We start from the raw sequence: 102,190 nt of genomic DNA, 5'->3' as shown, positions 1-102,190 counted from the left end.
CACTTCGTGTGAATAATTAAGATTTGTGAAGAGCCGTATTCAGGGAAATTGGTTGTTACGACAAATTGTAAACTAGGGTAAAGTTAACTGCCCACTAAACAAATAAATAAATAAATACGAATACACTCAAAGGTGATAACTCGTGATTTTTAACTTTTAAAACCAAGTCTAATATTTTACAAGCACTGATGATGCCAACAGTTATTAAATATAGCGTGGGGTAAGATGGATACTGTTAGCATAATATCCAATATTTCATAATCATGTTTTTAACAAGTAATAACGCGCCTTGCTTTAGGATCGCGGGGATAAAAGACGAACCATCTTACCCCAACTTAACATACACATAACGTTATACAAAATCTTAATTAAAAACACCAAGGTTACAATTATCGATTATAGACTCATATTATACTTGCATAAGATGCTTCACGAAAATCGGTCGGAATTTCTTATCTTACGAATCGCATATACTTTGGCTCCAATAGTTGTTAGTGCAGTTTAATGTTAAATACGTGATTTTTTTAACACTTCGGGCAACGGGTTTATGTTCTGCGCTGTAAAATATACGAACTACAGGAACAGTGTATGTAATCGCTAGTATATTTATTCGCGCATTACGTAACCCACAAGACAAAATGTAGTTATCAAAAAGCGGATAAAAAGATATAGTTCTGTTTGGAGGAGATGGGACACCTTTAGCACATATTATTCAGATATCCAAAATTTGTTTTATACAATTAACAAGGTATATGGGAGTTGTTGGGATACGGTTTCATAATTTTTTGTATTTTCTTTGTTTACTACTAAATGGGACGAGAAATTAGAAGGTAAAGGTGTCCCATTTTCCCTCCCCCTACTATATAGTGTGCCCATCTTACCCCACAGTATTCTATATGGACACCCGTTTATATAATACAATATTAACTGTACACAATCCATTGTATAGGATTAATCAAATTTAAACAAAATACGATACAGTTTTATACACATTATCGTATATATAAAGGTTAAAAACGGTTGCAACTTTTGAAACGCCAACTAACAACGCAATTGGCCAAAACTTGCACAAAAAGCCTCATCCAAAGTTTCGTAATCATTGCAGATAAATATAGGAGCAAATACAAAAGATACGATGTATTTAAACATATTACCGTAGGTGAAAAATGGTTGCAATTTTAACGCAAAACTAACAGCGTGTTTCTTAAAGTTAAAATCGTGCCCAAAATGCCACCGTGGCCTCCAGGCTTCGTGACCATTAATCAGCAAAGCTTAAATGCGGTGTTTGTATACAGAACGCCAGGCAAGGCGGTATACACTTAACTATCCAACAACCAGTGTATAATCCATAAGGGCTGCATGCGGTGTGCGATCATACAGGGTTGCTTAACCGGTTCCCCACCTGAAGCCTCGCCTTCCTATGTTAAATACATATCATGTTCGCACACAATGTATATAACACACCGGATAATATGCGCGCTAAGCTTTACAAAAGCCGCTTGTGGTAGTTTAACCGCGTTTACCCTGTTAATATCAAACATGTGCTTTATTCGCTATACGTGATATTATTTGTATTTCACTAACAGTTGGTTTCTCTTATATAGAATGTTAGAGAATTTATATGGGCATGGGCTGTGTTCAAGAATACTTTAATCTTTTTTTTTTCGAAAAGATCGATTTTAGACATTTTTTAAAAAATGAATGAATAAATGGATGTAACGTATTTATCCCCTCATGGCCGGAAAACGACAGTCGTTATAACATAGGTGTTCTGTTTCATACACCTTGTGCCCGTTGTTTCTAATACAGTATCTAAGAATATGTTTGTCCACAAAAGGCAAACGACATTATTCGCAAAGCTAAGGCTCCAGGACACGCTTATGGTTGAAATTTTATACCCAAACTTACATAGTAAATAAAACGCTTAGCTTTTAGAAGCGCTTTATAACCAAATATACCAAAAACGTGTTGTATTTTTTGACCGTAAGTATGTTCGGTTTAAATCGTTGAAATTGTGGTTTTGGATCCAGCTTTTAATCTAAGGTTTCATTTTCCAAAAACAACTTATTTTAACCTAATTAATTCTGTATCATTTGCAGAGAAATACATTTGACGTATAGGGTGGGGGGAAGATGGGACACCTTTTTAATTTATTTTCAGTATTATATTATTATAAAACCTTGTTCTTACGACTACCATAAACCGTTGTTAATTGTTTAAAACACGATCAGGGTATTTGGATATTATGTGCTATACGTGTACCATCTTTCCCCACAGTACTATATAATCCGTTACTTAATTTTGTATACCTTTAAAAAAAATTAACTTTCAAAACAGGTAGCAATTTTTGCAATTTAAAGCCTAGAATTTCACAAAATGTCGTCCTGTCGTCTTCTCGTGTTTCTCCTATTTCAACCCATAGATGATATTTCGTGTCAGGTTCCTACCTTGTTGGGTTGGATAGCAATGCTCACCAAACACCAAACCCGACCATGTAATGCAGAACCTCGTTATTATGAAACCTTGATATTATAACTTGTCAAAATAGCCGCCAAAAATCTCAAATTTGAAACCCGGAATTAAATATCGGATAAAATCTTGTCGGGGTTCGAACTTTGGTGAACGAGTTATCTCTGCATGAAAACCAAGTTACATACGGGGTAACTTTATATAATAGAACCTTAATGTTATAACTTCAATGTAAATGAATGAATATATTTATCCTCCCATGGCGGGCAGCAACAGTTAATATAATAAATGTAGTTCCTCGTACCCTTTTACGAGTTCGATGTTCAATCGCAATGCCAAACAAATGCTTTTTGTCTGTTCTCGTACACAACGGTTTAAAATTGTAGCTTTTTACCAAGACCATATAGATTAGTTCAAATTTGTGTTTGGAAATATCAATGTTAGGCTACGGTTTCATATTTCTATGTCCTGGGATAGTTGGCTTGTTTACCGCAGTTTAACTGATAAAGTTCGTGGCAAAATTATCCCCACCCCAAGCCTATAACTAGGGCCGAATTATTTTGCTTTAAAAATCTTAAAATTGTTTAAAATCACGAACGCAATCTCAGCTCTAAGCTGGTATTATCATTTTTGGTAAAATTGCCGGAGACGAATATCTGGCATTTTTCTTTTGAACGAAAAAAATGACGTGGAGGCACTGAAAAAAAGTTATAGTATACTGTAGAATAAGATCTAATACCGTTAGAACATAATATCTCATATTTCATGATGGTATCTTGAACAGCCAACAACGCTATTTTAGAGTTTCGGGGTCCAGGTTTATAATTATGTAAATTTGCTTATGTTTACTACCACATGGGTCAATAAAAAAATTAGAATATGTCCCATCTTACCCCAACCCATACTCATTTATTCTCGCGTGGCAGTGCAACGACGTTATCAGTTTTTAACAAAATGACCACGAACTAACACCTGAAAATTTTCGCTTGAAAATTTTTGCGGTTTTTGAAGAAATATGCGCTCGTGTACCGACTACAATTATGATGTCTCACAATCGACTATTAACACGCTGCTCTGTGATGTCATATACCACTTTTATGACGTCACACTGCCCGATTATTGAACTTGAGGTAAGTGGTTGCAGTGGTTGGGACTTCAAAGTGGACTTCATGTGTGTATGATGGTACAGCTTTATGGGAAACCAAGCGCTCTGATAGTAGGGTGGGAGAAGATGGGACACCTTTAGCACATAATGTCCAAATATCCTAATTGGTTTTAAACAATTAAAAACGGTATATGGGAGTCGTCACTATGTTGTAGATTGTAGAACTTCAAAGTCATCACGTTAGTTGCATATGTTTTGCCTATTAAAGCGTAACTAGAAGATATTCTGTTCGAAGCTCGATGCTGCCACCATATGTATGTGACGTAACAATGAATGTCATAATGACAAGGGTGTTTTGTTTTATACACCTCATGTTTATAAGTTACCCCGTTTCGTTTATTCGCGCGTCGAAATTATGATTTTCCAAGAACAACCAACAAGATGGTAACACCAAGTCTCGAACCCGCCAACTTCTGGTTACAAATCCAACCACTGCATGGACCAATAAGCATACGTTCATCCGAAACATTGATCGGCGCCGCTGGAATTCATTTGCAAGCCTCTCGAACAAGCTGGACGAGCATTTGAACGGATTAGAGGCGCCGCTATGCTGGGTTCGATATTTAAGCAGGAAAGATAGGGAACTGCGATGTATTTATCTGCTGGTAATGAATGCAGACTCCTGGATTAGTAAAGCTTAGCTGGTTGTTTAGATACTTGTGGATTGTAATAGTGAATGTGAATAGAGCTTTTATATGGAGGTTGTTTATTGTATGGTGGGGTGGGGGAACATAGGACACCTTTTTATTCTATATTCTTGTCCAGTTTAGTAGTAAACAAAGAACATTCAAAGAATTATAAAACCTCACGACTCCCATAGACCGTTGTTTAATTTGAACAGGATATTGGGATATCATGTGGCAAAAGTGTCCTATCTTTCCCCGTAGTACTTTATAACGTATTTGATGTCGCTATATTCTGCCATTTGGTAATATTGTGTGTTGACCTTTTCGTTTTGTAATGTCAATCTTTAATTTCACCCATAGTGAAAACCATTAATACATTTAGTATAGAGTCCCCTAAAGAAAACCGGTCTACAGGTTTGTTTAATTTGCGAATCATATTTGCTGCTAAATTGTAAAGAGTTTAAAGATAAACTTTATTATAATACACCATTAAAATAGTTTATATATATATATTGTTTACTATGGTGTGTCAAATTTAGTTGTAGTCAGTGGGGACAAAATGCTCAAAACTTAGGGCGTGTCCATTTTAACAGCTGTTCTTTAGGAAAAATAGATTTATTTGACCAAAATGTTTCCTATATTAGTTATTTAGAGCGTAAACTACAGTGTGTAAGTTTTAGAAATAAAATTGAAAATGTTGCTTTCGTAATAACCAAATTGGATTGCAAACAACAATGAAGTTGTTTTTTGTCCATGTGTTCAAACAAAAGCTGGCAACACTGTAAATTAATGCATTACTAAATCCTTCCTATAATCTTATATTATCTATTTAATTAACATGTTATTAAATTAGTTGTTTTATTATTTGTAATTTATGTTAATTTGTGTTGATCGTAGCGATTTCTTTCTCGTCCCCTGTCTTGATACGGGTGTTTTATTTTTCGTTTTTTAAATGGAAACACTGTTCCCCGTGCACATCCCAGTACAAGCTGTACCTTTATTAAAAGTGTGAGGATAGTAGATTTTAAAGAGTCTTATCCGGTTTCATCTGGGTGGTCTTGAGTCAGATACAAATACCCAGATCCTGTAGAGATCAAGGAAGATATATCTTACAACTTTTTTTGTTTAATTCCAGAATCTAGGCGAAAAGTTGTCCTTAAAAAGGACATTTTTTGTCGGTTTGTTTTAAGCTATGTACGGACCTCAGCATGTAAGGCGAAATCCGGGTCAACCAAACCAGCCAGCATTTGATCCTCGTATGCCAACTAACCCACAACCGTATCCTTTGTATATTTACCAAAATATTACTTTAACATCAGATAACTTAGACAGGAGTGCCAAAAGTTCCAGGTAGAAAGTTAATAAATGAAGACTTGTTTTAACATAAGCAAACACTCGAGCCGAAAGTAATATTATAGATATTGGGACATAGTCAGTTGGGTGGCTTCATTTAATTTAGATGTGCCTCACTAAAGACCTCACCCTTAGGTTAGAATCTCTATTATATTAGAGTCAGAGTGTATATAAACTGCCTTAGTGGGGTCTAGATGTTAGCACCCTGGGTGTTGGGGTAATATACCTACATCCCAGGTCTCAGGTGTGCCTCACTGAAGACCTCACCCTTATAGAATGGAATCTCTATTACTGAGTGTATATAAACTGCCTTAGTGGGGTCTAGATGGTAGCACCCTGGGTGTTGGCAATATATACATTCTTCCTGTAATACTGATGGGCATAATCAACCTTTACACAACAGAAAGCTATTCTTTGTCCCCCATTTTATATATATATTTATAATAAAAAGTTTTAACATACCATCCATCTAAATTTCTCAACATTTTCCAAATAAACTACTTTTAAATCCTTAACCCAAACTTTCTCTCTGCTGCAATAGGATTCCAAATTCAGCCCCAAGTAAGTATGTTTGTGGTTGCTTTGCCATGTTCAGTAGTTTATAATTACATTAAATCCAGTCTGTGGAGTATGGCAGTTCCTGATAAGATCTCGCGCGTGAAAAACGGTTATTTTTTGTGTGCACGCGTGATATTATCAAAAATCAGTGCACATTTCCAAGCCACGTTAGGAAATCTTACTTAATTTATTACGTATTTTTTCCGTTGTTTAATTAATTGGCGTGCGTGAAACAAATTATGACAAGCATAACCAAAAGCTTGTGTACCTACTATACTCTGCAGACTGAATATCCAGTGTGTTGGGTATGAGAACTGTGACAAAGCTAAAATCACTTATATTGTAAATTGAGTTCTATCATAACGTTTATATTTTCGTTCTAAAACAAACTGTATCTTTCTCATTTATATATTTATATGAATATAGATGTATTTGGATTGGTCATGCCAATATTTGATCTACACACCAATTATTTAAACAATAAACAAAATCCAGATCTGCGTCTTACACAAGCGAAATCTTGTGAAAGATTAATATCCTCTGTAGACTGGTATAATATATTTCTTTCGAATAAATAAACACTTAAAAAATCATAACGTTTTCTAAAACTTTGTATAATTTTTCTTCTAAATAGTTTTAACTTAAAATTTAAATGAAATCATTTTGAACTTTCAGGAAATTTAGCGTCTGGAGCAGCAAGAAGCTTCCCAAGCTACTCTGTAAGTTTGTGGTGGATCATTCTCTTGATTTGTAATTTCAGTATTTATTTTATGATTTATTTAGCGTGGTTACCCAATGGTTGGAGTGGTCACATGTAGTTAAAGGGTACCGGATTCAATCCCAGGCCCCATGGTTTGCCTCGCTGTAAGATTTGTGTATTAAAATGAACGAAAGGAATGTGAAATGTAGTTACCATTTAATTTAACAATGTTTTTAATAGTTAGGTTATGCTTGAAATTAAGTTAAAAGGCACTGTTTTAAGACTAAATGTGCATTTTTTAGGTTAAAAAGTTAAAATGGCAAACTTTTTTAAAAAGATATAGTTTTATTCTTGCGACAAAATATTAGGTATTGAACACAAGTACTCTAGTGCTTTTATTGTGTTTTAACTGCACAGTAGAGCTTACTATGGTTGGCCTACAATAAATCATTTATGTGCATGACATTTGTAATTTATCATCACCATGAATAAGCAGAAGTGAGATTTGTCACATCAGCGATATCTATGAAAATAGTCAAGTAATGTTTTCTAAATATAATTGTTGGCCTTTGAACTAAATCAATGAAATAACCCATGTATAGGCTGTACAAATATATATATAAATATATACACATGTATTTTCAGTGATCCATATATATATTGCAATCTAATTAAATCAATCAATTATATTTTTCAATGCAATGAAACTTCGGACCTATATGTTTTTACCTTTTTCCATTTTAGAATGCAATTAAATATCTAAACCTGTATTTTCCAATGAAGACTAAAGAAATATTTTAAAATTTGCTCATTTTTAATGGAAATAGCCAACTCTCATTTTCAGTGTAAAAATGTTATTTTTGTTGGCCATGCAATAATATTTTGCCCCATTTCCCAGCGATCCCAGTCTCCCACAATACCCATATTTTTCAATATAATAAAGCAATTCATGCTGTTTTAATGAAATTTTAATGAAAATATAAAACCAACCCACCCTATTTTTATTTCAATCGCAATATTTTGACATCTGTTCCCGTTTTCCAGCCATCCCAGTCACCACAACATTCTGGTGGGTATTTCCCTTCACCCTCAGTGACCCATGACATAAACAGGGGGCATGGGGCTCCTGTAAGCGGGGCAACGCCCGTTACAGTGAACAAGGCACCCCACACCAACGGTACACCCCCAATCCCCCATATGTATACGACACCACAACGACATTACGGACCTCCATTCCAACCACAGGTGAGCTTGAATCTTCCTATATAATTGACATCAGGGACTATGGTGGTTATACTAGTAATTTTTTAATACCCTTAATAGGCTACTTTATCTTCTAAGTTTTAGCTTTTTTTAGGCCACGCATTTTATGAATATCTTTCTCCAGTTGGGGGCAGTCTTGCAGTGCAGAAAATTCCAGGGTTAAGGTGGCTGTACACAGTATCCGGCGTGCGAGTTCGTATGCAAACCCGTGTCCAATTCCACATGCGGCAGCGAAATCCAGACAAAACGGACGAATTCCGGATACTGTGTACAGTTACCTTTAGCATGCCCACCTTGCCACCCCAAGTTCGGTGCCTACTTTAATGGATCACTATACCTTACATTCCCACAGATGCAGCCGCCTTATACAACCCCAGTAACTAAACATCCCAACGCACCTCAGATCCACAGTGGCCACCAATACCCACAACAATCACCACATACAACACCAACAGGGGTTATGCAGCATGGAAGTCCATATATGTTTCTACCACACGGTGGCATGCCACCTGCTGTAAGTATATTGGCAAGGGTTTCCAAACTTGAGATCCTTGTAAGTTGTCGATAACAAACTTTAGGGGCTGCAAAAGTTTACCAATTTTACCCAAAGTACTGCACATGTTATTTTATTAACCATAAAATATGGCGTAGGCAAATAAGTCCTGGTGTTATGTGGTCTATTTGCTGGTAAAGTATGGGTAACTAAACTACCTGTAAGAATTAGACAAATACATCTTAAGTAGCATATATTCTACTCTATATTGTTGAGGACCTGAAATTAAAGCCAGAAACCTAACTTATATAAACACCTGTGAAAAGTGGTGCAACCAATTCGAAGTTATTGTTTTGTTGACACACCATTGTCACTTTCACTTAAGCAAAGTTCTTGTTCCTGATAAATATTAATCCAATTAATTATTAAACAATCAACACTACGAAAGACTTAACTCCTGGCTAGACCCTCATGTTTACCTCACTGAAGACCTCACATAAAATATAATATATAGTATTAGGTCCCTATAAACTGCCTCAGTGGGGTCTAGATGGTAGCACCCTGGGTGTTGGGGTAATATACCTACATCCCAGGTCACAGGTGTGCCTCACTAAAGACCCCACCCTTATAAAATATAATCTATATTATTAAGTGTCTATAACTTCATAAACTTCCTCAGTGGGGTCTAGATGCGGGGTCTTTGTATTTGAGCTGATATACCAAATTCCATATGTATTTATTGTATAATAAACCTAAATTAACTGATCCCCCCCTATTATAGTTACGCCCCCGTTACGTACCAACCAGCCAAACCCCATCCATTATTAACCCAACGCAAGCCCAATTACAACCAGCTTCACCCACATATTATCATCGTAAGTATAAATTACACCAAATATCAACTGAAAAGTTTAAAAAATAATAACAAATCTAAAATTGTTATCTGGCAATATGACCTGATTTTATACCTCTATAATGTGACTTGAATTAGGAAATGTTGGGGAGCAAGTTAAGCCAGAAACGTTGTTTTGTTTCTGATATGCCTTACAGCAACAGTATGTACAGGTTAAACAGAATATCATCTATGTAACTTGAGTGGTACCACGTTAAATATACTTGTAGTACGATTGTACGAATAAACTGCGTAAACCTGTCATAAAAGTTCAACTGTGCTTTAACAGTGTCACCGCGAATTTTCGCAAAACCTTTAAAAACTTGCCAACTTTTGGCATTACTATCCAAACAATCTGCTTTTAATAAAATGTTTTATATCAGCTTTATTAAAATTTTTAGTAAATTGTTTTTTATTAATAATATTCCTGATAATTTTTAACAAACGTATATACATGTTACAACCAACAGAACCAGCTGGATATTTTCAAAGTCCAATGCAAACCGTGCCAGGATATTATGGAGATACTTCTCATATGGTGAGTACATAATACAAGACGCATATGTGTACGAAGGCTAAGTTTTGAGAGGCCACGGTACTTGTGTTTCAAAGGTTAAAGTTTATTCGTAGCGATATTAAAGTTATTTGCTGGTTTTCTTTTCACATTTATTAGCATTTAAACTGTGATAACAACGAATTTAAATTGAATTTAAATTGTGACAACAACTAAAGTTATTTGCTGGCTGTCACCTTTATTAACTTTTATTTGGGAAATAGGCTGATCATTTCACTATCACTACTGTATATGGTTTATTTTAGGACCTGTTTGTGAGATATTCCTTCTTATCCCATCCATTATGTTGGATATTAATGGGTCTTGGGGTGTGGGGATGCACGTTACAGAATAGAATACCTATTTCGAAACCTTTTATTTAAATATTAAAGGCTTCGAATCTCACGGATTCAAATTCTGTGATGTGCGTCCCTATATGGGTGCCATGGTGTGAGGGCATGGTAAAACAACATTGAATGTGGTTTGTGTTTTTAAGCTGTTTAGCGTGTTGGACCTTAATGCATTAATATAGTTCGCTTGAATTAGAAGTTGTTTCAACTGTGTTCTTATTAGTTAAGTTGTGTTATTCAATTTTTGTTGTTTTGTTTAATGCTATGGCAAAATTTACGCGGTATTTGTTTGAAAGAAAAAAAAACTAAAGTTGTTCCAAGATGTAAAGAGAGTAGTGATATAATAGTTGTGTATATGTTTTGGTTTCACCACGAATAATATTCAATATGTCTACCACGGCACTGGTAGTGAAAATTCCCACAATATCTTGGCGTTACATACTTAGTCGGTCGCCTAAAGTATGACGTATTTATGTAGCAATTATCGAGTGTTATTTGCTTTCCTATATCAGTTTATTAGCTGTGTAATTAAGTGTTCTTGGTAATTTAATTATTAGTTTGCCTTCAATAAAAGATTGTTTGATATCTGACTCTAGTTAGGAATTAAATATAAAGTAGAAAATGTATGTTTTTTCTTGAATTCTTAAAAATGGATAAAAAGAAGATACAACTCATGGTTAAGTTTATTGATTTCCCAAATTTTTTTATATGTTGCCTAATATTCATTTAACATTGGCTTCGCTGTAAAGTAAATCTGTTCAAATAGTAGGGATGTGCTGAAGTTGAAAAAGCTCGGGTTCGCCGAGCGCCGAGCTTCAACGAAAAGCTCGGCACGAGCCCGAGTCCGAGCACCTATGACGTCATCAAGGAGAAAGGCGTACGAGAATGCGTTCCTATTCAGCCGAAAAGCGCCGCTAATCAAAATAATACAGAACACGTGGTTTGCGGTTAAAGACGCGTCTCGCTTTTCATAATTCCTACTGTTGCAAAATGTAAAATTCATACAAAAAATATTTAATTAAAAAAATATTTATAACTGTTACAGCCAGTGGCGCAACTAGCAAGTTTCTACGCATGTTCATCTTGGATAATGTAACGGTTATTTACGTCAGAATAAACCTTTACGATCGTTACATCACAAACGAGATTGTTGGAAAACAATCGTGTTTTATTCGCTTCCATACGATCTGCAGTTTGTGTATAATTTTTGTTTCTGATGATTAGTTTAATGCAGGTAAATCGCGATTATGTGAGTTTTAATTGGTGCAAATATAAGAGCGAGGAGCGACGCTATCAGTAAATTGGAACCAACATAAATTGTAATATGATATTACAAAGTATCGTCCCGGTCGAGCTTGGACAGAAGCCAAAAAACATCGTTTGATGGCACCGCACGAGAAACAGAGTTTCATTACGTCATTTTTCACGAGAATAAATTCACAACGATTGCTTCGTTTGTTACGTGTAGAATGTATGCTACCGCATGCGTCTTCCTTTATTTCATACGCCGGCGCAGAGTGTAAAAATGTGACGCTGATACACGATGTTTTGATCTCGTGGTTGGTTAGGCTGCCCAACTTGGGCAGTGGGCACATTCCTCCCGATTGTTATATTATAAAACGTCATAATTAATAGTTACGTTGCGATAGGACACGTGACGTAACAATTGAATGAAAAATTGTTCTAATTCCAAGCGAAGGAATGTTATATTGAATGCAACGCGTGTGTGTGCGTCTTAGCACTTTCTGGCTGCGTGCGTGTCTGCGGTAAAGGTGGCTTAGGGGTTGCAAAACCCTGTGGTTGCAAAACCGTGGTTGCAGCAATTTATATTATTTCATTATAAAAAAGTTAAAGAGTTTTTGGACTTTTATATAAAATGTGATACGAAAACATTGGGCGCTCGTGTAATTCGATACGGGCAAATTCGCTGACGTTGCGATTCGTTACTTGCGAGAGAGCAAATTCACAACGAACGAAAAATAATTAAAGAGAAAGCTACGCTGACTAGTCTCGTTATCTCTTAGTAGCTTCACTTTTTTCATTTTTAATATTTTTCGCTCTCGCGTGCAACATTATAGCATAAGGCTCGGCGCTCGGCCCAGTTTTCAGCCGAGCGCCGAGCGTCAAAAAAGGAGACGCTCGGGCACGAGCTTTTGAGTTCGGGCTCGGCTCGGCACATCCCTATCAAATAGCATTGGTTCAATGTAAATTTCTTTATGGCTCACTAGTTATACTCCGTAGTGGCCAATGAACAATAGTCTAGCCACAAGTTTTGTATACATAATGTTTAAAGTCTACAGTTTGGGGGCCACTGGTATAATCCAGTAACATACAAAAGCGAGTCCAACTCTATTTTGTTTTTTCTTACGGGGAGAACAAAATCAAATATGCTGCATGATAATTATTACTTATTTTTCCGTTTTTTTACCAAAAAAAGGTGGGGCCCTGCCCCACTTTACACCCCCCTGAATACGCCTTACCTATTGTTCTATTTCCTTTCAGCAATACCACCAACCACAGCAAACACAACCGATAGTAATTCCAACCCAGCAAACACCACAACAAGCCCCACAGCACCAACAACAAGTTAATGTAAGCTAACAGTTGTTCGGATATTTATTATTTATTTGTGTTGTTTATTTTATAAATCCTACAGCGATGCGCGCCACGGGACTTTGGGTTTAGGCCCGAGACCCATTACCCCAATATTTTTATGTATATTATCCTTGTATGGTGGGACAACAGTCATTCTAACACGGGTGTAATGTTTCATACACCTTGTACTCGCTTAAGAGTTACCATGTATGTAACTATGTGTCTGATAATAGAATCATATACTAGGAATTGTATACTAAACACCATTATCATCACCCAATCCCAGTAGTCTTACATAATTCTATTATTATTCTGTTAAAGCAGAAACTATTTGGTTAACAATCTATGAGATAAAACACTATTAAGGTGGCTGTACACAGTATCCGGCATGTGAATTCGCTTGCGAAGTCGTATGCAAACCCATAACCGAGTTCCGCATGCGGCAGCGAAATCCGGACAAATCGGACTTGACAAATTCCGGGTACTGTGTACAGCCACCATTATCCTCTTTATTACAGAGTGGTTCAAGCACAAGGAATCGAAGCAAAGTAATAATTAGAGACCCAAACACACTCGCTGATGTTACGAGTGATGTATTACAACAACCAAAGAAGGAAGGAGGGGCAGCTACTGGGAGGTCGAGCGCTACTCCGACCCCACCTGGTGTAAGTACTTGTTATTTCTATAATGTGGTGTATTGGGGGACAACTCTGGCTCAAATTCCTGGATGTTGGGGTAATGGGCCAACTGGTCTAAATCCATGGGTGTTGGGGTAATGGGCCAACTGGTCTAAATCCATGGGTGTTGGGGTAATGGGCCAACTCTAGATTAACCCCTGATCCTTGACACGGACCTCACCCAAGTGGGGTCTAGATGGTAGCACCCTGGGTGTTGGTGTAATAGACCTACATCCCAGGTCTCATATGTACCTACTTATAACTCCGAATAAGATAATATACACATAATACCCACATATGTGGTCAGCTATGTATAGAATTAAATGTCGGCCTTTAGCTAGGTTGTGTTAAATACCTTGGGAATAAAAGTCCTGAGTGTTCAACGTTCATTACATACGTCATAGGTGGTGTGGGGAGGTATATATAGACCAACGCCAATGATTAATAGATTGCAACACATTCACTTATGGATAATGATAAATGCAAGGTAGATAGAGATGTCTTGAAGATTAAGTTGCCGTTTTACAGTGGTTGCTACAAGGCATAATATAAGGATAAAACATTTGGTTTAAAATTAGTTTCTTATTATTGGAATCTGTAGCACTTTTGAGTTGTCATATTTTTGTGTTTATATTGGTTAGAAATAAATTATATAAGTTTTATCTAGATGGTAAGGAGAATAAGTAGACTTGGTGAAACATCTGTTATATTATAATGAGTCTATACTCGATAATTGTAACCTTGATATTCATAATTAAGATCTTTGTATAATGTATATACACCAAAAACTGTTGGCATCATCACTGCTTGTAAAAGACTGAGTAAACTTAGTGAAACAACATAATCATATTTAATAAACAATAGCCCTACTGTTATTACAATGATAATTTTAAAAGATGTACTTTACACCAATATTTTTATTCAATGCTGCTTATATTTTTTACATGGGTTTAATTGCACAGTGGGTTTCTCATTACTGTATTATTTGCATATAAATATTAGTATTGTTTCCCTAATTTGCATATAACCCAAAAGCAAGTCAAGTTTCACTTTGTAGAGTTTTGTTCCAATTATTGTGATGTCATAGTACCTCCTTGTTTGTTATTCAATACCTTATTGTTTGTACAATATAGCGTGGGTGTAATGTTGGGGAACTTAGCTAATAATGGGCCAACTCTGGCATAAATATGGTGGTTGTGTTTGCTTAATGGCAACTCTGATCAAATCCCAGGTCCCATGGCCCGCCTCACTGTAGGACCTCATCCATATAGAATAGAATGTGCATATACAATGTTGAGGTAATAGGCCAACTCTGGCATAAATCCCAGGTCTCATGGCGTACCTCACTATAAGACCTCACCCATATAGATTAGATTGTGCATATACAATGTTAGAAAAATGGGCCGAATCTGGCCTAAATTTAAGGTCCCATAACGTGCCTCACTATAAAACCTCACCCATATAGAATATAAAACAAATAACCCACAAACCGTCATCACAATCTAACCCCACCAATCCCCCCACAGCAAACAGTCCAAAACAGTGACCAACAAATAGTTGCTCAGTTTGCTGCTCAAGTTGCTGCTGCTGCCACTGGAAGCCCGGGAAGGTCGCCGGCTCCTCCTGCTCACGTGGTTAGTTGATTCTATCTTCTATATCATACTTTAAGATATAATACAACTTCTGCAGGGATACTTTGTGATTATAAAATGGGGCGATGTTAATAAATTTAGTGATATGTCACCTAACATAGTATCTGTAACTTTACTAAATTGATGTCAAAAATTTGGGTGACATAACACCCTAGGCACCCCTACTTTTACACCCATGTTAGTTTAACTCCGTTCTCCCCACAGCCGATGTCTACAGCCCCAGTACGAGCCACCCCCGTCCATTTTCACCCACCCTCTCCACAGGTGATTACCCTTTTTACCCCTATCTTCCCCCATACTACATAATGTATATAACTTAATTTGAATAATTCGGACAATGTAATTTAGATTTAAAAATTTAAACACAGCCCTGCCAATCAGCATTTAATTTGAATGTAAATTTATATCAAATTAATATTTTATGTTAACTAGCCTTAAAATTCTTAAAAAAAGCTGCACAGTAAAAAAGTGGAAACTATACAACTAGTGTTTCCCAGTTTGGCAGCTTCTACTGGCATAAATCCCAGGTCCCATGGCATGCCACACTGTATGACCATACTGATATAGAATAAGGCAGCTTAAAAAGTGCCATATTTTATGGGGAGATGCCACTTTGACAACCATTGGTTTGATATATATGCTTGTGCAAAATCAACCATATTTTACTCAGCGACGCTTTATTGCCTCTCCAAGCTTCTAAGAATTTTGTGGCATTTTTATCAATGTTTTAGCCAATTAATTGAGACTAATTCACTTCGATAATTTCACAGCAGAGAGGTGGCCAAGCCAATGTTGTCATACCAAGTGGAGTAGATACATCTCTGCCACCTCCTACTATGCCAGTAAATATCTCATTTGAATAATTCAATTTAATTTGCTGTTATGAACATTTAATTGGGTAATTGAATATTATTAGTGTAAAAGAGGTTAATATCCATTAAGTTACTGTCCGAAACATCTGCTGATCATGAGTTTAGTATCCAGACAGTAACTTGGTTCATCATCAGTTTAAAGGAGTTACTGTCTGGATACTAAACTCCTGATCAGCGGATGTTTCGGACAGTAACTTGGTGGATAGTAACCTCTTTTACACTGATGATGAACCAAGTTACTGTCTGGATACTAAACTCATGATCAGCAGATGTTTCGGGCAGTAACTTGGTGGATAGTAACCTCTTTTACACTGATGATGAACCAAGTTACTGTCTGGATACTAAACTCATGATCAGCAGATGTTTCGGACAGTAACTTGGTGGATAGTAACCTCTTTTACACTGATGATGGACCAAGTTACTGTCTGGATACTAAACTCATGATCAGCGGATGTTTCTGACAGTAACTTGGTGGATAGTAACCTCTTTTACACTGATGATGGATCAAGTTACTGTCTGGATACTAAACTCATGATCAGCGGATGTTTCTGACAGTAACTTGGTGGATAGTAACCTCTTTTACACTGATGATGAACCAAGTTACTGTCTGGATACTAAACTCCTGATCAGCAGATATTACATACATTAACCTGGTCCTTGAAAAAAAATAGTTTAATATGGTCAATGCAATATAATTTGGCTCTGTTTACAGACAGAGACACCTAACACCAGGGTTTAATATTGCTAAAAAAGGCAACCCGAATGTTACGCCTCTGAATTTAACTTAACAATTCCTTTTCTCGCAGCCCAATATGAACGTCCCTCCCCCTGATATAACTATGCAACCAGCGACCCCCCAAACCTACGTTGCCCCTCTCACAACCCCCGCTGCCCCACGTCCAACCCCCGAGCAATCATACCAGGAGCCCCCGTCGAAAACCGCGACCCCGGAGGTGCGAACACAAATGCACAAGTCGGCGCCACCGGACGTGGTGCCACAATCCGTGCCAATTGTCACGAAACGCACAGAGCAGCCTGTGCCGGTCGCCGTCGTGCAGCCACAACAACAAACCAACAACAGCTCGACAGCTTCTGTCATTAACGACGCTTCGGAAAAAGAAGCGGAACTAAAACCGGAGCTAAAAGAAGAAAGTAAGGAAGAAGGAGCTCCGGACTTGATCTCTAACACGGGTGTGGAACTCACATTAGAAAAAATAAACGACACTGATACTAGCGATGTAAATGCGAAGGAAACTTCACAAAATATTGAGGAAAAAACTCCCGAAGAAAATAAAGTTGGGGATGCCCCTGTTATAGGAAAGGATGTTGAAACTGTAAAGGAAGAAACCAAAGATGAGATTTTGGAGAAAAAGTCGATAAAAGAAGAGGAGATTGCTCCTAAAGTTGTAGAGGCTGTAGCTCCCTCTATAACAGTCACATCTGCATCACCTGTCGTGCAGAAGATGGATTTAAAATCGGAGGAAACGCCCCCGAAAGTTGTCGAATCAAACCCCAAAGTTGAAGTGGTTGAAACACCTAAGGAGAGCAAAGTGGAAGCTGAGAAGAAAGAAGAAGAAATAAAGGTGGATTGGTTGTGGTTGTTTGAGATTGATAGATGTATTAACAGTTTAAGCTTAATCCGTATATACATAGTATTTGCGGCGGTCAATTTTATACAATCTTTCCCAAAATACCATTTTCGTTTTATGAAAGAATTTTTTTCGTATAATATAGTGTATATGCAATGATGCAACTCGATTTGCAACTTATTACATAGTGGCAACTTTGACTATTTGTTTATAGAAACCACAAGAGACTGTGACCCCAGTTGTCAAAGCTCCAGTAAAAGAAGTTACGAAAAGCGATTCAAATCCTAAAACTCCTAAACCAAGTGAAGCAGACAAGAAAGATGAGAAGTTACAATATGCTGAAGGTGAGGGTTGTGGGTTTGCAATAATGTTGTTTCACTGGAACAGAAAGCATGAGGTGTACGTGTATCAATGTGTGGATACATGTGTATCTGGTGTGTTGGGCCAAATTATACCTCAATAGTGATCATGAGCTGCCTGTTTACGAATCTCATCATGTGCTGTGGGGCATAGAATGGTAAAACCTCTAGCTCAGGGGGTATGGGTTCGAGGCTTGCTGCCATCATTGTGGGTGTATGTGTCCTTACTCCTTGGGCAAGACACTTAATGGCAATTGCTCTAACCCAGTGGTCACTTATGGGTTGTTCAAATTATCAGCCATATATGACTTGTAAGCGGGCACGAGGTGTATGAAACAGAACACCCGTGTTATAACGACTGTCATTGCCCCCCATGCTGAAATAAATAACTTGCATTCATTCATAAAGGCTAAGCATTCCTTTGTAATAAGTTTGGTTCCATAAAAAAGCAGGGTATGCCTGCCCATCCTGCCACCCCAGGTTTGGCGCCTATGACTTCAATAATATTTACGACTGTTGTTGCCTTTCACACAAGGATAAATAAGTTACAATTATCCACAGATCAATGGAGTCCTTTAAACCAAGAGGGAAAGAAAGTTTACAATCGTTCATTTCTACTTCAGTTCCGAAACCTTTCCCTGTCTAAACCTCAAGACCTCCCTAATATAGATGATATTGTTATGGATAGAGTAAGTAGACTTTGTGGATGTATATTACATGTGTATAGTTGTATGGTAGGGTGGGGTGAGATGGGACATCATTTGGTAGTAAACAAATAACATTCAAAGAATTATAAAACCGTATCCTCATGACTCCCATAGAACGTTGTTTATTTATTAAAACACGATGTTTGGATATTATGTGCTAAAGATGTCCCATTTTCCCCCACAGTACTATATATATACTGTGTTAAGTATGGTTGTGTTTTACTTGTGGTGGATGCAATGATGACATTTTTTACAAAATCTGGGGTGAAATTATTCAAGTTTAGGGCCGCTTGTTTATACCAGCGCTTAACAACTACTCCCTATTTTTCCACCTCAAAATACAAAGGCAAAAAGCTGTATTAAGTTGTTTATTATGCATATGCTATTTTAGTTATGGTGTAAATTGTTTGGTTTGTTGGTGTTAGTGCATAGGGTCACGTACTCGCGTATTTATAATTTTTTAATAAAATCTGAGGTGACATTGTTAAAATACAGTTACACTCATAGTTGGCAAACATAGGGAACCTCATTGATTAATGTGGTGAATGCAATATACTTTGGCTCTGCTTGTTTGTATACTCAATCTCACCAATCAAACAATGCTTGTACTAATTGGTGATGGTATTTATAATCCCCCCCCACAGCCGAACCCCAAGGCAGCGTCCCAACTTCCCTCGTACGACGGGATGTTCCGCGGTGATCGACAAATGCCCGACTTTACCCCCAAGTATTTGAACCAGGGGGGGCATGGAAGGGTAATTGTTTTTTTATAATTATGATTATAAAGGACTTGTACCTTGGCACAGCGGTGACAGCATTTTTTGTAACCACAGATTACTGGGTTCAAGGCTCACTGTTACCACTATGGGCATTCGTGTTTCTAAACACAAAGTTACATACATGGTAACTTGTAAGCGGACACGAGGTGTATGAAACAGAACACCCGTGTTATTACTGTCGTTGTCTGCTACAAAGGAATAGGTATGCCCAATTCAGTAATATAAGGTTACAATTATGAAGTATAGACACATTATAGCAGATGTTTCACACGGTCTAGTCAGTTTTTTTGCAAGGACTGATCATGGATCACCTGTTCCATAAAACATTATTTGTGAGCATAATGAGTTTACTACTTCAGCCTTGGCATTCCATATTTAAATATAAACACCAGTAGTTCTCATCGGTTTGATTTAATTTTAAGCATAATTTGCTACAGAATTTGAAAAATAAGTTACAGAATTTGTGTTACAGAAAAATAAGTTACAGAATTTGTGTTAACTTATTCAACATTGTTTTTTTGGTAAAAGTCACAACTTTTCTAATAGTAAGTTGAAGTATTTGGCTTAATTCCAAATTAAACCTAAGAACAGAATATGCTTTCATTAAATATACAAACTACATTATCAAATTATAAGTTTTCCTGGCCCAGTTTTTTAATAAACTTAAAAATATTCACATAGACCCCATATTTTTGTATAACACATGTAACCCCCCTTAACCCCCTTATAAAAATAAGTTTCCAATGTATATGTAACCCCCCTTCACCCTACAGTCGACATCCCGTGGCATGCGTGGCCCCCAAAGATCGGGGGGTTACCAACACCAACACCAGGGCCCCCCTTCCCAGCCTAAGGTCGTCATAAAGAAGGTTTCCATACAACGAGAGGACGACCCATTAGTGAGGAGCGAAAACGCTTGGAAGCCGAGCAAATTAGATTCGAAAGCGACAGATTTATCGGAAGAAGAACAACAGACTGCGGTTGGTGCTTGTTTTTATAGCTGTTTGATTTTCTGTTTTCGAGGTGTTTTTTCACAGATTTTTTTCTGTTTTGTGTTTGTTTGTCTAACATTTTTTTAGTTCTGTGTGTTTGTATTTCTTTTTGTATAATTCTGGGAGATGTTTATTTCTGTCTATTTGTGGATTATTTTTATGTTCAAAATTTATTTATTTGCTTCATAAATTTAATTATATATTACCCTTAAACTCCCCACAAACAGGAGATTCTTCGTAACGTTCGTGCGATACTTAACAAACTGACGCCACAGAAGTTTCAACCTCTTCTACAGAAAGTACAAGCATTGGATATTAACACAGAAGTGAGGTTACGTGGGGTCATTGACCTCATATTTGAAAAGGTGAGTTCGCGACCTAAAAATACGAATGGCTATATTAGCCACTTAGCTGCAAAAAGTAAAATGCATCAGTATTTCCAGTCGACTTACCCAGCTTCTTTATCTTAAATAACGTAAAACTCTCTCAAAACTCCAGGTAATGAGCCAACTCTGTGCTACTAGTACTATATATAGTAAAGTGCAGTAAGGTGGGACACCTTTACCATAAAATAACCAAATATCCTGATCGTGTTTTAAACAGTTAACAACGGTCTATGGGAGTCGTAAGGATACGGTTTTATAATTCTATGAATATTCTGTGTTGACTATCAAATAAAACGAAAAAATAGAATGAAAACATAGACCTATCTTACCACAACCCTACTATATCACAATATAGAATAGAATTTTATTCAGTGGCTCCACATCTTAACCCACCATCCTCCACAGGCGATCGACGAACCAAGTTTTTGCGAACCTTACGCCAACATGTGTCGTATGATGTCACAGTTCCGTGTCAGCTCGGCACCGGGTTCGGGGTCAAACACATTCGAGTTCCGAAAGATTCTTCTCACTAGATGTCAGCGTGAGTTTGAAAAAGATCGAACAAATGAAGAAGCGTTGAACGCGCTGAAAGTAAAGATTGAAAACGCTGAAAAACCGGTTTGTATGTTTGATTATACTCTGCTGCCATTAACCTCGACTACAGGGGAATCTTCTGGCAATTTTGACACAATCTGTGTTTCCAGGCCCAGGGATTCTTATTGTTGGCATATTATGTGTCTTTAGATTTGCCACATAACGGCAAACCCTGATAGATGTCTCGTTGTATGACATGAGACATCATCCATTTAATATCAACAGGAATGAAAACAAACGCAAAACCATTTGCCAAATGATCTTTTTTAGAGATTAACTGTGCTAAACGGTGATTAAATGCGCTTCAAATTTAAGCTTTTTGTAGTAATATGATTTGAGTAACTTTGATTAACACTTCTACTTTGATTGATACTCCAATTTTGATTGACACTTCTACTTTGATTGACACTTCTACTTTGATTGACACATCCACTTTGATTGACACTTCTACTTTGATTGACAGGAGGTGAAACAACAATTAAACGATGATCTTGAACTTGAGACAATGAAACAACGACGTAGAATGTTGGGAAACATTCGGTTTATTGGAGAGTTGTTTAAACTTAACATGTTGACCGAGTCGATCATGCATAACTGTATCATGTCGTTGTTCCGAGCTCGTGACGAAGATTCACTCGAATGTTTATGTCGGTTGCTGAATACGATCGGCAAAGGTTTGGACCATGTGAAGGGAAAGGTAGGTTGTGATCTCTATTATAGGGTGGTGGCTAATAGTGGATAGTTGGGTTACACTTCTGTGGTCTCCAGGTTCGTAAAACACCCATGGTCAGATAAAATCTGAATTTAATGTAAAATCAGAATAAAACACAATAAGCGTCTGACTCGTACTCGCTTTACGCTTAGACCACGCCCGTCTCCACGTCACTGCGTTGGAGACTAAAAAGTAAAAATATTTTTGAAACTTTTTTATTAAACCCCCCCCCCCCTTTATTTTTTTTCTGGCTACGCCACTGCGTGGGAGGGAATTTGAGGGAGTAGAAGGAGCGCATACGGCGCATATAGGGCGAGGTTTTAAAAGAACACAAGCAACGACATTATAACACTTGTGTGTTATGGGGGTTGGGGTGACGCTTATCTAAATACAATATAAGGGTTTGGTTGCTGAATACTGTCTGATTCGGATCATGTGAAGGGAAAGGTTGGTTGGGAGTTTGGGTTAATGTATATCAGGATGGGGAGGATGGGACAACTTAGCATGTATTATCCAAGTATCCTGATTGTGTTTTAAACAATTAACAACGGTCTATGGAAGTGTAACTGAACAATGTTAGTAGTAAACAAACTAATCAAGTTATTACCCCACAGACACGCATGGATCAATATTTTGATCAAATGAATAAGATTGTTCGGGAACAAAAGACATCGTCAAGGGTCAGGTTCATGTTAAAGGATGTTATTGATCTACGTTTGGTGAGTTGTGGGGTGTGTAAGTTACTTTAGCAGGGAAAATGTTTTTAAAGGGTCAGGCCCCATGGTGGGGCATGTTAGGGAACCTGAGATTTAGGGTCAAACACATGTTTTATGGGTCAAACACATGTTTTTTAGGGTCAAACACATGTTTTATGGGTCAAACACATGTTTTTTAGGGTCAAGCACATGTTGGAAAACATATTTTAAAGGGTCAGGCCCCATGGTGGGGCATGCCATGTGTAGTCAATTTCGGTTTTTACCCTAAACCCAAAAGTGAAATTTAGCTTAAGCCCCAGGCTGCATGGCGTGATACACTGTAGGACCTCACCCATGTTTAATTGAATGTGTGTGTGCAAAACTAGTCATACAGTAACCTGTTTTACATGGATAATGGGATCAACTGTATTTATTTTGTTAATTATTTCTACTAAAAAAACTACTATGATGTAACAATCGCCATTATTCCAGAACAATTGGGTTCAGCGAGCCATCAAGTCACAAGGTCCGAAGACAATCGAACAAATCCACGCCGATGCAAAGGAAGAGAAAGAACAAATCGCCCTCAAAGCTGCAGCTGCTGCCGCTGCTAAAGCTCCAGCGATGAACCAGGTGTGTTGTGTGGAATGTGAGGGTGAGGTTGAAGGCCCGGGGTTTAGGTCAGAGTTGGCCTGTTACCCACACCTGGGTGGTGATGTGTGCTTTGTTTAACTGTATTTATCCAACACCGTGGTTCTGTTAGATGGCTTGTGTTATAACTGATGGAAACCAAGTTTACCAGCAATTACTGCAGCCCTGGTCACTTATGTATTTTTGTTAGTCTTACTTAAAAACAATCACCCACAAAGTTACATACGTGGTAACTCGTAAGCAGGCACGAGGTGTATGAAACAGAACACCCGTGTTGTAACGACTGTCGTTGCCCCGCCATACGGGGATAAATAAGTTTCATAAATGGTAACTTGTCAGTAAGTTCGAGGTGTATGAAGCAAAACGCTCGTTTTATAACGACTGTTGTTACCATGTGAGGATAATTAAGTTACATTCAATTCAAATATAACACACAAACCCCCCACAGCCACGCGGAGGTCGTACCAGTAGCCGAGGAGGTTCATCCGGCCACCAGGGGGACGAGGGTTGGACAAAAGTTGGAGGGGCTGCTCAGAAACCAACAAGATATGACCCGAATAAAATGAAACTATCAAAGGTAGACGGACATGTGTGTATTAGTGTTTTTCTTTTTTTTTTTAATGTTTAATATTATATGTGAGGTCCTATGATAGAATATGCCGTAGTACCTGGGATTTGGATCACAGTTGGCCATTATCACAGGCCAATGCTACTATTAAGTTACATAACATAGATTAATTCCTATATGAACCTGTATATATTTAAACAAAGCATCTTAACTTTTTTAATTTTAATTAAAACTACTCAACTTTATGGCCAAATAATTGTTTTCCTCCATTATAAACTTTTCACATTCAAATATTTAAAAATAAAAATTTCATTTTTTTATTTTTATTTACTTCCCTATTCACCCATAGTCGCAGTTCGACGAATCAAACGTCACCCTCGGCCCCAGTCGGGGCAAATCTGGGTGGAAGTCGGGTAGTGGGTCAGCTGCGACTAAAAGTGGGTCGTACTCAAGTAACCGTGACCCCGAACCTGCCCCGAGGTCATCTACACCCACCATCATCAACCGATTCTCGGCATTGGGGAGCCAATCACAGGAAGCTACGTCTCCTTATCAACAGAGGAGGGCTGCTGGAAGGTGAGGGTGGTTGTTTATATAGTTTGGCTGTGAAGAGTTGCCACGTATGTAACTTATTAATCCTCCCATGGCGGGCAGCTTAAAAATTACATATAGGTGTTATGTTTCTTACGCCGCGACCACCAAAATCACTGTATAACTGACTTTAAATATTAACGCCTTCAACCCCCCAGGCAATCGAGTCGCGAAGCCACGAAGAGCGGATCGAGGGGTTCCATGGGCCCCCCTGCTGCCCCGTTCTCCAGGGGTAGAGATGAAAGACAAGCAGTGTTGGATACGGCGAGGAAGTTAACTTCACAAGAGGATATGAAGAGAGGTGAGTGTCCTCATGCTCGCTGTGGAGCGATGAAACATTTTCTTCCAATTGTTTTAATTTTTTAAGATTTTTTATTTATTTTTGTGTATTTGTTTTTTTTTTAAATTTTAACTGGGCAATATGTTGTGAAAACCCAATTCCAAAGTTGTATCCTGACAGTTCAAACCTGGCAATGGTTTATGGTACAATGTCTAGGAGATATTGGTCAGGTGTCATTCGAATATTAGGTTAAGGGATTAAAGCTGTAAGCTTGACAAACCATCTGTATTACTCTAAACTGGTAACCTATTTTATTTAATGTTAAAATTCTTGTCAGAAGCCCCAACAGCCTACCATACCTAAAAATTTATGTTGTCGATAACTCTTACCCCCTCCCAGGTTCGAGTCCGTCAGTAAAATCGTCCCCCCGAAGCAGCGCCACGTTCACCCCCATTCCACAAATGGATGAAAGTTTCCTCACTAAGAAGGTGGATCATATCATTAAGGAATATTTACATCTCGTGGATCTAAAGGTTGGATTTATCGTGCAATTTTTTAAAATCCTTTTTAAATATTCACATCTGATTATTTTCAACAAAAAAAAACTAAGACATTTTCTAAAAATGATAAATTATGCAGCAACACAAAATCTATTTATGTTCAAACAAACTTCACGTATATTTCTAACTATTTAAATTATTATCTTACTGAAGCGGTTGGTACTTTATTGTGGGCGATGAGTTTATAAGAACGAATAACACAAGGCACACGGTATTTATAGCGCGAAAAACAATACAAAAAAGGCACTCGTGTACGCTTCGGCGCACACACACGATTTAAAAATAAAATCTAATTGTACATGAAGTTATTAATAACTTATGCATTAACATATATTTGCAACATGTTTAGCTTTTTGTTGGGAATACGTTTCATGATATTTTTAAAATAATTTCAGTTCAAATTATTGCCCCACCTTACCTACATACCAAATGACATAACAACCACCATTATGACATCACAGGAGGCAAGAGAATGCATCCTTGAGCTTAAGGTTCCGCCCAACCTAACTCATCTTATTGTGAGCTCATCAATGGAGTCGTCGCTTGAGAAGAAACAATCGGATCGTGAGCATGTAGCGACCCTTATCTGTGACATCATAAAGCAACGGATTGTTACAGAGGATGAATTTCTTAAAGGGTGGGTTGGCGTGGTTTCAGTTTAGCCAACTTTTTCCACTTCAGTCTATGAACGACATGCACATTTCTAACCCTGATAAAAGCAATTTGAACATTAGGGTATTCAAGTTAAAGTTGTCAGCAATGGCTTACATTTAAATGCAACCTTTTTTATCCATTTAGGACCCTACTGAATATTGGGTTTAACATTTGCCTTTTTCTCCAATTCTCTTTTCTATCACTATTAAAAAAACAAAAAAAATAAGCAACTAAATCCTCCCCCCCACAGAGCTGCGATGAACATCGAACTTGCCGCCGATCTTGAACTTGATTTACCCAAAGTATGGACGTGCATGGCTGAGCTTGTTGCCCCCATTATATACGACCCGAAAACTGGAATAAACCTCTCGCATCTGGTTCCGATGTCTCAACAATTGCTGGATCTCGATCGATCGGTAATTTTTGTGACCGAGATATTGAAGAAGATGGTTACGCTTATGGTGAGTTTGTGGTGATTGGTTTATTGTATAAAATAAAGCTGTACTAGTATTGTTATGGACAGCACACCCACGTCAGAAAGCCACTGGCATGCCTTAGTCATGTGACTTGCGCTATGTAGTAATTTGTGTTGCTATTTTGCAAATAAGTGCCCTATATATATATTTATATGTATATGTGTGTGCTCGCCTTAGTTTTCATTCTATTATTTGGCGTCTCAATACAAACCCAAGATCACAACAAATAAATTGCACCATGGATATATACAGATTGTAATATTTATCGATATATATTGTTCATTTCCGAGCATTCAGGGTTAAAATATTTAAATAAAGTTCTTATATAGTAGGGTGGGGGAAGATGGGACACCTTTAGCACGTAATACCCAAACATTTAGATCGTGTTTTGAACAATTCTAGAATGTTACTTGTTTGTTTGGTGAAATATCTCCACTTTTCCATCACATTGTCGACTCAATGTTCAAACAGTGTATCATAGTCTTATTTCAGGGCATGTACACTTCTTTTAAGTGCCTATAGTTAGGTATACAAATGTTCCCATATAAACTAACCCAACACTTTATAAACCACAGCCAGCAGAGGGCGTGTTAAAGCAGTGGGTCGACCACAATCTACAGTGGAGTTCATTCACTCAATCTACTGATCCAACACAGCTGAATGAAATGCTGAGTAAAAATGTAAGTTTGTTTTTCAATGCAGTTTAACTTGGTTGGCTTATGTTGTTATGGAGGTTAGTCTGTTGGCATCATCAGTGTTTGTAAGTTTAAGTACAATCTTCCACAAAGTTACATACGTGGTAACTTTAAGCAGGCAGAAGTGTATGAAACAGAACACCCGTGTTGTAACGACTTTGCCCCGCCACATGAGGATAAATAAATTACATACATTTTTACCCCGCACAGAATCTTTCAATGTTTGGAGGAACGTCTAACGGTACTCACGTGTCAGCTGTCAATCAAACGTCACACAAAGATTTTTCAACCTCTGTGTCGGAGATAACGCGTCACCTCGATAAACTACAAAGTGACGACACCATGTTTGACTGGTTAGAAGCGACTTTCAGCATCAAAGAAAGAAACGAATCACAATTTGTACGAGCGCTCACCACTGCTATTTGTATGAAGGCTATCGTTGAAAGTAAGTTTGACAGCGAGCATGAGGTGTTTGAATAAAATGTGTGTCTTGTGTATAAGGAGACACCCATGTTATAACACAACAGTGAGCATGAGGTGTTTAGATGTGTGTGTGTGATGCTTCATAACTGGAGTATCATTGGTTCAAAGCCCTGTCCTGTCATTGTAGGTGTCCTTGAGCAAGACACTTAAAATTACTTAAACCCAGACGACTGTTTTGCCTTAACTAACCAACTATCATTCCGATTACAAAATACTTCCCCAAGAACGTCACTTTCGAATAATGCAATAAAAAACATCCTGATATTGTAACGGACCAAGTCTGGCCTAATTCCAGGTTTCAGAACCTCACCCATTTAGAATATAACTTAGTATTAACCCAACCCACCCCACAGAAGGTGGAGCCATGGAAGTGGACAAGGAAGTGATCAAATCACGGACTTTAGTTTTTAAGAAATTTGTCGACACCGAAGATAAGGAATTAGAAGCTGTTTACGCGTTACAGAAACTTTATTCAGATTTGGAACAACCACCAAGTGAGTGTTGATAGTGTTGGTGTTATTATTGTATTGGGGTAATGGGACAACTCTGGCATAAATCCCAGGTCCCATGACATCACTGTAGGACCTTACCCATATAGAATAGAATGTGCATATACAATATTGGGGTAATGGGACAACTCTGGCTAAATGGCATGATAGCACCCTGGGTGTTGGGGTAATATACCTACATCCCAGGTCTCAGGTGTGCCTCACTGAAGACCTCACCCTTATAGAATAGAATCTCTATTATTGAGTGTCTATAAACTGCCTCAGTGGGGTCTAGATGGTAGCACCCTGGGTGTTGGGGTAATAGACCTACATCCCAGGTCTCAGGTGTGCCTCACAAAACTTTATAGAATATAATCTCTATTATTGAGTGTCTGTAAACTACCTCAGTGGGGTCTAGATGGTAGCTCCCTGGGTGTTGGGGTAATATACCTACATCCCAGGTCTCCGGTGTACCTCACCCAAATAGAACAGTCTTAAAACCACCTGAAACTAAACCTCATACTTTCCAGATATTCTTAAATTGTTGTTCGATTTAATTTATGACGAAGAAATAATTTCGGAGCAAACGTTTTTTAAATGGGAGAAGACTGACAACCCAGTCGAGAGCGAGGGAAGGGGGGTCGCCCTGATGTCGGTTAAACCTTTCTTTACTTGGCTACGTGAAGCTGATATTGAAAGTGATGAATAGAAGTTGTTGCGTCATAATGGAAAACAATCGCGTGTTATATTGAGAGATGCTTTGATGGCGTATTTATTATTTATTGCCTTATTTTCCTAATTGTGCGATTTAATTCGAAATAAGTCTCGGGACAGAAAGTTTGTTTGTCGTGTGGTTGGTGCTGGAAATTAAAGAAACGGGTGGGCATGCTTTCAGTTAAAACGAATTCAATCTTTTTCTCTCCGAACGTTGGAGAAGCCGAGTATATTTCATTGATATGTAAATACAAAGTATCAAAGTTAACGTGTGTTATATACTTATATTGTGGTGGTTTATTTTACCAAGGGGAGCGAAAATGTAACTTATTCATCCTTGCATGGCGGGATACCACAGTCGTTCTAACACGGGTGTTCTGTTTCATACACCTCGTGCCCGCTTACAAGTTACCACGTATGTAACTTATTTATCCTCGCATGGCGGGCAACGATAGTCGTTACAACACGAGTGTTCTGTTTCATATACCTTGTGTTCGCTTACTAGTTACCACGTATTTAACTTATTTATCCTTGCATGGCGAAGCAACGACGGTCGTTATAACACAAGTGTTCTGTTTCATACACCTCGTGCCCGCTTATAAGTTACCACGTATGTAACTTATTTATCCTCGCATGGCATGGCAACGACAGTCGTCATAACACGGTTGTTCTAGTTCATACACCTCTTGCCTGCTTAAAACAGCAGAAAAGGGCGTGTTTTTTTACAACTTTGATGCGTTTTCTGTATTCCTGACTGTGCCTGTGGGAAAGCGCTATTTTTGTAGCGTGTTAGTTGTAAATTTCCTTGCTGTTATACTGCAGGCAAGTTGTGTATCAGCTACACTGTAACTAGTGAGTGCATACAGGATTACAAAGTTCAGTTTATACAGAATGTTTGGAATAGTACAGCACGTTAGATTAATGTTAACTTTTAATTGTTTCTTCGATTACGGCAGCGTAGATTGAAAAATAGTTGAAACGAAAAGGCAATTAAGTAGAATTGGATTAAAAAGGTAACTTTTAACATACCTTATTGTAATTTTTTATACAGTAGTGTGGGGGAAGATGGGACACCTTTTAACTCGATTTTCCCGACCCATTTAGTAGTAAACAAAGAACATTCCAAGAATTATAAAACCATATCCTCACGACTCCGATAAACCGTTGTTAATTGTTTAAAACACGATCAGGATAGTTTAATATTATGTACCAAAGGTATCCCATCTTCCCCCAACCTACTATATATAATACAAATGAATAAAGTCTGTACAATGCATCAAGCCACTTCTTGTATATATACGTGTAAGAATGAATGGAGCTTATTTAACCTCGCATGGCGGGGAAACAACATCAGTCGTTATAACACGTGTGTTCTGTTTCGTACACCCCGTGTCCACTTACGAGTTAATATGTGCGTAGCTTTGTTGGTGATTGTTTTAATGTTTGGCTGATAATTTCGGCAACCTATTAGTGACTACTGGATTGAAGCAAATACTTTGTTTTGCTCAAGGAAACATACGCGCATAATGGTAGCAGCGCCGAGCCTTGAACCTAATGGATTGCTCTTTATAGTTTAACTTAACAAAACCTACAAATCTCTAACAAAATAAAGGATAAACATTTGTAGTTAACCATAAAGTCTACTAGTTTGACTTGAATTTAATTTCCAACCAGGATAAGGAACCAAGACTTACGGTATTTAATGCTTTCCAGTTTATATATTTGCCCCCTGTTGCACATGATTTATAAAGTCCATTTAAATTGGAGTCCATGCAACGTACAAACCACCAACCGCCCTTAAAGGCATCTGCGCAGTTCTTGCTATTATGTACGTCATTATCACGTTCGTAAGTTGAAAACTGCATACCGTTGTGGAGAGTAAATGAATCTCCCGCAGCTACAAATGTAAAACATATTTGCTCAGGCGAAATAAAACAGTTGTTAGTATAGGCTGCTTGTCTCTAGGTCTAACCCATGGGTTACCGGTTCAAGGCTGGAAACCCCTACAGGCTATAATAGAACACATTTAGACAATAAGAGTCTTCATTACATGACTGATTATAACTTGCTTCATCATCGCATAGCAGAGCAACAACATTCGTTATAACACGGGTGTTCTGTTTCATACACCTCGTGCCCACTTACAAGTTACCACGTATGTAACTTATTTATCCTCACATGGTGGAGCAACGACAGTCATTATAACACGGGTGTTCTGTTTCATACACCTCGTGCCCCATTACAAGTTACCACGTATGTAACTTATTTATCCTCACATGGTGGAGCAACGACAGTCGTTATAACACGGGTGTTCTGTTTCATACACCTCGTGCCCACTTACAAGTTACCACGTATGTAACTTATTTATCCTCACATGGTGGAGCAACGACGGTCGTTATAACACGGGTGTTCTATTTCATACACCTCGTGCCCGCTTACAAGTTACTTCTTATTTAACTTTGTGGGTGATTGTTTTTACTGTATTGCTGACAACTTGGATAACTCAATAGTTACCACTGGGTTTGAGCAATATATGGTACAGCTCTGACACTTCATGTGCTTTTACATTCATGTTGTTACTAACATGTTATTCATACTAACTTGAAAACGTTTCGTAGCCGTCGATCGTCAGAGTATAATTAGTATCCGCGCCCCCAACTGCAAAGTTTCTGAAACAAGAATGAATGACTTTATCTTCGCGTGGCCGGAAACGACAGTCGTTATCACACGGGTTTAATACCTCGTGCCAGCTTACGAGTTACCATGTATGTTACTTCGTGGGGATTATTTTTTTGGATTTTTTTATTATTTTTTTGTGTAAGGCTGATAATTTGGACAACCCATTATAGTGACCACTGGGTTGAAGCAATTGTCGTTAAGTGTCTTGCCCAAAGACACATACGCCCACAATGGTAGCAGCGTCGAGCATTGAACCCATTACCTCTGGGCTACAGGCAGGCGCGCTAACCACTATCCCACGGCGCCGGACTATCAGGATAGATATCAGGATTTTGTCACGTAAACAATCACCCACAAAGTTACACACGTGGTAACTTGTAAGCAGGCACAAGGTGTATGAAACAGAACATCCGTGTTATAACGACTGTTGTTGCCCCGCCATATAAAAATAGTCTAATAAGCTTTTTTGGAAACTTTGAATTAAATATTATCAGAATATTTTTACGCTTAATTTTTATAATTCTTTGATAGTTCTTTGTTTACTAGCAAATGGGACGATACAAAAAAATGAAAAGGTGTCCCATCTTTCCCCACCCTACTATATAATTGGCACTCAATATATCTCACATAAATCCGCATAGAAATACTCACGAGAATTCCGCGAAAACCATCGACCGATTGCATGTGGTCATATCTGCTCGGAGGCGATAGTTTCCATTCCTGGTTAATTCGTGCAGATATTTCAAACCTTCACAGAAATAATTAGGTCGTCAACAGTTCGCAGGGCACTGTTTGCTTTATTCTTAGTAGGAATGTGAGAACGCTACGTTATTGAGCTGTTTATTTTGCACGTATTTATTATTGTATTGGTCAGAGGACCAACCAGTGGCGCAGCCAGAAAAAAATAAGGGGGGAGGTTTTAATCAAAAAAAATTTAAAAATATTTTTTTTTAATTTTTTTTAAATATTTTTTTTTTGGTTAAAAAGGGAGGGGTTCCATGGCATGCCTCACTGTTAGACCTCACCCATATAGAATAGAATGTGCATATACAATGTTGGGGTAATGAGCCAACTCTGGTCTAAATCCCAGGTCCCATAGCATGCCTCACTATAGGACCTCACTCATATAGAATAGAATGTGCATATACAATGTTGGGGTAATGAGCCAACTCTGGTCTAAATCCCAGGTCCCATGGCGTGCCTCACTGTAGAACTTTACTCATATAGAACAGAATGTGCATATACAATATTGGACATACATACATACATAGAATAGTGCTCTCTTATCACGTAACAATGCTCACCCATCCAATAATCATTGTTAATGTTCCCGAATCCATTCTCGTAATCTGTCCACGGTCGATAAAAGTCGACAGCAGAACTTACTCGCCGCTGGAAAACCTGAAATTATTTAATTAGTTTCAAAAGAATGTTCATTTTTTTAAACCTATATCTGGGGCATAGTGAACATAGAGAGCGCTGACTTTGGGCCAGAAGCTATACGTTTGCGAGGCTTTCGTCATTATACCATACAGTAGGAGTAGAGTGGAGTAAAAAATGTTTTAAACAAATAATATTTACAGAAATATATAACCGTATCCTCACGACTCTAAAATAACGTTGTTAATTTTAAAACGATTATGAAATATGGGATTTAAGTATAAACAGCATCCCATATTTTCCCTCATTACAGTTTAAGGTAGTGTGGGGAAAGATGGGACATCTTAAACACATAATATTCAAATATCATGATCGTGTTTTAAACAATTAACAACGAACCATATGGGAGTCGTGAGGATACGGTTTTATAATTCTTTGAATGTTTTATGTTTACAACCAAGTTGAACGAAAAAATAAACTGAAAAGGTGTCCCATCTTCTCCCATCCTACTATAAGTTAAATAAATAAGTTACATTATTCTAACTCACGGTCCAGCCTCCGTTAGATGTCGCCATATCGCAATACACGTTCATGCTGATATCGTTCACTTTAATTTGATAAACCCCGTTCTTTCGACTCCCAGCTACGAACTCATCGTCGCAACTATCTATTATAGTGAAATACTGCTTAGTTTGGTTAACGCAGCGTACATACAAACGAAAAATGTTTATAAAATATCAAAACATGGGAATAATTCATGTAACTTTTTTATATTCTCATGTGACGGAGAACAGCAGTTTGTTTCATACACCAGAACACATATGCTCACAATGGTAGCAGAGCCGAGCCTCGAACTCAGGGTAGTCGCTTTATACAGCGCCGGCTAAATATCGAGCATTGTACCATAGCATACTGATGTGTAGTTACTTCAGTATACTACGATTGTACCGATTTCTAATATGAAAGGAAAATATAATGGTCCATTTAACAAACACTGTACCGGTTCGTAAGGTAATATTCAAATAGTTAATATTGAGGCTAATATAATATAGTAGGGTGGGGAGGATGGGACATCTTTAGGACATAAAATCCAAAAATCCTGATCGTGTTTTAAACTATTAACAACAGTCTATGGGAGTTGTGAGGATACGGTTTATAATTATTTGAATGTTCTTTGATTACTACCAAATGGAACGAGAAAATAGAATGAAAAGGTGTCCCATCTTCCCCCGCCCTTTATAGTCCACCAGGCATATTACAACCACAATAAACCACGTACTTGTGTTCATGAGCAACAACGTCACCACAACTTCAACGTCATACCAGCCTGTCTTGGTGTCATTCCTTTTAATTCTCAGAATAACTCCTGGTTTTAAAATTTCAAACACAGTGACTGTGAACGTGTGTGGTAGACTCGCATTCTTCGTTGACACCTCGGGTGTGACGTTACGGGGTGGTGACGTCATACATATCTTGTACCTGACGTAGATTAACATCTCTGACGTAGGCGATGACGTCATTATTGTATAGTGTCGATAAAAACTCTCGCTGGCGCCGACTGTGGAAATTTTGGAAAAGTCAATTAGTTTTATCCATAAATACATTTCGTAGTTCAAAATTAAAGCAAGCTATACTGAAATTGTGTTTATGGGTGGAAAGTCACACGTATATAGATCAGAATAAAACCCAAAACATGGCTAACAAACCCACAATAACAGCATATATGTTACGTTTTTTCGCAACCATTTGCAACGCATACCATCACTTAATGTTTTTATTTCCCCCCTCAAATGAGATAGCGAAGATCAAATTAATTATAACAAAAATTAGAAAAGAATTAGCATCAAAACGCATAAAAACTACTCGAGTAAAAACAAACGCAGTTCACAACACTCACTTTGTTTTACTTCACCAATCAGGGCGAGAACAACCACCAACAACGATATCACTTTTGCAATCATGCTAATCGCGTAACTTTTACTGCAGCGAATCTCTGCTATTGGTAAAGCTTCTTCATTAACGTGTGAGCATTCTGGAATAAGAAAGGAAAATAATATTCTATCTCTTAGTTTTAAGCACTAAACAGAACTTTTTTTGGATAATATAATCTTCTTCAGCAAATAATCTGCGCTAAATATAGCTGTTATGAGATAAAAGTGAAACGAAAATCTTATTTAACAGATTTTTTATCAGCTGTCAGTTTCTTGTAAATAACCGCCTTGTGCAATTACTTCGAAATCCACAGAAAGTATAACGTGGCCGGATGTGACGTATTGTTATACCTGAGCAGAGTTCGCTGTTATAGGCAACAAATGGTTGTGGGTTTGCTAAATAATGTTGTGTTTTGAGGACAAGACACTTTATTGCTTCAACCAACCAAGTGGTCACTAAGAGGTTGTATAAGTCATCAGTTATGCAGAGTAAAGAATAAAAAAAATAAAATAAAAAACAATCACCCACAAATTTACATACGTGGTAACATGTAAGCGGGCATGAGGTGTATGAAACAGAACACCCGTATTGTATAGTAGGGTGAGGAAAGACGGGACACCTTTAGTACATAATATTCAAATATCCTGATCATGTTTTAAACAATTAACAACAGTCTATGGAAGTCGTGAATATACAAATTTATAATTCTTTGAATGTTCTTTGTTTACTACCAAATGGGACAAGATAAAAGAATGAAAAGATGTCCCATCTCCCCCCACCCTACTATATAACAACTACCGTTGCCCCACCACGCAAAGATAAATAATTTAAATTCATATATCTTATGTGATATCTTGAGCGTCTTGTTTTGAATGATACTTGCGCCTCCTAGCATAAGAGGTGGGCAGATGTGCTTCACGTAATGCTACTTAGTGGTTCGGCATGAGAGCACTTAAGTGGTGGTTACAGTGAACCATACATGTGCAGCGTATTGAGAAATGTCATTGTAAGCGTGGCAAAGCCCTTGAATAAAGCAATGTTTGATGGTGAAAATGACAATTCGTAACATTATGCTCACTATAGTAGGGTGGGGTAAGACGAAACATGCTTTCATTCTCTTTTATCGTCCCGTTTGGTAATAAACAAGCAATATTTACAGAGTTGTAAACCAGCATCGCGATTCTAAATAACGTTGTTAGTTGTTTACAATGCGGTTATGGAATATTAGATTATTAAATGCTAACCTAATCAATGGGTGTCTTCTTATACACCAGACACACTTGGTGTATTCATACACCTCATGCTCACTGTCAAGTTATAACATGGGTGTCTTCTCATACACCAGACACAAAACTTATCCGGACGATTTTATCTTTGCAAATTTGTCATTTTCAATATGAGAGAACGCATGAAAAAGGGCAATTATTGAAATGCGTGCATTGACGTAGCACTCTCTCGCGTCATTCGCGCAAGACGCTGCTTGTTGAAAGTCTGCTTGCTGTTTGTATTTGTGCATGCCATAAAACGTAGTATTGCTACAACTGTATTTGCTGAACCAGATATATATAATAGTTAATAGGTCACAGAACGTTTAAGCCAAATGGATATTGAGCTAATGTAATGCAAATTAAACTGTTTAAATATAGACATCGTTTGTGTATTCATAGTAAACCGTCTATTAAAGTGGTTTATGTAAATATGTCGACTTTAACTTTAAAGGGCATGTTATTCAAATTTGAACGCTCGATTACAATCGTGAAGATAGTTATGTAAATTTAAAAACATGGCTATTTTATTCTAACTTACTATATATTATTAAAACTAATACCAACGCATTTTAAATGTGCGTATTAATTTTAGCAGTAGATCGATTTACCGATTTTGCTAAAACTTAAAGGGGGGTCAAAAATGCTGCATTAATAAAAGAAACGAAGTGGTTTTGCTTTGTGTGGACAGTAGTTACCGGACAGGGGATTTAAACAACTGAAGAGAAAGAAACTTTAAACATGAGGAGAAAATCACGTTATTTATTCGTCGTGTTTATAATATGGTCGTCGGGCGTCTTATATTACTTTACCACGTTTGCAAGACAAGATCAATTTTCATCAAAAGCTAAAGATTCGGTAAGTTATTATATGATACACTAGTATATGGCTACTAGTGAAGAATTGTATCCCACATTATCTAGCCTACTAAACGTAACTGTACTAACCCATAACCCCTATAACCACTGGCCCCCTAACTAGCCCCTGCTCCCTTACCAATAACCACTAACCACTAACTCCTAACCACTAACCCCTAACTACTAACCCCTAACTACTAACCCCTAACTATTAACCCCTAGCCCTAACCATCAACCCCTAACCTCCAGCCTAATTTATAATGTACCAGAGGATTCTCCACTGCTGCCAAAATATGACATTATGGTCAAACTACTGATATTGATTTTATTTGACCAGTATTTTTATTTTAACAATGTCACCCTGGATTTTGTTAAAATACATCTATAGCAGAATGAATTCTATTTTGCATATTTTTGTTTATGGCATAAAATCCCACGCACATACACACATAAATGACATAATATAGGTGATTGAAATATCGTTCTCATAAATCCTATAAAATAGCTATGAATTATTAATCCCCTGGAAGGTGACCACTTTGCTTTTGTGGCGTTTACCAATATGAGAATATGAGAATTAAAGCGTATTTTGGCTCCGCTTGTTTGTATAGACACCTAACAGCAGGGTAAAATCTGGGGTGACATTATTAAAATACAGTTACACTCATAGTTGTCAAACATGGGAAATCTCATTGATTAATGTGGTGAATGCAATATACTTCAGCTCTGCTTGTTTGTATAGACATCTAACAGCAGGGTAAAATCTGGGGTAACATTGTTGAAATACAGTTACACTCATAGTTGTCAAACATAGGGAACCTCATTGATTAATGTGGTGAATGCAATATACTTTGGCTCTGCTTGTTTGTATAGACACCTAACAGCAGGTTACACCTGTACCAATAGTTAATAAACAACTTTTTCCAAGCATACACAAGCGCTTGGTTGTAGTGACACCTATTGGCGAAAGTAAATAGATATACAACAAGTAAGGACACCCATTGTTTGAAAACAATGGTCAATGGACGCCATCTTGTTTCCCACATCAGGCATGAAATGCATCAACATGGGCACCAGACGAATATTTTGCGTATTTTAACTGCTTTTTAGACCTTTATTCATTTTTTGTTTCAATAGTTGTATTATAGGATACAGGAAACATTTATGATTCATCAAAATTAAAATTAATTGAATATTTTACAAGCCAACCAAAACTCAAGCATTCGCATTTTAAACGTAAATACAGTATTTAAAACTTATGCAATGCCGGTGCCAAATACATTAAATTTATATATATATAATTGTGTAACATAAATAACCCAAACAATGCTCAAAAATGAGCAAATATGTCGGTTTACGCTTGTGAAGTTCAACGATGTTTGAGCGGGAAACATGTGGGAAACAAGATGGCGGCCTTGTCCTTACTTGCTGATATCTATGTTCTTTGCTATTGGCAGGGTACAAGTTGCTTTAAATTTAGAATTGTAATGCAAAACAAATGTTCAAAAAATTGTGGACATGTAAAAAACATGTTACTTTTCCTGAGCTCCAACTAAACAGTAAGTCATTCGCTTTGTTTAATAACTAAGTTTATTTAGGGCTACACCAGTGAAGAAGGAAAGTACAACCCAAAGTTGAGCAATGTAAAAGATTCCTTAGAAGTCATTGAAGAAACTAGATTCGATAAAGATGGTTACGGCGATATAGGGGACCCTAATAACAGAGAGGATAATTATAAGAAGAAAGACGTGCTGGGGAAGCTATGGAACAGTCACCATCCTACTGAGAGGGACGACGATAAACTAAGATTCAGGTCACAGTCGTTACAGCAGCAGCATAGGAACCATGGGATTCCCTGGAGAGATTTTGACGAATCAAGTTATATAAGCGCGACCGCGATCCATCACGGCGAGGATAAATATAAAAGAAACAAGTTCAACCAACAAGCGTCGGATAAATTGAAATGTGATCGACCGGTTCCGGACACTAGGAATGGATTGTAAGTGGTTTGTCTTAATTCTGTGTTTAACCATATTATAAAGTAATTGCGTTTAGAATACTAACTGACTAACTGTTGCATTTTACACTTGTTTTGTAAAATAGCTTTTTATTTTTAGGGCAGAATTTGAAAAAATAAATAAATACCTCACAAAAGAAACTACTACAAAAAACAGTACCCGATTTTTATTGCATAATTCAGTTAACAATACGAAGTTACAACCAATAAAGTAAAATTTCTTTCATATTATATGTCTAACTATCCCTGCCCCCCTGCATTTATAAAAGTTTAGTACATATGCGTTATAATGTGACAAATGTGTGCACTGCGTACCGTATCCTATAATTCAGTACATATGTGTACATTGCATATCATAGGTGCGGTCCATTGAGTATATCACTTTTTAAAATACCACAATTCTAAACCCCATATTTAATATTTACTTCTCAACCAAATTTTCCACTTAAGCACAATTGTAACCTCAGGGTAGTCGTGTGGCTGGTGGGCAATCTATATAACAGAGGTTGTGCATTCTGTTTCAGCTATTAGGGGCAGTTGTCTTCAGGGTAATTGTATAGTTATTATATTAAATGTAGTAGTTTTGTATTTACAACAATAATACCAGGATATCATCTTAATACTAGGATAGGATGGGCTATATCTTGACAGGGACCACATGATGTATGAATACGAATACACCATTCATGTTAAGAACACTGAACAGTAAAATACACCTATGGTATAACACATACAGGGTGGGGAAGACGGGTCACCTTTAGCACATAATATACAAATATCCTGATCGTGTTTAAACAATTTAACAGCGGTCTATGGGAGTCGTGAGGATACGGTTTTATAATTCTATGAATGTTCTTTGTTTACGACTAAATTGGGCGGGAAAATTGAAAAAAGGTGTCCCATCTCCCCCCACCCTACCATTTATTAACACCCCACGGCCCACACCCCCATTAACACCCTTATTCATCAGATGTTCCAGCAATTCCTGGGACCTCTCCAAGCTCCCAGCAACCAGCGTTATCGTTACTTTCCATAACGAAGCAAGATCGACTTTACTACGAACAGTGGTGTCCGTATTAAACAGGAGCCCACCTAGTTTGGTGAGGGAGATTATATTGGTGGACGACTTCAGCGATAATGGTGAGTATTTGTTGGTTTTTGTTTAGTATGGGTGAGGTCTCAGATTCTGAATTCTAGATTCGAAAAAAGGTATTCCAGGATATCCTAGAATACCTAAACATTCTGTAATGTGCATGCAGCCTGGCTAAAGATCTGTTGGAATAAAAGGGGGGTATTTTGAAACAGGGTAACACCATATGATTTAGCACCGCAGTTTTAAACATTAGTAGTCCTGAGTTATTTTGCTTCTTTGTGTTTTATATGGGTAAGGTTCTGTGACAAGGCTCATCAAGAAACCTGGATTTTGTCAACAGGTTGCACTCAATGTTCTGCTGGTTTAAAATTTCATGTTGAATTCTGGTCCAATGTCATGTTAGTAGAATAGAATAGGGTTCTGTACCAAAATTGATAGGATGGTGTTTATTTGAATGTAGATTATATATATATACTTATACCAATATTCCAGCTGAGGATGGCCAACTTCTGGCACAAATTGAAAAAGTTCGAGTTTTACGAAACAACCAACGAGAAGGTGAGAAGTAATTATGTCTTTGGTGGTTGGGGTCACTATAAGTTACATAAGTGGTAACTCGTAAGTGGGCATGAGGAGTATAAAACCCGTGTTATATGGACTGTTATTGCCTGCTATGTGAGAATAAATAAGTTACATTCATTCATTCAGTTTATTAAACAAGAAGCACAGTTTAAAAATCTTGTTGAATTTTTTTCTCTATTATTTAGCTCTGTAGTGCTAAATTTTTTGATTCCATAAAAATGAATTAAAGTCTGTATATACTACTGTATAACCTAAACCTAGCAATATAAGCCAAACTAGACGTTAATAACCTTGTTGAATCCCTCAGGTTTAATGCGGTCACGGATCCGCGGTGCTGACGCTGCAGCCGCCCCTGTATTAACTTTCCTTGATTCCCACGTCGAATGTAACAAGAATTGGTTAGAACCTTTACTACAGCGTATAGCTGATGATAGGACGGCGGTCGTTTGCCCGATTATCGATGTGATTAACATGGATAACTTTGAATATATTGGAGCAAGCGCCGATCTACGAGGAGGTACTTGTGTATTAATATCATGTCTCTTATAGTCAAGTGTTATGAAATGTTGTTTTCGTGAATCTGATCCTGATCTAGTCCTCATGGGCGATTTTTGCACCAAAATGGGGTCAAGTGTTATAAAATGTTATTAATTTCGTGAATCTGATCCTGATCTAGTTCTCATAAAGTTGTACTATTCTCATTAATGATAACAGTCAGCATCAAGTGGTGGGAAATGTAACAAACAAAAATCTAGTCCAACAAATTGTATTTTTGTAGGATATTTATTTTGCTTAAAATGGCTTTTCAAATATCTTCTATTTAAATATAGACTTGATTTTTGTTTGTTACATGTTTATAGCATTTTATCCTGATAGTTTAAGATACGAAAATCGTCCAATTATGAGCAGTAGACCAGGACCATAACCAGAATTAATAACAGGCCTCTCATGTGCTTTAGAGCAGGATAATTACATGAGTAATAGACTTAATGACCATGTATAAACATATGTGTATGTTTGTAATGTTGGTTATGTATATTTATCATACAAATACATAAAACTGGCTGATCCAAATCAACTCGGCCGGTAAACAAGTAATAGCTGCAGGCTATTTAGTGTTCACATTCACTTGTGTCTACATCTGTAAATAATCCATAAATTCTCAATCAATAATGTTTATGCTGCACAATAATTACTTTCATTGTAAATGGAATGTTTGATGTTGGATACTTTTTCATGCACACTGGGTCATATTTCACACAAACACTTCTAAATGTAGACACTTATAGCCCGGGGGTTTAACAGTCATTTGTCTTTCTAAAGCCTCTCACATTTTCTATGATCTTCAACCCATTTACCATGATGAATAATGCTGCTTATCTCCACTTATGACAACTCAAAGAAACAAAGATTTCCTTTGTTTAAAAATTAAAGTAAACATCACTTAGCATACTGTTTGTGATGTCATAATAGGATCTTTGTACTTTTGCGCTGACTTTTACGGCTAACACACATGACTGGATATGGGTTGGTAGTGCACATGAATGGCTAAACAGACAAAATGACTTCATTCAATCACAAAATCCAGCACCTGACCACATAAATGAACTAAAATGTAAAATTGGCGACTTGAAAATATAGTAAATGTTAGAAAAAATTTTAGAATGAAAAATTTTTAAATGTAAAAATTTTCGAACAATAGTAAAATTTGAAACTATGTTGGTTTGCAGGCTTTGATTGGAACCTGGTGTTTAAATGGGACTACATGTCATCTGAGGAACGAAGAAGCAGAGCAGGAAACCCTACAGCACCAATATCGTATGTCACGTTTCATAATATGTTGTTAGTCTATCCATATGGTTGGAACTTTTATATAAATTATGCCTTGGCCATTGTTAAAGTATAATTTTCAAGTTATATTTAGGAAATACAATAAATTTATATTTATGTCAAATGCAGTAACAAATCATATTCGATATTGTTTTGTTTTATATTATGTTCCAAATCTATGGGGTTCTGTGGGACTATTATATAAATTCAAAAAAATGATTTAATAGCCTACTTCAGTGCTCTTCAACCTTTTTATGGGTTGGTGAACCCCTAAAGTTGTTGCGTCAAACTCATGCACCCCTGTTTGCTTTAACGTAAAACTAATGACGTTTCGCAATTCCCTGTGATGCAAGATATAGAATTCATATAAAAAAAAACTGTAGAAAAATGGGTAAATTTGTTAAAAATGTTCAAAACTGAGTATTATTGCTGAAAATTGTTGAAGTTTGTGATGCACCCTTGTATACCCTTTTGTATTGGTGCACCCTAGGGTGCACCGTGCACACCGGTTAAAGAGCACTGGCCAACTTAACATAACGAAATGTACATGATCGTATGTTACCTGGATAATGTGGTTTAATTAAGTTTCTTATTACATTATACTGTTTATAAGATGTGATGGTCACGCCTTTTATTAAATAAGTCTTTTCGATTTTGTAAACTTTTTCTTTACCGCGACCAAGAGACAAAAATCATTCAGTCATTCACAAAATCCCATAGACCTGGCTACAAATAAAAGACGTGTAAAAGTTACAAAAAAAAACTTAAGAAACAATAAAAGTCTGAACTGCCAAATAATCCAAATAAACCATCTATATTAACAACAGAACAAACTTAAATCAATGCGTTAAGGTTGTTAGTACAAGTGTTGCCTAATTATTCCCATGTTGCAACTAACATGTGTTAATAATGGGGAATATTATTGATTTGGAACCACTGGGGACTAAATAATTCATTACCAAAGTAGATGTGTATCTCTGTCACTTGGGGTGACAAAGAGTTCACATGGGGATTAATAAATTAAACTCTGGGGAACAAAACAACAATCATGTCAATGCAATTAAACCCCAATTATATATATTATATATTCCTATAATGAAGGCTTGCAGAATTTAAGACACAACTTGAAAATAAAGTTAACTTTTTATACCAAAGTAATCCAAAATCTATATCAGTTAGTTTTGATCAATGTGAGTTAATTGTAGGATGTGTTGGGTTTAGCAGTTGTTATTTGTATCTTCTTCAAAGTAGTTTACACCTGGCAAGTTCTTATGACGTTTTGCGGCTATTCCCTTTCTCCTGGCTGCTTTAATTAATCTAATCTTCGTTATCAGATCGAAGATCAAATGTTAAATGAATTTAATACATAAACGCATGTTTAAAGCTATTGTGGTGAACTGGTGAGAATACTAGTGTTATAAAGACTTCCGTTTTATTCGTTGTTTTAATTAATCTGATCTTTAATATCGTATTTGAATATCAAATGTTAAAACCTCAAATGTTGAAATAGTGTGACACATAAACATATAATTAAAGCTATTGTAGTAATAATAGTAGTCTTATAACGACTTCCGTTTTGCTGCTAATTCTCTTCTCTTCTTGGTTTAATTAATCTGATATTGTATTTGAAGACAAATATAATATTATTCCCACGCACCTTGTTAGCCACGCCACAATCCCCTGTTCCATGTTACCCCGCACCACGATCCATGTTACCCCGCACCACGATCCATGTTACCCTACACCACGATCCATGTTACCCCACACAAATAAAAAAAAATGCCATCGCATTTGAAGAAAGATAAAATGTTATTACCACACACCTTGTTCAGCACACGGCACAATCCCTTGTTCCCGTGGCGACGATCTATTGTTCGTGACTCATAATCCCTCACTCATGTAACGCGACGTCTAGACAACAATCCAGCACTTCTATTCAACTATGACGTCATAATATGCATTTGCAATACAAACATAGCAGGCCATGTGTGTAATACGATTTTCATTTCACAAAAAAAAATTTTAATGGATGCCAAAAATTAGTAAATAACCAGAATAACGTTATGTTTATAATAAAACTGACCAGAAAATTTGGGTTTCATAGCTCATATAATGTATACGTACATCACATGACATCCCATGTGTTAATGTATGGTACGATTTTCATCTCACAAAAAAAAAGTATTTTAAGTGATGTCAAAGATTAGGTTGTGTTTATGTTTGTATTAAAACTCACCAGAAAATTTGTTTATAACAAATCATATATTCATACGCATTGTGTACAAAATACAATGAAATTATTTTTATTTCAATCATTTTGGTTTTAAAACTAAAACCATCTGTTTAATGTTTGTTAAATCCTAAAACATTATGTTTGTTTTGAACTGCTCGGACAATCCAAGTTTTATATAACCGTCTAAATATGCATTATATTTCCCCTATTACATCATAATGTGTAATATGATCTAAACGTTTCAATTGAAAAAGTAAAATCCTAATTATTATTGTTGAGTTGCAATGTTTGTATTAAAACTGCTCAGAAAGTCCTTGTTTTATGCAACTAATATTACACACAGAACACCTGTGACATCCTATATCTATAATATGCTCTAAAATGTTTCGATTTAAAATTACCAGAAAGTCCATGTTTTATGCAACTAACATGCATTGTATATACACAGCACACCTATGATAGCTGGTGGTTTATTCTCAATGGATAAATCCTACTTCAATCAACTTGGTAAATATGATACGGCTATGGATGTTTGGGGGGGAGAGAACTTAGGTGAGTTGGAAACTATGTATGATTGTGTTCTATGTATGTATGGCTATGTATGGCTGTGTTCTTTAAAATAGCTCGACCAAGTTGAAAAGGAGGTTCTTAAGATACGTTGGCATGAAAATATATTCCCTTGTCGCTGCATTAACAACTTCTTTAGAGCCAGAAACCTAGAGATGTGGAATATATTAGGAATTAATACATTGCCCAAATGTCTGCAATTTTTTGTGCTACAATTTTTTTGATTCACACTTATAATGACTGTGTTCTGTGTTGTATATATATATTTATATATTTATATGTATGCTGACAAGTGTATGAATTATAGGTGGTTTTAGTTAACGTTTTCTTGTGTAAAAATGGCGACCACCGTGTATTAGCAAAAAATTAAAGTAATTATTTCTAAAACTATTATAAGGCCTAAATATCGCGGCTATTATATTATATATGGGTGAGGTGCAGTGCAACACGCCATGAGAAGTCTTAGGCCCATTACCCCAACATTGTATTTGTATGCCTATATACAACTCTGCTGTAAATCATATATATATATAATATACGTATATATACCTTAACCTGTTATGCCCTAAGTTTGTAACCACATAAATTGTGTCGTATTTGTTGTTATCGAAATATAATAAGTTTTTCAAAAATGGTAATACATTGACCTGCATTATGACGTAACCAGTGTCGCAGCCAGGGGGGTTCAGGGTGTCGCGCCCTCCCCCTTTAAACCAGAAAAAAAAATTATATATATATTAATATATATAATAAAAAAATTAAAAAAAAAACATTTAAAAAATTTGTTGATTAAAACCCGCCTTTATTTATTTTCTGGCTGCCCATATAAGTTGTGTTGTATTTGTTGATGTAGAAATCTCGTTCCGTGTTTGGCAATGTGGTGGAAGGTTGGAAATCATCCCCTGTAGTAGGGTGGGACACGTGTTTAGGAAACAACATCCTTATACCTTTCCTGGGGGAAGCGGGAACGTATTTACCAGGTATTGTGGTTTGTGGTTAGCTTCTAATGTCATTTATCTTCTGATGTATGAAATGCTTTTGTGGAATTTAAGAAGGTGTTTGTGGCTTTAGCTTTTTTAATTTGTGATTATCTTTAAATGTGTGACATAACTTTGTTAAACAAGTGGTTTTGTTTGTAAATGTAATTTTATTTGTTTCTTGATTGAATAAACTTAACTTATTAATCCTCGCATTGCGCTGCAAAAACAGTCGTTATATTAAAGTATTATTACAATTTTACATGCACCTCGTGCCTGTTTCTAAAGATACCTTAGTGTAATAGGGTTTTACCATGTTCGAATTCTGTTTGATATTCTGAATAAAATCGTGCACTTTTGTAACTGGTACCTATGTCATACATTGGAAAACAATCGCCTTAAGCGGTTCTGTCATATTACATTTTATTGTGTATTGTATAAACATATGCTTATTGTAACTGTGATATGTTGAGTTAATCTGGCCGTGATCTAGCACTCATATTGTTGGATGATTCTCGTTGCATCATAACAGAATACACCAAGTGCTACTTAATATAAAGCAAACTAAAATTCAATTATTGGTAAATTTAAAAGCATCACATATGGTGTGCTGTGGTTTCCTATCTGTCAATCAAATCCTTAATTTCTTCTTAAATCGCACCAGCGTATCAGGATTCACCAAGTGCTACTAAGTACATAGCAAACAGAATTTAAGTTCAACTGTTATTAACCAAAAAAATAATACTGATAATGCCTAGTTATTGTTAAAAATATATTAGACTACACCATTAGTTGGACTTGATTTGTTTAGAATACATCAAGTGCTGCTAATTCCTCAGCAAACATAATTTAAGTCCTAATAGAGGGATAAAAATATATTTTATTTAAATAATGGACCAATAATGCTAGTTATTGGCGGGATATCTTTGGTAAACCATTAGTTGAATTCGATTTTGTTTGCTACTGTATATTTGGTAGCACTTGTTGTGTTCTGTTATAATGCAACGAGAATCGTCCAACAATATGAGTGCTGGATCACGGCCAGATTAACTCAACATATCACCGTTACAATAAACATAAGTGTATACAATATACAATACAATGTAATATGACAGAACAGCTTACAGCGAGTTGTTTCTGAACCTAACAAGCGCACCAGTCACTAAAGTCCTCTTTACATCAAGCAGATTTAGAAAGAACAAACATGGTAAAATCCCATTACATGAGGGCTTTTTTTAACCTTTTAAAACACGCTGTATTAAATTGTGTCAACAAATGAATGAAAACCCGGCACGAGGTGTATAGTGCGTGTCTCAGTACGAATTGCATTGTAAACAAAGCCTTTTCTTTTTTACCTAAATGCAAAATAACCCCATATTATTATGCGATTATTATTCTTAATTGTTGGTTATTATGTCACTGCACGAGTTTAGTAGCACTTGGTGTAAACGTATACTGCTATTTCTAAAGTGTAGAATTCTCTATTTTATTAAAACGTAAGAATTTGCTATCATATTATATCGTAAAAATTCCCTATATTATTATACGGTAAAAATTCCCTATATTATTATACCATTATTACGCCACTATAGTAAATAGTTGATATTTTCCACAGAAACACCCGACGTGCCGCCGAGGTGTGGATGGATGATTACAAGGAATATTATTACGCAGCTGTGCCATCGGCAAAACTTATACCGTTCGGAAAGTAAGCAGATCTGATTGTTCTGTCATAGTAAACCATTGTTATGTCACAGTGGACCGTTGTTTATTGAACCACTTGTCATAAACAGGATGCAACTGACAGTAATCTCAATTGTGACGCATCCGTATGGCGCATAATGAGACGTTTATGTCCCATTTCATAAAGAGAAACGCTGTCTAGTGAAGTTGTCCTTTTTATATTTTTGTATCACTACCATGGACCATTATATGAATGAATGAATGTAACTTACTTTATCCTCGCGTGGCTGAAAAACCGCAGTTGTTATAACACGGGTGTTCTGTTTAATACACCTTGTGCCAGCTTACGAGTTACCATGTATGTTACTTTGTGGGTGATTTTTTGGGGAAATGTTTTTTATATTTCTATATGGTATTAGTACATAATCAGGCATTAATTTCATAAAAGAGTTTCATAAATTTCATAAAGATTTGTCTGGTGAAGTTATTGTCTATATAGAATTAATTGTAAAAGAAATCTTCCTGCCAACGTTGTGTCTGCCATATGACATGACATCATCAGGGTTTGTCGTTGTACAAGAACACATACGCTCACAATGACAGCAGCTTATAGCTGGTAATATAGTAGGTTGGGGTAGGATTTCCCTCTCATGTTGTTGTATTGTTCCGTTTAGTAGTAAACAAGGAATATATACAGAATTATATAACTGTATCCCTACAACTCTAAAAGAGGGTTGCTAATTGTTAAAATCAAGATTAGGAAATATGGGAAGTTAATTATGTGCTAATGGTAGCCATCTTACCCCACATTACAATATATAACTTAACATGACACGACCAGTGTAGTGGAAGTAGTTTTAACATGTAAACAGAGTAAAAAATTCCCCAGTGCTAAATATAGGGCATTTGTTCTTTAATGTGTTAATGTACTTTGAATTTATATAACTGTGGGCATGGTATGTATGCCACAACGGTATTTTATTTTGGATAAGGAAAGCCATGGGCCCTGGGATTTAAGCCAGAGTTGGCCCATTCCCCCAACATTGTATATGCACATTTTATTCTATTCTACATTTCATTACACATGGGTTAGGTACTGTTCCAAAGTTGGCACATTACCAAAAATCTTCCTCCAAACAACATTGTAACTTATCCCATCTTTGATTTACGATTCTTATTCACTTTACGTTTCCATGGTAACCTTCATAAATATTAATTTTATCCAACAGTATTGAGAATCGTTTACAAATACGTGTAAGAAATCAATGCAAGCCGTTCAAGTGGTATCTGGAGAATGTATATCCTGAACTAAGGTATTTAGTATGTGTGTTGTATATTAGTTGTATGTGTGAATGTAATAAGTAAATAAAGCTTGTTTTTGCAATGACAGTCGTTATAACACAGGTGTTATGTTTCATATCCCCCGTGCCCGCTTACAAGTTACCACATATATGCTTTGTGTGTATGTTGTTGCTGCCAAATTAATTTCTCTGACATAAAACTCTAGTGCATTATTCTATATCTTTCATCACATTATGATGTAACTGATCCTCTTATGACATCACAGAGTGCCAAGTAAGGAGTCAGTAGCCTTTGGTTCAATAAAGCAGGGTGTGAACAAATGTATTGATACGTTGGGTCATGTACAAGAAGGTTCTATTGGCTTGTACGAGTGTCATGACTCAGGGGGTAACCAGGTAATAATGCTGTTGTTTGTTGCATGGTAAGGTGGGGTAAGGTGGGATACCATTAACATAATATCCCATTATTGTTAATCATATATTTGCTTGGCTAGGCTTTGAACTAAGCACTATGGATAAATGAATGAATGAATGAATGAATGAATGTAACTGAACGGCTGTGACTGAATGAATGTAATTTGTTTATTCCTGTGCGGCCGGCAATGGCGGTTGTTATAACATCAGTGCTCTGTTTTAAATTTCTAAACCCTTTATAATACTGTGGGGTAAGATGGGATACCTTTAGTCATAATATCCCATATTTCTTGATTCTGTTTTTAATAATTAACAACGCTCGTTTATGGCCACGAGGATACGGTTATTTAATTCTGTAAATATTATTTATTGGCAAGACATCTGCCTTTATGAAATATCATATACGACTAATTGGTTTCCACCCGTCGGACAAACAACATAATTGCTATAATTTACTTCCACACCCTAAATGTGGTGAATAGATTCTATTGTATATGGGTGAGGTCTCATGGTCGGGCCAGCTCAAGGGGAATGGGATTTAGGTCAGAGTGGGCCTATTACTCTGATTGTAAACAATTGCATAGGGATTAAAAAGTGTAGGAATATAGTTATATCTACATATATGAACAAGTGGTTGATTTTTATTGGTGGTAAACATGAAAATGTAACTTTTTATTATTGCATGGTGGGCAACGACAGTTCTATGTTTCATACACCTCATGCCCACTTCCCCATATATTTGACTTTGTGAGTGATTGTTTTTATTTTACAATTTTCTTTATGACATCACAGGAGTTCTCTATGAACAAAGAAATGCAAATCCGACATCAAGATCTTTGTTTTACGGCCGGGGAGGGCGCTAGAGAGGGAAGTATCATCAAGTTACGACATTGTGATGAAAACAACACAATGCAGGTGATGAGAATTCAGTGATTGTTTGGATTTATACACTGATTATAGACCAAGTTACTGTCAGAAACATCTGCTGATCATGAGTTTAGTATCCAGACAGTAACTTGGTCCATCATCAGTGTAAAAGAGGTTACTATCCACCAAGTTACTGTCCGAAACATCTGCTGATCATGAGTTTAGTATCCAGACAGTAACTTATCATACATTCTCTTTATTTCAAACCATAAAATTATTTTTTTTCCAGAAATTTGAGCAAAGCAAGAGCCAACTTCGTCTCTACCAATCATCCTACTGTATCGACAGTCGCCATGAAAGAGACATGGGTCTCATACTGTCCAAATGTGACCACAGTCGTAGCCAGCAGTGGAGGTTTAGCATGGGTGACTTGACCCATTAACCTTCTTACTTTTGCTTCTTGCTGCCTTCTTCATTTGCAACCTAGGGAATTCTGTGTGACGTCATAATAACCAGTATGCAGCGTCCTTGTGACGTCATTATCCGCTAATACGTCGCAATCGGTTCGTATTTTAACCTGACATTATGGTACATACTCTTAACAGCCTCGCCGCTTTTTTAACTTTACTAATCATGTGATGACATCATCACCTATGACGTCATCAGCTGTGATGTCATAACGCATAGCAGTCGCGACGCACTTACGCCGATAAAACAACTCATTACGACGGTACAATTATTTTTCCTTTGTCTTAAATTATCGAGATTTTATTAATTGAGTCTGTTACGTAGTATGACGTCACTAATCTATGATGTCATCAATCTATGACGTCACAAAAGTAGTAGACCAAGATTGGATGTGCAATATTCAAAGACATGATTTACCTTGATTTCTGCAATAGATCTAATTTAGACTCCTAACATGTATACGCCATACAGCTATTAACTCGCAATTTTATTTATTTTTTGCCAACCAAACGACTGTGTTTTTAAACTGGAGTTTTTTAGCCATGAGCTTTTCGCCGCAACACACAGTTACTATTGCAGCATTGTGCTAATAAAATGTTAAAAAGATCACTTTGTTGTATTGGATGGATGTGACTTAGTTATCCTCACATGGCAGTACAACTTCAATAGTTATAGGCCTAAATGGTATTGTGGCAGAAGTGATTAGCACTTGTCTCTAGCCGAGAATTTCAACGTTTTAGGGTCTGGTACTGCTATCATTGTGGGCGAATGTGTCCTTGGGCAAGGCACCTAACGGCAATTGCTTCAACCCAGTGGTCACTAATGGGTTGTCAGTTATGTAAAAGTCTGTATATAAAAAACTAACAGGGCATTGTGTTGAACCCGTGTAACTCTGTAAATACATATATTTCGTGTAAAATGTTAAAAAAAACGTACATTGTATTTCGCGGCCTATTTTTCGTACCTAATATAAATAAATCGTTTCAATTTAATACAGACCCCAGAACAGTTTTATTTCTATTACATTTTTATGTCAGTTTTAAGAATACAGCATCGGGAGTTTCCCTAAATTTGAACACAACAAAAATTTTGGATTTTAATTTGTTTTGGTTTTGTTATAATTTAATAGTAAATATCTTAGAGTTGGTTAGTTATTATTACTTTGTTGTCATTTTTTGGGTTGGAAAAGACATAAATACGCCAATACAATGAGTCAAGATACGACAAACGAAGAAGAAGCAACAAAAATGTTAATCGAACTAACAAAACTTCGCGAGTCGTTAATTTACCAGGTAAAGGCGGCAAAAACGGAGATTTTATCAAGAGAAAGAATGTCCACCACTGATGTAGATGAAACACATGAGGATATCCAATCTAAACTTAATGCTGTGGCATCTGATGTTTTGAAAGTGAAGTCGAATATTAAATGCAGAGACAACCTTCTTAAGATGGCGGCATTCAGTCAAGAAATAATCAAATCTCTTCACAAAGAAAAGTTTGGTGTTTCTGGTGCTCTGCGTGAGAGTGTTGTCGAAAAACTTGAAAAATTGAATGAAATTTCTCAAAATAGTCTTGATAAATTAGAAAGACTAAACAGTCTTGAACGCAACCATGAGGGTGCTAAACTTAGATTAAAACAAGCGATGATCAAAAACCGTGAACTCTCGGTGTTACTCGAGCACGCTGAAAGCAACTGTGATGTCACAATGAAACAAAAAAACGTAGAAAACGAGAATTCTAAAATTCGTTCCGAGAAAAATAAGTTGGAAAAGGTTTTGGACGAAACTAAATTAAGAAGATCTTGTTTTCAAGCTTTGATCGGAGCTTCACAGGTTGACTGGTTTAACGATCCAGAACTAAAGGAAATTGTCATCTCATTAGGAGAACCTGTGTTGTTATAATTTATACAAATATATATCTATATAAATATTCTATAAATGTTTTACAAAAACTGCAAAACATGATTGAATGCAAATATTATTTATTGGGTTTGGCTCGTTTTTGATCAGTTTTAGTATTTTTCAAATGTTTTTTGGGGTATTAAAGTATAATGTGTGTAAGGTATATACATGAAGGTATGTTGTTAGGATAAATATGACATAGGCTAATAAACTATACTTTTAATATTCCACAAAAGTTTTTCTTACCTAATAAACTTTGAGTTTGAAATAATTTTTTAACTGAAAAAAACAAACAACTTCTTTCCCTTAACTTGCGCATTTTTAATGATTTGGAAAACAATTATGAAATTACATAACTTGATAATCGGAATTGTCGTATTAAAGCGAAATCAATTATGTGGTGCCAGTTTGCATTTCAACACAACGTAAAAGCCAAACTTTAAAATTTAGGAGTCACTGACACTTTAATACACTGCCCTTATTAGTTATTACATTATCTTTTTGTATTTTTGGTAGTTTTCAGGTAAATAAGTGAAAATAATCGTGTAAACAACTGATGTTTACAAACAACTGATGTTTGCATTAGAACAAAGATGGAGAAATATGAAAAGATCAAAGTGATCGGAAAAGGAGCTTTTGGGTAAAACTAACATTGTGTTTTTGTTCTAATAGATGTTTATTTAACATCGTGTTTTTCAAAGTTTTTCAACAAACTGCGCAATTTCTATGCAGAAACAAAATCAGCACCAAAATTCAATCTCGGGATAAAGCTTCATCATTTTTTTGAATAATCTACAAAAAAATATAATATTTCAATTACCGCAAAACCAGAGTACAGCAACATTTTTGAGATGTAAATTTTAAAATTGTGTATTCCCTTATTTAGTGTAAATTTATTAATCCTCAAAACCCCCCTCAATACGGTTTCTTTTATTACAGAACTGTCCATCTAACGATCCGGAACGAGGACAAGAAGTTGTTGATATTGAAGGAAATATCGATGGAGGATATGACGGCTGACGACCGAGCTTCTACTCTGAATGAAGTGCAGATTCTAAAGGTGGGAAAGTAGTTGGTGTGTCTCTACATGATTGTAGGATTATGTTGATCCAAGCCCGAGTTTAAAAGCTAATGTTATAGCATTTGTTGTGCTGACAGCAACCGATGATTAAGGTGGGAATTAGTTGGTGTGTTTCTGTATGTACACGGTACACGGTTATTGTTCATGATTCGCATGAAATACGCGGTAAAAGTTAGCACGGCAAACCAAGGGTCACTAGTGGGTTGTCTAAATTATCAGCCATGCAGAAAAAACAATCGCTCACAAAGTTACATACGTGGTAACTTGTAGTTGGGCGCATTTATTATTACCTCATGCTCGTGTCGAGGTTGTGTCTCAAAGACATTGGCAATTGCTCCAAGCTAGTGGTCCCTAATGCACTTCTTTATGTGACAGCTTCTTGGCATTTGAGCAGTTGTGTAAAGCTTCAATTGTACAAGAACTTATATTTCTTCAGGTTCTAAAACACCCCAACATTATCCAATATTATGAAAACTTTCTTGAAGGAAATAATCTGGTTATTGCTATGGAATATGCACAAGGTGATGTCATAATGTGCTATGATGATGTCATAATGATGGTTTATGTGTAATTCTATAACCCATATTTGCATTATATCAGATATGACAACCATATAACTTTTTACTTCCACATTATGAGAAGAAAAAAAAAATCTTTTTGTTTATTTATTTAAACATACACAAAGTATGTGGTAACTTGTAAGCAGGCACAAGGTGTATGAAACAGAACACCCGTGTTATAACGACTGTCGTTCCCCCCCACGTGAGGATGAACAAATTACTCCTATTTATTCAATACACAAAGTTACATTGCCCCAACAGGTGGAACTTTATACGACTTCCTGATGTCTCAGTCTTCACCATTAAAGGAGGAAAACGTGACCAACTTGTTCATGCAGATTGTGGTTGCGTTACACCACATACACACTATGAATATTCTACACAGAGATATTAAACCTCAGAATATTCTTTTGGATCGAAAATGTAAAGTTTGTAAATTGTCCGACTTCGGAATCTCTAAGGTTTTGAACACGAAGACCAAAGCTTTCACGGTAAGTTGTGTGAAACAGGACACCACTTATATATTGGTCCGTTTATCAATATGGTATCACTATCATATCACCCTGGTTGTTACTCAATTTTAATTGCTTTGTTAACCCAGTGGTTACTAATAGTTTTTCTCAAGTTGTCAAGAAAACAGTCACATACAAAGTTACATGAATGTGAATGAATGAATGAATGAATGAATGAATGTAACTTACTTTATCCTCGCGTGGCCGAAAAACGACAGTCGTTATCACACAGGTTTAACACCTCGTGCCAGCTTACGAGTTACCATGTATGTTACTTTGTGGGTGATTATTTTTTTGGGGGATTTTTTTTATGTATGACTGGTAATTTGGACAACCCATAAGTGACCACTGGATTGGAGCAATTGTGATTAATTGTCTTGCCCAAGGACACATACGCCCACAGTGGTAGCAGCGTCAAGCATTGAACCCATTACCTATGGGTTACAGGCAGGCGTGATAACCACTATCCCACGACGCCGGTACATACGTGGTAACTCATATTAAGCTGGCACAAGGTGCATGAAACAGAACACCCATGTTATAACGATGGTTATTGCCCCGCCATGCCACGAGGATAAGTAAGTTACATACATGGTAACGTGTAAGCGGCCAAGAGGTGTATGAAACAGAACACCCATATTATTACAACAACTATCAATACCCCATAACTAACCCCTCCCACCCCCCACAGGTAGTAGGCACCCCATGTTATATATCACCGGAGTTATGCAGAGGAATGGCTTACAACCAGAAGAGCGACATCTGGGCGTTGGGGTGCGTTTTGTTCGAGTTGATGACGGGAAAGAAGGCGTTTGAAGCGCCGGTGATTGTTTTCAATATAACTCAGTTGTTTTCAATTAAAAAATATTTATTTACATTGTTTGTAAATTAAAACACAGATTTACTTTTCTGTAGTTAAAAAAATATTTTAGATTTAATAAAAAAAAATTGTTTGCAATTTAAATTTGTATGTTAAATAAAGTTACATGGACATTAAAGCATATTATAAAAATTAAAGATTAGTCCTTACAAAGACTCCAAAACTAACTATTACTTTTGGCCTAATTTCTTAAAATAAATTTAATTCACCTTTCTGTTAGAACATATCCGCGCTGGTTATTAAGATCACTAGTGGGCAGTATAAGGTGAGCGAGTTACCGAAGATATACTCGGGGCAACTCGTGGGTCAACTCAAACGACTCCTCTCGTTAGACCCCACAGAAAGACCTTCAGTTGACGAAGTTTTATCGGAACCTTTCTTCGTTTGTCCGTTGATCGATCTTTACCTGAATATTGGAGCTGTGCAAGTCAAGTAAGATCGCTTATTTGTGGTGTTGTCTATATTGGTCTGTATTGATGAGGCCAAAAGACCTAGGATTTAAGGCCAGAGTTGGCCCATTAACGCATTACTGCTTATATATATATATATATGAGTAATAACAAAGTATGAATTGTTGAATGAACGTAACTTATTTATCCTCGCATGTAGGGGCACGTGCAGTCTTTATAACACTGTGTTCTCTTCAATACACGTCAAGCCCACTCACGGGTACAAATTTATGTGGCAACATAGCATTAATGTGCGACATACATTAACTTTCAATGCTAAATATTGGTAATCAATCGATAATCCCCCCAGGAAAATTCTACCTAATTTATGTAAAGCAGGGAGTTTTATGTTTGGCCTGCTTTGCCACCCCATGTTTGGCCCCTATAAAGCGACACCCATGGCCCCATACATAACTTTCAATGACAACTATTGTTAATCCATTCATAATTCTCCCCAGGAACTCAAAATCTCCTCCCACTTTATCCCCCAGTGGTGCTCGTGGTCGAGCTGTTGTTTCCAATCTTCATCATACGTCGTCAAGTTTGTCCGTGGATACAATGCCTGGGGTGGGTGGTTAAGGATAAACTTGGTTTGAAAAGGATAATTTTTTTCAAACTAAATTTTTTTGGATAAAGAAGACATTTTGTTTTTAACTGAATTTCTTTCTTTTTTAAAATAATAATTATTTTTTTTCACCCTATTAATTTATTTTTTAAACTAAACTAAAAAAAGTCTTTTTTTTCTGTATTACCAGAACAAGAACCTGAAACATTACACTGTTTATTGTTGGGGAAACGGAGTCTCCACGCCCATAAAGCTACCACTGCCCAACTCTGATACCCAGGTTCCTTAATATCAGTTATTATATCAAGATTTTAATTTCCATTTATTATCAATGTATTAGTTATGGTTAATATTGTTTTTAAAAACACTTCCATAAATATGAGTGTAATATTTATGGTCATTCTCTCCTTCTTCGCATATCCTAAATTGATAAACAATTTATAGTTAAAAAGTACAAAAAACGTGGTAAATGTATTTACCATCTATGAAAGTCGTACTTAGTTCAAAAAGCTTATTTTTATAACATTTTAGTTGATATAAGGTAAATCATAAATTTCATATTTTCTGCAACTAACATTCGTATAGGTAGTTGTTTAAAAGGGTAAATATATATTTGCAACCAGGTACTTCATGCATGTGTAGGGCGAACACAGAAAGCTTGCGTGACAGGGAGCAGAAGGTTGCTCTCTTGGGAGGTGAGCGCTCATGCTTATCCTATTTATCACTTATGTATATTAGTGTGTGGATCATATTTTAGGGTCTATTCCATATGGGGGAGGTCCTACAGTGAAGCATGCCATGGGACCTGGGATTTAGACTAGAGTTGGCCCATTCCCCCAACATTGTATATGCACATTCTATTCTATATGGGTGAGGTCCTACAGTGAGGCACGCCATGGGACCTGGGATTTAGGCCAGAGTTGGTCCATTACCCCAACATTGTATATGCACATTCTATTCTATATGGGTGAGGTCCTACAGTGAGGCACGCCATGGGACCTGGGATTTAGGCCAGAGTTGCTCCATTACCCCAACATTGTATATGCACATTCTATTCTATATGGGTGAGGTCCTACAGTGAGGCATGCCATGGGACCTGGGATTTATACCAGAGTTGGCCCATTACCCCAACATTGTATATGCACATTCTATTCTATATGGGTGAGGTCCTACAGTGAGGCATGCCATGGGACCTGGGATTTAGACCAGAGTTGGCCCATTACCCCAACACTGTATATGCACATTCTATTCTAAATGGGTGAGGTCCTATAGTTAGGCACGCCATGGAACCTGTGATTCAGGCCAAAGTTGGCCCATTACCCCAAAACCCAAAGATTTAGGCTAAAGTTTATCGCAATATTTTCGGGTATTTTGTTTATTATAAGATGCCTAACTGGGGTCCTGGGTTTTAAAACTTACGGTTAATAATTAAAACACTAGAACTATTTCATGGGTATGCCTGACTACCCAACCACCCCAGGTTTGGTGCCTACTAACATTGATATCAGTGTTTTAGTATAGACACCTCTAGTACAAGTATTCTATTCTACAAGGGTGAGGTCCCATGGCGCACTATAGGACCCGAGAACCCTAAATGGCCATGATTGTGGTTTAAAAACCAACCATACACATCTTATATAGACATAAATAACAATTGTTTGATACAGACAACTTCCAGTACAAGTCTACCCGGTTCGTTTGGCGATTCCCAACTCATGCCATCGTATCTCCCTAGGTTCATGGAAGGCCAATCGGGGGTTAATATTAAACAGTGAGTATGTGCGTGTAGTGTATGTATGTCGTATGTGTGTATAGATAGAATGTGTATGGATGATGGCTATATATACGTGTATGTGTGGTTGTCTGTATGTGTGTTTAGAATATGGGCGTATGGCTGATGGTAATAGAAATAATTTCGTGAGTATGTGCACGTAGTGTATGTATATGTGTATAGATAGTATATGTGCGTGTAATAATGGTCTGTAATTGTCTCGACTCTAAGGCTAATAGACCTACCTTGATCTAAACACAGGATGTTGATGGGTATATGTTTGTGTGTGTGTGGTTGTAGGGGGTTAATGATTGTTTTAATGCGGTTTTAATTCTGTTTCTCACTTATATGGTTTGTCTAGATGTCAGCGTCCGCATAAATGTGGCTGAAGGTTTGTAGGTGCGGTAAAATGTGTGTCTGTAAAAAGAACCTTGTGCTCCTGTACCATAAATAGTCCGCAACTTTACAAATAATAATTATTTATAAACCTTTTTAAAAAAGTATAAAATATTCATCAAACTGTAAAAAATAAAGATTTTAAAGATAAAATTTTCGAAACAAAATGTTCAAAAATGAAATTTTTAAAAGTTTGTTAAACATTGCTATACCCCTTTGAACACATATGTCTTTTACTCGTATACTAAACCTATGTCATGTACTAATATACTAAACCATCTTCCATTACAGAGTAGCATGTGGTGAATTGCACACAGCTTGTTTAACCGACAGAGGAATCCTGATGACGTTTGGAAGTGGAAGCAACGGTTGTTTGGGCCACGGTAACTTCCAAGATGTGGAAAAGGTAAATAAAAATATACCAGTATTTTTCCGTTGTTGCGCAATGTTTTTTTCCATAAAACTAATCAAAATCGTCAAAATTCTTTAAAATGTGGTTTTAAAATGTGTGCTTAGTGGTAAAGTGCCATTTGTCCTCATACACCATGGAATTTAACTTTTAAATATAAATTTAACTACTATTTTACCTTTACCGTGATTGCAATAAAAACATATTTAGATACATTAGTTATTCCATTCTATATGGTTGAGGGGTTTAGGACAGAGTTGGCTCGTTACCCCTTCATTTATCCATATAGAATATATAGTAGGGTGGGGGAAGATGGGACACCTTTAGCACATGATATCCAATTATCCTGATCCTGTTTTTAAAAATTAACAACGGTCAATATGGGAATCGTGAGGATACGGTTTATAATTCTTTACATGTTCTTTGTTTACTACCAAATGGGGCGAGAAAATAGGACGAAAAAGTGTCCTATCTTCCCCCACCCTACTATATATATATATATATTAAAAAAAGTTTACTAAACTTTTTGTGAAAAATAATAAATCATTTTTGTTTTTAAGGCAACCATCGTCGAGCAACTCCTGGGTTCCGAGCTCATAGAAATAGCAAGTGGTTCCTACCACATGCTGGCAGTAACGAGCGACGGGGAAGTATTTTCATGGGGAAAGGGGGACAACGGTAAAAATTACAAGTATTATGATTTTGTTGACAATAATAATTGTTGTTATGTATGAAGGAATGTAGAAAGAACAACAGAATTTGGCAAAATTTAGGATTTTGTTTTTTTATTAAAATATTTGCATAACTCCCAAGATAAGAAAGTGCAGACTTTGTAGGACAAGTGTTCTTGCATTGTGGTAGCTGGCTGTACATGGATGTCGTTTATTTTGTCATGCATGCTGGTTATTATAACATGGACGTTCTGTTTCATACATCGATAGCAACTCAATCTTTTATTTACTGCTTTTTAGTTTTGACTCACAATAAGTTACATACGTGGTAATATCCGAAATTACCCGAAACCCCATACGCAAGTGGGGCTACTATTGGAGGTGCTAGTTACAGAATGTTATATCACACGTGTTCTGTTTCATACACCGGTCTTTTATTTAGCGCCCTTTAATTTTCCACTACAGTAATTTAGCAGCTGCATCTGTTTAACAGGGAGGTTAGGATTGAACAGCGAGGAGACAGTGGCTGTTCCAATGATGGTTCCACTCCCTGAGGTTATTGAGCCATGTTCAGTTTCATGTGGGGTGGATTGTTCAATGATTTCTACGAGGTCAAAGATGGCACTCGCTGCTGGGAGTAATCATCATAATAGGTATTGTGATGTAATGAATACAATGCTTAGGCACCAAACCTGGGGTGGCAGGGTGGACAGGTCTACCCCCTCACTGAATAAATCAGTAAACATTACTTTCCAACAAATACAGTTTTTTTCTAACTTTCTATGCCTTCCCTGTGTTTCTAAAAGTTTATTTCCTATAAAAATTATCCTGGGTATTGGGGTTTATCTTATTAGTCATAGGGTAAAGGGCCAACTGGCCCAAACCTCAACCTAGGACCACACCCATATAGAATATACGATGACCAAAAGTTGGTAATGAGCCAACTTTTGCCCACTTTCTATTTTCTCTAGTTGGCTCCTATGTCAATGTAAGCCATCTACAAGACCTCACCCATACATAATACAACTTACATCCTCCCTACAGACTTGGTTTGGACGTAATCCACGATGGAAAGATCTTGAAAGAAACAACCGAATCCTCGTGTTTTGTTCCGTTAAGATCGGAACCAATTTCGCTGGGAAATATTTTAAAGATATCGCTCGGTTTGCAGCATTCGGGGATCATTACAAGTAAGTAGGGTGCAGAGAGGTGTTTTTTGCAAAGTTGGGAGTAAAGTTCAGATAAAATGACTAGTTCTCTGTTTTAAAAGAGTTTGGTTATTTCTTATTGTATTAAGGAAACTTAAGGGGGGTGTAAAAGTTGAAGGTTTTAAAAAAATGTTTTAGATATTTTTAATATATGGCTGACAATTTAAACAACCCATTGAAGACCGCTGGGTTGAGCAACTGTCCTTAAATGTCTTGCACAAGGACACATATACGCCCACAATTTGTGCCAATGTGTTTTGTTGGTTGGCATGCCCGTTTCTAGCCCAAAGGATTCGGGTTCAAGGCTCGGCACTGTTACCAGTGTGGTGATGTGTGTCAATTTAGATGCCACGTTGCTGCTGAATATGCGCAGCAAGTAAAACACCATCCAACTAATGGTGTACCAAAGATATAAATGTATTTTCCAGTAACTAGCATTAACAGTCTGTTATTAAAATGGTCAAAAATATATCATTTAGTATTGAAACAACAGAAATATTTAAATAACAGACTAATGAAATTATTCAACCTCAACAGCTGATGGGTCGTTGTACATGTTTGGATTAAACAACTGTGGTCAACTTGGTACGTTACCTTCTCAATCTGCACCAAGGATGCCACATAAAGTGACAGCTGTTAAAAATGCTAAGTATGTGTTGTTGTTCCTACTTGTATACTGGTGTATTAAGTTAATAACAGTAGGTGTTTATATTGTATAATTGGTGTATAGAAGAGGAATTATGAAATGTGTTTTATTGCTCACCATTCATGGTGGTTTTATATGTGAGTATATAATGTAGCAGAATACTATGTTATAACGACTGTCATGTAAGGTTAAACAAGTGAGGGTTGTTAGCTATACTGTGGCCGCCCGCCACGTGTGTGTGCGCCGACACGTACACGAGTGCCTTTTTCTCACGTTTATCTTCCGTATAAATACAGCGTCTCGTGTTCATTCGCCCTCTTAGTTTACCGCTCGCAATACAACATTCTGCAACCGCTACAATACTATGTTAGCTGTTCTCCCCTAAACCCACTTTCCCTGCCATGGCCCACCATAGGATCTCACCCATATAGAACATAATACATAGCTATGCTTGTTGTACTGTATACCCTTAGTTTCATATGTCCAAGTAAACTATGGAAATAAGTCATTTATACAACCCATATTTGTCTGGTACCATGCCACAGTAGTAAACGCACCTGCCTCTAGCCCAGAGGGTGTCATTACCTGACCATGCTGGGTAAATAAGCTATACTCATCATAACATGAATGACTTATGTATTCATGTATTCATCCACTCAGGTTCTCCGCTGTTAGCTGTGGTGGTTCATTCACAATCGCTGCTACTGATGATCACCAAGTTTATTCCTGGGGTAAACCATCCAGGGGACAACTGGGTAGACCAACTTCCGACACAAAGAATGTTTCGAGTCCCGCTCAGTTGAAACTACACGACCCACTAGTGGATATGGAGGTTGTATCGTTATCTGCAAGCCATGGCAACACTCTGCTTGTCGTGTCAGGTAAATGGTATTGTCACAAGCTATCATGAGATTTTTGTTGTACTTTTTTTATTATAATAGAAACAGTAATAATTTCTACTTTGTAGCTGTTTCATGCACCTTGTGCCCACTCACAAGTTCCCATGTATCGTATTTAACTTTGTCTGTGATTGTTTTCTACATGGCTGACAATTTGGACAGCCCAATAGTAACCATTGGGTTTGAGCAACCGTCATTAAGTATCTTGCTCAAGGATACATACGTGGTGACAATGCCAAGCCTTGAATCCAGAACCTCTTAGGGCAGAAGGACACATACACCCACAACAGTACCCCACCTTATAATATTACTTCCCAGGTGCTCGGCCAAACATAGATTCAAAGTTCAGAAATAGTTGGGACACGAACACGTGGAGGGAAGAAGGGAAGAAAACGTCTCCGAGATGAACAGAATTATTTTAACAGCAATTTACCTAAGCTACTAACAACCTTTGTTCTGTTACTGATATTTCATAGTTCAAAGATTAGGACCAGGCTTGATTTAAGGCGGAACCTACTCGATCAAATTCTGGAAGTCGTATTTTTTTTATAGTTTATTAAAATAGGAACACTTTAAACCTAGATTGCACTACATTGAATTGCTTTGTTATCTGAATTAACTAATAGTTATGTAATTTCTGATCTTACAAATCTAGCCCTGGATTTATACATAAGCAATTTCATATTGAAATACAACTCATTCGAACCTTACTAATTAAAAGATGCCCCGTTATTACATGTAAATTTTTATATTGTAACACTCGTGCATTTTAAGCTTTAAATTGTGACTTGTACTTCCTTTGTATGGTGCAGAAACTATGAGTGCTTGTTTCATGTATGTTATTTATCTCTTGCACTTAATAGATGAAATAAAATGTGATAATGTATTCTAGTGTCAGTTTAATTTATCAAACGTTTTTGTTTTCTGGCTAAACGAAAACGTGTACGATGTACTTAAATATATGTGTAGAGTGTAGTATAATATTTTATTATGTTGGTCACTGCGGTGGATAGCACCTATAACGTGATTTCGCGCCAAAACTTCAAGATTTTCTATTGAACAGCTGGCAGTAAAACAAATTGAACACTTGCTAAAAATACGACGGTTGTTTCACTTTAAAATCGATTAACTGCAAGAATTCGTACGTTTAAGCTTGTACAAATTAAGAGCTACGAAGAATTATGTTAATTACCGACCCAGTAAAGGATTTTTTTCAGAAAATAATCGAAGAGGTAAGCTTTTGTGTTTTAAGTTTATATTTTTGGGCCTAACGTATGAAAGTATGAATATTCCTACGTTCTGTACATTACTACAGCACGTTGTTTTACCTTGTCATCTAGGATTCATTACTCGTACCAACTCACGTAAAAATATACCTAATATTATGGATTACATTTATGTAAAAGACTGACAATGCCTTTTAGGCGAAATATATGTATTAACAGATGAAATAAAATGTGCAAATATATTCTGTTTTCTGGCTAAACGAGAACATGTAGTTATGTAAAAGTGTAGTATAATATTTTATTACGTTTTTTTAGGCGAAATATAATATATGTGTTAACGTGTATCTTTTATTAAACAATTGGTTAGACCAAACATTGTCTAGTACCAGATCCTTACATTACATCTGGTTGGATTAACTATGTTATTTAGTGCTTCTACCTTTATCCATACAATATATAATACACCTTATATATTCACAGCGTGTGCTGGTAATGGTGGCACAGGACGTTGACGGATTATGTGCTTGTAAAATATTACAATCCTTGTTCAAATGCGACCACGTTCAATACACCCTTGTTCCTGTGGAGGACAAACAAGATCTTGTGGTGAGGATTAATGATGATTTATTATACAGTGGGTTTGTGGGTCGCCACTATTATTGTGGGCGTATCGCGAATGTGTTTTTGGGCAAGACAGGGGGGGTTTAGGGTGTCGCGAACCCCCATTTTAAACCCCCCAAAAAAATAATTAAAAAATAATTTTTTTTAAACACTTTTGAAAATTTTTTGATTAAACCCCCCCCCCTTATTTATTTATTTTTTGGAGGCGCCACTCGTCGCTGCTATTATTATGGGCGTATTTATCCTTGGGCAAGACAGTCAACCACAATTCTGCTCGCTAATGGGTTAGATTAAATGTCAGCCATAACCTTAGTATGTTACTTCGTTGGTAATTATTTTTTAGGATTTTTTTTCATTTTTTCTGTGTAGCTGATAATTTGGACAACCCGAAAGTGACCACTGGGTTGAAGCAATTGCCGTTAAGTGTCTTGCCCAAGGAAATCATTTGTAATCTTATCCACACAGACTGAGTTTGATTCCCACAAGGAGCAATACAAACACATGGTGTTGTTAAACTGTGGGGGAAGTATTGACTTGTTGGAGATATTAGAACCAGATGATGATGTCATGATTTATGTCATAGACAGGTTGGTTATGACATCATAATTAATGAAATATTGTAGTATTTTGGTGGTGACTTCACATATACCACAAATTTAGTATCTTTAAAATGTTTAATAAATTTTAACCTTAAATTGTTTGGTATTCCAACATATGCTGAAATACACCAAGCCCTAAATTGTGCGCTCTACGCTACGGTTCCCTAAACTATGTCATACTACACTTAGAACTTTCACTAACAATAAATTAAGTTTCAGTAGGCTATTCTATACGGGTGAGGTCCTACAGTAAGGCAAGCCATTGGCGCTTTGATTTAGGCCAGAGTTGGCTCTTTATACCGAACAGGATCAGCTGTTTAAACTTTCAAAATTTATATATTTATTTTTGTAAGCTTTAACATGTTCCTTTATTACATGAAACTTACGCTAGTTAACAATACTTTTAATTAAGTTTCAACATGTGTTCTGTAAAAAAATGTTGAAAATGTTTTTTAGTAATTTGAAGATAATCCACTTATATTTATACACAGTCGTCGTCCGATTGATTTGGTCAACTTTTACTGCGAACGACAAGTTTATCTCATCCTCAAACAAAACCAGGAGGAAGCCCAACTTATACCGGATTATGACCATATATACAGGAATTATGATGTAAGTTTTTGTGTTGTTTAAACATTACTAAACCAATTGGCTTTCCCAATAAATAGTCCGCATATATTTTTGGCCCTGCCGGTGTAAAAGTGTTTTATTTCAACTAATTTTACCAAACAGTGGTCATACTAATGTTAATTTACCAACATTTCATTGATATATTAATATAAAGCAAGCTAAATGCTATTCGAAATCTTTAACAAATAGCAAATGAAACGTTGATTGGTATAATAAAATTAACATTTCTAAACCAGAAAGCTAAATTAAAAATTTCAATGTAATTTCTAGTCAGACAATGAGGACAGCGACACTGAGTACGAACAATCGTCGAAACGTCATAAATTTGATCAGGTGAGGAAATAAAACTGAGCTAAATTTTACATTGTGTTTAAATGTTAATGTTTTGTGGGTTCGAAATTTTAATATTATGTAACGTAGCATTAAATTTTTATTTATTCCTCCGAATCCAATAGCGAAGATTAAACAAATTAAATGATTACAGAGAACAAGAAGTGAATTAGCAACAAAATGACAGTTGTAAAAATGCTACATGATTTAAAATGTTCATTGTTTGTAATAATGTTGTTTTGTTTCAGGAAACTCTGGAGAAGAAAAGAGAAAAGAGAATTTGGGAGGAAAAGAGAAAAGAAATAATTTTCGATTACGAAGAATATTCATATTACGGAACATCGGTGAGAAATTGATTTAACTTGTTTTAATGTTTCTAACTGTGTGTGGTTAGGGAGTTGCAGTGTAAAGGATATTGGGTTCAAGGCTCGACGTTGCTACCATTGTGGGCGTATGTGTCCTTGGGCAAGACATTGCTTCAACCCTGTGGTCACTAATGGGTTATTTAAATTGTCTGCACTACAGAAAAACAATCCACAAAGACATACAGTGTAACTTATAAACGGGCACGAGGTGTATAAAACAGAACACCCGTGTTACTGTAATTATTTTCCAGTACTCCACATTCTTTTATAATGCTGTATTAATAGCAATTATTGCTTACTAGTCATCATTTGTTTATATAAATCAGATCACCTTAAAAGAACTGGCCATACCCCACAAACTAACACCATATTTAAAACAGGCCGCTTTGATATTATACGAGCTTGCTTGGAAAATGTCCAAGGATGACATCACAATGCTATGGTGGGCCATTATTGGTGTGACATCACAATACCAGAACAAAAAGATTGGACGAGAAAAGTAAGTTTGAAAAATCTTCGTTAAAATATTTTTACAAATTCTAAAGTGACTCAAATAATAGATAAGATAGATATTAAATATCTATCAAGAATAGAATAGCTATAATTATGTTATCCATATTAATGCAGATATTTTGCAAGACTTAGTTGCAATAATGTTGAAGTTGTTTAGCTGCCCAAAGAATTAAATTAAAAGAAGGTAAAGCAATTGAAATGCATTAATAATAAAAACATCATCTTATTTTAAAACCAATATGGGTGTTAGTTTCATCGCTATTCTCTTACATCGAGTAATAAATTGTTTCTAAAAACGCTGCAATATTTAATGAAAATATATAAGTTTTGCAGATATTTTGGCTGTGCTAAAGCTACCACTTTGAGGTTTACCCTTATTTTATAGCCTATTGTTGTTATATTTTGGAATATTAACACCCCCTCCCACAGATACATATCAAGCGTCCTTGAACTACAAGGCCATCTATCTCGTCTCAACCATCGGGAGGAAGACAACGAAAACACGACCTCTATCGATTCTATGAAGATTAACTTTGAACATGAGTAAGTGTGAGAATAAGGGGGTTATGCCCCCTGTGAGTCAGACATATATTACAGACTCTGGTATAAAGGTCAGGTTCCGCCTTTTCCTCACTGTAGGACCTCACCCATATAGAGCAGAATGTGCATATACAATGTTGGGGTAATGTGCCAACTCTGGTCTAAATCCCAGGTCCCATGGCATGCCTCACTGTAGGACCTCACCCATATAGAATGTGCATATACGATGTTGGGGTGATAGGCCAACTCTTGCATAAATCCCAGGTCCCATGGCATGCCTCACTGTAGTACCCCACCCATATAGAATAGAACTCAAACCTTACCCTTTATTTTATACAACTTAATAAACTTACAACTAATACAACTTAATAATAAAGTAACTAAATACTACCCCATATACCAGTTATAAAATACATTCATTTTATATTCATAACAAGTACAGCAATTTCTAAACCCATTTTTTCCCCCAGTTTAGACATTGCATTGTATCGCCACTGGTCGTTGTTTGAGAGTTTGTGTCACTCGTTAAACACGGGGACGACGTTTAAGGTTTGGACGAACCTTGGAATGAAACGACTTCATCAGTTTCTTGCTGAGATGGGGATTCCCCTAACACAGTGCAAACAAAGGTGAGGCGGGGTAAGGATGTCTGCATGCGCGCTGTCGAGTTATAACATGGGTGTCTTCTTATACACCAGACACACATGGTGTATTCATACACCTCATGCTCGCTGTCGTGTTATAACATGGTGTATTCATATACACCAGACACACATGGTGTATTCATACACCTCATGCTCACTGTCGAATTATAACATGGGTGTCTTCTTATACACCAGACACACATGGTGTGTTCATACACCTCATGCTCACTGTCGAATTATGACATGGGTGTCTTCTTATACACCAGACACACATGGTGTATTCATACACCTCATGCTCACTGTCGAGTTATAACATGGGTGTCTTCTTATACACCAGACACACATGGTGTATTCATACACCTCATGCTCACTGTCGAGTTATAACATGGGTGTCTTCTTATACACCAGACACACATGGTGTATTCATACACCTCATGCTCACTGTTGAGTTATAACATGGGTGTCTTCTTATACACCAGACAGACATGGTGTATTCATACACCTCATGCTTACTGTTGAATTACAAACAACCATCTTATCCAGCTTTGCTTTCATGGAGACCAAGACACGCGACAACTTACAAACGCTCGTTCAAGAATCAGCCGAAAAGTTTGGGTTGAGAAATATTAAGTTTCATTCGTTTACTGCTCAGTGTGGGTTCAATCATAAGGTGAGAATGATGTTTAATTAACTTGTATAAACACAGGGTGTAGTTGGACACATTCTTGTGTAATAAATCTAACTTATCAACCACAAGGTAATTATACTACTGTTTAATCATAGGAGACAAGCTTATAAACACAGGGAGGCAGGGATAGTTAGACACACAATCCTGTGAAACAAATTTAACTTATTGGTTGTAATGTTTACTGATAAAAGCAGTGCAGACAATTCCAGGGTTGGCCTGCCCACCCTTCCACCCCAGGTTTTTCCATGTATAACCAACACCATACAGTTATATTAATCAGAATGCTACAACTTACATGCATTCTTATATCTCAGCTTTGTGCAAGCGATGTCGTATTTTCAGTTGACTCAATTCTCACAAACACAGAGGTAAATTTACATGTTTAAACTTCTGCTGTGCTTTGACTTTGACCACTATAATGTATATCAAGTGTATTCTTCCTGCCAGGCATATCGCAACTGGATCAAAATATTTTAATGATTTGTTTATGTTTGTTTCTAATACACAGAATAAAAACCTGAGTGTTTTTTAAGGCTTGCCCAAATAACTGTGTTTGAAATTATTTAAAAGTTTTTTTCTATAAATGTTGGACAATCTAAGTCATCATTTTCAGTTAATTTAATTTTTTTTTATGTTTTCTTTTCATGTTTGTTTTTTAATGATTTTTTTTGGTATCTTTAATCATGTTTTTCCAGAGCAGCAAACCTGAGAGTTACGAAGATAATTCAAACTTTGTCGACGCTTTGGAAGGTTTGTCCAGGTAAGTGTGTGTGGGGGGTTAACTGGGGGTTGCATAACGAGCTTCAGGCGTCGCCGAGAGTTCACCAATTTTACACAAAGTACTTCATATATTGTACTATAAACTGTGAAGAGTCACCTACAAAGTTACATACGTGGTAACTTGAAGCGGGCATGAGGTGTATGAAACAGAACACCTGTGTTTAACGATTGTCGTTGCCCCGCCATGCGAGGATAAAAATTTGTCAAAAATGTTCAATAACAGTTTGTTTTATTCTTCAAGGATAACTTCTCCAAAACTAGAGGAAGGCCTTCAACTCGCTAAAGTTCAATTGCGAGCCATTAAGAATAATGTTGGTTCGTTTATTGATATTGGGCAAGTGTTAAGTTATGGACCTTTCCTGTATACTAATATTAAAGAGGTAAGTGGTTTTTTTTAAGGGGGTTTTGTGAGGTCCTACAGTGAGGCAAGCCATGGGACCTGGGATTTAGACCAGAGTTGGCCCATTACCCCAACATTGTATATGCACATTCTATTCTATATGGGTGAGGTTCTACAGTGAGGCATGCCATGGGACCTGGGATTTAGACCAGAGTTGGCCCATTACCCTAACATTGTATATGAACATTCTATTCTATATGAGTGAGGTCCTACAGTGAGGCACGCCATGGGACCTGGGATTTAGACCAGAGTTGGCCCATTACCCCAACATTGTATATGCACATTCTATTCTATATAGGTGAGGCATGCCATGGGACCTGGGATTTAGACCAGAGTTGGCCCATTACCCCAACATTGTATATGAACATTCTATTCTATATAAGTGAGGTCCTACAGTGAGGCACGCCATGGGACCTGCGATTTAGACCAGAGTTGGCCCATTACCCCAACATTGTATATGCACATTCTATTCTATATGGGTGAGGTTCTACAGTGAGGCATGCCATGGGACCTGGGATTTAGACCAGAGTTGGCCCATTACCCCAACATTGTATATGCACATTCTATTCTATATGGGTGAGGTTCTACAGTGAGGCATGCCATGGGACCTGGGATTTAGACCAGAGTTGGCCCATTACCCTAACATTGTATATGAACATTCTATTCTATATGAGTGAGGTCCTACAGTGAGGCACGCCATGGGACCTGGGATTTAGACCAGAGTTGGCCCATTACCCCAACATTGTATATGCACATTCTATTCTATATAGGTGAGGCATGCCATGGGACCTGGGATTTAGACCAGAGTTGGCCCATTACCCCAACATTGTATATGAACATTCTATTCTATATAAGTGAGGTCCTACAGTGAGGCACGCCATGGGACCTGCGATTTAGACCAGAGTTGGCCCATTACCCCAACATTGTATATGAACATTCTATTCTATATAGGTGAGGTCCTACAGTGAGGCATGCCATGGGACCTGGGATTTAGACCAGAGTTGGCCTATTACCCCAACACCCATAGTGCTACCACATTGTCCTTACCAAATGTATTAGAACGCTTGTTCCAAGTTTCAAAAGTATTCGATAGTAAAAAATAATCACATCACCATTATAGAATAATGAGAATTATGACATAATAAATATATTATTATAACATACCCCAACCTCTACACAGGGAAGTCCAGATTGTACGTTATTCGCGCAACCGTTATTTCTCGTTACTTTCTCACATTTCTTGCTTCATTCATACATGAGGTCCCTTGGCAAGGTAACCTGTTATTTTGTTCAGACAATTTTTAAATATATATTTCTAACATGTCTGTTTAAGGGTAGTGTTCCCGTTTAAATTTTACAATTACTTTTTTTTTTAAATTGGTTATTTTTAAAAAAATACTTGAATAAAAATATTTTTTTTATAAATTTATTTGCAGTCGAAGCGCGATCGAGCGCGAAACCTCCCTCTCGTTATCTGCTCCCCTTCGCCACAAGAGGGCTCCACCATGGTTGTCGGAATTCCCCCCCTCTCAGAAGAATCAAGGAAAAAGTAAATTTTAATTCTTTTTTTGAAAATTTTAAATTTTTTTAGTTGATTTTAAGTTTATTGATGGAACTGGGCCAACACTGGCCTAAACAAAAACATATATTAAAAATAAAGCAGTTATAATTAATAGAAGAAATAAAAATATTATAATATGTTTCTACCAAACCTAAAAAAAAACTCGTTTTTTTTTTCAAAGTCCAAAAATTGCGATTCTACCCCAACGCATGATACTGGTATCATGTGTTTGTATCATGTGTTTGTACCCCAACGCATGATACCGGTATCATGTGTTTGTACCAAAACTTAAAAAAACTCAATTTTTTTTCAAAGTCCAAAAATTGCGATTTTACCCCAACGCATGATACCGGTATCATGTGTTTGTACCAAAACTTAAAAAAACTCAATTTTTTTTCAAAGTCCAAAAATTGCGATTCTACCCCAACGCATGATACCGGTATCATGTGTTTATACCAAAACTCAAAAAACTCGAGTTTTTTTCCAAGTCCAAAAATTGTGATTCTACCCCAACGCATGATACCCCGGTATCATGTGTTTGTATCAAAACTGAGAAAATCTGATTTTTTGTCAAAGTCCAAAAATTGCGATTCTACCCCAACGCATGATACCGGTATCATGTGTTTGTACCAAAGCTAAAAAAAAACTCAATTTTTTTTCAAAGTCCAAAAATTGCGATTTTACCCCAACGCATGATACCGGTATCATGTGTTTGTACCAAAACTTAAAAAAAATCAATTTTTTTTCAAAGTCCAAAAATTGCGATTCTACCCCAACGCATGATACCCCGGTATCATGTGTTTATACCAAAACTCAAAAAACTCGAGTTTTTTTCCAAGTCCAAAAATTGTGATTCTACCCCAACGCATGATACCCCGGTATCATGTGTTTGTATCAAAACTGAGAAAATCTGATTTTTTGTCAAAGTCCAAAAATTGCGATTCTACCCCAACGCATGATATCATGTGTTTGTACCAAAGCTAAAAAAAAACTCAATTTTTTTTCAAAGTCCAAAAATTGCGATTCTACCCCAACGCATGATACCGGTATCATGTGTTTGTACCAAAACTCAAAAAAACTCAATTTTTTATCAAAGTCCAAAAATTGCGATTTTATTCCAACGCATGATACCGGTATCATGTGTTTGTATCAAAACTGAGAAAATCTGATTTTTTGTCAAAGTCCAAAAATTGCGATTCTACCCCAACGCATGATACCGGTATCATGTGTTTGTACCAAAACTCAAAAAAACTCAATTTTTTTTCAAAGTCCAAAAATTGCGATTCTACCCCAACGCATGATACCGGTATCATGTGTTTGTACCAAAACTCAAAAAAACTCAATTTTTTTTCAAAGTCCAAAAAGTGCGATTCTACCCCAACGCATGATACCGGTATCATGTGTTTGTACCAAAACTAAAAAAAACTTAATTTTTTTTCAAAGTCCAAAAATTGCCATTCTACCCCAACGCATGATACCGGTATCATGTGTTTGTACCAAAGCTCAAAAAAACTCAATTTTTTTTCAAAGTCCAAAGATTGCGATTTTACCCCAACGCATGATACCGGTATCATGTGTTTGTACCAAAACTCAAAAAACTCGATTTTTTTACAAAGTCCAAAAATTGCGATTCTACCCCAACGCATGATACCGGTATCATGTGTTTGTATCAAAAATGAGAAAATCTGATTTTTTGTCAAAGTCCAAAAATTGCGATTCTACCCCAACGCATGATACCGGTATCATGTGTTTGTATCAAAACTGAGAAAATCTGATTTTTTGTCAAAGTCCAAAAATTGCGATTCTACCACAACGATTGCGATTTCTAGATTCTACCCCAACGCATGATACCGGTATCATGTGTTTGTACCAAAACTCAAAAAAACTCAATTTTTTTTCAAAATCCAAAAATTGCGATTTTACTCCAACGCATGATACCGGTATCATGTGTTTGTACCAAAACTCAAAAAACTTAATTTTTTTTCAAAGTCCAAAAATTGTGATTCTACCCCAACGCATGATACCGGTATCATGTGTTTGTATCAAAACTGAGAAAATCTGATTTTTTGTCAAAGTCCAAAAATTGCGATTTTACCCCAACGCATGATACCGGTATCATGTGTTTGTACCAAAGCTCAAAAAAACTCAATTTTTTTTCAAAGTCCAAAAATTGCGATTCTACCCCAACGCATGATACCGGTATCATGTGTTTGTACCAAAACTCAAAAAAACTCAATTTTTTTTCAAAGTCCAAAAATTGCGATTCTACCCCAACGCATGATACCGGTATCATGTGTTTGTACCAAAACTAAAAAAAACTCAATTTTTTTTCAAAGTCCAAAGATTGCGATTTTACCCCAACGCATGATACCGGTATCATGTGTTTGTACCAAAACTCAAAAAATTCGATTTTTTTACAAAGTCCAAAAATTGCGATTCTACCCCAACGCATGATACCGGTATCATGTGTTTGTATCAAAACTGAGAAAATCTGATTTTTTGTCAAAGTCCAAAAATTGCGATTCTACCCCAACGCATGATACCGGTATCATGTGTTTGTACCAAAACTCAAAAAAACTCAATTTTTTTTCAAAGTCCAAAAATTGTGATTCTACCCCAACGCATGATACCGGTATCATGTGTTTATACCAAAACTCAAAAAATTGATTTTTTTCCAAGTCCAAAAATTGTGATTCTACCCCAACGCATGATACCGGTATCATGTGTTTGTATCAAAACTGAGAAAATCTGATTTTTTGTCAAAGTCCAAAAATTGCGATTCTACCACAACGATTGCGATTTCTAGATTCTACCCCAACGCATGATACCGGTATCATGTGTTTGTACCAAAACTCAAAAAAACTCAATTTTTTTTCAAAGTCCAAAAATTGCGATTCTACCCCAACGCATGATACCGGTATCATGTGTTTGTACCAAAACTCAAAAAAACTCAATTTTTTTTCAAAGTCCAAAAATTGCGATTCTACCCCAACGCATGATACCGGTATCATGTGTTTGTACCAAAACTCAAAAAACTCGATTGATTCTACCCTAACGCATGATACCGGTATCATGTGTTTGTACCAAAACTCAAATAAACTCGATTTTTTTCAAAGTCCAAAAATTTTGATTCTACCCCAACGCATAATACCGGTATCATGTGTTTGTATCAAAACTGAGAAAATCTGATTTTTTTTCAAAGTCCAAAAATTGCGATTCTACCCCAACGCATGATACCGGTATCATGTGTTTGTACCAAAGCTCAAAAAAACTCAATTTTTTTTCAAAGTCCAAAAATTGCGATTCTACCCCAACGCATGATACCGGTATCATGTGTTTGTACCAAAGCTCAAAAAAACTCAATTTTTTTACAAAGTCCAAAAATTTTGATTCTACCCCAACGCATGATACCGGTATCATGTGTTTGTATCAAAACTAAGAAAATCTGATTTTTTGTCAAAGCCAAAAAATTGCGATTCTACCCCAACGCATGATACCGGTATCATGTGTTTGTATCAAAACTGAGAAAATCTGATTTTTTGTCAAAGTCCAAAAATTGCGATTTTACCCCAACGCATGATACCGGTATCATGTGTTTGTACCAAAACTCAAATAAACTCGATTTTTTTCAAAGTCCAAAAATTGCGATTCTACCCCAACGCATGATACCGGTATCATGTGTTTGTAAACTCAAAAAAACTCAATTTTTTTTCAAATTCCAAAAATTGCGATTTTACTCCAACGCATGATACCGGTATCATGTGTTTGTACCAAAACTCAAAAAACTTAATTTTTTTTCAAAGTCCAAAAATTGTGATTCTACCCCAACGCATGATACCGGTATCATGTGTTTGTATCAAAACTGAGAAAATCTGATTTTTTGTCAAAGTCCAAAAATTGCGATTTTACCCCAACGCATGATACCGGTATCATGTGTTTGTACCAAAGCTCAAAAAAACTCAATTTTTTTCAAAGTCCAAAAATTGCGATTCTACCCCAACGCATGATACCGGTATCATGTGTTTGTACCAAAGCTCAAAAAAACTCAATTTTTTTTCAAAGTCCAAAAATTGCGATTCTACCCCAACGCATGATACCGGTATCATGTGTTTGTACCAAAACTAAAAAAAACTCAATTTTTTTTCAAAGTCCAAAAATTGCGATTCTACCCCAATACCGGTATCATGTGTTTGTACCAAAACTCAAAAAAACTCAATTTTTTTTCAAAGTCCAAAAATTGCCATTCTACCCCAACGCATGATACCTGTATCATGTGTTTGTATCAAAACTCAAAAAAACTCAATTTTTTTTCAAAGTCCAAAAATTGCGATTCTACCCCAACGCATGATACCGGTATCATGTGTTTGTACCAAAGCTCAAAAAAACTCAATTTTTTTTCAAAGTCCAAAAATTGCCATTCTACCCCAATACCGGTATCATGTGTTTGTACCAAAACTAAAAAAAACTCAATTTTTTTTCAAAGTCCAAAAATTGCGATTCTACCCCAATACCGGTATCATGTGTTTGTACCAAAACTCAAAAAAACTCAATTTTTTTTCAAAGTCCAAAAATTGCCATTCTACCCCAACGCATGATACCTGTATCATGTGTTTGTATCAAAACTCAAAAAAACTCAATTTTTTTTCAAAGTCCAAAAATTGCGATTCTACCCCAACGCATGATACCTGTATCATGTGTTTGTATCAAAACTCAAAAAAACTCAATTTTTTTTCAAAGTCCAAAAATTGCGATTCTACCCCAACGCATGATACTGGTATCATGTGTTTGTATCAAAACTCAAAAAAACTCAATTTTTTTTCAAAGTCCAAAAATTGCGATTCTACCCCAACGCATGATACCGGTATCATGTGTTTGTATCAAAACTCAAAAAAACTCAATTTTTTTTCAAAGTCCAAAAATTGCGATTCTACCCCAACGCATGATACCGGTATCATGTGTTTGTTCCAAAACTCAAAAAAACTCAATTTTTTTTCAAAGTCCAAAAATTGCGATTCTACCCCAACGCATGATACCTGTGTCATGTGTTTTTATCAAAACTGAGAAAATCTGATTTTTTGTCAAAGTCCAAAAATTGCCATTCTACCCCAATGCATGATACCTGTATCATGTGTTTGTATCAAAACTCAAAAAAACTCAATTTTTTGTCAAAGTCCAAAAATTGCGATTTTACCCCAACGCATGATACCGGTATCATGTGTTTGTACCAAAGCTCAAAAAAACGCAATTTTTTTTCAAAGTCCAAAAATTGCGATTCTACCCCAACGCATGATACCGGTATCATGTGTTTGTACCAAAGCTCAAAAAAGCTCAATTTTTTTTCAAAGTCCAAAAATTGCGATTCTACCCCAACGCATGATACCGGTATCATGTGTTTGTACCAAAACTCAAAAAAACTCTATTTTTTTAAAGTCCAAAAATTGTGATTCTACCCCAACGCATGATACCGGTATCATGTGTTTGTATCAAAACTGAGAAAATCTGATTTTTTGTCAAAGTCCAAAAATTGCGATTCTACCCCAACGCATGATACCTGTGTCATGTGTTTTTATCAAAACTGAGAAAATCTGATTTTTTGTCAAAGTCCAAAAATTGCCATTCTACCCCAATGTATGATACCGGTATCATGTGTTTGTACCAAAGCTCAAAAAAACTCAATTTTTTTTCAAAGTCCAAGAATTGCGATTCTACCCCAACGCATGATACCGGTATCATGTGTTTGTACAAAAGCTCAAAAAAACTCAATTTTTTTTCAAAGTCCAAAAATTGCGATTCTACCCCAACGCATGATACCGGTATCATGTGTTTGTACCAAAACTCAAAAAAACTCAATTTTTTTTCAAAGTCCAAAAATTGCGATTCTACCCCAACGCATGATACCGGTATCATGTGTTTGTTCCAAAACTCAAAAAAACTCAATTTTTTTTCAAAGTCCAAAAATTGCGATTCTACCCCAACGCATGATACCGGTATCATGTGTTTGTACCAAAGCTCAAAAAAACTCAATTTTTTTTCAAAGTCCAAAAATTGCGATTCTACCCCAACGCATGATACCGGTATCATGTGTTTGTACCAAAGCTCAAAAAAACTCAATTTTTTTTCAAAGTCCAAAAATTGCGATTCTACCCCAACGCATGATACCGGTATCATGTGTTTGTACCAAAGCTCAAAAAAACTCAATTTTTTTTTAAAGTCCAAAAATTGCGATTCTACCCCAACGCATGATACCGGTATCATGTGTTTGTACCAAAACTCAAAAAACTCTATTTTTTTACAAAGTCCAAAAATTTTGATTCTACCCCAACGCATGATACCGGTATCATGTGTTTGTATCAAAACTAAGAAAATCTGATTTTTTGTCAAAGCCAAAAAATTGCGATTCTACCCCACGCATGATACCGGTATCATGTGTTTGTATCAAAACTGAGAAAATCTGATTTTTTGTCAAAGTCCAAAAATTGCGATTTTACCCCAACGCATGATACCGGTATCATGTGTTTGTACCAAAACTCAAATAAACTCGATTTTTTTCAAAGTCCAAAAATTGCGATTCTACCCCAACGCATGATACCGGTATCATGTGTTTGTAAACTCAAAAAAACTCAATTTTTTTTCAAATTCCAAAAATTGCGATTTTACTCCAACGCATGATACCGGTATCATGTGTTTGTACCAAAACTCAAAAAACTTAATTTTTTTTCAAAGTCCAAAAATTGTGATTCTACCCCAACGCATGATACCGGTATCATGTGTTTGTATCAAAACTGAGAAAATCTGATTTTTTGTCAAAGTCCAAAAATTGCGATTTTACCCCAACGCATGATACCGGTATCATGTGTTTGTACCAAAGCTCAAAAAAACTCAATTTTTTTTCAAAGTCCAAAAATTGCGATTCTACCCCAACGCATGATACCGGTATCATGTGTTTGTACCAAAGCTCAAAAAAACTCAATTTTTTTTCAAAGTCCAAAAATTGCGATTCTACCCCAACGCATGATACCGGTATCATGTGTTTGTACCAAAACTAAAAAAAACTCAATTTTTTTTCAAAGTCCAAAAATTGCGATTCTACCCCAATACCGGTATCATGTGTTTGTACCAAAACTCAAAAAAACTCAATTTTTTTTCAAAGTCCAAAAATTGCCATTCTACCCCAACGCATGATACCTGTATCATGTGTTTGTATCAAAACTCAAAAAAACTCAATTTTTTTTCAAAGTCCAAAAATTGCGATTCTACCCCAACGCATGATACCGGTATCATGTGTTTGTATCAAAACTCAAAAAAACTCAATTTTTTTTCAAAGTCCAAAAATTGCGATTTTACCCCAACGCATGATACCGGTATCATGTGTTTGTACCAAAGCTCAAAAAAACTCAATTTTTTTTCAAAGTCCAAAAATTGCGATTCTACCCCAACGCATGATACCGGTATCATGTGTTTGTACCAAAGCTCAAAAAAACTCAATTTTTTTTCAAAGTCCAAAAATTGCGATTCTACCCCAACGCATGATACCGGTATCATGTGTTTGTACCAAAACTAAAAAAAACTCAATTTTTTTTCAAAGTCCAAAAATTGCGATTCTACCCCAATACCGGTATCATGTGTTTGTACCAAAACTCAAAAAAACTCAATTTTTTTTCAAAGTCCAAAAATTGCCATTCTACCCCAACGCATGATACCTGTATCATGTGTTTGTATCAAAACTCAAAAAAACTCAATTTTTTTTCAAAGTCCAAAAATTGCGATTCTACCCCAACGCATGATACCTGTATCATGTGTTTGTATCAAAACTCAAAAAAACTCAATTTTTTTTCAAAGTCCAAAAATTGCGATTCTACCCCAACGCATGATACCGGTATCATGTGTTTGTATCAAAACTCAAAAAAACTCAATTTTTTTTCAAAGTCCAAAAATTGCGATTCTACCCCAACGCATGATACCGGTATCATGTGTTTGTTCCAAAACTCAAAAAAACTCAATTTTTTTTCAAAGTCCAAAAATTGCGATTCTACCCCAACGCATGATACCTGTGTCATGTGTTTTTATCAAAACTGAGAAAATCTGATTTTTTGTCAAAGTCCAAAAATTGCCATTCTACCCCAATGCATGATACCTGTATCATGTGTTTGTATCAAAACTCAAAAAAACTCAATTTTTTGTCAAAGTCCAAAAATTGCGATTTTACCCCAACGCATGATACCGGTATCATGTGTTTGTACCAAAGCTCAAAAAAGCTCAATTTTTTTTCAAAGTCCAAAAATTGCGATTCTACCCCAACGCATGATACCGGTATCATGTGTTTGTACCAAAACTCAAAAAAACTCTATTTTTTTAAAGTCCAAAAATTGTGATTCTACCCCAACGCATGATACCGGTATCATGTGTTTGTATCAAAACTGAGAAAATCTGATTTTTTGTCAAAGTCCAAAAATTGCGATTCTACCCCAACGCATGATACCTGTGTCATGTGTTTTTATCAAAACTGAGAAAATCTGATTTTTTGTCAAAGTCCAAAAATTGCGATTTTACCCCAACGCATGATACCGGTATCATGTATTTGTACCAAAGCTCAAAAAAACTCAATTTTTTTTCAAAGTCCAAAAATTGCGATTCTACCCCAACGCATGATACCGGTATCATGTGTTTGTACCAAAGCTCAAAAAAACTCAATTTTTTTTCAAAGTCCAAAAATTGCGATTCTACCCCAACGCATGATACCGGTATCATGTGTTTGTACCAAAACTAAAAAAAAATCAATTTTTTTTCAAAGTCCAAAAATTGCCATTCTACCCCAACGCATGATACCTGTATCATACCGGTATCATGTGTTTGTACCAAAGCTCAAAAAAACTCGATTTTTTTTCAAAGTCCAAAAATTGCGATTCTACCCCAACGCATGATACAGGTATCATGTGTTTGTACCAAAACTCAAAAAACTCGATTTTTTTTCAAAGTCCAAAGATTGCGATTCTACCCCAACGCATGATACCGGTATCATGTGTTTGTACCAAAACTCAAAAAAACTCAATTTTTTTTCAAAGTCCAAGAATTGCGATTCTACCCCAATACCGGTATCATGTGTTTGTACGAAAACTCAAAAAAACTCGATTATTTTCAAAGTCTAAAAATTGTGATTGTACCCCAACTCAAAAAACTCGATTTTTTTTCAAAGTCCAAAAATTGTGATTCTACCCCAACGCATGATACCGGTATCATGTGTTTATACCAAAACTCAAAAAACTCGATTTTTTTCCAAGTTCAAAAATTGTGATTCTACCCCAACGCATGATACCGGTATCATGTGTTTGTATCAAAACTGAGAAAATCTGATTTTTTGTCAAAGTCCAAAAATTGCGATTCTACCCCAACGCATGATACCGGTATCATGTGTTTGTATCAAAACTGAGAAAATCTGATTTTTTGTCAAAGTCCAAAAATTGCGATTCTACCCCAACGCATGATACCGGTATCATGTGTTTGTATCAAAACTGAGAAAATCTGATTTTTTGTCAAAGTCCAAAAATTGCGATTCTACCCCAACGCATGATACCGGTATCATGTGTTTGTATCAAAACTGAGAAAATCTGATTTTTTTTCAAAGTCCAAAAATTGCGATTCTATCCCAACGCATGATTCCGGTATCATGTGTTGGTATCAAAACTGAGAAAATCTGATTTTTTTTCAAAGTCCAAAAATTGCGATTCTACCCCAACGCATTATACCGGTATCATGTGTTTGTACCAAAGCTAAAAAAACTCAATTTTTTTTCAAAGTCCAAAAATTGCGATTCTACCCCAACGCATGATACCGGTATCATGTGTTTGTACCAAAACTCAAAAAAACTCAATTTTTTTTCAAAGTCCAAAAATTGCGATTCTACCCCAACGCATGATACCGGTATCATGTGTTTGTACCAAAACTCAAAAAACTCAATTTTTTTTCAAAGTCCAAAAATTGCGATTCTACCCCAACGCATGATACCGGTATCATGTGTTTGTACCAAAACTCAAAAAAACTCAATTTTTTTTCAAAGTCCAAAAATTGCCATTCTACCCCAACGCATGATACCTGTATCATGTGTTTGTATCAAAACTCAAAAAACCTCAATTTTTTTTCAAAGTCCAAAAATTGCGATTCTACCCCAACGCATGATACCGGTATCATGTGTTTGTACCAAAACTCAAAAAAACTCAATTTTTTTCAAAGTCCAAAAATTGCGATTCTACCCCAACGCATGATACCTGTATCATGTGTTCAAAACTGAGAAATCTGATTTTTTGACTGAGAAAAACTGAGAAATCTGATTCAAAACTGAGAAAACTGAGAAATCTGATTTTTTGACTGAGAAAAACTGAGAAATCTGATTCAAAACTGAGAAATCTGATCAAAACTGAGAAAATCTGATTTTTTGTCAAAGTCCAAAAATTGCGATTTTACCCCAACGCATGATACCGGTATCATGTATTTGTACCAAAGCTCAAAAAAACTCAATTTTTTTTCAAAGTCCAAAAATTGCGATTCTACCCCAACGCATGATACCGGTATCATGTGTTTGTACCAAAGCTCAAAAAAACTCAATTTTTTTTCAAAGTCCAAAAATTGCGATTCTACCCCAACGCATGATACCGGTATCATGTGTTTGTACCAAAACTAAAAAAAAATCAATTTTTTTTCAAAGTCCAAAAATTGCCATTCTACCCCAACGCATGATACCTGTATCATACCGGTATCATGTGTTTGTACCAAAGCTCAAAAAAACTCGATTTTTTTTCAAAGTCCAAAAATTGCGATTCTACCCCAACGCATGATACAGGTATCATGTGTTTGTACCAAAACTCAAAAAACTCGATTTTTTTTCAAAGTCCAAAGATTGCGATTCTACCCCAACGCATGATACCGGTATCATGTGTTTGTACCAAAACTCAAAAAAACTCAATTTTTTTTCAAAGTCCAAAAATTGCGATTCTACCCCAACGCATGATACCGGTATCATGTGTTTGTACCAAAGCTCAAAAAAGCTCAATTTTTTTTCAAAGTCCAAAAATTGCGATTCTACCCCAACGCATGATACCGGTATCATGTGTTTGTACCAAAACTCAAAAAAACTCTATTTTTTTAAAGTCCAAAAATTGTGATTCTACCCCAACGCATGATACCGGTATCATGTGTTTGTATCAAAACTGAGAAAATCTGATTTTTTGTCAAAGTCCAAAAATTGCGATTCTACCCCAACGCATGATACCTGTGTCATGTGTTTTTATCAAAACTGAGAAAATCTGATTTTTTGTCAAAGTCCAAAAATTGCCATTCTACCCAATGCATGATACCGGTATCATGTGTTTGTACCAAAGCTCAAAAAAACTCAATTTTTTTTCAAAGTCCAAGAATTGCGATTCTACCCCAACGCATGATACCGGTATCATGTGTTTGTACAAAAGCTCAAAAAAACTCAATTTTTTTTCAAAGTCCAAAAATTGCGATTCTACCCCAACGCATGATACCGGTATCATGTGTTTGTACCAAAACTCAAAAAAACTCAATTTTTTTTCAAAGTCCAAAAATTGCGATTCTACCCCAACGCATGATACCGGTATCATGTGTTTGTTCCAAAACTCAAAAAAACTCAATTTTTTTTCAAAGTCCAAAAATTGCGATTCTACCCCAACGCATGATACCGGTATCATGTGTTTGTACCAAAGCTCAAAAAAACTCAATTTTTTTTCAAAGTCCAAAAATTGCGATTCTACCCCAACGCATGATACCGGTATCATGTGTTTGTACCAAAGCTCAAAAAAACTCAATTTTTTTTCAAAGTCCAAAAATTGCGATTCTACCCCAACGCATGATACCGGTATCATGTGTTTGTACCAAAGCTCAAAAAAACTCAATTTTTTTTTAAAGTCCAAAAATTGCGATTCTACCCCAACGCATGATACCGGTATCATGTGTTTGTACCAAAACTCAAAAAACTCTATTTTTTTACAAAGTCCAAAAATTTTGATTCTACCCCAACGCATGATACCGGTATCATGTGTTTGTATCAAAACTAAGAAAATCTGATTTTTTGTCAAAGCCAAAAAATTGCGATTCTACCCCACGCATGATACCGGTATCATGTGTTTGTATCAAAACTGAGAAAATCTGATTTTTTGTCAAAGTCCAAAAATTGCGATTTTACCCCAACGCATGATACCGGTATCATGTGTTTGTACCAAAACTCAAATAAACTCGATTTTTTTCAAAGTCCAAAAATTGCGATTCTACCCCAACGCATGATACCGGTATCATGTGTTTGTAAACTCAAAAAAACTCAATTTTTTTTCAAATTCCAAAAATTGCGATTTTACTCCAACGCATGATACCGGTATCATGTGTTTGTACCAAAACTCAAAAAACTTAATTTTTTTTCAAAGTCCAAAAATTGTGATTCTACCCCAACGCATGATACCGGTATCATGTGTTTGTATCAAAACTGAGAAAATCTGATTTTTTGTCAAAGTCCAAAAATTGCGATTTTACCCCAACGCATGATACCGGTATCATGTGTTTGTACCAAAGCTCAAAAAAACTCAATTTTTTTTCAAAGTCCAAAAATTGCGATTCTACCCCAACGCATGATACCGGTATCATGTGTTTGTACCAAAGCTCAAAAAAACTCAATTTTTTTTCAAAGTCCAAAAATTGCGATTCTACCCCAACGCATGATACCGGTATCATGTGTTTGTACCAAAACTAAAAAAAACTCAATTTTTTTTCAAAGTCCAAAAATTGCGATTCTACCCCAATACCGGTATCATGTGTTTGTACCAAAACTCAAAAAAACTCAATTTTTTTTCAAAGTCCAAAAATTGCCATTCTACCCCAACGCATGATACCTGTATCATGTGTTTGTATCAAAACTCAAAAAAACTCAATTTTTTTTCAAAGTCCAAAAAATGCGATTCTACCCCAACGCATGATACCTGTATCATGTGTTTGTATCAAAACTCAAAAAAACTCAATTTTTTTTCAAAGTCCAAAAATTGCGATTCTACCCCAACGCATGATACCGGTATCATGTGTTTGTATCAAAACTCAAAAAAACTCAATTTTTTTTCAAAGTCCAAAAATTGCGATTTTACCCCAACGCATGATACCGGTATCATGTGTTTGTACCAAAGCTCAAAAAAACTCAATTTTTTTTCAAAGTCCAAAAATTGCGATTCTACCCCAACGCATGATACCGGTATCATGTGTTTGTACCAAAGCTCAAAAAAACTCAATTTTTTTTCAAAGTCCAAAAATTGCGATTCTACCCCAACGCATGATACCGGTATCATGTGTTTGTACCAAAACTAAAAAAAACTCAATTTTTTTTCAAAGTCCAAAAATTGCGATTCTACCCCAATACCGGTATCATGTGTTTGTACCAAAACTAAAAAAAACTCAATTTTTTTTCAAAGTCCAAAAATTGCCATTCTACCCCAACGCATGATACCTGTATCATGTGTTTGTATCAAAACTCAAAAAAACTCAATTTTTTTTCAAAGTCCAAAAATTGCGATTCTACCCCAACGCATGATACCTGTATCATGTGTTTGTATCAAAACTCAAAAAAACTCAATTTTTTTTCAAAGTCCAAAAATTGCGATTCTACCCCAACGCATGATACCGGTATCATGTGTTTGTATCAAAACTCAAAAAAACTCAATTTTTTTTCAAAGTCCAAAAATTGCGATTCTACCCCAACGCATGATACCGGTATCATGTGTTTGTTCCAAAACTCAAAAAAACTCAATTTTTTTTCAAAGTCCAAAAATTGCGATTCTACCCCAACGCATGATACCTGTGTCATGTGTTTTTATCAAAACTGAGAAAATCTGATTTTTTGTCAAAGTCCAAAAATTGCCATTCTACCCCAATGCATGATACCTGTATCATGTGTTTGTATCAAAACTCAAAAAAACTCAATTTTTTGTCAAAGTCCAAAAATTGCGATTTTACCCCAACGCATGATACCGGTATCATGTGTTTGTACCAAAGCTCAAAAAAGCTCAATTTTTTTTCAAAGTCCAAAAATTGCGATTCTACCCCAACGCATGATACCGGTATCATGTGTTTGTACCAAAACTCAAAAAAACTCTATTTTTTTAAAGTCCAAAAATTGTGATTCTACCCCAACGCATGATACCGGTATCATGTGTTTGTATCAAAACTGAGAAAATCTGATTTTTTGTCAAAGTCCAAAAATTGCGATTCTACCCCAACGCATGATACCTGTGTCATGTGTTTTTATCAAAACTGAGAAAATCTGATTTTTTGTCAAAGTCCAAAAATTGCGATTTTACCCCAACGCATGATACCGGTATCATGTATTTGTACCAAAGCTCAAAAAAACTCAATTTTTTTTCAAAGTCCAAAAATTGCGATTCTACCCCAACGCATGATACCGGTATCATGTGTTTGTACCAAAGCTCAAAAAAACTCAATTTTTTTTCAAAGTCCAAAAATTGCGATTCTACCCCAACGCATGATACCGGTATCATGTGTTTGTACCAAAACTAAAAAAAAATCAATTTTTTTTCAAAGTCCAAAAATTGCCATTCTACCCCAACGCATGATACCTGTATCATACCGGTATCATGTGTTTGTACCAAAGCTCAAAAAAACTCGATTTTTTTTCAAAGTCCAAAAATTGCGATTCTACCCCAACGCATGATACAGGTATCATGTGTTTGTACCAAAACTCAAAAAACTCGATTTTTTTTCAAAGTCCAAAGATTGCGATTCTACCCCAACGCATGATACCGGTATCATGTGTTTGTACCAAAACTCAAAAAAACTCAATTTTTTTTCAAAGTCCAAGAATTGCGATTCTACCCCAATACCGGTATCATGTGTTTGTACGAAAACTCAAAAAAACTCGATTATTTTCAAAGTCTAAAAATTGTGATTGTACCCCAACTCAAAAAACTCGATTTTTTTTCAAAGTCCAAAAATTGTGATTCTACCCCAACGCATGATACCGGTATCATGTGTTTATACCAAAACTCAAAAAACTCGATTTTTTTCCAAGTTCAAAAATTGTGATTCTACCCCAACGCATGATACCGGTATCATGTGTTTGTATCAAAACTGAGAAAATCTGATTTTTTGTCAAAGTCCAAAAATTGCGATTCTACCCCAACGCATGATACCGGTATCATGTGTTTGTATCAAAACTGAGAAAATCTGATTTTTTGTCAAAGTCCAAAAATTGCGATTCTACCCCAACGCATGATACCGGTATCATGTGTTTGTATCAAAACTGAGAAAATCTGATTTTTTGTCAAAGTCCAAAAATTGCGATTCTACCCCAACGCATGATACCGGTATCATGTGTTTGTATCAAAACTGAGAAAATCTGATTTTTTTTCAAAGTCCAAAAATTGCGATTCTATCCCAACGCATGATTCCGGTATCATGTGTTGGTATCAAAACTGAGAAAATCTGATTTTTTTTCAAAGTCCAAAAATTGCGATTCTACCCCAACGCATTATACCGGTATCATGTGTTTGTACCAAAGCTAAAAAAACTCAATTTTTTTTCAAAGTCCAAAAATTGCGATTCTACCCCAACGCATGATACCGGTATCATGTGTTTGTACCAAAACTCAAAAAAACTCAATTTTTTTTCAAAGTCCAAAAATTGCGATTCTACCCCTACGCATGATACCGGTATCATGTGTTTGTACCAAAACTCAAAAAACTCAATTTTTTTTCAAAGTCCAAAAATTGCGATTCTACCCCAACGCATGATACCGGTATCATGTGTTTGTACCAAAACTCAAAAAAACTCAATTTTTTTTCAAAGTCCAAAAATTGCCATTCTACCCCAACGCATGATACCTGTATCATGTGTTTGTATCAAAACTCAAAAAACCTCAATTTTTTTTCAAAGTCCAAAAATTGCGATTCTACCCCAACGCATGATACCGGTATCATGTGTTTGTACCAAAACTCAAAAAAACTCAATTTTTTTCAAAGTCCAAAAATTGCGATTCTACCCCAACGCATGATACCTGTATCATGTGTTCAAAACTGAGAAATCTGATTTTTTGACTGAGAAAAACTGAGAAATCTGATTCAAAACTGAGAAAACTGAGAAATCTGATTTTTTGACTGAGAAAAACTGAGAAATCTGATTCAAAACTGAGAAATCTGATCAAAACTGAGAAAATCTGATTTTTTGTCAAAGTCCAAAAATTGCGATTTTACCCCAACGCATGATACCGGTATCATGTATTTGTACCAAAGCTCAAAAAAACTCAATTTTTTTTCAAAGTCCAAAAATTGCGATTCTACCCCAACGCATGATACCGGTATCATGTGTTTGTACCAAAGCTCAAAAAAACTCAATTTTTTTTCAAAGTCCAAAAATTGCGATTCTACCCCAACGCATGATACCGGTATCATGTGTTTGTACCAAAACTAAAAAAAAATCAATTTTTTTTCAAAGTCCAAAAATTGCCATTCTACCCCAACGCATGATACCTGTATCATACCGGTATCATGTGTTTGTACCAAAGCTCAAAAAAACTCGATTTTTTTTCAAAGTCCAAAAATTGCGATTCTACCCCAACGCATGATACAGGTATCATGTGTTTGTACCAAAACTCAAAAAACTCGATTTTTTTTCAAAGTCCAAAGATTGCGATTCTACCCCAACGCATGATACCGGTATCATGTGTTTGTACCAAAACTCAAAAAAACTCAATTTTTTTTCAAAGTCCAAGAATTGCGATTCTACCCCAATACCGGTATCATGTGTTTGTACCAAAACTCAAAAAAACTCGATTATTTTCAAAGTCTAAAAATTGTGATTGTACCCCAACTCAAAAAACTCGATTTTTTTTCAAAGTCCAAAAATTGTGATTCTACCCCAACGCATGATACCGGTATCATGTGTTTATACCAAAACTCAAAAAACTCGATTTTTTTCCAAGTTCAAAAATTGTGATTCTACCCCAACCATGATACCGGTATCATGTGTTTGTATCAAAACTGAGAAAATCTGATTTTTTGTCAAAGTCCAAAAATTGCGATTCTACCCCAACGCATGATACCGGTATCATGTGTTTGTACCAAAGCTAAAAAAAACTCAATTTTTTTTCAAAGTCCAAAAATTGCGATTCTACCCCAACGCATGATACCGGTATCATGTGTTTGTACCAAAACTCAAAAAAACTCAATTTTTTTTCAAAGTCCAAAAATTGCGATTCTACCCCAACGCATGATACCGGTATCATGTGTTTGTACCAAAACTCAAAAAAACTCAATTTTTTTTCAAAGTCCAAAAATTGCGATTCTACCCCAACGCATGATACCGGTATCATGTGTTTGTACCAAAACTCAAAAAACTCGATTGATTCTACCCTAACGCATGATATCGGTATCATGTGTTTGTACCAAAACTCAAATAAACTCGATTTTTTTCAAAGTCCAAAAATTTTGATTCTACCCCAACGCATGATACCGGTATCATGTGTTTATACCAAAACTCAAAAAAACTCAATTTTTTTTCAAAGTCCAAAAATTGCGATTTTACTCCAACGCATGATACCGGTATCATGTGTTTGTACCAAAACTCAAAAAACTCTTTTTACCGGTATCATGTGTTTGTACCAAAACTCAAAATTTTGATACCGGTATCATGTGTTTGTACCAAAACTCAAAATTTTTTTTCAAAGTCCAAAAATTGTGATTCTACCCCAACGCATGATACCGGTATCATGTGTTTGTATCAAAACTGAGAAAATCTGATTTTTTGTCAAAGTCCAAAAATTGCGATTTTACCCCAACGCATGATACCGGTATCATGTGTTTGTACCAAAGCTCAAAAAAACTCAATTTTTTTTCAAAGTCCAAAAATTGCGATTCTACCCCAACGCATGATACCGGTATCATGTGTTTGTACCAAAGCTCAAAAAAACTCAGTTTTTTTTCAAAGTCCAAAAATTGCGATTCTACCCCAACGCATGATACCGGTATAATGTGTTTGTACCAAAGCTCAAAAAAACTCAATTTTTTTTCAAAGTCCAAAAATTGCGATTCTACCCCAACGCATGATACCGGTATCATGTGTTTGTACCAAAACTCAAAAAAACTCAATTTTTTTTCAAAGTCCAAAAATTGCCATTCTACCGCAACGCATGATACCTGTATCATGTGTTTGTATCAAAACTCAAAAAAACTCAATTTTTTTTCAAAGTCCAAAAATTGCGATTCTACCCCAACGCATGATACCGGTATCATGTGTTTGTACCAAAACTCAAAAAAACTCAATTTTTTTTCAAAGTCCAAGAATTGCGATTCTACCCCAATACCGGTATCATGTGTTTGTACCAAAACTCAAAAAAACTCGATTATTTTCAAAGTCTAAAAATTGTGATTGTACCCCAACTCAAAAAACTCGATTTTTTTTCAAAGTCCAAAAATTGTGATTCTACCCCAACGCATGATACCGGTATCATGTGTTTATACCAAAACTCAAAAAACTCGATTTTTTTCCATGTTCAAAAATTGTGATTCTACCCCAACGCATGATACCGGTATCATGTGTTTGTATCAAAACTGAGAAAATCTGATTTTTTGTCAAAGTCCAAAAATTGCGATTCTACCCCAACGCATGATACCGGTATCATGTGTTTGTACCAAAGCTAAAAAAAACTCAATTTTTTTTCAAAGTCAAAAAATTGCGATTCTACCCCAACGCATGATACCGGTATCATGTGTTTGTACCAAAACTCAAAAAAACTCAATTTTTTTTCAAAGTCCAAAAATTGCGATTCTACCCCAACGCATGATACCGGTATCATGTGTTTGTACCAAAACTCAAAAAAACTCAATTTTTTTTCAAAGTCCAAAAATTGCGATTCTACCCCAACGCATGATACCGGTATCATGTGTTTGTACCAAAACTCAAAAAACTCGATTGATTCTACCCTAACGCATGATATCGGTATCATGTGTTTGTACCAAAACTCAAATAAACTCGATTTTTTTCAAAGTCCAAAAATTTTGATTTTACTCCAACGCATGATACCGGTATCATGTGTTTGTACCAAAACTCAAAAAACTCAATTTTTTTTCAAAGTCCAAAAATTGCGATTCTACCCCAACGCATGATACCTGTATCATGTGTTTGTATCAAAACTCAAAAAAACTCAATTTTTTTTCAAAGTCCAAAAATTGCGATTCTACCCCAACGCATGATACCGGTATCATGTGTTTGTATCAAAACTCAAAAAAACTCAATTTTTTTTCAAAGTCCAAAAATTGCGATTCTACCCCAACGCATGATACCGGTATCATGTGTTTGTTCCAAAACTCAAAAAAACTCAATTTTTTTTCAAAGTCCAAAAATTGCGATTCTACCCCAACGCATGATACCTGTGTCATGTGTTTTTATCAAAACTGAGAAAATCTGATTTTTTGTCAAAGTCCAAAAATTGCCATTCTACCCCAATGCATGATACCTGTATCATGTGTTTGTATCAAAACTCAAAAAAACTCAATTTTTTGTCAAAGTCCAAAAATTGCGATTTTACCCCAACGCATGATACCGGTATCATGTGTTTGTACCAAAGCTCAAAAAAGCTCAATTTTTTTTCAAAGTCCAAAAATTGCGATTCTACCCCAACGCATGATACCGGTATCATGTGTTTGTACCAAAACTCAAAAAAACTCTATTTTTTTAAAGTCCAAAAATTGTGATTCTACCCCAACGCATGATACCGGTATCATGTGTTTGTATCAAAACTGAGAAAATCTGATTTTTTGTCAAAGTCCAAAAATTGCGATTCTACCCCAACGCATGATACCTGTGTCATGTGTTTTTATCAAAACTGAGAAAATCTGATTTTTTGTCAAAGTCCAAAAATTGCGATTTTACCCCAACGCATGATACCGGTATCATGTATTTGTACCAAAGCTCAAAAAAACTCAATTTTTTTTCAAAGTCCAAAAATTGCGATTCTACCCCAACGCATGATACCGGTATCATGTGTTTGTACCAAAGCTCAAAAAAACTCAATTTTTTTTCAAAGTCCAAAAATTGCGATTCTACCCCAACGCATGATACCGGTATCATGTGTTTGTACCAAAACTAAAAAAAAATCAATTTTTTTTCAAAGTCCAAAAATTGCCATTCTACCCCAACGCATGATACCTGTATCATACCGGTATCATGTGTTTGTACCAAAGCTCAAAAAAACTCGATTTTTTTTCAAAGTCCAAAAATTGCGATTCTACCCCAACGCATGATACAGGTATCATGTGTTTGTACCAAAACTCAAAAAACTCGATTTTTTTTCAAAGTCCAAAGATTGCGATTCTACCCCAACGCATGATACCGGTATCATGTGTTTGTACCAAAACTCAAAAAAACTCAATTTTTTTTCAAAGTCCAAGAATTGCGATTCTACCCCAATACCGGTATCATGTGTTTGTACGAAAACTCAAAAAAACTCGATTATTTTCAAAGTCTAAAAATTGTGATTGTACCCCAACTCAAAAAACTCGATTTTTTTTCAAAGTCCAAAAATTGTGATTCTACCCCAACGCATGATACCGGTATCATGTGTTTATACCAAAACTCAAAAAACTCGATTTTTTTCCAAGTTCAAAAATTGTGATTCTACCCCAACGCATGATACCGGTATCATGTGTTTGTATCAAAACTGAGAAAATCTGATTTTTTGTCAAAGTCCAAAAATTGCGATTCTACCCCAACGCATGATACCGGTATCATGTGTTTGTATCAAAACTGAGAAAATCTGATTTTTTGTCAAAGTCCAAAAATTGCGATTCTACCCCAACGCATGATACCGGTATCATGTGTTTGTATCAAAACTGAGAAAATCTGATTTTTTGTCAAAGTCCAAAAATTGCGATTCTACCCCAACGCATGATACCGGTATCATGTGTTTGTATCAAAACTGAGAAAATCTGATTTTTTTTCAAAGTCCAAAAATTGCGATTCTATCCCAACGCATGATTCCGGTATCATGTGTTGGTATCAAAACTGAGAAAATCTGATTTTTTTTCAAAGTCCAAAAATTGCGATTCTACCCCAACGCATTATACCGGTATCATGTGTTTGTACCAAAGCTAAAAAAACTCAATTTTTTTTCAAAGTCCAAAAATTGCGATTCTACCCCAACGCATGATACCGGTATCATGTGTTTGTACCAAAACTCAAAAAAACTCAATTTTTTTTCAAAGTCCAAAAATTGCGATTCTACCCCTACGCATGATACCGGTATCATGTGTTTGTACCAAAACTCAAAAAACTCAATTTTTTTTCAAAGTCCAAAAATTGCGATTCTACCCCAACGCATGATACCGGTATCATGTGTTTGTACCAAAACTCAAAAAAACTCAATTTTTTTTCAAAGTCCAAAAATTGCCATTCTACCCCAACGCATGATACCTGTATCATGTGTTTGTATCAAAACTCAAAAAACCTCAATTTTTTTTCAAAGTCCAAAAATTGCGATTCTACCCCAACGCATGATACCGGTATCATGTGTTTGTACCAAAACTCAAAAAAACTCAATTTTTTTCAAAGTCCAAAAATTGCGATTCTACCCCAACGCATGATACCTGTATCATGTGTTCAAAACTGAGAAATCTGATTTTTTGACTGAGAAAAACTGAGAAATCTGATTCAAAACTGAGAAAACTGAGAAATCTGATTTTTTGACTGAGAAAAACTGAGAAATCTGATTCAAAACTGAGAAATCTGATCAAAACTGAGAAAATCTGATTTTTTGTCAAAGTCCAAAAATTGCGATTTTACCCCAACGCATGATACCGGTATCATGTATTTGTACCAAAGCTCAAAAAAACTCAATTTTTTTTCAAAGTCCAAAAATTGCGATTCTACCCCAACGCATGATACCGGTATCATGTGTTTGTACCAAAGCTCAAAAAAACTCAATTTTTTTTCAAAGTCCAAAAATTGCGATTCTACCCCAACGCATGATACCGGTATCATGTGTTTGTACCAAAACTAAAAAAAAATCAATTTTTTTTCAAAGTCCAAAAATTGCCATTCTACCCCAACGCATGATACCTGTATCATACCGGTATCATGTGTTTGTACCAAAGCTCAAAAAAACTCGATTTTTTTTCAAAGTCCAAAAATTGCGATTCTACCCCAACGCATGATACAGGTATCATGTGTTTGTACCAAAACTCAAAAAACTCGATTTTTTTTCAAAGTCCAAAGATTGCGATTCTACCCCAACGCATGATACCGGTATCATGTGTTTGTACCAAAACTCAAAAAAACTCAATTTTTTTTCAAAGTCCAAGAATTGCGATTCTACCCCAATACCGGTATCATGTGTTTGTACCAAAACTCAAAAAAACTCGATTATTTTCAAAGTCTAAAAATTGTGATTGTACCCCAACTCAAAAAACTCGATTTTTTTTCAAAGTCCAAAAATTGTGATTCTACCCCAACGCATGATACCGGTATCATGTGTTTATACCAAAACTCAAAAAACTCGATTTTTTTCCAAGTTCAAAAATTGTGATTCTACCCCAACCATGATACCGGTATCATGTGTTTGTATCAAAACTGAGAAAATCTGATTTTTTGTCAAAGTCCAAAAATTGCGATTCTACCCCAACGCATGATACCGGTATCATGTGTTTGTACCAAAGCTAAAAAAAACTCAATTTTTTTTCAAAGTCCAAAAATTGCGATTCTACCCCAACGCATGATACCGGTATCATGTGTTTGTACCAAAACTCAAAAAAACTCAATTTTTTTTCAAAGTCCAAAAATTGCGATTCTACCCCAACGCATGATACCGGTATCATGTGTTTGTACCAAAACTCAAAAAAACTCAATTTTTTTTCAAAGTCCAAAAATTGCGATTCTACCCCAACGCATGATACCGGTATCATGTGTTTGTACCAAAACTCAAAAAACTCGATTGATTCTACCCTAACGCATGATATCGGTATCATGTGTTTGTACCAAAACTCAAATAAACTCGATTTTTTTCAAAGTCCAAAAATTTTGATTCTACCCCAACGCATGATACCGGTATCATGTGTTTATACCAAAACTCAAAAAAACTCAATTTTTTTTCAAAGTCCAAAAATTGCGATTTTACTCCAACGCATGATACCGGTATCATGTGTTTGTACCAAAACTCAAAAAACTCTTTTTACCGGTATCATGTGTTTGTACCAAAACTCAAAATTTTGATACCGGTATCATGTGTTTGTACCAAAACTCAAAATTTTTTTTCAAAGTCCAAAAATTGTGATTCTACCCCAACGCATGATACCGGTATCATGTGTTTGTATCAAAACTGAGAAAATCTGATTTTTTGTCAAAGTCCAAAAATTGCGATTTTACCCCAACGCATGATACCGGTATCATGTGTTTGTACCAAAGCTCAAAAAAACTCAATTTTTTTTCAAAGTCCAAAAATTGCGATTCTACCCCAACGCATGATACCGGTATCATGTGTTTGTACCAAAGCTCAAAAAAACTCAGTTTTTTTTCAAAGTCCAAAAATTGCGATTCTACCCCAACGCATGATACCGGTATAATGTGTTTGTACCAAAGCTCAAAAAAACTCAATTTTTTTTCAAAGTCCAAAAATTGCGATTCTACCCCAACGCATGATACCGGTATCATGTGTTTGTACCAAAACTCAAAAAAACTCAATTTTTTTTCAAAGTCCAAAAATTGCCATTCTACCGCAACGCATGATACCTGTATCATGTGTTTGTATCAAAACTCAAAAAAACTCAATTTTTTTTCAAAGTCCAAAAATTGCGATTCTACCCCAACGCATGATACCGGTATCATGTGTTTGTACCAAAACTCAAAAAAACTCAATTTTTTTTCAAAGTCCAAGAATTGCGATTCTACCCCAATACCGGTATCATGTGTTTGTACCAAAACTCAAAAAAACTCGATTATTTTCAAAGTCTAAAAATTGTGATTGTACCCCAACTCAAAAAACTCGATTTTTTTTCAAAGTCCAAAAATTGTGATTCTACCCCAACGCATGATACCGGTATCATGTGTTTATACCAAAACTCAAAAAACTCGATTTTTTTCCATGTTCAAAAATTGTGATTCTACCCCAACGCATGATACCGGTATCATGTGTTTGTATCAAAACTGAGAAAATCTGATTTTTTGTCAAAGTCCAAAAATTGCGATTCTACCCCAACGCATGATACCGGTATCATGTGTTTGTACCAAAGCTAAAAAAAACTCAATTTTTTTTCAAAGTCAAAAAATTGCGATTCTACCCCAACGCATGATACCGGTATCATGTGTTTGTACCAAAACTCAAAAAAACTCAATTTTTTTTCAAAGTCCAAAAATTGCGATTCTACCCCAACGCATGATACCGGTATCATGTGTTTGTACCAAAACTCAAAAAAACTCAATTTTTTTTCAAAGTCCAAAAATTGCGATTCTACCCCAACGCATGATACCGGTATCATGTGTTTGTACCAAAACTCAAAAAACTCGATTGATTCTACCCTAACGCATGATATCGGTATCATGTGTTTGTACCAAAACTCAAATAAACTCGATTTTTTTCAAAGTCCAAAAATTTTGATTCTACCCCAACGCATGATACCGGTATCATGTGTTTATACCAAAACTCAAAAAAACTCAATTTTTTTTCAAAGTCCAAAAATTGCGATTTTACTCCAACGCATGATACCGGTATCATGTGTTTGTACCAAAACTCAAAAAACTCAATTTTTTTTCAAAGTCCAAAAATTGTGATTCTACCCCAACGCATGATACCGGTATCATGTGTTTGTATCAAAACTGAGAAAATCTGATTTTTTGTCAAAGTCCAAAAATTGCGATTTTACCCCAACGCATGATACCGGTATCATGTGTTTGTACCAAAGCTCAAAAAAACTCAATTTTTTTTCAAAGTCCAAAAATTGCGATTCTACCCCAACGCATGATACCGGTATCATGTGTTTGTACCAAAGCTCAAAAAAACTCAGTTTTTTTTCAAAGTCCAAAAATTGCGATTCTACCCCAACGCATGATACCGGTATAATGTGTTTGTACCAAAGCTCAAAAAAACTCAATTTTTTTTCAAAGTCCAAAAATTGCGATTCTACCCCAACGCATAATACCGGTATCATGTGTTTGTACCAAAACTCAAAAAAAACTCAATTTTTTTTCAAAGTCCAAAAATTGCCATTCTACCGCAACGCATGATACCTGTATCATGTGTTTGTATCAAAACTCAAAAAAACTCAATTTTTTTTCAAAGTCCAAAAATTGCGATTCTACCCCAACGCATGATACCGGTATCATGTGTTTGTACCAAAACTCAAAAAAACTCAATATTTTTTCAAAGTCCAAAAATTGCGATTCTACCCCAACGCATGATACCGGTATCATGTGTTTGTACCAAAGCTCAAAAAAACTCAATTTTTTTTCAAAGTCCAAAAATTGCGATTCTACCCCAACGCATGATACCGGTATCATGTGTTTGTACCAAAGCTCAAAAAAACTCAATTTTTTTTCAAAGTCCAAAAATTGCGATTCTACCCCAACGCATGATACCGGTATCATGTGTTTGTACCAAAACTCAAAAAAACTCAATTTTTTTTCAAAGTCCAAGAATTGCGATTCTACCCCAATACCGGTATCATGTGTTTGTACAAAAGCTCAAAAAAACTCAATTTTTTTTTCAAAGTCCAAAATTTGCGATTCTACCCCAACGCATGATACCGGTATCATGTGTTTGTACCAAAGCTCAAAAAAACTCAATTTTTTTTCAAAGTCCAAAAATTGCGATTCTACCCCAACGCATGATACCGGTATCATGTGTTTGTTCCAAAACTCAAAAAACTCGATTTTTTTACAAAGTCCAAAAATTGCGATTCTACCCCAACGCATGATACCGGTATCATGTGTTTGTACCAAAGCTCAAAAAAACTCAATTTTTTTTCAAAGTCCAAAAATTGCGATTCTACCCCAACGCATGATACCGGTATCATGTGTTTGTACAAAAGCTCAAAAAAACTTAATTTTTTTGCAAAGTCCAAAAATTGCGATTCTACCCCAACGCATGATACCGGTATCATGTGTTTGTACAAAAGCTCAAAAAAACTCAATTTTTTTTTCAAAGTCCAAAAATTGCGATTCTACCCCAACGCATGATACCGGTATCATGTGTTTGTACCAAAACTCAAAAAAACTCAATTTTTTTTCTAAGTCCAAAAATTGCGATTCTACCCCAACGCATGATACCGGTATCATGTTTTTTTGAGTTTTGGTATAAACACATGATACCGGTATCATGCGTTGGGGTAGAATCAAAATTTTTGGACTTTGAAAAAAATCGAGTTTATTTGAGTTTTGGTACAAACACATGATACCGATATCATGCGTTGGGGAAGAATCGCAATTTTTGAACTTTGAAAAAAAATCGATTTTTTTGAGTTTTGGTACAAACATGTGATACCGGTATCATGCGTTGGGGTAAAATCGCAATTTTTGGACTTAGAAAAAAAATTTTTTTTGAGTTTTGGTACAAACACATGATACCGGTATCATGCGTTGGGGTAGAATCGCAATTTTTGGACTTAGAAAAAAAATTGAGTTTTTTTGAGTTTTGGTACAAACACATGATACCGGTATCATGCGTTGGGGTAGAATCGCAATTCTTGGACTTTGAAAAAAATTGAGTTTTTTTGAGTTTTGGTACAAACACATGATACCGGTATCATGCGTTGGGGATTTTAAAAAAAATTTTTGCGATTTTAAATTGCGATTTTACCCCAACGCATGATACCGGTATCATGTGTTTGTACCAAAGCTCAAAAAAACTCAATTTTTTTTCAAAGTCCAAAAATTGCGATTCTACCCCAACGCATGATACCGGTATCATGTGTTTGTACCAAAGCTCAAAAAAACTCAATTTTTTTTCAAAGTCCAAAAATTGCGATTCTACCCCAACGCATGATATCGGTATCATGTGTTTGTACCAAAACTCAAAAAAACTCAATTTTTTTTCAAAGTCCAAAAATTGCGATTTTACCCCAACGCATGATACCGGTATCATGTGTTTGTACCAAAACTCAAAAAAACTCAATTTTTTTTCAAAGTCCAAAAATTGCGATTCTACCCCAACGCATGATACCGGTATCACATGTTTGTACCAAAACTCAAAAAAACTCAATTTTTTTTCAAAGTCCAAAAATTGCGATTCTACCCCAACGCATGATACCGGTATCACATGTTTGTACCAAAACTCAAAAAAATCGATTTTTTTTCAAAGTTCAAAAATTGCGATTCTTCCCCAACGCATGATACCGGTATCATGTGTTTGTACCAAAACTCAAAAAAACTCAATTTTTTTTCAAAGTCCAAAAATTGCGATTCTACCCCAACGCATGATACCGGTATCATGTGTTTGTACCAAAACTCAAAAAAAATTTTTTTTCTAAGTCCAAAAATTGCGATTTTACCCCAACGCATGATACCGGTATCATGTGTTTGTATCAAAACTCAAAAAAACTCAATTTTTTTTCAAAGTCCAAAAATTGCGATTCTACCCCAACGCATGATACCGGTATCATGTGTTTGTACCAAAACTCAAAAAAACTCAATTTTTTTTCAAAGTCCAAGAATTGCGATTCTACCCCAACGCATGATACCGGTATCATGTGTTTGTACCAAAACTCAAAAAAACTCAATTTTTTTTCAAAGTCCAAAAATTGCGATTCTACCCCAACGCATGATACCGGTATCACATGTTTGTACCAAAACTCAAAAAAACTCAATTTTTTTTCAAAGTCCAAAAATTGCGATTCTACCCCAACGCATGATACCGGTATCACATGTTTGTACCAAAACTCAAAAAAATCGATTTTTTTTCAAAGTTCAAAAATTGCGATTCTTCCCCAACGCATGATACCGGTATCATGTGTTTATACCAAAACTCAAAAAAACTCGATTTTTTTTTTAAGTCTAAAAATTGCGATTCTACCCCAACGCATGATACCGGTATCATGTGTTTATACCAAAACTAAAAAAAACTCTATTTTTTTTTAAAGTCCAAAAATTGCGATTCTTCCCCATTGCGTGATACCGGTATCATGTGTTTATACCAAAACTCAAAAAAACTCGATTTTTTTTCAAAGTCCAAAAATTGCGATTCTACCCCAACGCATGATACCGGTATCATGTGTTTATACCAAAACTCAAAAAAACTCGATTTTTTTTAAAGTCTAAAAATTGCGATTCTACCCCAACGCATGATACCGGTATTGAAAAAATCGCAATTTTTGGACTTTGAAAGTTGAAAATGTGAGATTCTACCCCAACCATTGATACCGGTATCATGTGTTTGTACCAAAACTCAAAAAACTCATTTTTTTGTCAAAGTGGAAAATGTGAGATTCTACCCCAACGCATGATACCGGTATCATGTGTTTATACCAAAACTCAAAAAAACTCGATTTTTTTCAAAGTCTAAAAATTGCGATTCTACCCCAACGCATGATATCATGTGTTTGTACCAAAACTTAAAAAAACTCGATTTTTTTTAAAGTCTAAAAATTGCGATTCTACCCCAACGCATGATACCGGTATTGAAAAAATCGCAATTTTTGGACTTTGAAAGTTGAAAATGTGAGATTCTACCCCAACGCATGATACCGGTATCATGTGTTTGTACCAAAACTCAAAAAACTCATTTTTTTTTCAAAGTCCAAAAATTGCGATTCTACCCCAACGCATGATACCGGTGTTTGTACAAAAACTCTACCCCAATGTTAATTTTTTTTCTTTGTTCATTTGTATTTATTGTTCAATAGTTTTGACTTCATAATGTGAGTAATTTTGTAATTTTTTCAACTTTCATTTTCCAGTTTATTCGGGAATGCGTTCCACCACGCTTCAGAACGAACGAAGTCTCGTACCCAACACCACTTCTTTAACCCTGCTATTATTACCGTTGTAAACGAGGACAGAAGCAAATTTATTGACGCTCTCATCACTATAATGTCATAACGTGTTCAAATGTTTTGTTTTTTAAGTTTAATTGATTGATTTCCATTTATTGTTTCAATGGTCAATGTATTTCAAAATTGTCATTAAATTTTAAAAAAATGTTTTTTCTGTTTGTTTCTAAATCTCACAATTTATTATTTCTACTGTCGTTGCCCACTTTTTCTAAACAGATACAACTTTATGATATCAGAATGCTATTTGTTAAATCCTTAAATTTATGATGTGCTATTTTTTGGGTTCAATTTTAAGCCCGAAATTTATTAGTATAATGTCATAATATTTATTTAAAATGATATTTTTTAAAACAGTTACAGTTTGCATTTAAAGCTGACAATTTGTAGCCTATTTATTTTTAATTCATAACTTGTGAATTAACTACTTTTCCATAGAGGTTTATAACATCTGTTGTATTTCATTTTACGCACAGTGTGTTGGCATACATCAAAAAAATCTTCCTAATAAACAAAGAAAAATATTTATCCTTTTGTAACATTTCATTTAATGGTTTAACAAAATGGACAACTAATAAAGACAATTAAAAAAATTACGGTGACGATTAAACAAATTACTGTGACATCTAGTTACAGGGACATTTTGGTTGTCACTGTAAGACTTAGAAAAAAAATCGATTTTTTTTTTTTAGTTTTGGTACAAACACATGATACCGGTAACATGCGTTGGGATAGAATCGCAATTTTTGGACTTTGAAAAAAAATTGAGTTTTTTTGAGTTTTGGTACAAACACATGATACCGGTATTTTTAGTTGTCACTGTAATTTTTTTGGTTGACACTCTAATTTTTTTAATTGTCACAGTAATTTTTTTAGTTGTCGCTGTATTTTTTTGGTTGACACCCTAATTTTTTGGAATGTTACTGTAATTTGTTTAATTGTCACAGTAATATTTTTTATTTGTCACTGTAACTATTTT

At 35.9% G+C, this 102,190-nt stretch overlaps 6 protein-coding genes across 10 annotated transcripts; 5 read left to right on the top strand and 1 right to left on the bottom strand.

Annotated features, from left to right (window-relative positions):
- Window positions 1-5,316: 5,316 nt before the first annotated feature.
- On the top strand, window positions 5,317-29,459 carry LOC149739323 (eukaryotic translation initiation factor 4 gamma 3-like). Of its 4 annotated transcripts, none has more exons than XM_089873867.1 (32): window positions 5,317-5,538; window positions 6,155-6,174; window positions 6,847-6,890; window positions 7,916-8,116; window positions 8,487-8,648; window positions 9,409-9,502; window positions 9,990-10,057; window positions 12,925-13,014; window positions 13,536-13,682; window positions 15,221-15,328; window positions 15,551-15,610; window positions 16,120-16,188; window positions 17,025-17,801; window positions 18,022-18,151; window positions 18,728-18,855; window positions 19,518-19,628; window positions 20,426-20,632; window positions 20,872-21,009; window positions 21,436-21,648; window positions 22,088-22,321; window positions 22,951-23,055; window positions 23,524-23,664; window positions 24,131-24,259; window positions 24,600-24,826; window positions 25,000-25,142; window positions 25,521-25,654; window positions 26,143-26,318; window positions 26,586-26,796; window positions 27,387-27,491; window positions 27,717-27,951; window positions 28,343-28,483; window positions 29,008-29,459. In XM_089873867.1, exons 1-32 carry the CDS (start codon window positions 5,453-5,455, stop codon window positions 29,184-29,186), a joined length of 5,013 nt encoding a protein of 1,670 aa, XP_089729993.1. In that variant the 5' UTR covers window positions 5,317-5,452; the 3' UTR covers window positions 29,187-29,459. The 4 variants fall into 4 exon arrangements, with proteins under 4 accessions (XP_089729993.1, XP_089729992.1, XP_089729994.1 ...); XM_089873866.1 differs by having other exon boundaries at window positions 16,117-16,188; XM_089873868.1 differs by lacking the exon at window positions 16,120-16,188.
- Window positions 29,460-30,811: 1,352 nt separating this feature from the next.
- Window positions 30,812-35,279, bottom strand: LOC149739322 (microfibril-associated glycoprotein 4-like). Its single transcript, XM_089873892.1, has 7 exons — window positions 35,148-35,279; window positions 34,530-34,808; window positions 33,799-33,917; window positions 33,175-33,271; window positions 32,522-32,618; window positions 31,793-31,860; window positions 30,812-31,088 (listed from the first exon to the last, which is right to left on the bottom strand). The coding sequence occupies exons 1-7, from the start codon at window positions 35,209-35,211 to the stop codon at window positions 30,835-30,837; spliced, it is 978 nt and encodes a 325-aa protein (XP_089730018.1). The 5' UTR covers window positions 35,212-35,279; the 3' UTR covers window positions 30,812-30,834.
- Window positions 35,280-37,042: 1,763 nt separating this feature from the next.
- LOC149739321 (polypeptide N-acetylgalactosaminyltransferase 2-like) lies at window positions 37,043-51,945 on the top strand. Its single transcript, XM_089873880.1, has 13 exons — window positions 37,043-37,305; window positions 38,903-39,303; window positions 40,292-40,461; window positions 40,907-40,972; window positions 41,304-41,513; window positions 42,727-42,814; window positions 45,508-45,611; window positions 46,480-46,606; window positions 48,219-48,311; window positions 49,516-49,599; window positions 49,854-49,983; window positions 50,794-50,916; window positions 51,158-51,945. The coding sequence occupies exons 1-13, from the start codon at window positions 37,189-37,191 to the stop codon at window positions 51,308-51,310; spliced, it is 1,866 nt and encodes a 621-aa protein (XP_089730006.1). The 5' UTR covers window positions 37,043-37,188; the 3' UTR covers window positions 51,311-51,945.
- Window positions 51,946-52,407: 462 nt separating this feature from the next.
- On the top strand, window positions 52,408-53,753 carry LOC149739320 (uncharacterized). Its single transcript, XM_089873897.1, has one exon. The coding sequence runs from the start codon at window positions 52,545-52,547 to the stop codon at window positions 53,235-53,237; it is 693 nt and encodes a 230-aa protein (XP_089730023.1). The 5' UTR covers window positions 52,408-52,544; the 3' UTR covers window positions 53,238-53,753.
- Window positions 53,723-64,170, top strand: LOC149739319 (serine/threonine-protein kinase Nek8-like). Of its 2 annotated transcripts, XM_089873874.1 has the most exons (17): window positions 53,723-53,877; window positions 54,177-54,297; window positions 54,755-54,839; window positions 55,140-55,369; window positions 56,082-56,213; window positions 56,491-56,702; window positions 57,178-57,286; window positions 57,475-57,564; window positions 57,908-57,979; window positions 58,952-59,055; window positions 59,743-59,857; window positions 60,421-60,538; window positions 61,025-61,184; window positions 61,576-61,721; window positions 62,277-62,388; window positions 63,046-63,266; window positions 63,603-64,170. In XM_089873874.1, exons 1-17 carry the CDS (start codon window positions 53,831-53,833, stop codon window positions 63,689-63,691), a joined length of 2,163 nt encoding a protein of 720 aa, XP_089730000.1. In that variant the 5' UTR covers window positions 53,723-53,830; the 3' UTR covers window positions 63,692-64,170. The 2 variants fall into 2 exon arrangements, with proteins under 2 accessions (XP_089730000.1, XP_089730001.1); XM_089873875.1 differs by lacking the exons at window positions 63,046-63,266; window positions 63,603-64,170 and having other exon boundaries at window positions 62,250-62,385.
- Window positions 64,171-64,317: 147 nt separating this feature from the next.
- LOC149739318 (cell division control protein 45 homolog) lies at window positions 64,318-101,739 on the top strand. The gene is made up of 16 exons (XM_089873882.1): window positions 64,318-64,516; window positions 64,991-65,116; window positions 65,597-65,718; window positions 66,222-66,342; window positions 66,631-66,693; window positions 66,939-67,034; window positions 67,436-67,554; window positions 67,998-68,111; window positions 68,579-68,737; window positions 69,296-69,422; window positions 69,755-69,808; window positions 70,136-70,200; window positions 70,462-70,600; window positions 71,801-71,893; window positions 72,057-72,169; window positions 101,119-101,739. The coding sequence occupies exons 1-16, from the start codon at window positions 64,466-64,468 to the stop codon at window positions 101,258-101,260; spliced, it is 1,704 nt and encodes a 567-aa protein (XP_089730008.1). The 5' UTR covers window positions 64,318-64,465; the 3' UTR covers window positions 101,261-101,739.
- The last annotated feature ends 451 nt before the right edge of the window (window positions 101,740-102,190 follow it).

Source organism: Ciona robusta, chromosome 3 (genome assembly GCF_009617815.1).
Source record: "Ciona robusta chromosome 3, ASM961781v2".
Taxonomy (NCBI): Eukaryota; Metazoa; Chordata; class Ascidiacea; order Phlebobranchia; family Cionidae; genus Ciona; species Ciona robusta.
This window is presented reverse-complemented; position numbering and strand designations above follow the sequence as displayed.

Excerpts from the sequence above, each read along its gene's own strand:
- LOC149739323 (XM_089873866.1), top strand. The coding sequence starts at position 5,453 with ATGTACGGACCTCAGCATGTAAGGCGAAATCCGGGTCAACCAAACCAG. Across the intron at positions 8,649-9,408 it reads ACGGTGGCATGCCACCTGCT|TTACGCCCCCGTTACGTACC; the intron begins GTAAGTATATTG and ends CCCCTATTATAG. Across the intron at positions 26,797-27,386 it reads AGAAGATGGTTACGCTTATG|CCAGCAGAGGGCGTGTTAAA; the intron begins GTGAGTTTGTGG and ends TATAAACCACAG.
- LOC149739322 (XM_089873892.1), bottom strand. The coding sequence starts at position 35,211 with ATGATTGCAAAAGTGATATCGTTGTTGGTGGTTGTTCTCGCCCTGATT. Across the intron at positions 32,619-33,174 it reads TAACAATGATTATTGGATGG|GTTTGAAATATCTGCACGAA; the intron begins GTGAGCATTGTT and ends ATTTCTGTGAAG. Across the intron at positions 31,861-32,521 it reads ATGGTTTTCGCGGAATTCTC|AAACTTTGCAGTTGGGGGCG; the intron begins GTGAGTATTTCT and ends TTCTTGTTTCAG.
- LOC149739321 (XM_089873880.1), top strand. The coding sequence starts at position 37,189 with ATGAGGAGAAAATCACGTTATTTATTCGTCGTGTTTATAATATGGTCG. Across the intron at positions 39,304-40,291 it reads CCGGACACTAGGAATGGATT|ATGTTCCAGCAATTCCTGGG; the intron begins GTAAGTGGTTTG and ends CTTATTCATCAG. Across the intron at positions 42,815-45,507 it reads AACCCTACAGCACCAATATC|CACACCTATGATAGCTGGTG; the intron begins GTATGTCACGTT and ends GTATATACACAG.
- LOC149739320 (XM_089873897.1), top strand. The coding sequence starts at position 52,545 with ATGAGTCAAGATACGACAAACGAAGAAGAAGCAACAAAAATGTTAATC.
- LOC149739319 (XM_089873874.1), top strand. The coding sequence starts at position 53,831 with ATGGAGAAATATGAAAAGATCAAAGTGATCGGAAAAGGAGCTTTTGG. Across the intron at positions 56,703-57,177 it reads ATTGGAGCTGTGCAAGTCAA|GAACTCAAAATCTCCTCCCA; the intron begins GTAAGATCGCTT and ends AATTCTCCCCAG. Across the intron at positions 59,056-59,742 it reads TCGGGGGTTAATATTAAACA|AGTAGCATGTGGTGAATTGC; the intron begins GTGAGTATGTGC and ends CTTCCATTACAG.
- LOC149739318 (XM_089873882.1), top strand. The coding sequence starts at position 64,466 with ATGTTAATTACCGACCCAGTAAAGGATTTTTTTCAGAAAATAATCGAA. Across the intron at positions 68,112-68,578 it reads AAGATTAACTTTGAACATGA|TTTAGACATTGCATTGTATC; the intron begins GTAAGTGTGAGA and ends TTTTTCCCCCAG. Across the intron at positions 68,738-69,295 it reads CTAACACAGTGCAAACAAAG|CTTTGCTTTCATGGAGACCA; the intron begins GTGAGGCGGGGT and ends CATCTTATCCAG.